This window comes from Gigantopelta aegis, chromosome 3 (genome assembly GCF_016097555.1).
Source record: "Gigantopelta aegis isolate Gae_Host chromosome 3, Gae_host_genome, whole genome shotgun sequence".
Taxonomy (NCBI): Eukaryota; Metazoa; Mollusca; class Gastropoda; order Neomphalida; family Peltospiridae; genus Gigantopelta; species Gigantopelta aegis.
In genome coordinates, this window is record NC_054701.1 from 34,319,457 (window position 1) to 34,439,412 (window position 119,956).

The 119,956-nt window shown below is 37.4% G+C and overlaps 4 protein-coding genes across 4 annotated transcripts in view; 1 reads left to right on the top strand and 3 right to left on the bottom strand.

Moving 5' to 3' along the window:
• Positions 1–27,674: 27,674 nt before the first annotated feature.
• Positions 27,675–76,560, bottom strand: LOC121367923 (cysteine-rich DPF motif domain-containing protein 1-like). Its single transcript, XM_041492379.1, has 5 exons — positions 76,457–76,560; positions 70,314–70,422; positions 66,259–66,342; positions 34,082–34,173; positions 27,675–28,253 (listed from the first exon to the last, which is right to left on the bottom strand). Exons 1-4 carry the CDS (start codon positions 76,558–76,560, stop codon positions 34,138–34,140), a joined length of 333 nt encoding a protein of 110 aa, XP_041348313.1. The 3' UTR covers positions 27,675–28,253; positions 34,082–34,137.
• Positions 50,427–62,757, top strand: LOC121367921 (angiopoietin-related protein 1-like). The gene is made up of 4 exons (XM_041492375.1): positions 50,427–50,686; positions 55,620–55,699; positions 56,099–56,264; positions 61,723–62,757. Exons 1-4 carry the CDS (start codon positions 50,506–50,508, stop codon positions 62,109–62,111), a joined length of 816 nt encoding a protein of 271 aa, XP_041348309.1. The 5' UTR covers positions 50,427–50,505; the 3' UTR covers positions 62,112–62,757.
• Positions 76,561–76,844: 284 nt separating the features above from the next.
• LOC121389890 (mesoderm-specific transcript homolog protein-like) lies at positions 76,845–88,016 on the bottom strand. The gene is made up of 11 exons (XM_041521554.1): positions 87,409–88,016; positions 86,144–86,220; positions 85,493–85,570; positions 84,509–84,639; positions 83,937–83,998; positions 83,298–83,338; positions 81,920–81,987; positions 81,243–81,341; positions 79,652–79,728; positions 79,036–79,096; positions 76,845–78,526 (listed from the first exon to the last, which is right to left on the bottom strand). The coding sequence occupies exons 1-11, from the start codon at positions 87,554–87,556 to the stop codon at positions 78,388–78,390; spliced, it is 981 nt and encodes a 326-aa protein (XP_041377488.1). The 5' UTR covers positions 87,557–88,016; the 3' UTR covers positions 76,845–78,387.
• Positions 88,017–108,150: 20,134 nt separating this feature from the next.
• Positions 108,151–119,956, bottom strand: part of LOC121367924 — a 19,241-nt gene continuing 7,435 nt past the window's right edge. The window contains exon 2 of the mRNA XM_041492380.1: positions 108,151–113,024. Within this exon, the coding sequence (XP_041348314.1) occupies positions 111,668–113,017 (1,350 nt within the window). The 5' untranslated portion in view covers positions 113,018–113,024 and the 3' untranslated portion in view covers positions 108,151–111,667. The remainder of the gene's footprint in view (positions 113,025–119,956) is intronic.

Genomic DNA, 119,956 nt, shown 5'->3' on the forward strand with positions numbered 1-119,956 from the left:
CACAGGTGTTGAAGCATTGTAAATGTATGTAGTTACAAACACAGGTGTTTAGGCATTGTAAATGCATGTAGTTACAAACACAGGTGTTTAGGCATTGTAAATGTATGTAGTTACAAACACAGGTGTTGAAGCATTGTAAATGTATGTAGTTACACACATGTAAGACTAAACAGGCTTTGTAAATTTGCCCTCATAAGTTTACATTTGTGACTAGCAGTTATATAGTGGCATTGTCCTATGTTAATTAACATACACGTCTGGCATCTATTTCATGCAGAAAATTACATCATTACATCCAGTTCCGTATGTGGAATGTTTATATGCAATAAAGTTTTTATCTTTTATCTTATCTTTACAGAAGCTAGAGTATTGTCAGGACAAAAGAAAATGAAATATGTATACTGAGACTTCAAACTATAGTACACTATTATTATAGTTGTATGATTAGTAGTAATATAGAGTATTTTAAGGGTAAAAGAAAATGAAATATTTATACTAACACTTCAAACTATTTTGTTATACTGTTAGTATAGTAATGCAAATTGTGGTTAATACAGGTTTATGATGTTTTGTGAAATTTGTCCCTGGATTCCAGCCTATTGCTAGATTCTACCAGATTCCAGCACATATAATTAACTATTTTTCAGTCACTACTAAAGGGTTCCCACCGTGTATCCATGCACTCATCTATCTGAATTTACATCCAGTTGCTATTATACTTCATTTAATACACAGCGATTTACAAAAGCTACACGTGACTGGGGGATAAATACCTTGTGGACACTTCGACCCAGTGTCAAGCAGCAACAAGGAAGCGATCCGTGTTCAAATGTTAACTGTAACACATGACTGTACTAATGGTTTTGGTAGCCGATTTGTGTTTGAACAATAAAGCGGTCATAAATCCACTCAAGTACACTCTTTGTTTTATGGGCTAAGGACTCGAGGTTGACAAGACTTAGAGGGGGTCTCTGTATGAAGGGGGTTTTCCAGTCAGCAGTTTTAGATAAGTTTGTCTTGCTAGACAAGTGCTTCTCTGTCAGCAGGGGACACGCGCGGGCTGATCAACAGTCCCCCAAGATGAACAATTCACTTTGTATCAGTGTGTAAGTGTGATGGAAGGTATGCTAACAATGTCCACAAGTTGTCTGGGGGGAAGAACTCTGAAGGAGTTAAGTATGCCTCTCAAGTGGTGAAGGGTTGGTTTTTTTTACATATACTCAAGAAACAAAATAAGGGCCCGTAGATATATTGGAATTTTTTATTGTGATACGATACAAACTTTATCTGTTTTTGTTGATATAAAAGCATACAAAGTTGGAGCTTTTATTCTCTGTTGAGATTGCTAGTCATATGGTAAACTGACATTGAAAAAGTAAAAAAAATAGTGATTGACAATGATTTTAAACAGAACAACTCTTCAAACAATAACACTTTTCCATTCAGGAAATTACTGTTAATAGCGTATGTGACCTTCACGTGCTTGAATTACTGCTCGGCATCGCCTTGGGAAGTTTTGTACCAAATTTCGAAACTCGGCTTGAGGAATTTGGTGCCATTCTTTTTCCAAGTTCTTGAAGTGTATTTGGAGCTTGTGGTCGCTTAGAAATTCTTTGTTGAAGAATGTCCCAAGCATGCTCTATTGGTTTGAGGTCAGGTAAGTAAGCTGGCCAATCCATATGTTGAATTGTTTTGCTGTTGAGATAGTCATTCACCAATCTTGCTCGATGAAGTCTGGCATTATCGTCCATTAACAGGAACCCATCTCCAATAGCACCAGCATACGGTCGAACAATTGGATCAAAGATCTCATTTCGGTATCTCATAGCATTCAAACTTCCATTTGGAATGACGTATAGGTCTGTAGACCCATCCAAACTGATGCCTCCCCAGACCATAATGGAGCCTCCTCCAAAACGATCATGTTCCACCACACAACAATCTTTAAACCTTTCATTTCTCTGTCGCCAAACACGTCATCTGCCATCATGAAAGTCGAAGCAAAACCTGGATTCATCTGTGAAAAGGATAGGACGCAAATCGTCTACAGGAATGTCGACGTAATTTTTGGAAAATTGGACTCAACATTGACGATGATGCGGGCGTAATGGAGGGTGTACAGCAGGTTGCTGAGCACATAGATGAGACGTATGCAGCCTGTTTCTAAACGTCTGTGTAGAAATGTTTATGCCAGTGGCATTCCTGAATTGTCTATCGAGTTCTGTAGCTGAAGACAGATGGTTTCGTTTTGCCATCAACATGATTTGTCGGTCCTGAGGAGCTGTAGTTTTCTTTGGATGACCAGTTTGTGGTCGTCTTTTGACAGTTCCAGTGTTTTGGAACTTATCCCATAATCTACCGATTACACTGTGACTAATGCCAAACCAATTCCCAACCTGACGTTGGGATGAACCAGCTTGCAATAAACCAACGGCTCTAGCAGCATCTTCGGTTGTAAGGTGACGACGTTGTGGCATTCTTCCGATTTTAACGATTTAAACAGCAAAAAAAAAACAGCAAGCAAAAGGAAGTGGATCGTATGAGATTACCATAAAACAAAATTAACGACAGCCGAATTTCCAACACGTGTTGGGATATTCACGAAATAACTGCCCCGTGCAATTTACTCACGTACTGTTTAGAAATCATATCTGGTCAACACTTGTTGAAATAATATAAATAAAACTCCGTCCAAAATATCTATTGGCCCTTAATTTATTTTGTTGAGTATACATACAACACACAGTAGTACACCTGCACTTATCTTGCTGCATTACATGCAGTTGTATGTATAATAAATAACTTCAGGTTAGTATTATGCAACACATGCCTGCTATTGGTTTTATTATTTTGTTTTTGTTTTTAAAAGGGGCTGGACCTAGCCCAGTGGTAAAGTGCTCGTCTGATGCACAGTCGGTTTAGGATCGATCCCTGTCAGTGGGGGCATTGGGTTATTTCTCGTTCCAGCCAGTGCACCACAACTGGTATTTCAAAGGCTTTGGTATGTTCTATCCTGTCTGTGGAATGGTGCTAATGGAAAAAAGTCATGGGTTTCCTCTGAAGACCATGTCGAAATTACCAAATGTTTGACATCCAGTAGCTGATGAGTAATTACAGTGTGCTCTAGTGGTGTCTTTACACAAAACAATTTAACCTTTAACTGATTAAATAATATGCAGGGTTGTCACAATCATTAAACAGTTACTACCATCTTTTGCATACATGTAAGTTTTTATTCCATCCCACTGGGAGTTTCACCTTTAAGTCCGACTGCAATAGCTCAGTTAAATTGACTGATACATATAGAGTACTAAACGAGCTTGCCTGTCATACCATTTTTATGAAATGAGTGAACAGTTTTGGTATCTGATGAGCGAAAACCATCTACAAACAAGGTGCAATGCAGAAGTAAGCAGATGTCGAGACCTTCTACACATTATTTTTCGACGAATTGAGTCAGCAAGTGATCTATGTCATGCTCACGTCATGCCAATATTACACTAGTTAGATATTGAGCGATTGTTATGACATGAGCAATATCTTACACTGGTGTGTAATAATGTACCATACCTGGTAGTAACCTATTTTTATTTGACAGTTACATGTATTACTAAAATCAAGCCGTGACGAGACCTACTGGTACACATCATCTATTTAACCAGTACTGTTGTATGAGAACCAGTCATAACTATCAACTATAAATAAACTAGGGTCATGACTATTTCCTTCTAGGATGAATCGGTAAATATATTCTAAAACAATTTTGTCATTTTAAAGTACACATTATATTTTTAATTAAATATCACAGACAAGCTTAATTTCTCAAAGAAAGAATGAATAAATGTATGTATGTATGTATGTATGTATGTATGTATGTATGTATGTATGTATGTATGTATGTATGTATGTATGTATGAATGAATGAATGAATTAAACAAATAAAAAAAACCCCAACACCCCAACATAAATAATGTCGGTAACAGAACCCCCCCCCCCCCCCCCCAAAAAAAAAAACCCATTGGTCTGTGTATAATATAAACATGGGCAAGAATACAACATACATAATATGGAATAAGAAATTAGTGTACTAAAATACCTCAATAATGTAATTAATGTTACTTCCTGGGTGGTAGAGACTGCACTTATATGAACCAACTGCCGTTAAAATGGCTACATCATTTTATTCAGAACAACTTTCATTCGACAATACAAGAGTTTGTTTTGTCACTATCACACCTACTTTCAATTTGTCTTCTTGATAATATCAATTTTCACTTTTTCCATCGTTGCGACTTCTTTCATTCTGTCAAGTATATTAGCTAAGTAGACAATGTCCAACAATTGGATTATTTCGGCCTGATAATGGTGCCAGGAACAGAAGTCAACACACCGAACTAACAATACCTTTAGCCCCACGTGTCAAACCAACAACGGATACATTGTCGGTGAAAAGGCAGACCCATTCAGCAAGTGATAAAGATACGTTTTCCACACAACAGATAAGAGTGACGAAGTATTATTCAGTTGCACAATACTTTTTTAAAGGCAGACCACCACCACCACCCCTGAATGCAGGGTGCAGAGATAATCCTGTAAATAATGATGTTCGTAACACATTGAGCAAGGCAACCATTGAAAAGTAACGGGACAGATTGACATGACTGATGACAGTGCTTTAAGGCTGGTGTATAATATATATATTATTATGTAGACACACCAGGGGTGTGTGGACCAGTACATGTAAATCTCACCCACAGGGTTATTGGCCCCTACGATAGCTCTCCAGTCAAAGGAAAATGCACTTGTGGACAGGTTCATTACTAAAATGGTTATTAATGATAATAATATTATCATGCACTAACCCTGTCTTTTAGATGGCACCCAAGGGGTTATACAACTAGTAACCTTAATGAGGTACATATAAGTACATAAAAATTTATATCATTTATACATCTGGTGTGTGGTCTTTATAAACATTGTCTGTTATACAAAGTATTCTTTATACTTTGAAAGTGTTTGTTATTTTATGTTTCTCTTGTTTGTGGTGGTTTAAAAACTAAATGCTGTTAACAATTAACTTTCAAATACAATGTATCATTAACCTCTAAGAAAAGAAGTTAAAGGTTAGTTATTGAATATGCAAGAGTGATAAGCTAAGACAAAATTCATTTATGACCATCGAAGCGGGAGGCAAATACTTTAACTATTTGACCACCCTAGGACATCAAGAGTTACAGTGATAAAACACCAAAATAAAATTAACTGAACACATTTGTCTACTCAGCAAAACTGTAAATTCCGAATGGACCACATGCGACAAAATTTGAAAGATTTGAATAATCTCAACAATGCCACAAATCTGAACAATAAATCATAAACCCGCTTTGAATCGAGGATCCATCTCGACTGGTTGGAGTGGTCCCCTGCAAACCGGTGGAAAAACAGTGTCAACAAGCTCCATTCACCGTCCATAAACAAGCGACAGCACTCCCAACAATTATTGGGCCGTCAGCTCTGTGAGGGACACGGGCATAAATCATTTTACCTGTCACAGGTCTCACCTCTTAGATACTATTGCCTTTTTAACCCATCCATATATTGACCGTTTGTTTGTATGCAGACCATTTCACCTGGCAGCTTGTATGCAAGGTATTTACCCCACGGTACCAAGCTCCGGAAGACCGAGGGGGGTCGGAGGTAAACATGAATGAGTATATCCAGCAGATATGAAGAGGTCCCTTACGGACAGCTGTGACGCAATCGTTCCTCATTCAAGGTTGTTTATGTTTTTGTTTTTGTTTGACCCCCCATTCCAACCAGTGCATCAAAAGTTTGTTTTATTTATTTGCATGGGCGGGACGTAGCCCAGTGGTACAGCGTTCACTCGATGCGCGGTCGGTGTGGGATCGATCCCCGTCGGTGGGCCCATTGGACTATTTCTTGTTCCAGCCAGTGCACCACAACTGGTAAATCAAAGGCCGTGATATGTAGTACCCTGTCTGTGGGATGGTGCATATAAAAGATCCCTTGCTGCTAATCGGAAAGAATAGCCCATGAAGTGGCGACAGTGGGTTTCCTCTCTCAATATCTGTGTGGTCCTTAACCATATTAATAAAATGTGTTGAGTGCATCATTAAATAAAATATGTCTTTCTTTCTTGTCTTTCGTTAGTTTTATTTAAAGTCACCACTAGAGCAATAGGGGTGGGATGCGACCCAGTGGTAATGCGCTCGCCTGGTGCATGCTCAGTCTAGGATCGATCCCCACTGGTGGCTATTTCCCATTCCAGCCTGTGCCAATTTAAGCAGAAACATAAACATATTAAATTAGCAATTATTAAAAGTAAACTATGAAACCGTGAAAATGTCTTAAGCACATCAAATAAGAACCAGGGGCCTAATTCACAAAGCTATCTTAGGCTCTGTTAAGACAACAAAGCATCCTCTTTGAAAGTCTTTTAGCACTGCACTGCGATATCGCAAAGTTGCGAGAGCTTAGTGAATTACATGTAGGCCCCAGAGTCATATGAGTTGTTTCCGTATCCAAAACATTATCATTTTGGCAAATGAAAAACAGAAAGTACACAGGAAAAAATAATAAAACTTTAATACACACAATAATATAATGCGGCAAGTTATAAAGTGAGGCAAGATCCCATAGTTTGACAATTATGGCCAACATCCTAGTAACCCAAAGCAAATTCCAGTCCACACGCGGCTTGATCAATCCTCAGCGGGTAATGATGTATGAAGGGAACAAGGATGGGGGAGAGTGGTGGGGGGTGAAGTTCCATCTGACCCATTTACAGTTAACAGTGAAAATTTACACCCATTTTATTGAGGCTTCTACAATGATACGAACAGAGAAGGCAACATGGGTAGACTTCATTGTGGCTTCCATCAAACTGGCCAATAAAATGATGGGACTGTTAAGGCTGTGGTTCAAAATAAAACGTTTTATGTTCATCCACTCATTCTGTCTGAACCTTGTGTATTCTGGTAAATACACACAACAGAAACCAGCTCACTTTTCCCTCTAATATTGAGAAGACATTTTCAAAAAGAAGGTGCCTGATTAAAAAAAAATAATAATAAAAAAGAGCTTAATATATGTTAACCCGATATTATTTTAAAACATTTTTATATTTTGAGTGTACAGATTTTATTAATTATAGTATGTTAAACTGTCTAAAACAGAGAATTCCTTCAAAAGTAATGTACCTATAATCTCTAAAAACATAATGCACATTAAAACGGAAAACCATTAATAGCGTTCTATGCCCAAATGAAAACATGTTTGTTTACCATTCAGCTTATCGAGTCCAAGCCAAAGGTTATATTTTTGTGAAGCAGTCAAAGTACAAATAACTTCTGAATTTTTTTTTTAAATCTATTTTAATAATGATTTGAATATTACTGAACAATACAGCCATTTCTAAAAGCAATTCCATAACATGGACTAATGTTCTTCTTTTATTTTTGTCTTCTTCAAGTGCAACAGACCAATTCAGGCATGTGGGCAGCAATTTAAGCATGGTTGGGGGGAGGGAATCTGGACTGGCAAGCTGGGTTTCTAAGGGGGGTCAAGTCATGCACCCCTAGAAAATATATTGAAAAAAAAGTGCTTGAGTGGGAGGTGGGGGGTTGATCCCTGAAAACCCTCCTCTTGCACATGTGCCTGCAATTACTCATGGTTGATATAAATTTATGTGCTCTAGTGGCTTTGTTAAACAATACAAACTGTAACTTTTAACTTTACAGCAAACACAAAAATGTTTTTACAACTGGCCTAACTGGAATAAAACTCCATGCTGCCCGTCAGGTTAATATTCAGAAGGAAAAGGCAACTCTTAAATAATACAGAATAAAAATATTTTGAACCACATAAAGAAGTAATAATTTGAAACAATGGGGAAAGAGTGTCTTCCTTCAAATAAACTGTGCAGTAAAGGAAATACATTCACAGGTATATACTTTTATTGCAGATATAACTGATATACAATGTCCTTATCAAACAATCACTTACTTTGCAATTTACAATGAACACATGTCTGTCTATCTGTCTACTTGCCTGCCTTTCTCTACCAGTATATCCATTCATTCAATCTATCAATGAATTCATTCATATATCAATTTATGTAACCATCTACATTTTATGTACATACAGTATAATCATACAGTGACTGTCAATTAGCACAAAGTTTAATTTAGAAAATCTCGATAACATGATTTTAAGCTGTTTTACACTAATATATTTTAAACAAAACAAAAAATATCAAGTTAAAAATATCAAGTTTGTTTTGTGTAACATCACCACTAGAGCGCACTGATTTATTAATCATCGGATACTGGATGTCAAACATTTGGTAATTTTTTTTTTCATAGTCTTAGAGGAAACTCACAATATTTTTTCATTAGCTGAGCAAGGAATCTTTTATATGTACCAATTCACAGACAGGATAGCACATGCCATGGCCTTTGATATACCAGTTGTGGTACATTGTTTGGGATGGGTGGGATCGATTCCCATCGGTGGGCCCATTGGGCTATTTCTCATTCCAGCCAGTGCACCACGACTGGTATATCAAAGGCCGAGGTATGTACTACCCTGTCTGTGGGATGGTGCATATAAAAAATCCCTTGCTGCTAATCGAAAAGAGTAGCCCATGAAGTGGCGACAGCAGGTTTCCTCTCTTAATACTTGTGTGGTTCTTAACCATATGGCGTCATCGCCATATAACCGTAAATAAAATGTGTTGAGTGCATCATTAAATAAAACATTTCTTTTTCTTTCTTTCTTTGGGATGGAAAAAAATTAAATCAGAGAATGGGTCCACAAAGGGGGTTTGATCCTTCGACCCAAGCACCTGAGATGAACGTTTCACTGACTGAGCTGGATCCCACCCCAAATTTAAAACAAATTAAAAAAAAACCTACCTACAATAACAAATGAAACCAGAGTGTAATTTATGGTAACAATTAACAGACAAACAGCAATCTGCATTATTACTCAAGTGGATATACCCTTTCCAACCTTTCACAAAATACTATTTTAAAAAACCTAAAATAAAAAATGAAACCAGACAGTAATTTTTGGTGACAATTAACAAAGAGCAATGTGAATATTGCCATGTGGAAATACCCTTTCCACCCTCTCATGAAATACTAATTTAAAAACCCAATGAGAAAGGAAACCAGTGCCTGTGCTTATAAAATGTTTAGAGTCTAGACCCATCTCTAATGACGTCACACACATACAATTTGTATGGCGTTGTCTTGACATGAGTGTCTCAGACTCTATTAGAGTCTCGAGTCTAGACTTAAGTTTTATAAGCAGCAGGCCAGATGGTAATTTTTGGTAACAATTAACAGACAGCAATCTGCATATTGCCCTAGTGCATGGGTCGACCCTTTCCACCCACTCACAAAATACTATTACCAGTAAGTCAAATGTCAACTAATAAATGTAAAAAAAAAAATAGATGTTAAAAATAACAGACAAGATTCTCTATCATAAAATATTTACATAAAAAGACAAAAAAACTAAAAGAACCCAACCCAAAAATAAAACCTACAATTTGTCAATATAATCCCAGGAAAATAAATATATAAATACTGATACCAGTAAAACTAAGAAGTAAAAATAAACATTAAAATTGGCGACAAGATTTACAGTGACAATAGAGGACAAGACAGCGGTTTAATTACCGCCGACAGATCACCATGCGGTAAGCGATGAGGTCACAGTGTCGTGAGCGGCTGTCAAGTGATTGATTTATTTCATTAGCTTTATTCATAGATTAACATAATCTTGACTGCTTTATCTATCCAGTTATTTATTAGCCCAGCAAACAGTGCCGTTATTTGCCTTTTATTTGCCAGTTTCAGTAGGCCGAAGTGTGAAGCCCAACATGTTCAGTGATATCAAAGGGAAAACGAATGTGTTACAGGGACAATAACCAGGTGACCAAGATAAAGTGGCTAAACTTTAATAATTAAAAGTCATTGACTCTTAGTTATTAGGCAGTGAAAAACATTTTGAACTGTGGTTTTATAATGTTTTTTCTATCTTTAATGTAAAACACATTTTATATATATATATATATATATATATATATTCACATTTTCTTTAAAAAATGAATTCTGGCAACTCGAGCATACTTAATTGTGCTCATCCTGATATTTACAGTAACTCAAACGGTACCAACCTCAGGAATTACGGTCAGTGTCTTTAAAGCAAACACAGAAGTGTAGACAAATTCTTCATGTATCAGCACAACGGAGTATGCCATGGATGTTGCTCAATCTTAGAAAATGAAAGGAATAAATTCATTGACAACACCTGCTCAGTCTCGTCACATTTGGCGGCAGGAGTTAGTTCAGTTAGCAGAGTGCCAGCCAAAGGTGCTTGGGTCATAGGACTGAACCACCTCAATGGACCCAGTGGAGGTTTTTTTATCATCCCAAACAGGGCCACACAACTGGTATATTAAAGGTCATGGTATGTGTTGTCCTGTCTGTGGGGAAAATGCATATAAAAGATCCCTTAATTGCTGCTAATGGAAAATTTAGCTGGTTTCCTCTTTAGTTTGTTTTGTTTAATGATACCACTAAAGCACATTGATTAATTAATTAATCATCAGCTATTGGATGTCAATAATTTGATAACTGACAGAGTCTTAGAGAGAAAACCTGCTACATTTTTCCTAATGCAGCAAGGGATCTTTTATATACACTTTCCCACAGACAGGAAAGCACATACCATGGCCTTTGACCAGTTGTGGTGAACTGGTTGGAATGAGAAAAAACACAATTAGCTGAATGGATCCACCAAGGTGGTTCGATCCTGCAATGCAAGCACCTCAGGTGAGCACTCAACCGACTGAGTTAAATCCCACCCTCCCTCTTTAGACTATGTATCACAATGACCAAATGTATGACAATTTAATAGCTGATGAATAATTAATCAATGTGTTCTAGTGGTGTTGTTAAAACTCAATACATTTATACATTTTTATTTAAAGTGGTTACAACATTCAGTATTTGGCTAATAAACTAGCATTGTTTAAACTAGTTTCAAGAAAATATTAGAAATTGGCCCAAACTAAATACTTTGCAGTGTGACTCCTGATCATATTGTCCGCGCAAGTCTTTTTGCATCGCAGTGTGAGCTTGTAAACTAGCAATAGTTTAGTGAATTAGGTCCCCAGTGAATCAACTGAGGGTGAATAATCCTACAAGCTCGTCAGGCAAACACTGTAATACAGGGGCCTAATTCACTAAACTCTCGAAACTTCGCCATCTCGCAGTGCAATGCTAAAAGACTTGCAAAGAGGATGCTTTGTTGTCTAGCAAAGCCTAAGAGAGCTTTGTGAATTAGGCCCCACATCTACAAGTACAGGTACACCCTGCCTCCACTAACCTAAGAGACCTTTATTAGAATGTACATCTCGACAGATCAAATACTTGCAGTTTACAAGCAGAAAGAACACATTATCTGAAGTGTTCTTTAGGGAGAAGCAGTTATTACACCTGGTTCTTGTTACGACAGATTCGACTAACGTACAGGTACCACACGCAAACAAAATTAATAATATTTTGCCACCATGATACAATCTATGTTACCTTACAGCTCATTAGTCCCCTGACAGACAATCTCAAAGAGAAGATCACCCCGGCAATCTTGTCTACAGGCACGTGCCTATAGGAATCAGCTCAGGTGTGTAATAAGTCTCGTATTACACGCGACATCTTCACAGGCAGATATAATCCCCAAAGAACAAACAGCTTGGCCACCCTGCTGTTTGGAGTTATTGGAAAACGTTTGGAATCCTTCAACAGGTCAAATGTCTCCTGCAGGGCAGAACCATATTAAATATATACCACCTTAGTTGGTGGGGGGGTTTTGTGTGTTGGGTTTTTTCTTTTTTCTTTCTTTCTTCTTCATTATTTTGCAGACACTTGTCGTGTCAAGTGAGTGATGATATCAATACACACAAGGTGTAGGATGTAGTTCAGTGGTTAAGACACCTGCTGAAGGTGTGACGGGTCACAGGATCACCTCCCTTTGGTGGACCCATGGGGTTACTTCAATGTTACAGACTTTAAGCTATTTGAATTCTGAATGAGTAGTCTTTTCTTTCCTTTTTGTTTTGGTTGGCAGGTGAGGGGATAGGAAAACAGATCACCTAACAGTGTCAACGTTTTGAACTTGTGGTTGTGGCTAATTCCTTTATGTTTTGACTTGCTGGCAGTTTATTTAACTATTTTTTTAAAAATGTATTTCTTCTCCCCTTGTAAAATACTAATTACCTAGTAATGCATGAATAAGTTGTTATAATAACATACATGCAAATACATAGTCTGCATTGGTCATCTGATAAGTCATAACAAGTGGTCGACATATTCAGTATTAATTACTGTAACACTCTGGAGGTCTATCACATTATTTACCCCACTGAGAAACATCCCCACGGAGTTCTATACAGAAATCTTTAAAAAAGGTTTTTTTTCTCTCATCATTTTGGGTGTCTGACAAATAACAAAGGTCATCAGTTTTGAGACACTTTTGTCCATACATGTACATCCGTTATTCACCGTTAATGTTAAAAGCACTTGGGACAAATAACCCCTTTGGAGGACACAATTTTTTTCTCCACGCATCCCTACCAGTGTCCCACAGCTTATATATCAAAACCCATGTTACACGTATGTGTGTCGTCCTGTCCGTGGGAAAGTGCATATAAAAGATCCCTTGCTGTTAATGGCCTCAGTGCTGTAGGAGCTAAGCCATTGGACTTAGAGCTGGTAGATACTAGGTTCGCATCCTAGAACCGGCTCTCACCCAGAGCGAGTTTAATAATCAATGGGTAGGTGTACAAGGCCACTGCACTAACCACTAACCACTAACCATCTGGCCTGGACAGACAGCCCAGATAGCTGAGATGTGTGCCAAGAATAGAGTGCTTGAATCACAACTGCATGTATGTACCATATGAAAATAGAGAATAACTAGTTAATGAAGTTGGATATTTGCTTTATTCTGTGAAGGTAAGAATGGGAAATAAAGCAAATATCGGACGTCATTAACTAGTTATTATCTTTATCCTGTAGACCATAAACATTAACAGAAAAAGTTATTATTTCTGTTATTTCAGCCACATTGTACGATGACCTAGAGGTCAAATGAGCAATTTTGTAATGTAGGCTATGCATGTGAAGTCACATGAGTGACATCAAACGTCACATCTTGCTAGTAGCAAGATACGACTTAGCTTTATTCGTCATCATATTCTGTCAATAGAAACAGTGGTTGCAGGATAAATAAGTATAAATGAAAATGAAATAATTGAAAGATGTATGAAATAAAACAAATTTTTAGACATTTAAAATGTTAATACTATCTTACACTTTACTTATTATGTTTCTCTTTTCATGTACATGTAATTTTAAACAGGTATAATAACATAACACACATTATATATAATAAAAAACATTTTTTTTTTAATGTTTGCGTGCCATAAAGGAATTTCTTTAATAAATTTTACACACAGAGCTTGTGGTGTCAGGTACTTCGACACTAGCTTCTATTTCAGCCGTGTGTTTTCCTGCTCATGTATGACATAGTTTTTACACAGGTTTAATGACGCATGTCACATATATAAATTTTGTGTGTAGGAAACAAATCTCTTTAATAAGCTTCACAGCTATCCGTAACAGGCACCGGAGATACGAAATTATGATAAGAGGCTAGATCTATCTTGTCTACTAAGTCAGACTAGGCATAAAAGAGCTGACATTGATATCTGCGTAAAATAAAGATGAATTTGATTGTGCTGGGAAAACCCCCAGTCTCGACAGATTTATGATGATTTCTCCATTAACACATACCTGAAGAAAGCAGTGGCACTTACGGTGAAAGGCAGTTAATCCCATCCTATTGATAGAGTCACATCAACGAAGCCTCAATGAACATATAAAGAATTTACCATTCACGTTTACTTAATAAGTCAATCCATCAGCTTGTGCATTCTATACAAATCTTTTATTGCAATTTGAAGCAATACATACATGTCTGGGTTGATAGAACAGATGTATATATATATATCCAGGTATTTGCTAAGTTGAACCATTAGTTTGTACATGCAGTGTGTGATGTTTATTCATTCAATTCATTTCAATTTGCCTGTATCCAATTAAGGTTCAAGCACGCTGTACTAGACATATCTATCTAGCTAGGCTGTCTATATGTCCAGGGCATGAATTAAAAAAAAAAAAAATATTGTTTCAGCTACACCATAAGAGTTCATTGATATATTAATCATCGGCTATTGGATGTCAAACATTCGGTAATTCTAACATAGTGTTAGAGGAAAACTGCTGTATTTTTCCATTGGCAGCAAAGGACCTCTTACATCCACCATCTCACAGACAGGATAGCACATACCATCCTTTGATATACCAGTCATGTTGCTCTGGCTAGAATGAACAATAGCCTAATGGGGCCACCAATGGGGATCGATCCTAGACTGACTGCACATCAAGTGAGCACTTCACCACTGGGCTACATCCCACCTTGTATCTCCATGTAGAAGTCTTCAGTCTAATCTCTTAACCATTACACCGCCAACGTCAGCTGTGTGAAATCCTACTCTATGTCTTTCACTTTAGACCTAACAAGATTTCAAGGACCATTTGCAAGAAAAAGGGGTACCATTTGCTGGCAAATGGGATACCATTTGATGGAAAAAGGGGTACCATTTGCTGGGAAAAGGGGTACCATTTGCTGGAAAAAGGGGTACCATTTGATGGAAAAAGGGATACCATTTGCTACAAAAAGGGGGTACCATTTATCTGGAAAAAGGGGTACCATTTGTTGGGAAAAAGGGGTTGCATTTGCTGGAAAAGGGGGTGGGTGAAAAGAACAATATTACCCCGCTCAAAAAACCACAAGGAAACCACACACACACACCAGAAAATCCACCACCTACAGTGCTGGATAAATGTTTAAAAAAAAAAAAAAGTTGTTCAGCAGAACAAACACCACAGACAATCAACTTTCAATATTGCTTCTTCAATACAATGAACAGACAGTGAGCTATAAATTTTAACCAAAAAAAAAAGAAGCTTCAATTGAAAGAGACATATCAAATAGAATGAAATACTTATCATTGATTCTTAAACAGATTTTGAAGGGCTAGGACTACACAACACAGCTATTCTGTCAACGAACGGCTGTTTTAACTGCCAGAAACACAAACGCACATTAGTATAGAAAGTATGATAAGGCAGAGGAGCTGATCAAGATGGATTACACATTACGGCGGGTATCTCTATGTAATCCAAAACAAACTCGGATAATCCCAGTTACTGCTTTAATTACATGTGTACAGGCGAAACCAAGCCATACGAGCGTTGTGAGGGATTTTCACCTGGTTTTATTGCTGATAAAATGTTCAAAATGTTGCCGACTCAGCTGAAACCTATATCATTGCCGTAAAAGTTTAAAGTTAAAGTTTGTTTTGTATAATGACACCACTAGTGCACATTTGACTTATTTATCATTGTCTATTAGATGTTAAACATTTGGTAATTTTTTTACTTAGACTTAAAGGAAAGAAAGAAAAAAATGTTTTATTTAACGACGCACTCAACACATTTTATTTACGGTTATATGGCATCAGACATATGGTTAAGGACCACACAGATTTTGAGAGGAAACCCACTGTCGCCACTTCATGGGCTACTCTTTCCGATTAGCAGCAAGGGATCTTTTATTTGCGCTTCCCACAGGCAGGATAGCACAAACCATGGCCTTTGTTGAACCAGTTATGGATCACTGGTCGGTGCAAGTGGTTTACACCTACCCATTGAGCCTTGCGGAGCAGACTTAAAGGAAACCTGCTACATTTTTCCATTAGGTCAAGTCATAGGGTTTAACGTGCACATTCAGAGCAAGCTGTTGTAGCTCACACCTTTTTTTCCATTAGCAGCTAGGGATCTTTTATATGCTCTTTCCCACAGATGGGATAGCACATTCCAAGGCATTTGATATACCAGTCGCGGTGTACTGGTTGGGTTGGGAAATAAACCCAATCAAACAATGGGTCCACTGAGGCTGTACAATCCTATGACACAAGCACCTCAGGTGAGCACTCTATCCACTGAGCTAGATCCCGCTCCTATGTCATTGCAGCATTATCGTAGTATTGAAACTATTAAAGCATTAGCATATACAGCAAGGTGATATTGCTATTAGAGAGCTTCATTTCAACTTTAAAAAAAACAGTAGACTATGTTAAAGTAATAGTTTTATGCAACAGCAGGGTCTTCTGAATATGAAATCATGTAGGCTTAGTTTCGAGTCAACAATGGATGGTATGGATGGATGGATGATGGTATGGATGGATGGATGGATGGATGGTTGGATGGATGGATGGATGGATGGATGGTTGGATGGTTGGATGGATGGATGGATGGATGGATGGATGGATGGATGGATGGATGGATGGATGGATGGATGAGATGGATGGATGGATGGATGGATGGATGGATGGTATGGATGGATGGTATGGATGATATGGATGATATGGATGGTATGGATGGTATGGATGGTATGGATGGATGGGATGGATGGATGGATGGATGGTATGGATGGTACGGATGGATGGTATGGATGATATGGATGGTATGGATGGATGGGATGGATGGGATGGATGGGATGGATGGTATGGATGGTATAGATTGATGGATGGATGGATGGATTGTTGGTATGGAAGGATGGATGGTTGGATGGATGGATGGATGGATGGATGGATGGATGGATGGATGGATGGATGGATGGATGAGATGGATGGATGCATGGATGGATGGATGGATGGTATGGATGGATGGTATGGATGATATGGATGGTATGGATGGATGGGATGGATGGATGGATGGTATGGATGGTATGGATGGATGGTATGGATGATATGGATGGTATGGATGGATGGGATGGATGGGATGGATGGGATGGATGGAATGGATGGTATGGATGGTATAGATTGATGGATGGATGGATGGATTGTTGGTATGGAAGGATGGATGGTATGGATGGTATGGATGGTTGGTTGGTCGGTAAATGTCCATGTCAAACAGGACCACAGTCCCCAGAGCACATCCTGCAATTCTGCCCCCTCTACGATGAAGCCAGGATAAAGCACTGGCCGAACCGAGCAACACTGGCTGTCAAGCTTTGGGGTTCCAAAGAAGACTTGACAGAGACAGCATTTTTTATCACCACAACCGGACTCCAAATCTAATGCAAACTATAGCTTGAACACAGAAGAAGGTTGGTTGGTTGGCTGGTTTGTTGAATGGATGGATGGATGGATGAGATGGATGAGATGGATGGAGGAGATGGATGGATGGATGGATGGATGGATGGTATGGATGGTATGGATGGATGGATGGATGGATGGATGGATGGATGGATGGATGGTTGGTTGGTTGGATGGATGGATTTTTGGATGAGATGGATGAGATGGATGGATGGACGGATTGACAGACAGATATGCCTCCTGTTTTAATAATATAAATGCTGTATGTAGGTAGACATTTGTGTGTTGACAATATGGTGCTGGCACAATATGGTGCTGGCACAATATTTAAAACACTATCGCACATTAAAGTTTGTTTTGTTTAACAATACCACTAGGGCATATTGATTTATTAATCATCAGCTGTTGAATGTCAAACATTTGGTAATTCTGACCTATAGTCTTAGAGAGGAAACCCGCTACATTTTCCCATTAGTAGCAAGGGATCTTTTATATGCACCATCCAGACAGGACAGCACATACCACGGCCTTTGATATACAAGTCGTGGCTGGAACGAGAAATAGCCCAATGGGTCCAATGATGAGGATCAATCCTAGACCGACCATGTTTCAAGCGAGTGTTTTACCACTGGGTTACATCCCGCCCCCTCTCGCACAATTTAGTAAAGTGACTCAAAAGGTAGAGAGGTTATAGTCCAATGGGCCCAAAGACGAGGATCGATCCTAGACCGACTATGTTTTGAGCGAGTGCTTTACCACTGGGCTATGCCCCACGCCCCCTATCGCACATTGTAGTGAAGTGACTCAAAAGGCAGAGAGGTCCACACTAAGCCGCAATCCGATTAATGTGGCAGAATCGCGATGTGCTCACAATCCATTCTCGCACGTAACTGCGGATGTTGTCAGGGTAAACAACACTGTCATCCATGTTTGGCTTTCCAATCGACTACCAGGACGCAGATTTTCTAATTTGTTGCTTGTTTGTGGATCAACGAGCATGTGAAGCGATGTCAACGAGGAAATAGTTAGAACAGACCGCATGGCAAGGCAGGCGTACAAATGGGATAATCAAACACGGGGTAATTAGAACAGGAGAAAAGTCATTAGAACAGATCGCCATTCAGTTCCAAAAACACGCGCAAAGCTCAACAAGATGTTTTGCCTGTGAATCATTTGAAAAAGCTATCTTTTTAATTGTTAAGCTAATAGGGATTTCCTTTATTTTTAAAAGTTCTGTTTCCATTTCATTTTAAAACAAACACATTTACTGTATAAAAAAAAGAGGAAAAGAATGAAGAAAATTTCCTCACTCCTACATATATTGTTGGGGGAGTATTACTTTCTGCATGTATTTTTGTCTGTATCATGAATGGTTTCCAGTCACTGAGAACTTCCCAGAGATTAATTGCCTGCAAATGGCTCAGCTTGACTAGGTAATTTACAACAATGAATTTTAAAATACACCTGTAATTTATTTTCAGTATTTTCGAGTGGATATTTCTGATCAGTTACTCCTTCTTTTACCTGAAATTTAGATAATTTTGTTTATTTTGTTTGATTAATGATTTTCTTGAATATTAAATGAATCCACCTGTTTCTGTGTTTAAAGCCTTCATCTTTGGTTCACCAAACTTGGAGCGGGACGTAGCTCAGGTACAGTGCTCGACTGATGCCTGATCGATTTAGGATCGATTCCCATCGGTGGGCTCAATGGGCTATTTCTCGTTCCAGCCAGTGCTCCACAACTAGTGTAACAAAACCAATGTGATGACCTATTATAAAAATCCATAATCGATTGTCACAGGTAATTTTAACAGTAAATATGCTACAGTTTAAGTTTGTTTTCATGTGTACATAAAGAAAAAAAAAAGAGAAGATATTGAATAGGTACTAAATGTAAAATCAGCAATTTGTGTGATCTTTCCAGATGAACATAACAACAGATACATAGTCCTAATCATTCAAATCTTTCTTAAGTTTATATAATTGTAAAACAGATATAATACAAGCAAATTTCTGTTCAGTATCTCGTCATGATTCGCTACCCAAGTTTCAGAGATTGCTACACAATTTTAAAACATTAAACAATAATTGCTAATAAATTTTCAATTCACAGTGACTAGAAATTATCCGTAATCAAGATTTTGAAAACAAAATATTTCCTGTTAGAATCAAATGTGGGATTGGTTAATGCAAACCAACTATAACAGATGATTAATGATGAAATTGCAACCTGATCTCCAACACCAGTAGATGGCCGAGGCAGACAAAGTGTATGCCTAGAGCAGTACCTTTCAACTTTTCAACATTAATTACAATACACAAACGTTGACAAAACGTACATTTTTCAACTGAACGGTCATCCTGAAAAGAAATGCTGTTTAATTTAAACCAAAGCATATTTTAACTATAAAACCGTCACTATTTAAAATATGTGCTGATTCACGTGGGGTTTTTTTTTTAACAAGTGGGCAATTAATGGAGAACTATTTCGAAAGAAAAAAGAAGTACACGACACTGTATAGAACAGCACACGTATGGCTGTGAATTTTAAATGTACGATCAAAGATAAGAACACCTTCCGTAACTGCTTTGCTCACAACATTTCCATGCTGTCGCCTGCTACACGGGCTTTCAGACTTGATGGTCTGTGACAAATTGTCAAGATGATCGGTGTCTCCCACGACTCGTAACTCAAAGCAAGACGAATAATCCTTTTGATCCTTTTGTGACGGCGACCAGTAGTTACCTTAGCACTTGGTGATCATAAGCTCCATGGCTGCCTTCATTGCAGAAAAACGACTCAAATCTATTCAGATTTACTCACCTCTAATGATTGCTGCTTCAATTTCGCTAGTCTACCAGTGTTAATTACCACTTTTGTGTCCATTCCGCTTTTTGTTTGCAGATTTACAGATCAGACAAAAGTGTAACTGCTCGTAAGGGAAACAGTTAAAAAAAAAAACGGGAAAAAAAAACCTTAACTAAAATGCCGTCTTTTCACAGTTTATGATCTGTAACTATTACAGTGCTGGTGTTCAGTTTTGATGCAGGACAGAGCTGCTTTAGTCGGTGATTTAAGGTGAGAGAGGTTTTACAAAAGGTCAAATGTCAGAGAGTTATAGACTTGTCACGAGTAGAGAATACCGGTAGGTTTAACCCAGACATCGATTAATATTACAATACCGTCCAATAGCTCAGGTGACTGCAAGCAAATAATAGAAGTTTAAAAGAAAAGACAAATGAAAATAATAGAAGTTTAAAAGAAAGGACATAGTTTTCTCCAAGTGTAAATTTGGGAACCGCCAAATGCTTTTCTTCCCATGAAATTGCATGCAATTTTGATTTAGCACACAGTAATTAAAATGATTTTTATCTGCAATAGCATTTCAGTGCAATTTGATTACAAAGACTTCAAATGGGAATCAGTGATGAATATCAGGCATCAAACACACAGAAACCATTATATTTCTTTACCATGTTAGTAAATGTAAGTGTATCCTTCTTTCCATCCATCCATCCATCCATCCATCCATCCAACCAACCATCGACCCAAAACCCACTTATCCATCCATCCACCCATTCACAATTAATATACAAGAAGAGTATAAACGGAATGAAAACACAAGTCACTACCTCCAAAAAAAGACATAGCAGTGTAATTGACTGTGTATGTACATGCAATACTAGTAGCGATGTATGTTTCAAAGAACAGCTTGGAGTTATGTTGCATGCTATAGATTAAGCAACTGATTAGCTATCAACATAAATGGAAACAAGTCACAGCAGCACTAGAACAAAGAAAAAAGTCAAACAGCTGACAAAAACAGTTTTAAAAATGTTATTGAAATTTCCTCTTTTTTTTTTAATTGAATGGACTACTCTTAACATTATTAATGGGATTTTTAAAAAGTTTATACATAGAGAATAATATATCAGTGGCCGTTAGATACCATTTATCTCACAACGAGTTGTTTATATAGAGAATACTACACGAGTGGCCGTTAGATACCATTTATCTCACAACGAGTTGTTTATATAGAGAATACTACATGAGTGGCCGTTAGATACCATTTATCTCACAACGAGTTGTTTATATAGAGAATACTACATGAGTGGCCGTTAGATACCATTTATCTCACAACTCGTTGTTTTAAATTGTATCTAATGAGCAAAAGCGAGTTTGATACATTTTTAAACAATGAGTTGTGAGATAAATGGTATCTAACAGACACGAATGTTGTATTCTATTTCTTACATATCCTGAAAAAACCAGTTTTAAAATAAATTTAAATGCCTTTTCCAACGAAAACCTATTGAAGGCCCTTGTGCTTATAGTTAACTTGTGCATCACAGATAAGTCAATTTCAGGTTAACTTGTACGTCACGGGTTATCGATTTGACTGTTCTTTTTTTCATTGGATGGTATGGCATTGGTGACCTGGTTATCACCTAGGAACTGCCAGTCGTAGGTCTTTGAAATGTTAACACACATAGTAACAAGTATGTATTAACAAAAATAACGAATGATGTTCTCAGCAACGGGTGTGTAAGAAATTGTGATTACAATAATACAGAACAGGATGAGCATAATAAGCCTCTTGATTCATTAGGTAATGGGAGTGGGACGTAGCCCAGTGGTAAAGCGCTTGCTTGATGTGCGGTCGGTCTGGGATCGATCCCTGTCAGTGGGCCCATTGGGCTATTTCTTGTTCCAGCCAGTGCACCATGACTGGCATATCAAAGGCCATGGTATGTGCTATCCTGTCTGTGGGATGGTGCATATAAAAGATCCCTTGCTGCTAATCGAAAAGAGTAGCCCATGAAGTGGCGACAGTGGATTTCCTCTCTCAATATCTGTGTGGTCCTTAACCATATGTCCGACAACATAAACCATAAATAAAATATGTTGAGTGTGTCGTTAAATAAAACATTTCCTTTCCTTTCCATTAGGTAATGTTGTTGAAAAATAAATAGAGTTAAATCAGCCAATTCAATTTTCACAGTAGACGATGCCATAAGAGCAGGAATACAGTTTGAACTTTAAAGTTTAAAACTCTAGGATTAACTTTTTTTAAGTTGAATAGTACGACAATTATTCAATACAGATCAGTGATATTTTATGCAAAAAATGCATATACTGAACATGAAAAATTCAGTTTTCGAAATGTTGGAGGCATAAATACGGGGTTCAAAATTACGAAATTCACAAATGGCTTTCCACAAAATATTTTTTGAATTGTTCAAGTAGTTTTGGAGAAGTTGAAAATCTTAAGGTTTCTGTACAACAGACGACGGATGATGGACAATGATGATGACAGCTCAGGTGACCTAAAAATAGTGTGAAATTTGACCATCATTGGTAGTAGCCTACATACAGTAGATGTTGAATAGGTTCTCATTGGTATACCATTTTTTGACATTATATATTGCATCATGCACCATTTTGAAAATAAACCATGTATTAAACTGACAATTTCACCATCAATACACAATATAATAAACTGCTTTTTGGAGGTGTAAAATATCAATTTTCTGCCTTGCATACTTCTCCCGCAATTCAGCTTCAGAAAGTGTGACATTTGTTTTGTTTTAATCATCCGATATATCATGCATATGCCAAATACAATGTAGTTGAGAAATGGACTTTTTGGCAAATTCATTATGTGTCTTCAACAAGTTCTACTCCCTTTCTCACTTGGTTAATGAGCCAATGCCAAGAAGCTGGAATTTATGACTGTCAAATCAGTGCTTAGCAATTATATTTTTATCATAATATATTTTGAAGATCTTATTGGAATATCCCTTTTGTAACTCTTTCTATTCTTTTTCATTTCAAGTGCATTACAGTAAATGTCAAATTAAACAGATAAATGGATAGATAGACATCATATCCCTACACATGACAGAGAAACAAAAAGCAACACTACTGAAAGACTGCTACATCTATGACATGTAAATCAGAACACACCCTTATCACCTCCCGTATTGAATGTTAAAACAATTGTTTCATCTATTGTAGTGTTTTTGTCCCTTTTCATGTGGCTATATATACATACAGACTGTCAAAGGTTTAAAATATTAATCTGCAAAACTAATCCTGTGTTGCAACAGGAATAGATTTACATTAAAGGTGGTGTTTAAAATTATGCAATATGGTCAACTAATCAACATGATACTTATATGGATATGAGTTTCGTTTGATAGTATTGGTATTAAACAAAATTAATACAGCCCATCAAGATTTGAACCTTTGAACACATCATTTGTTCTCCTTTAGTTTTCTTGTCTTTTTTATATACTATTGAAGGGGTTTTTTTTCTTACAATAATGGGATTTTACCCTGTCCAAACCACTGCCCCACAAAGGTTGTGAAATGTGCTGCCCTGGGAAAGTGGTTATAAGATTTTTTGTTAACAGGAAAATGTTGCAAGTTTCCTCTGATGATTACCTGTCAGAATTACCAAATGTCTGACATCCATTGTAAACTGATGGTGAGTGTGTTATGTATTGTGGTTAATTACTTTATTTTTCCGGGATCAAATAGACAATAACACCCACAAAGCCAATGACATCATTAAAGGTGACGTCATTAGCAATTGGAACAGGCGAAGTTGACGATTCAAGAGTCTACAGTTAGATTGTAGCCAGGTATTTTTTTCAAGAAATACCAAATATACAGTTAGTTCTGTAGAAAAATGATTCAGTTTACAATGGACATAACCATATGGAGTTTTTAGATTTGCAGGTCTTATTGTTGATTTGATTCACACAAATGTTTCATTTTAGACCTCAAGCTGACGCCTTTGGTCAAAAATAACATAACACATACCACGACCTTTGATATACCAGTCGTGGTGCACAGGCTGGAGTTACAAATAGCCCAATGGGCCCACCAATGGGGATCGATCCCAAACTGACCATCATCAAGCGAGCGCTTTACCACTGGGCTACTCTTAGAGAGGAAACCTGCTACATTTTTCCATTAGTAGAAAGGAATCTTTTATTTGCATCATCCGGAAGACAGGATAGCACATACCACAACTTTGATATACCAATCGTAGTGAATTGACTGGAATGAGAAATAGCCCAATGGACTAACCGATGGGGATCGATCCTTGACTGACCGAGCATAAGGCGAGCATTTCTACTACTGGGCTACATGTACATGTATGTTCCACCCCTTCTTGACGCAAGGACACCCCTCACCCTCACCCCCACCCCCCCACCCAAAAGGAAATATTTTATTTAACGATGCACTCAACACATTTTATTTACGGTTATATGGCGTCGGACATATGGCTAAGGACCACACAGATATTGAGAGAGGAAACCCGCTGTCGCCACTTCATGAGCTACCCTTTTCGATTAGCAGCAAGGGATCTTTTATATGCACCATCCCACAGACAGGATAGTACACACCACAGCCTTTGTTACACCAGTTATGGAGCACTGGCTGGAACGAGAAATAGCCCAATAAGTCCACTGATGGGGATTGATCCTAGATGGACTGCGCATTAAGCGAATGCTTTACCACTGGGCTATGCCCCCCACCCACCCCCCACCCCCCAAAAAAAGAAGCCTACTAAAACAAATACCAGGTAAGAGATTTTAAAGATAAAAAAGTTCTTACAAGTTGGTAGTACACAGGCACAGAAGTCTCATGACCTAGACAGTACATCAGTAATTACAGGCTTTCTGCTGTGTCAACGTTATGAACGATTTGCCCACAGGTAAAACAAGAGGTGTGAAGATTTTATTATGTCTGAGAGAACCTGACGAAATCATTAACACTAGAAGACTGATAGCCTGATCATGTCTAGACATGAGGGGAAAAAAACTCTATGTTTGAAAGGCATGATAAATCATATTATACACCTTTGAACAATGAACAAACTGAGACCATAACAATTGATGCACGATTTTAACAGGTAAAATTGACATAGGATGAAAAGATAATCCAGATAACTTCACAGAGTGTTGAAAGTAGTTACAGTAAGGGTTTGTTTTTTTAATTCAAGAACAAAGACAGAAATTGTTTTCTTTATAATAAAAATCCAGAATTTAGAAATTTTAAAACCAATTTTCATCTCAAAAGAAAATGTAGATTTTCATCTTAACATTACGTAATTTTTATATGGCGGATTATTGGCCTGAGGATGATATATAGAGAATATTACTAAACAAGTTCCTATTAGTGTGTTTTCACACAGACAAGTTTTAATATAAATGGTCTCTTAACAGGAATGAATATAATATTCTGTTTATTACAACGCTCATCATTAAACAAAAATCTGATAATTACTTCCAATAAAACTCTCAATTAGACATGGAAATGCACAGAGCGATCGAAATGATGTCATGTGGTTGTCATGACTATTTAGATTTATTAATTATTTATTATTATTTATTTCTTATCAGTGAAACTTTGCATTCCTATACCAGACATTTCTCGATAAAATTTAGATTACAGTCACATATTTAAGGCAAAAGTATTCTAACATTTAATTTTGTTAAAATATACGACTAAGTTTAATTATAAGAATTATAACCACAGTTTATGCAAGTAGTATGAACTGAAGGAACAATGTGCACACGTTTTGTATGACGCTCTAGGCACACTGTCAATCAGCTGATCCGAGGTCATGACCCGGGACTCAAAATAGCCGCATGCTAAAGGCAGTCCTTTTGGGTTTTTTACATCTATAGATAGTCCATTCCATCCTTCTACAATTTTAGTTTTTTTTGTAATTAGTATCATTTTGATTTGACATAGGAAGAAAAGTAAAAGTGTTTTGGAAATAACAAAAATAGACTATTTTCTGTGCAATTTAGAAAACAATCGCCTCAGAAATATAACTAATACAGTGAAACCTCTCAATACCGGACCCTCAGTAAACCGGAATTCCCTCAGTAAACCAGTAAACCGGAATTCCCTCAGTAAACCGGAATTCTCAGTAAACCGGAATTCCCTCAGTAAACCGGACACTTTACAGAGTCCCTGTTTAAAAACAAAGACAGAATTTAACCTCTCTAAACCGGATCCCTCTTAAAACCAGAAATTTGTCGTGGTAAAGTGTTCGCTTGATGCGCGGTCGGGCTTGTATCGATCCCCGTCGGTGGACCCATCAGGCTATTTCTCGCTCCAGCCAGTGCACCATGACTGGTATATCAAAGGCAGTGGTATGTGCTATCCTGTCTGTGGGATGGTACATATAAAAGATCCCTTGCTGCTAATCGAAAAGAGTAGCCCATCGAGTGGCGACAGTGGGTTTCCTCTCTCAATATCTGTGTGGTCCTTAACCATATATCCGACGCCCCAAAAACCGTAAAATAAATGTGTTGAGTGCATCGTTAAATAAAACATTTCCTTCCTGGTCCTAAGGGTGTCTGGTTTAGAAGGGTTTCACTGTAGTAAATTTCATAGTATGAAAAACAAGCATTCCCTGTGGGATGGACTATAGCAGGTGAAATAGAAATTGACCTGCTAAAGCTACCAACAATTAGCAGGTCATTTTTCAAGAGAGAGATATTTGTCCTATTATCTCGTGTGCTATTAAATTTAGCTCATGATTCCGTTATATATTAATTCCATAGCAAGCTTGTAGGAACCAGGGAGGCCTGGGGGCAAAAATGTATATTTTGTGTGAACAAAAGTATAATAGGAGAAAGTCAAATAACACTGAAAGTCGATTGTCACGGGTGTAATATTATTTATATGCAGATATTTATATAGATGTAGCTCCTATATACATGTATATAGCACTGCACTGTAATTCCATCATGAAAGATATATATAGATATATATATAGTGCCAAAATTAAGATATACATATAAAAAGCTCCTGAAGACATTTGTGACCTTCGTGAACTGGAGAAACATCAAGAAAAACTGAAAGGTAATTATCAAGGGTGTAACAAAGTATTTATATGCAAATAGACATGTAGCTGCTGTATGTATACATTGTAGCACTGCACTGTAATTTTGTCCCTAAAAGCTGTATTGCTATTATATAATTATAATTATAATTATATAACTGCAGGAGAAAAACAAATATACAAATAATATGCTCCCCAAGACATTTGTGACCTAACGTACGTTTGTCTGATACACAGTTGGTCTGTGATGGTGCATATAAAAGATCCCTTGCAACTGATGAAAAAATGTTGCAGGTTCTCTTTCTAAGACTATGTGTCAAAATTACCAAATGTCTGACATCCAATAGCCGATGATTAATAAATCAATGTGCTTTAGTGATGTTAAACAGAACAAACTTTTTTTGTTTTTTTGTGTGTGACCTAAGTGAATGAAAGAATAACAGAAGTCAACAAAAACAAGCTGAAAGACAACTGTCAAGGGTGTAAGAATGCATTTATAGGCAGATATAGCCGCACTACATGTACAGAACTACGCTGTTGGTCAGCTCAAGCACTTCCGGCTTTTGGCAGCGAGTCGTAGTGTCACACGGTTCAAACTGATACAGACTGTGGACTAACAAAACATAGAGTATGTCTCAACACATCAAACTGGAAGAAGAAAGCAAACAAAAAATCAGGTCAAACGCCGAAGGTGTTTACGGAAATTAAAGCATAAAAAAAATACAAAAAATACAGGAAAACAAAAACTTGCATCTAAGTTCGAGTTGGCCAAGAGCGCATCTTACAAACAGCAAACTGCGGCTTGTTATAACAATAGTAGCACCCTAAAATTAAGCATGTTACCACGAAGCAGGCAAACTTGACAGCCGCCAGAGTTGAAACACACCAAGAGGCTCCGTAGCATCAACACGATAATTGTCGATTATGCCCTACCTGCAAGAAGTCGCAATTGTCTTCCAAAAGTGGCAGTTGCCTCAGCTCATTAGGCAGACCAGGAAGAGAAGGCGGAAGGAACCTATTCAACCTGATCTGTGTTTGTTGGCACAATTCCCACCCTGAATCAAAAAATCAAAAACAAAAGTGTTATGTTAAGTACATTGTATAATCATTGTTCAAAGAAATGTGGTCAGCTGGTCTCATAGTTTAAAACTGAAATCAAACACTAAAAGATTAACATTAAGATAAGATGACACAAATTATCATGCAGGTCACTTCCCAGTTAACCAGGAACTAAACCCAGCATACTTCTACACACAACGTAAAAAAAAAAAAGTAAAAAAAAATGTTTCCTATACTCACAATTTGAACCACATACATATACATGTAGCCTACCCTATAAAAAGCAGATTACTTTGTGACTAGTTCAGTACTGTTGATAACAAAATAAATAGCCAATAATTACTTGTTTAATGCAATCACAAATTGATTTTGCAATCTTTAACAGCTGTTGTATATATGTATATATGTATATATGAAAACAACCCAATTATAGACAAAGATAAATAAATATTTGAAAACTGAAACTGAAACTGAAGTTAACTGCAAATAGAAAATACAAGACTTGAAACTGGTTTCAAAACAAGAAATTAAAAGAGTTGATATGGTTTTGTTTTAATTCATTCTCATGCTTAAAAATCAGAATTTAAATCTGTGGCATATAAATGGACTATATAACATCAGATAAAGTGTAAAAATCAGAATTTAAATCTGTGGCATATAAATGGACTATATAACATCAGATAAAGTGTAAAAATCAGAATTTAAATCTGTAAAAATCAGAATTTAAATCTGTGGCATATAAATGGATTATATAACATCATATAAAGTGTATATATACTATATATACTATATATACACATGTATAACATCAGACAAAGTGTAGAAATCAGAATTTGACACGTAATTGGACTACACACACATGTACAACTTCAGACAAAGTTTAAAAGACATGTGTGAACAGCGTTGTACAAATGTTGTTCTCTCCTATTTTAGCTGGCCAAACGAACCGTTTGTTAAAGAGAAACATGCTAAATTTGTCCTCTTGGGGAATGCACTTTAAAACAACATCGCTCTACTTCCTTGTGTAACCAGCAAAATGTTGATCTTTGCCTTGTCAGTCTCTCAAACAAGGTCCAGTCAAACTACCTACAACAACCACGGGAAATTCAACTCTCTCAAGCAGTAGTAACAAAAAAACAAAAAAGTTTTGTTTTACAACACCAATCACATTGGTTAATTAATAAATCGATTACTGGATGTCAAACATATGTTACTTCTGACACATAGTCTTCTAATGATCCCCCCCCCCCCCCCCCACCAACCCAATACATTTTTCTATTAGCATTAGCAGAATTATAGGGATCTTTTATATGTATTAATTATCCCAGACAGGACAGGACATACCACAGACATTGATTATACCTGTCATGCAAACATGTTTGGATGGGAAAACCCCGAATGAGTGTACTGAGGAGGATCAATCATGTATGACCGAAGCACTTCAGGCAAGCACTCTATCAACTCTAACTATGGTTATTTCAACACTTGCATCAAAGACAGGAAACTGCTGTCACCCTAGACTACCTAGTTCCTAATAACAATTAAGCAAAAGATCTTTTTTCATGCACTTTCCCAAGGCAGAACAGTACGTGCCAAGGCTTTTTACGTATCAGTCATAGGCAATTGTAACATCAAGTGCAATCAATCCTCAAAACACATCGCAAGACAGGCGGTGTGGTGCGGTAATTTTAACATGCTAATATACCTGTGAGGTTTCGAGCATGTCTGTCCAGGTCCTGTCTCTGGATATAGACAAGACAGGCAAGAACTCTATACCACGAAGCTACATCCTACCCTGCATGTAGTGATAAAGGAAGTAATGTTTTATTTTATGACACGCTCAACACATTTTGATTATGGTTATATGGTGCTGGATAAAGATAATGAGAGAGAAAACCTGCTACCTCCACACGATGGGCTATTCTTTCCAATTAAAAACAAGGGATCTGTTACAGGCAACATCCAGTGGACATACCACAGCCTTTGTTACAGCAGTTGTGGAGTTCAGGCTGGAACAGGAAATAGACAGACAGAGATCGATTTAAGTAAGGGGGAAAAATCTAAACATTATTACTACATATTGTCTGTGTTAACAGCTACACAATGTACATAAGACGGGTCTCTGAAAAGTGAAAATTAAAGTATGACCCATAAATCAGTTGAGTTATGCAAGTTTTGTTCAGGTAATTCAGTTTGTTTTGCCCAAATCATTACAAAATGTGCTCTTAATATGCAAATTTATTTCACAAAAAAAAAAAGAAAAAAAAAAGGGCAATATGCAAAATTCAACACTAATTAATTAATTAATCATCAGCTATTGGATATCAAACATTTTGCAATTCTTTCACAACTAATCTTCAGATGAAACCTGCTATATTTTTCCATTAGTAGCAAGGGATCTTTTATATGCACTTTCCCACAGATGAGACAGCACATGGTCTTTGTATATTATACCAGTTGTTGGGCACTGGTTGGGATGGAAAAAAACCAAAACATTTAAGTCCACTAAACAGGTTTTATCCTTTGACTCAAGCACATCAGACGAGCGCTCTACCGACTGAGCTATAAAAATCCCACTCTCTGAATACGTACTTCAAAACTTGCGACACTTGAAGCTGATGATCGATCTGAGATGTTTATACAATCGGCAGGTTGCGACGGACAATGTGTGAAGCATGTCTTGGTTATCTCTCTCGGTAAGATACACACCACTGTCATCACACGATAACTCTGTACATGTTTCTTCCTGATGGCCGGGACACTTGTTTTCATCAAGCCCGTCAACACTCAAAGCTCTCTCTCTGCCAGTTTGTGTAAAGGTTTACCCTGAAAGCACTCATGTCCTCAACAAAAGATTTACAATCACAATCATCTCGCAAGGGGCAAGTCGGGTTTCTGAAAATACGGGTTATTTTCAGAATCGTGGCCTATCACTTCCAGTCAATATTAATCTTGTAACTGTGTACAAGTTTTGTTTGTTTTACTATTTCTGAAATACTTCTCTCAACTTGTACAGCGCAGAACAGAACACTGTGACAACAGGAGGTGATGATGGCTAATGCCAATGCTTTAAATGAATGATGCAAATACTGATGGAAGTCCTAATGTTTGCAGCATCCCAGTAATTAATTCCTAATAATTCTAGACATTAAAAAAAGAAAGATATATATTAGGAAATAACAAGTGTTATCGTCAGAAGCAAATTGAATACACTTGAGTCAATATTAACCGTAGACTTGTGTATTATAGGTTTGTTTGTCTTACTATTTCTGAAATACTTTTCAAACTGTAAAAACAAAGATATATACAGAAAACCTTTCAAAACCAGACCCTCTGTAAACCAGAATTTCCTCAAAACTGGACATTTTTAATGGTCCCCTTTTAATAATCTGTACAGAACTTAACCTCCCTAAACATGGTCCTGAAGGTGTTTGACGTATTCGTAAATACATGTAGTTCATGAAGTTTGATGGTCAGAAACACACTAAATATACAGACGCTCATTTTGTAAACAAAACTAAAAAAAAATTATTATGTAATTAAAGGAATGCTAAAGCAAGGCTTTTGGACTGGTGTGCATATTCAACAATACATAATGCACATTATTGCTTAATATCAACAAGTATAATCGTATAGTTAATTAATAAAACGGTTAAATGTGATGGCTATTATATATAACGGGCACAGCCATTTAGTACCATCCCAGTGAATACGCCCTCTGGCGAGCTGGTGGTTACGTAATACCTAACGTGTCACGTCAGGAATTAGTCTTCGAACTGAAGAAACAAAACATACCTGATTTTTGTGGATGCATCGCAATGTTCTGTAATAATATCTATCCCAGTAACACAGCAACGTGTATATGTGGTTTATTTTTCAATACAAAATAAACCACCATTGTCAAAGTGTTGAAATAACTATTATATTTTGTATATAAATTAACCCACGTACTGAAATAATAGTCGGAGTGTCTTCTTGCTTAATTGGTCTTTTCTTTCCATGGCCTGTACCTGTGGTTCTTGATTGACAGGTGTATATTTAGACGGTCCCTAGACACTGTGTCTAGACACACTAAAAAGACGTGCCTCTTTTATTAAGATCACAGGGTATTGTGTGATAACCTCAAATCATAATGGACTTTACCAGCTTTATTACTGTAAGTAATTCTGTAAAACCCTTGATTAAGTAGACTTTACCATCTAAAATCACAAAACTGACCAATTACGTAGTCCCAGAGAAAAGAAAATTATCACTTGGGTATCGTGAGTGGTTGTTTTTGCTCGAACATATCCTACCAATAGGCCTAATAATATGCATTTTTTCTTTGGATTTTTTAAAAGAAAAAAATACTATAACTCCATTTCCTTATATTGATGCAAACTGAAATATATTTAGTTCAATAATTTATTATACTATCAAGTCATTTATGTTGTTTTACAAGTCAGGTTGATGAAAGCGAAGTGCCTTGTCGTAAATTAGAGCATTTGTTTACACTGTGCATAACAGAGAAGTTAGCAGGAATATTCACGTTTTTTTATTAATTCTAAAATTACGCGTTTTTCATTTGTTCAAGTGTGTGTTGGTAGTCCGGATATGCATCTTTCCAACACATAAGGCTCTTGTTGGAGTTTAGTCTACCTTTAAGTCATTACAAAGGCACTGTTAGTCAGAAACATCTTACAAAACCACCATTCCTGTCCCGAGTCAGGCCACCGATCTTATCGGAGGTCGGACTCAGGATGGGTGTGTTTGAAACCCTAGTGGTACAAGAGCATGTTAAACTAGTTACCTACCTACCTACCTGTCTACAAAACCACCATACTCAGGGCAGTCTGTTCAATAAATGGGTTGGGACGTAGTTTAGTGGTGAAGCACAAACCTGATCAATGCATGATCCATCAACAACTGATCTCTGTCAGTAAGCTCATTGGGCTTATTTTTTAAAATTCTAGCCAGTGTCACAACTGGTGAAAAAAAGACTGTGGTATGTACTATCCTGTCTGTGGGATGGTGCATATAAATGATCCATTGCTGCCAATAATAATTTAAAAAAAGTTGTCTATGTCATCACAGACTATGGTACAGACTACTGAATAACAAGAAGTTTTTTTAATGTCCTTTCAAGACAAGAAGGAAAGCACATTGGGTCCACTGACGGGGGTCAGTCCTGCATTTGGGGGCGGGATGTAGCCCAGTGGCAAAGCGTTCGCTTGATGCACAGCCCGTCTAGGATCGATCCTCGTCGGTGGACCCGTTGGGCTATTTCTCGTTCCAGCCAGTACTCCACAACTGGTGTAACAAAGGCTATTGTATGTACTATCCTGTGTGTGGGATGGTGCATATAAAAGATCCCTTGCTGCCAACCGAAAAGAGTAGCCCATAAAGTGGCGACAGCAGGTTTCCTCTCTCAATATCTGTGTGGTCCTTAACCATATGTCTGACGCCATATAACCATAAATAAAATGTGTTGAGTGCGTCGTTAAATAAAACATTTCCTGCCTGCCTCCTGCATTTGAGCTCATTCCTGGGCACATTTGAAAAAAAACAAAGGCTAAAGTTTGTTTTGTTTAACAACACAACTAGAGGACAGTGATTTATTAATCACTGGCTACTGGATGTCAAACATAACATTTGGGTAATTCTGACATTATAGTCTTAGAGGAATGCTGCTACAGTTTCCATACGTAACAAGGGATCTTTTACATGTACTCTTCCACAGACCGGACAGCACACACCACAACCTTTGATATACCAGACATTGGGACCTATTTGAAAAAAACTAATTTACTGCAATGAAATATTAAAAGAAAGTAAAATACATTACCCAATCTGTCAGTGCTGTTATTGTTTCCGTAGTTCTTGGTGTGTGGAAGATACAGATCAACTTGGATCCTTCTTGTGTTTGCGTAACAGTTCCTAGAAAAAAAGGAGGGATATTTGTTTAACGACACCTCAGCACATTTTAAAACTACAGCTACAGGTATTTGGTGTCTGATATACCATGAAGGATCTTAACATACGTTATAATAATGCATACTGATGGGTGATCGGACAACGACGACCATACAGTGCCAGCAAGACATTTGTCGGTCATTGAGTAAAAAGCTTTAGAGCTTTACTTTGCTCAACAGCATATTCGCTGAAGAGCAGAATCGAAACAACCTCAAACGACATACTTGCCCACCTGCGGTGTACAAATGTGTACATGAAATCTGTTTGTGTTAATCGCTGGCACAAGCTACTGTATATATTATGTAATCAGTTTTGTATGTGATGTTTAAATATGTTCTATGGATCACTGATCTGAAATAAAAATCTATTATTATTATTATTATTATATATGAATATTTTGACACTGGTTTTGAGTAAGAGAGTAAGCCCACTGCAACCACACGTTACTTCTACTGAAAAAGCAAAACCTGATTTTTTTAAAGGCACTTTTCCACAGAGGATGGCTTTTGTTATGATAGACACATGGCACTGCTTGGGACAGGAGAAAAAAACAAAAACAAAGAGTCCATGGAGGGCATTTGATCATGTGACCCATTACACCTCAGGCAACTGGTCCAACAGTTCCTAGACACAAAAAACAAACAAAGACAATTATCAACAGGTAGCAGTGATAGATATCAGCAGAAATTGTCATTAGTCCATCGGATTAATACATCTATAAATCCACTTGTCAGACACTATTTTCACTTGTTTTGAACACTGGGTAACACATTTTGAAGTGGTAGAATAAACTAGGCCAATTACATGACATGTGTATAATAATAATACAAAAATTGTTTTGTTTAATGATATAATGCACAGCGATTAATTAATCATTGACTACTCGATGTCAAATATTTGTAATTTTTGGACAGTCTTTGAGAAAATGAACTACATTTTTCCATTCAAGGTCAATGGTTTAAGGTACATGTACATATTCAGAGCAAGCTGTAAAAGTGCACACCTGTCATCGGTGCAAATACTGACATCTGCCAGCTCTCTCATCCAACACAGGCTTTTATCCCATTCCACCCAGTGTCACTTGATGGGTATATCAAAGGTCGAGGTGTCTGCTATTCTGTCTATGGTAAAGTGATATATGGATATTTAAACACTGTCTATGGTAAAGTGATATATGGATATTTAAACACTGTCTATGTTAAAGTGCATATAAAAGATCCCTTGCTGCTACCAATGAAAAAATATAGCGGGTTTCCTCTGAAGACTATATCACAATTACCGAATATTTAATACCCAATAGCCGATGATTAATTAATCAATGTGCTCTAGTGGTGTTGTTACCACCCCCCCCCCCCCCCCCCAACTTTAACCTATTTAATGAACACTGTAATGGGGTGTTGTGGATGATAATGCATGGCTTGAAATGTGTCTCGTCATGTTAAACAGAGTAAAGAAAGGAAAGGGATATTTGCTTAATGACACCACAGCACAAATAACTCTGATGACATATAGATAATAACGTACAGTAATTCAATAATACATTACATTACCGTACTTATATATATATATATATATAACAGCTACTACTCTATCCGTTTGATCTTTTTTTGCCCCAGCAACCATGATCAAACACAAAATATTCATTTAATAAAACATGATGTAGGAACAAAGTATGAAAAGAATGCAAAATACTATTATGGAACTTAAAACTTTCTGTTCAATCATAGACGTGCACATTCTTAAAATTGATGTGTGTTTTTTTGGTTGTTTGTTTCGGGGTTTTTTCTTTTCGTTTTTTAACATGTCTCTGACAGACGTAATAAAATGAAAGAAGGAAACAATAAACTGTTTGACTGATTGAAAGCCCAAGAGACGATATGTCTGAGTGTTTGGTTACGGTTGGGACGTCATGTTCGCATCTTTCTTTTCCCCGTAAATGCTTTTATTGTCGAGTGAAAAAGTCGAGTGTTCAGCAACAGAGGTTTTGATAATCTCAGTATTTGGGTTCAGCCTGACAGTCTTACAAAGCAATGTGTTATTATCCACTGAAAACACACACACATACACACACCCTATCTACCAGAGCTAGATCAACGCGGCCTTTTAAACTATTCATATTTCAAAAAAGAAAAACTATATCTACTCTTGACTTTGTATGCAACTATATGACACTTTCTTTATAGGAGTAAAATAGGCAACAAGAAAGAAAGAAAACACAGAAAAGAAAAAAATATGACAGCAACATTATGTACTGTTATATTTAAGTGACAATGCTCTTTCAGTATAAACTCAGGGGTTTTATTCCAGATCTATTAAATTTGATTGAATCTGTGAATATTATTTAACCTTTTCGCATTTGTTCTGGAATGACATCACGGGCAGTCTTTTCATGACGTCAAAGTAATAGTGGCATGCAGTATGCCATCACATCCACAATGTAATTAAATTCATGGCAAACCATGCGCCGTCATGCTACACAGATAAGTAAAAAGGTTAAAACAGATTTAAAGAAAAAAACCCTTGTAAAATACGGTTCTTAATAAATTTAAAGACTTCTAATGGAAAGTATTTTGTAATAATAGCTAGTGTGAAAAGAGAAAACATTTTGTTTAATAACATCTCATCATTATGTTATTTTGTTAAACTACATGTACATTCACTAGTGGGAAAAAATGAAATTATTGAAAAGCTAATACATTAGCTAATAACATGACATGTATGTAACACAGTCATCATGCTTTAGCACACACATCTACCTATATTTTGGTGGATATATGATGGGAAAGTTTTCTTTAACTTTCCAAGAATGCATAAAGAAACAACTATAACAGTGGAAACATATTACAATTTCAAGTGAATTATATACAAAGATTATGTATGGGATTAATTCACTTGTAGTAATTTCTTACAAATAATATGTAAAAATATAATAATGTAACTTTAAATTCAGTTGAAAGACATTTCAGTAAACACTTTTTTCATGCTTATATCCAATCAAGGTTCAAGCACAGTCCTGGACATACACCTCATTTATCTGGGCTGTCTGTTCATGCAGGACAATGGGTTAGTGGTTAATTATTAGTGGTTAATTGAGCCTAGTGAAAGAGGAGCCAGTGTAGTTATTAAATGTCGCTGTGTGGGGGAGCCAGTACCAGGGTGTGAACCCATAACCTACCGCTACTAAACAAACTTTAAAAAGGGAATAAAAACACCTACTACTGACATTATATTACTGAATTAAATATGCTTTCAAACAGCTCTTCAACAAGAATGAGTATAATGAATTTCTAATTCAAATAATTTCTGCACACATAGTTATACACACAGACATGATCTGCCTACACGGAGCAAGGCATTCCTATAATCTTTCAAAGTCCAGTGAAGCATACTCAACAAAATAGCACATACGTGATTGCATTAAAACTCGCCAGACCGTGTCTAACTTAGCAATAAGGTGTCATAATGATAATTTATTCGTTCAAATTCCACACATTTTATTAACACATATAACTTTTAAACACCAGTGAAAGGCTAAATTGCTGTCTTGAAGTTATGTCAAGTTATACCTGTCAGAGCTTACAGATGCATGAACATAGGACTTTAGAATGTTAGGTTTAAAAAAGAGAGAGACGGGGAAAATCCCCCACCTAAATCTAAATGTATAAAGTGAATAATTCACAGTGATATAAATTTAATAAATCACTGAAGGCTTGTCTGTGAATTCTTTTAGGCTCAATAAGATACAATTTTTAATTTTTTTAAATGCACACACTGTGTGAATTGATGAAACCGTTCACACAAATGATTGCCATGCTTTATTTTCTCACACACTAATTAACCTAAGAGAAATAACAGACAATCCTTGATTAAATTTGAAACTATAGTAATACATATTAATAAAAACGCTAACAAGATCGTATTTTATTTTAAATTCTTTTTTGATTCTTGAAAAATAACTAAGTAGCCCAGCAGTACTTAACTGCTTGTTTTGATGCATGGTCTGTCTAGGGTCGATTTCTGTCAGTGGGCCCATTGGGCTATTTCTCGTTCCAGCCATTGAGATATCCACGACTGAGATATCACAGGCCATGGTATGTGCTATCCTGTCTGTGGCATGGTGCATATAAAAAATCCCTTGCTACTAATGGAAAAATGTAGCAGATTTCTTCTCTAAAAATGTATGTCAGAATTATCAGATGTTTTCCAGAGTCCCATGACTGTAGTATGTGTTGCCATTCTGAATGTAGGAAATACAGTGAGCATAAAAGACACTTTGGGGTTGACTAAGCAGTGGGGAATGTAAAAGGAAGTGTGAATTCATTACAAATAATTCATGAGCTCCGAGGGAAGAGTTATCTTTAACAAATTAAATAATAATAATAATAATAAATAGACCAAATGAAACAGTGTGGGTATAACATATCAAACTAATGTACTGTAGTGATATAAAATGTACAATCAAGCAACATTTAAAAACGTATTTTTCACAAGTATACATTAATACAAAAATATTTTCAGCTAGAAATGCAAAATAGCAAAACATGGACAAAGGGAGGCAAATATGGTGTAACTAGATATGAATAGTGTTTATAGGTATGACTATACCAAATAAAATCCCATAGGCAACCATGTTAACGTTTGTGCTTAAAAACACTATATGCAATATATCAACCAAACTATGATCCATAAATATCAGTACTGCAACCCCTACCTCAAAGTATTAACTGAAGAAAATGGTACCTTTCATGGCTCATTTTCGGTGTCAGCAGATGTTTTTACAAAACCCATAGTTTCACACAAAATTTGGGTACCTTTTTTTTACAGGTACCCCATACATGTTCCAAGCACAAGGCTACTTGACACAGTGGTACTAGATGAATTAAATTGCATATATTTTTAGCTCAGATGAAACTAATTGTTTTTACAACCAACACACTCACATTTATAACCAATCACAGGACTTGTGGTGTTAACTTCTCTATCAAAAGTTCGGTGTACCTCAAACTTTGACCGAGCTGGAAATTATTTGGTTTAGTGCTACCTTATAGCTTTTATTTAGCCATTCCTGGCAGCGTAATTTTAACACGTTATACCCTTTGATATATCAGTTATGCACTCTGCTATTTACCCAGTGGGTTCTGCTACAAAAAGTTAGTTTGTTTTGTTTAACAACACCACTAGAGAACACTGATTTATTAATCATTGGCTACTGGATATCAAACATTTGGTAATTTTGACATATTATCTTAAAGAATACTCTCTATATTTTTTCATTAGTAGCAAGGGATCTTTTATATGCACCATTCCACAGACAGGATAGCACATACAACGGCCTATGATATACCAGTTTGGGCTATTTTCCGTTCCAACCAGTGGTCCACAACTGGTTCATCAAAGGCTGTGTTATGTGCTGTCCTGTCTGTGGAAAAGTGCACATAAAAGACCCCTTGAAAGAGTAGCCTATGTAGCGGCAGCAGGTTTCCTCTAAAGAAATATGTCAGAATGACCAAATGTTTGACATCCAATAGCCAATGATAAGATAAAATTCAATGTGCTCTAGAGGCGTCATTAAATAAAACAAACTTTACTTTTTTGGTTGGAACGAGAAATAGCCCAATGTGCGTTCTGTAACAATTCAGACAAGGAAGGAAGGAAATGTTTTATTTAATGACACACTCAACACATTATATTTACAGTTATATGGCATCAGCAATTTAGACAAGTGCTCTAGTTTAATTAGAGGACTGTGTAAAAGTTCAATGTTAGGTACAAACTACTCAACCGTCATTGGGGATATTTGGAAAAATATGTCAAGTAAACCAGTTAATTCGTTGTGTTCAGTGGATGACATATCTAATTGTAGTCATGCATTGCTATGGCGATGTATGGAACATCCAGACCACAGTCTTGCTGAACATGTTGAACAAATTTAAGATGTGCACAAATTACTTATTGTGGAATATATTTTGTATGTCCCTAGACAAAGTGGAGTAGTATATTTCATATTTATGGAGTGATAGCGGCTGTGCAGCTCTGATTGATAGTCAGGGCTTTATATCTCTCTAACAGGTTTTTTGTGTCAGTCTATTTCAGCACACAAATGTTAATAACTGCTGAAGAGTTATTCAGAAATGCATTTCAAGTTACATTAGTATAATTCAAGCTCATTTCAGTGGTTAATTTGAGCACATTTATTTAAGGTATACTTATTTTTCTTTTCAATTTTGGGCACAGCATTTATTGCCTTAGCTTAGGAGCCATCCAAAGCTCCGGTAATAATTATGTTGGCAGCCCGCAATGTTCATTTTCAAAATCACAACCACCATGTTTAATATGGACCCACCAATGGGGATCGATCCTAGACCAACCATGCATCAAGCAAGCATTTTACCTCTGGGCTACATCTCACTCTTTAAAACAAAACAAAATTGATGTTATTAGCAATTTTAGTACAGAATGCAAATTTATGGAGACTCAGTCTGTTGTGACCTTTTCATGTCGCAAAAATTATGTTTTGCTTTCATTGCTTTTAAATTAACAATACAAATGCCTATTATATTTACCATATCATTTTATTTTTACTAAATGCCCTTGAAAAGCCTTTATAAATACAGTCAAATGTTGTTATCTCGATGTTGAAGGGACCAGACCAACATGCTCGAGATATCGGTAGCTCGAGTTAAACTAACAGTTTCCTGATGAAAATTATCCCACACATAAATTTATGTTTGCAAACGTAACAACACTAAACAGTATAGTCATTTTTGTATTTGAAAATAACCCTTTTTATGTGTGTGAATTTCTTCATGCTGACCAAGTATACCAAAATGTGCCAACATTCAAAGCAATCACTTCTCGAAGTGGCTTTTAACTGCCTTGCAACTGTGGCTTTAAAGTCCTCTGTCATAGGGTGACTTGTGATCTGGGATACACCTGCTAGTAGGTGGTCAGTGGGCAATGGTGTCATTATATTAGTAGCATCATTGTTGTCCTTGTTGTCATCAGGTGTTAAGGTTCTTGCACAGAGTATTGTGTCAATAATGTTGTCATCCTCAGTCACGGTCTCACATGTGTTCAAATAGTCGTCCAGGCTTGCGTAAGTGGCAATTGGTATACACAGTCTGCTTAATGGGATGTCGTCGTCTGAGTTGTCTACACTGTCTGGTCATCAGTTGTACCAAACTATGCATGTTGGAAACAGTTCTTAATTGTTTTCGGCGTTACATTTCCCCATGCCTGATTGATCATGCATAAAACATCGAGCACACTGAAGATATGCTTCTTTAATTTTGTCAGCATTTTTTTTTTATCCAGGTTGATAACGTGTTTGATAGAATAGAGAATTGGTTCGCTACTTCTGACTTTGATATTCTGCTCAACGGCACTAATTGCTTCGAAATTCGTTTCTGTTTTCCTAACAATTAATTTTTGTTTGACGCACCTAGTTTTGTTGGTGGTGGGGTTTTTTTTTTTTTTTTTTTTTTTTTGGGGGGGGGGGGGGTTAATGCAAGATTCAACAGAAGGGCCAGGATCTCCAACAAGTGGTCCATCTACTGGCATATTTTACTGTTTAATAATGGTTTTATAAATGTTGAACATTTTCTGTTATGTTAAGTAGCGGAATTTAGGGAAGAAGGAAGAATGAAATAACATATGAAATTAATATCCTAAGCATAAGTAAAAAATTTAATTCTTTTATATACTTCGAGAAAAAAACAGGAAAGTGCACCTAGGGACACCAAAATATGCTAAGATAAGCCTCGTAATTGAGATTAGCATGCTTGAGATAACAGTGTTTAATTTCGTAACATTGCATAGGAAAACTGCTGGGACCGGCACTGGACCTGGTGTTTATAGAGGTTGAGATAAAGACATTTGACTGTATAAGCTAAAGTTGAAAAATAAAAGTCAATATTGTATGGTGGATTTTGGATTTTGTTTACTTGCCAACTGAGCTCGTTACCTCAACATTTTAAATTGCCTGTGAAGTACTAATATCTATATTACCCAAAATTCACAGAAAAGTTAAAGTAAAAGTATGTTTTGTTTAACAACACCACCAGAGCACATTATTAGACATCAGCTATTCATTGGAAGTCCAACATTTGGTAATTCTGACATACAGCTGTATACATGTGTTAGTCTTAGAGAGGACACCTGCTACATTTTTCCATTAGTAGCAAGGTATCTTTTCTATGCTCCATCCCACAGACAGGATAACACATACCACGGCCTTTGATATACCAGTTGTGGTGCACTGGCCGGAACAAGAAATAGCCCAATGGACTATATACTAACAGTGCATCATTAAAATCTCAGTAATATTTTAAAATAAATGTAAATCAAAACCTTGTATTATGTATCTGTTAAAAGTATGGTGGACCAGCCATGACTTCTGAACCTGAAATGTAGTCTACACCATGCATTGTGAGTCATCGATGACGTAACAGGACAAAGTATAGACATGCTAAAAGAATTTGTCTCATATAACCGATTGCACATAGTTCTTCCACTAATTGGTCTTAATTCAGGAATGTTTCAGGATGTTTCCAAATGATTTCATATGTGTATTAGCCTGGTATAGGCATTTTGCAAACATGACGTCACACATAGGCACCTAAATACAGAAAATCTCTAATACTCCTAACCATTGATAACATCTCCACACACTGCATGGTGTTCTAATGAACACTAATGAAAACTACAACGTCTAACAACAGTGTTTTGTGCCGTTCCAACTTCAAGCATACCAATCACTTGCAGATGTCCATTTTTTAGGTGTGACATTTTTTAGGTGATGACAATCAGATACCAGCAAAAGTGTTTTTGAGTGATGAGAAGCCTTACAATCATTTTGCAATCCAATGATAATCTTTGTTTTTAATGTTTTATTTAATGACGCACTCAACACATTTTATTTACGGTTATATGGCATCAGACATATGGTTAAGGACCATATAGTTATTGAGAGAGGAAACCCACTGTCGCCACTTCGTGGGCTACTTTTTTCGATTAACAGCAAGGGATCTTTTATATACACTATCCCACAGACAGAGTAGTACATATTATGACCTTTGATATACCAGTCATGGTGCACTGGCTGGAACGAGAAATAGTGCAATATGTGACGGGGATCTATCTCACACTGACCGCACATCAAGCGAGCACTTTACCACTGGGCTATGTCCCCCCCCCCCCCCCCCCCCCCCCCCCCCCCCCCCCCCCCCCCGAATGATAAGAAAATAAGTCAAACAGGAGCATGTGACCTAAAATGTGCATAAGGCAAGCTGTCTGCATAAAGCTTGAATAGCATGTGTAATTGACAGAACACCTCTGGAATGTCGAAGGAAATGATTACACATTAATTTTCTGAAATTTTTGAAAATGAAAAAATGCTTGCGAGAAGCTTGCACAGTTGAAGATATGCATGCAACAAGCTTGCACATGTCTGCACAAATGAAAACATGCATGCGGCAAGCTTGCAGAATTACTGACTAGCTAACGCGAGCTAAATGTTAGCTTGCAAATAATTACATTGCTTGTACTACCTTGTAATAACCTTGTAACTACCTTGCGACAACCTAGCCGCATGAATGCATTTTTATGATGTTCCCTACTTTATTCAAGTACACGTACCGCTGTCGAGTACCCTGGGGAGGTGTTGTAGTCTTTATATTGATGATGTTCCCTACTTTATTCAAGTACACGTACCGCTGTCGAGTACCCTGGGGAGGTGTTGTAGTCTTTATATTGATGATGTTCCCTACTTTATTCAAGTACACGTACCGCTGTCGGGTACCCTGGGGAGGTGTTGTAGTCTTTATATTGATGATGTTCCCTACTTTATTCAAGTACACGTACCGCTGTCGGGTACCCTGGGGAGGTGTTGTAGTCTTTATATTGATGATGTTCCCTACTTTATTCAAGTACACGTACCGCTGTCGAGTACCCTGGGGAGGTGTTGTAGTCTTTATATTGATGATGTTCCCTACTTTATTCAAGTACACGTACCGCTGTCGAGTACCCTGGGGAGGTGTTGTAGTCTTTATATTGATGATGTTCCCTACTTTATTCAAGTACACGTACCGCTGTCGAGTACCCTGGGGAGGTGTTGTAGTCTTTATATTGATGATGTTCCCTACTTTATTCAAGTACACGTACCGCTGTCGAGTACCCTGGGGAGGTGTTGTAGTCTTTATATTGATGATGTTCCCTACTTTATTCAAGTACACGTACCGCTGTCGAGTACCCTGGGGAGGTGTTGTAGTCTTTATATATGATGTTCCCTACTTTATTCAAGTACACGTACCGCTGTGTTGTAGTCTTTATATTGATGACGTTCCCTACTTTATTCAAGTTCCCTACTTTATTCAAGTACACGTACCGCTGTCGAGTACCCTGGGGAGGTGTTGTAGTCTTTATATTGATGATGTTCCCTACTTTATTCAAGTACACGTACCGCTGTCGAGTACCCTGGGGAGGTGTTGTAGTCTTTATATTGATGATGTTCCCTACTTTATTCAAGTACACGTACCGCTGTCGAGTACCCTGGGGAGGTGTTGTAGTCTTTATATTGATGATGTTCCCTACTTTATTCAAGTACACGTACCGCTGTCGAGTACCCTGGGGAGGTGTTGTAGTCTTTATATTGATGATGTTCCCTACTTTATTCAAGTACACGTACCGCTGTCGAGTACCCTGGGGAGGTGTTGTAGTCTTTATATTGATGATGTTCCCTACTTTATTCAAGTACACGTACCGCTGTCGAGTACCCTGGGGAGGTGTTGTAGTCTTTATATTGATGATGTTCCCTACTTTATTCAAGTACACGTACCGCTGTCGAGTACCCTGGGGAGGTGTTGTAGTCTTTATATTGATGATGTTCCCTACTTTATTCAAGTACACGTACCGCTGTCGAGTACCCTGGGGAGGTGTTGTAGTCTTTATATTGATGATGTTCCCTACTTTATTCAAGTACACGTACCGCTGTCGAGTACCCTGGGGAGGTGTTGTAGTCTTTATATTGATGATGTTCCCTACTTTATTCAAGTACACGTACCGCTGTCGAGTACCCTGGGGAGGTGTTGTAGTCTTTATATTGATGATGTTCCCTACTTTATTCAAGTACACGTACCGCTGTCGAGTACCCTGGGGAGGTGTTGTAGTCTTTATATTGATGATGTTCCCTACTTTATTCAAGTACACGTACCGCTGTCGAGTACCCTGGGGAGGTGTTGTAGTCTTTATATTGATGATGTTCCCTACTTTATTCAAGTACACGTACCGCTGTCGAGTGGGGAGGTTTGTAGTCTTTATATTGATGATGTTCCTACTTTATTCAAGTACACGTACCGCTGTCGAGTACCCTGGGGAGGTGTTGTAGTCTTTATATTGATGATGTTCCCTACTTTATTCAAGTACACGTACCGCTGTCGAGTACCCTGGGGAGGTGTTGTAGTCTTTATATTGATGATGTTCCCTACTTTATTCAAGTACACGTACCGCTGTCGAGTACCCTGGGGAGGTGTTGTAGTCTTTATATTGATGATGTTCCCTACTTTATTCAAGTACACGTACCGCTGTCGAGTACCCTGGGGAGGTGTTGTAGTCTTTATATTGATGATGTTCCCTACTTTATTCAAGTACACGTACCGCTGTCGAGTACCCTGGGGAGGTGTTGTAGTCTTTATATTGATGATGTTCCCTACTTTATTCAAGTACACGTACCGCTGTCGAGTACCCTGGGGAGGTGTTGTAGTCTTTATATTGATGATGTTCCCTACTTTATTCAAGTACACGTACCGCTGTCGAGTACCCTGGGGAGGTGTTGTAGTCTTTATATTGATGATGTTCCCTACTTTATTCAAGTACACGTACCGCTGTCGAGTACCCTGGGGAGGTGTTGTAGTCTTTATATTGATGATGTTCCCTACTTTATTCAAGTACACGTACCGCTGTCGAGTACCCTGGGGAGGTGTTGTAGTCTTTATATTGATGATGTTCCCTACTTTATTCAAGTACACGTACCGCTGTCGAGTACCCTGGGGAGGTGTTGTAGTCTTTATATTGATGATGTTCCCTACTTTATTCAAGTACACGTACCGCTGTCGAGTACCCTGGGGAGGTGTTGTAGTCTTTATATTGATGATGTTCCCTACTTTATTCAAGTACACGTACCGCTGTCGAGTACCCTGGGGAGGTGTTGTAGTCTTTATATTGATGATGTTCCCTACTTTATTCAAGTACACGTACCGCTGTCGAGTACCCTGGGGAGGTGTTGTAGTCTTTATATTGATGATGTTCCCTACTTTATTCAAGTACACGTACCGCTGTCGAGTACCCTGGGGAGGTGTTGTAGTCTTTATATTGATGATGTTCCCTACTTTATTCAAGTACACGTACCGCTGTCGAGTACCCTGGGGAGGTGTTGTAGTCTTTATATTGATGATGTTCCCTACTTTATTCAAGTACACGTACCGCTGTCGAGTACCCTGGGGAGGTGTTGTAGTCTTTATATTGATGATGTTCCCTACTTTATTCAAGTACACGTACCGCTGTCGAGTACCCTGGGGAGGTGTTGTAGTCTTTATATTGATGATGTTCCCTACTTTATTCAAGTACACGTACCGCTGTCGAGTACCCTGGGGAGGTGTTGTAGTCTTTATATTGATGATGTTCCCTACTTTATTCAAGTACACGTACCGCTGTCGAGTACCCTGGGGAGGTGTTGTAGTCTTTATATTGATGATGTTCCCTACTTTATTCAAGTACACGTACCGCTGTCGAGTACCCTGGGGAGGTGTTGTAGTCTTTATATTGATGATGTTCCCTACTTTATTCAAGTACACGTACCGCTGTCGAGTACCCTGGGGAGGTGTTGTAGTCTTTATATTGATGATGTTCCCTACTTTATTCAAGTACACGTACCGCTGTCGAGTACCCTGGGGAGGTGTTGTAGTCTTTATATTGATGATGTTCCCTACTTTATTCAAGTACACGTACCGCTGTCGAGTACCCTGGGGAGGTGTTGTAGTCTTTATATTGATGATGTTCCCTACTTTATTCAAGTACACGTACCGCTGTCGAGTACCCTGGGGAGGTGTTGTAGTCTTTATATTTATGAGTCATAGTTTGGTTCATATCTTAATATGCCATGCCATGGTATTTTTAACCACATATTTTAACATTGTCGCTTATACATAATATAGTACAACCTAAATGCTGTCAAATGTTGCTTATCTGATTAAAAATTGGAGATCAGTAGTTCCGGGTTAGTATCATGAGACTAGCTTCACATGGACACTTTTGACAAAGGAAACCAGAGGTTGTAATTTATAGTCATATACAGTCAAACCCCTATTAACTGGACCTTCTGTTACTGGAATTCCCTCAAAATGGGACATTTTTAAATATCAGTACAGAACATAGCCTCTCTAAGATGGATACCCATTAAAACTGGACTTTTTACTTGGTCCCGCGGGTGTCCGGTTTGGAGGGGTTTCAAGGTATATCTTGCTAGTACTGGTAGATTGTAGGGTTATCTCCATGTAGGCTTGTGAAAACATTCAAGCATTAATGGCACCTTTTATCAGTTATCGTGACACTACATTTTACAGTAAAAACATGTCCAACTTTGTTTGTAAAGTTTGTTTTTGTTTAATGACACCACTAGAGCAGATTGATTTATTAATCATTGACTAATTGATGTGAAACATTTGGTAATTCTGACATATAGTTTTAGAGAGGAAACCCGCTATATCTTTCCATTAGTAGCAAAGGATCTTTCATATGCACCATCCCATATTAGAGGGTCAAAAGCAGGGTTCGAAATATAAACTGCAAGAGTTGCAAGAATAACTTTAAGTATATCACCTGATAAAATAACATGAATTTATCATGTACACTTATCATAAAATTGGTTCCAACATTTGTTTTCTGTTTTATTATTAATTTATGAGTAAGAGTGTTTGAGTCTTAGCCTGGTTACTCGATCAACCCTGAAAAGCATTTTGCCATTTTCAAAACAGTGAGAGGATGCAGCATTTGTTTGAAATCTTACTTTATTGCTCTTTGCCAAGACCAGATTGACAGATTTTAGGAACACTTTAGGGGGGGGGGGGCAATTGCCATTACAAATGTATATGTATGTACGTAAACATATATTAAGGAATGGGGAATTTGTCATTCCAGCACCAACTCCAATCCAGAGTTAGTGCACCACAGCCTTATAGTGGGCAAGTGTAATTCCACGTAAACCAAAATCCACCAACATGAAAGAAACATAATGATTGATTACTGGATGTCAAATATTTGTTAATTCTGACTCGTAGTCGTCAGAGGAAACCCGCTACATTTTTCCTAATGCAGCAAAGGATCTTTTATATGTACTTTCCCACAGACAGGATAGCACATATACCACAGCCTTTGACCAGTTGTGGTGCACTGGTTGGAACAAGAAAAAACCCAATCAGTTGAATGGATCCACCGAGGTGGTTCAATCCTTCGACACAAGCACCTCAGGCGAGCGCTCAACCCACTGAGCTAAATCCCACCCCCACCCACTTCAAGGGCATAATAATAGGCGTGTTTACCAAAGGGAGATGAAAGAAAGAAATGTTTTATTTAAGGACGCACTCAACACATTTTATTTACGGTTATATGGCATCAGACATATGGTTAAGGACCACACAGATTTTGAGAGGAAACCCGCTGTCGCCACTACATGGGCTACTCTTTCCGATTAGCAGCAAGGGATCTTTTATTTGCGCTTCCCACAGGCAGGATAGCACTAACCATGGCCTTTGTTGAACCAGTTATGGATCACTGGTCGGTGCAAGTGGTTTACACCTACCCATTGAGCCTTGCGGAGCACTCACTCAGGGTTTGGAGTCGGTATCTGGATTAAAAATCCCATGCCTCGACTGGGATCCGAACCCAGTACCTACCAGCCTATAAAGGGAGATGATTACACAGCATACACTACAGGTTCCTTGTACCCAGACATGGGTGACATCAATTTTTAAGAGCTCAATGCCAAGTGTGGAGCATGCATGGCCCTGTCAAAGCTTCACCATTCATCTCCTCATCATCATCCATATACTGTTTGTGAAGTAGGCTACCCTAAAAATCATCTTCAACTCTATGTTAAATATTTGAGGCCAGTTTCTTTCTTTCTTTTCTTTTTTACCCTCTCTCATGTTTTGTTTTTTGAAATAGAAGAAAATGCGTCTTTTGAGAGTACTGCTAAAACAATACTATGCCCCTAAAATTTAGGTTGCTCCTAACTTCAAGGGCTGACAAAATGGGTAAATCACCTTGAAAGTGAAACTTGATCTGTAAAGTGTTGTACGTGATAAAGCTATACACAAAATTTCAGCTTCAGGAAATGATTTATTTAATGAAACACTCAACACATTTTATTTATGGTTATATGGCATCAGACATTGTTAAAGACCATGTAGATATAGAGAGGAAACCCGCTGTCGCCACTTCATGGACTACTCTTTTCAATTAGCAGCAAGGGATCTTTTATATGCACCATCCCCCAGACAGGATAGTACCTGCCACAGCCTTTGTTACACCAGTTGTGGAGCACTGGCTGGAGCGAGAAATATCCCAATGGGTCCACTTTAGTATTTTGAGGCATTGTGAAAAAAGTCTGGAAAACTATATTTGGGATGGACGGACAGACAGACTGACAGACCGACCGACACAGACAGAAAGACAGACAGACTGATGGATGGAGACGAAACCTGTTGGACCGGTAGGCGACTATAAAATGGGGAGTTACTGGAATGATGCATCAACATCATGCACAAATACATATTTCACAAGTTCGTTATTATGTGGCTGTTTGCACAATAAGTTTTTAATGAGTGTCACATGAGGGTTGCTAAACATTAAGCTCTGGTTACCCAGACCACGCGGTCCCTTGCCGTGGCACGGGACCGGTATCCGGTTATTTAGATTAAGGTGTAGTGGAACCACCCTCCCACAATAGGGATGCATGCATGATCTTTTGACCACGTAATTCAAATATTGTCAAAACAACCCGAGACAGTCCCATTTATGATACAGGTTTACTCTCTTATCTACTAGCTGCCAAATCGCATGCACACAGTAAATAACAAGTACTGAAAGCACAGGCTACTAAACAACTATATTCACCTACTCCATAAAATGAACTGTTCCTTAAACTCAGCTAGATTATAACCTTGTGGACATTGGTTTGGTATATACATTTCCTGGTTAGATTTTATATCTGCTGGGTGACACTTGTAGTTTTCCCAATTAAAAATGTTTGTATTGTATTTGCTGGCAGCTGTGTGTGCAGTGACACAGTATGTCGATGCACAGCGTAGTGTGTATGCCGATCATAAATGGGGCCTGAAAGACTGGGAGAGACAACATGAAAAGTACTTGAAGTCTCAGCCTCCAGTGAAGATACTCAACAAAGGGGACAAAATCCTCTACAAAGGTAAATGAATTATAGTCAAACCTGTTTTATCAACCACCCGCGTAAAGAGCCCACATTTTTAATCTCCCAAATCATCTGATTATATAAGCCAGAAAATTAAGGATAGGTAAGTAGGCTCAATTTAAAAAAAGATAAAAGTTTTAGGCAAATTATTTAGGCATTGTTATAAACTTAATTTTTTTTAAAGACTGAAATATTTTATATTTATATTTATAGAATTGCAAAAAGTGATACTCTTTGTAGGAGTGTTATACTTTTTGTCTCTTTGTAGTACGCTCTGTAACACTGAATTGGCTTTCAGAGTATAACAGTACAAAGGCTATACAAACATATTCTAGAAATTTCTACTTTCTGTTTCGGTATTTTCTAGAATTTTAGAATACCACTGTAATAAATTTCAAACCTGATTGCCATTTAATTCTCAAATAAATATTGTGCAAATGTTAAACAAACAAACAAATCTGCTTTAGACTTGGTTGGTTGGCAATTTTTAATAAAAAATTTTTTGGTGATTTTGTTTTAAAAAGTTGGGACCGCAGGGCCTTTCTAGGGATGATCGGGTAATTGGAACCACAACTATTTTTGTTTTTTGGCCTAACCAGTCTTGAAAGTGGCAGTCCTCCTATAGACGAAGGAAAGAAATGTTTTATTTAACGATGCACTCAACACATTTTATTTATGGTTGTATGGCGTCGGACATATGGTTAAATACCACACACAGATAATGAGAGAGGAAACCGGCTGTCGCAAATTCATCGGCTACTCTTTTCAATTAGCAGCAAGGGATCTTTTATATGCACTATCCCACAGACAGGGTAGTACATACCACGGCCTTTGCTACACCAGTTGTGGAGCACTGGCTGGAGCGAGAAATAGCCCAATGGGCCCACCAACGGGAATCGATCCCAGATCAATCGCACATCAGGCGAGCGCTGTACCACTGAGCTACGTCCCGTCCCTCGTATAGACGAAGTACAGGAATGATGATATGATTCATCCTGGAAAGTTGTAGTCCTGCTAATGAAGAAACACCTAGCTGATACTCACTCATAGGACTAGTCGTGATATTGTTAAAACAACTTTTTGTCTCTGTCTTATACAAGATCCCTTGCTGCATTAGAAAAAATGTAGCAGGTTTCCTCTGATGACTATGAGTCAGAATTACCAAATGTTTGACATCCAATAGCCGATGATTAATTAATCAATGTGCTCCAGTGGTGTCGTTAAACAAAACAAACAAACTGTCTTATACAGGAATATTATGATTTTGAAAATCTTTATGCTTTGTCCAGATTACCTGGTGTAGCATGTTCAGGTGGCTCAATGAATGCCACTGTTGGCATGCTGCCAAACCACACACCTAATTTGCATGCCTAAAGAGTGGATCTTGAATTAATTTACAAGGCCAGGTAACATAAAGCACTCGTAACACTTACGTCAGATGTATGCCACACGTTATGTATGGTGTACACCTGACGTAAGTGTTATGATTGCTTTGTGTTACCGAGCCCAGGACTCTGTATCACTACACATAATATTATTATATTATTTACAGCAGCATCAATCGATTATCAGAATGGTTTCTAACAAAATAAACAAAAATACATAATACGAGTTGAAGTTTATTATAAATAACATATATATATGGATCACTTCTGTGTACTAAAGGTTAAAATATAATAATGTCAGACCCTTCCTTTTGTCACATCTATTCATAAACATAGTTCAGAAAAACAGTTTAATATAAGAATTTACATTTTCAAAATTACTTTACATAATTGATAAAACTGAAATCTTTTAAACAAGTGCAAATAATAATGTTTGTTCTGCACTTGATAAAACAGTTTTGACACTAGCTCCTTGAAGATATAGTGAACTCTTTCTAAACCAGATTTAAATTTAGGGAAGTGATAAAATATACTTGTACATGTATGTACTTGTATACAGTGAAACCCCTCAACACTGGACCCCCTCTAAACTGGAATCCCCTCAAAACCGTGATTTACGCCACTTTTAGCACTAAATTGTACCCCTCTAAACCGGAAAACCCTCTAAATTGAACACCGGACAAACAATTCGGTCCCAATGTGTCAATTTAGTTTAAATCGTCCCCATGAAAACCAAATGACCAAACCGCTACCAGTCAATGTGGCGCCACTAATTGCTCCCAATGTCAGTCCAGCCGGATTACCTGTCTGCGAACACATAATGTGCACATGCTCAGGTTACCAATGTGATCACTGTTACACGCCACAAAGTAGGCAAGGTTGGCAACATGCCAATAAACAATTAACAAAAGACCCATCGCCAGCGTAGATATTTAATTTACACAAATATTGTATTGGTTACGATAAGCCGAGTTCGGGTTTGGGTTAGATGTTTTAAGTCATGAAGGTGATTTACGGTCTATATATTCCTTCACAAACATGTAACATGATTTGCTTCAAAGATCGACAAAAATAACAATGAATTTTATTCACTGTCTTCCTATCGTGTGAATTTGTTGCTCTTTTAAGGAAAATAAAGAGTAAACTAAAGTAACGTTGGCAGAAATAAACGATAAGCTGAACTATTTAATGGGGAAGGGAAGGTAGTTACGTAAATGCAGACCCCTGAAAACCGGACACCTCTGAAAACCAGACATTTTACTTGGTCCCATGGATGTCCGGTTTAGAGGGGTGTCACTGTATGTACGCAGGTCTCGAACTTAAGAATTTGTCTCCCACAGCAATTTTTAAAAGAACTGCCATGGGTGAAACGGCCCAGCGAAGGCAATTTTGAGTTTGCCTATGGCAATTTTTTTTTAAAGTGACATTTGCAGCAAATAAACATGACTGAAAGGTTATTTTGCTGTATGTAGACATTTCAAACGTGCAAATGTTAAATATTGGCAGTTAATATACACCAGGGCCCGGTTGTTCGAAGCCTGGGTTAACTTAATCACTGATTAACACTAACTATGAGTTAAATTCCTTAACCCAGGGTTGGCTAATCACTGGTTAAAAAACCGTTGCTGAAACACACTTTTAACTCTGGGTTAGTAAACTCAGGATTAGTTTTCACTAACCCAGGGTTAGTCTTCAATAACTCAGGGTTAAGTGCAGTTAACCAATCAGTGTAAAGTAAATGTACTTCCCGTACTGCTAGTGCTTCTGTAATTTTCAAAAATGAACAGCAATAAACAGGAAAGGTGAGCAATACGATTTGCTGATAATGTTAGATAACTGTAGATTATGATGCGTAAAATATTGAGACAATTAGTGAAAACAATAAGACAAAAACTAGCGGGAGAAGGCAGTTGCAAAAACATGCCACATTATATTACTAGAGTTGATGACAGGACATTGCGGCATCATCGTTTTGGTTTCGCACACAATAAATAAATCACATATTACTGTAATATTTTATATGTCATATTTAACAGCTTGTATAGTTTTTAGCTTTCATCATTTAAGCTTTTCTATACATTATGAAAAAATATAAATATACTAAGTGTCCTTGTCTGATCAATGTGGAACAGACAATTGTTTTGACAGGGGGTGAAGATTACCTAGAAAGCTATGTCCCATCGTTCACACGTGTTTTAATTTCAATGACGTCAGTATTCGAATGACATCACTTTACATGTTCCTACAATAATAATAATAAACTAATCTAGATATTTCAATTTTTAAAAGGCTCAAAATCTTTCAGTGTAAAATTGCTTTTTGTTTGTGTGTTTAATAGTTATGAAAACATATGGCTGTAATTAAAAAGCTGCAATAATTTAGGAAATTATATCGTTTGGTGAAAATGGACCTTAAGTGAAATGTTTGATATTGTGTGTAAAAAAGGCTGACCTTGAGCTAGGAATGTCTGATATTTCACCCCCAAGTTAGTTCGCCCCATACCAGTTCGACCCAAACACATTACCAGTTAGCCCAACAAAACAAAGTTCTGTTCGCCTCCACTTGGGGTTTGGTGTATCTGTTCTTGAACGACAATAAGAATAAACAAACATGAAACACACTATGTGTATTATACAACTAGGTAAAATAAGTTTAATGTCACGTAGAAAAACAAATCAAATTATATTTTGGTCCTTACTTTAAATAAAATGTATAATATTTATATATTAGTACACGTATATATGTAATGCAGATTTTAATAAGCTGGAATGAGAGATTGCCCATTACGACAGGTGCTACTAAGTCAAAAGCCCTTCGATATACACCGACAAAACTGCCGTGCTGATAATTACTAGTTAACTGTAAATTAATCATTACATGCATTACATGCCGATACTCTATTTCATGACAGTTTTACATTTAAAACGCATCTAAACATACAAATGGAATCAAATTCGCCACTCTTAATCACTGGTTAGACATTTAACCGCAGGTCACAGCTGCTTTAACTTTAACCCAGGGTTAGGGTATATTTAACTCATGGTTAGCGCTAACCAACGTTCTAACAACGCATTTTTCAATCAGTGATTAAATTTAACTCTGGGTTAGGCACTTAACCCAGGGTTAACGCTAACTCAGGTTTCGAACAACCGGGCCCAGGTGTATATACATGTATTTTGCCATTGGTTAGGAGCTTTACTGATGGCACAAAAGTGACGTCAGTGATGCTCTCTACCTACGGCAATTTATATCTCAACAACAGCAACTGCCGCCGGTGCATGCCGTCATTAAGTTTGAACCCTGTGTATGGCACACAGTGGCATGCAGATTTCAATCAAGCTATTGTCACAGAATGGGACTGTGATTTTGCTGGTTTACACAGATATCCAGATTACTCAGATACAAAGTTTAGACAGAATTCACTGTATGCATTCTCAGAGCCACTACATTCAATAGTAAATTGGTTGTGTAAGTGTCTTTTAGTTCTACGTTATCCATTACAATTTACCTTTCTTCCCTATTAACTTCTCTTTTTTTAAATTCAGATTGTTTCCATCTCAAGAATTCAGGCTATAACATATCAGGCATCTACAAGATAAACATTAACCAATCTTTTGCATTTAAGGTAAGTTCAGCTCCACCATTATACATAATATATCCAGTTAATACATGTTTTACACCATGCCCCCCCCCCCCCCCCCCCTTCCCTGTTACTCTGTTCAGAACGCTGGAAATGCCATATTTTAAAAACCTGAAAAGCATGCCTCCAAACCCCACCCCCCACACCCAACAGATTTGGGCTCTCATATACATATATTTTCATCCCTCTGACCATCAAATTTACAGTGCCACTCCCCCTACCCCTACACTTTTAAATATACTATTCGAGCCAGCATTTTTTCAGTTCAGGCAAAAAATATCTTAGCTTAAGCAATCTTCTCCCTCAACATACATATTTGTTAAGGCAATTTTCTGAATTTGCTTGCTGTACAATGACTATATCCATGACATCCACCGATTACAGGCTCACTGTGAGTTTACACCAACCAATGCCTACACAGCCATACAGCAACGAGTGACCTCGACCTTCAATTTCGATACTTACTACAGCTACTATGTGAGTGGATTTGGCCATCCAGCAGCCGACTACTGGGCAGGACTTACCGTCATGAACCATCTTTCAGTGCAAGGTGAGAAAAGAAAAGAATGTTGCTTTACTTGAACAATATTTGAATGGGGAAATTAATTACAATAACAAAATTCAACAGAATTAAAATTCACACCTATAGTCCGTCCCACAGGGAAGGCCTTTTTTCATACTATGGAATTTACTAGAAGTTATTTATTTCTGAGCCGACTGTTTTCTAAACTGCACACAAAAATAGTATGTTTTTATTTCAAAAACATTTTTACTTTTCTTGTTTTCTAAATTGCACACAAAAATAGTATGTTTTTATTATTTCCAAAACACTTTTACTTTTTGTCTTATGCCAAATCAAACTGAAATTATTTACAAAAAAAAACATTTTAATAGAATTATAGGACGGACTATAGCATAAACATATTTTATTTGACGTCAATGACAGGTGCATCCATAGATATTCATCTCAATGAACATCAATAGGTGCAACAATAAACCAAGTTTCATTGGTCTAAGACATAGTTTTGAGAATTGGACATGAATGTGAACTTTAATGCAGAGCTAAACAAAACGTAATACCTACATGTATATCTCACCTGTTCACTTTGTTTAAAGTTTATTAAAGCTGGATTTATTTAACAACACCACTAGAGCACACTGATTTATTAATCATCGGCTATAGGATGTTAAAGATTTGGTCATTTTTCATTAGCAATCAGCTAACACAGTACCAGTATGTAAACATCCTTCATGTTGCAAGCCATAGGATTTCAAATTTCAAGGGAAACACTTTTTTCGGTTCTGTGTCTTGTAATCAAGGGAACCCATTGGAAACTGTTTTTAAAAAATAATTATATTTATCATATAATATCTTACATTTTCAGTGCAATCAAAGTATGTGATATTTTTCAGATCACATACTTTAATTAAGAATTTAATAACTTTGCAAATTAGATGTAAATTAGTTGAGGTCTCAGCATTAGGTTTATTGACATTTAAGCAAACGTACTTGGGTGACACTCCATGATTGACGTATGCATTCATAGTCATCAAATAAAAACATTTCAATGGCAATTTGACACTGAAAGCTGTCCAGCGTTCAGAAAACAAAAAACGTTAGGCATAACTTTATTTTGATGTAAGGACATCCAAAATGACGTCATTCGAGTTTGACGTCATTTCCATTAAAAAATACACTGCGCCACATATTCTTACGTCATTTGAATATCTAGTAATGGCGGACTGGAATTAAAGTTGCGTGTACAGTTTACAAAAACATGTTGTATTAAGCTTGAGCTTATATGATAAAGAGATTATTACCCTCGTGTATTTCGGTATCGTCAATATCATATATTAGAAATAAAAATAATGTATTATGCTCGCCAGGTCAATAAACCTAGTGCCGAGACCTCAACTAATTTACATCTAATTTGCAAAGTTATTAAATTCTTAAAGTATCAGTGTGCTCTAGTGGTGTTGTTAAATAAAACCAGCTTAAAGTAACAAAGTAAACAGGCGAGATATATACTGAACAAAAAAAGAAACTTCCGATTTGTACATATAGTATTTGTTGTGTTAAAGAATTCATTGTGTAATGAAATTATATAGGTAGTATTAGCCTTGACCTGTATTATCAGGATTCATGAATTTTATCGATTATTTTTGCACTGTTAATCGTCGACAATGTGAAATTCAATTTGCACGTGCATGCATGGTTCGACATGTCCCGTGTAGTATTCGGTCAATTTGTTTTACTTGTCTTACTGACATTGTTGTCAAGTGAACGAAAACGCTTCAAAATTTGTAAAAAAATTAAAGTTTTTTTACGTTGTAGCATTTTTAGTATGCCAAGAATACCCAATAATTTACGTGAACGGGCGATTGGCATGCTTGAAGCTGGCATGTCGACAGAAGATGTTGCAAGGCATGTTGGGAGTTCTGGTCGAGCGATACGAAATCTTCGCATAAGATTTCGAACGACAGGAAGCACCAATGACTTGCCACGTCGTGGACGTCCGCGTGTTACAACGCGTGGTCAAGACTGCTATATCATGAACACACATTTGCGCAATCGATTCCAAACTGCCACTGCTACTGCTGCTAACACACCTGGGCTTCATAATAACCGAATCAGTGGGTAAACTGTTTTTAATCATCTGCGGGAGAACAGTTTACATGCACGACGTCCTTACGTCAGATGCGTTTTAACACAATGTCATCGTCTAAATCGTCTTAATTGGGCACGTGTACACACTCGTTGGATACAGCGACGCTGGAATACCGTTCCTTTTTCGGATGAATCCAAATTTTCTTTACAACGTGGTGATATAGCAGGGTGCGTGTCTACCATAGGAGAACTGAACGCTATGCTGACTGTTGCATTCTTGAACGAGATCGTTTCGGGGGTGGTGGTTCTGTCATGGTCTGGGCAGCCATTGCCCATGGTTATCGTTCACCACTAGTCGTCATTGATGGCAATTTAAATGTTCAACGTTACAGCGATGACATTCTCGCTCATCACGTCATTCCTCTGTTCCATAACAACGCCAACATCTCGATTTTTCAGCATGATAATGCCACCTCTCATACAGCTAGAGACACTGTAAATTTTCTTAGGACAAATAACATTGATTTCATTGATGACTGGCCCGCTAAAAGTCCTGATCTCAACCCCATCGAGCATGTCTGGGATAGTCTGGACAGGCGATTGAGACGTCGTCCCAACCGACCCGCTAACGTCAACGAACTTCGTCAAGCGCTCATTCAGGAATGGAACAATATTCCACAGGCAGAAATCAACACTTTAGTCAATTCTATGCGCCTGCGATGCACTGCAGTGGTCAATTCAAGAGGTGGTCATACCCGTTATTAAGTGGGTGTTGTTGTTTTTTAACCCCTACCACATTTGGTCAAAATTTCTCCCAGTTTCTGTTAACCTATGGCCATGATTTTTGCACCAAACAATGCATCATGGAACACTCTTTAAACGCATATATAACAACTATTACCCCGGTTTGTTTTCATCAAGTTATGTTCAAGCAAAGTTAGCGGAAGTTTCTTATTTTGTTCAGTATACATGTAGGTATTACGTTTGGTTAAGCTCTGCATTAAAGTTCACATTCCTACCCTCTATATATACTCTTCAAAAAAAGAAACGCAAAAGGGTACAAATGGGTTATAACTCCGATTTTATGTTTCCTACCGGTTCATGCTTTGTGAATATAAGGTCATTGCATGTTCCAAACACATTCCCACGGTTACATTCGATAAAACGCAGCTACTGTACAATAAAGTTCCAAAATGTGAATATTCGCAAAAACGCAGCCACGTGCAAACCATGTCACCACTGCACGTGCGTTGTCTGCACGTGCAACATGAACACCGACAGTATAAAAGTGCAGGGTGTTCGCTTGCCTGGCCTCTGTATCTGGCCGACAGTTGACAATCCAGGACATGCCACATCTCAGTGAACCACAGAGAAACAATGCCATCGGCCGACTAGACGCAGGCGAATCCAGGGCATTCCATGTGTCCCCAAGCACCATCTCCAGACTGTGGGACCGTTACCAGCAACATGGATCAACACGTGACCTCCCTAGATCCGGTCGACCACGGGTCACTACCCCCGGGCAGGACCGCTACATCCGGGTACGCCACCTTCGGGAACGATTGACTACTGCCACCTCCAAAGCCGCAGCAATACCAGGTTTGCGCAGGATATCCGACCAGACCGTACGGAACCGCCTACGTGAGGTAGGAATTCGTGCCAGACGTCCAGTTCGAGGTGTCATCTTAACACCACAACACCGTCGACTCCGACTGCAGTGGTGCCAGATTCATCGACAATGGCCTCAACTGCGATGGAGACAGGTGTGGTTCAGTGACGAGTCCCGATTTCTGCTCCGACGTCATGATGGAAGATGTCGCGTGTATAGGCGTTGTGGTGAACGTTATGTGGCAAACTGCGTGCAGGAAGTGGACAGATTCGGCGGGGGTAGTGTCATGGTGTGGGCAGCCATCTAACACACTGGCAGAACTGACCTGGTCCACGTGCAGGGCAACCTGAATGCACAGGGCTACATTGACCAGATCCTCCGGCCACACATCGTTCCAGTTATGGCCAACGCAGTGTTCCAACATGACAACGCCAGGCCTCACACAGCACGTCTCACAACGGCTTTTCTACAGAACAACAACATTAATGTCCTTCCTTGGCCATCGATATCACCGGATTTGAACCCAATTGAGCATCTATGGGACGAGTTGGACCGACGCCTCCGACAGCGACAACCACAGCCCCAGACCCTGCCCGAGCTGGCAGCAGCCTTGCAGGCCGAGTGGGCCACCATCCCCCGGGACGTCATCCGTACTCTGGTTGCTTCAATGGGCAGGCGGTGCCAGGCAGTTGTCAACACACGCGGAGGCCACACCCGGTATTGACACCAGATGACCTTGACCTTGGTGGTGTGTCCTATCACTTACTCACAATGGACTAGAGTGAATTGTGAACAATCCTGCAACATTTGGTAATTATCGGACTCACCATTCAATAATTAAATCAATTCTCCAAATGTTACGACAATGTGGTTTTGCGTTTCTTCTTTTGAAGAGTATATATCATTTTCCTTGACTAGTTATACTTGACATAATAATCATGGGAAACAAACTTGTGGTTCAGTGATTTTTCTGACATTGTACTGGAAACAATTGTTTTCCGTATAATTTGAGGGCCTGTAGTGGTCATGATCAATTGTCTTTCATATAGATCTAGATATAGTCCGTAAACTATCCACCAGAGAAGGTTATCTGACTATTGGTTTTTCCTAATATCTAATTATAGCTGGTTGTGGTTTATTCAATGTAGTAGGAAATATCAGGGAACATTTTAAATTCAAAACTACTGTTTAATGTTTCAAAATTGTGCAGCAATCTCTGAAGCTTGCGTAGTGAATCTCAACATGATATTGAACAAAATATTCTTTGAATACTGTAGGTCCTGAAAATAACGCTACCATAATATTAATGCTAAAAATGTGAGTTGTGTTATTCGCATTGATAATATGACACATTTATTTCTGTTTTCTTCAGCAAGCTATGTGTCACATGCTATTAAAACAAACAAAGATTAAAATTCTAATACATTTATAAAACAACTGGAGCACATTTCATCGTAGGCAAGACAGACTTATAACTGTCCAATAGTTCAACAAAAGCCGACACTGTACATCACACGTGAATTGGTTTTAGCATGATAATCCTGAGGTTGACCATTTCTTTGTTTTTACTGTTCAAGTTCGCTGCAAGTTTGTTGGCATATCTTAGGAAGATATGAGAAGTAATATTTCATAGGGAGGCCACTCGCATTAATTTCATGTCACAGTTTAGTCTGCCCACCGCCACTCACATTAATTTAGGGACGCATTAATTTCAGGATCTATAGTATAAATATTATACATGTAGAAAAATGTACGGTACTCAACTTTCAGACTGCCATTGTTTTATTGCAGGAAACACCGTCCTCAAAGTCAGAATGACAGACTGGAGTGGATACAATGGAATAGCCAACTACAAAATGTTCTACGTACACGCCGCTGCCCAAAACTTTGTCTTGAACATTGGAGGATTTAAAACCACAAGCACAGTCGGAGATGCCCTGTCGTACAACAATGGAATGCCATTTGCCTCACAGGACCGACCAGACCCCAACAACTGCGCTAGCCGCCATCGCACCGGATGGTGGTACAACTACTGCACCCGGTCACTGCCGAATGGCCACTACTATATGAACGGACCGTACACACCTCCTTATGGTTATCCCGACGGAATATTCTGGGACAACTGGCGTGGTGTCAATTATTCACTTAGGTACTTTATCATGCAGGTTTCTCATTTTTAAACAAACTCTGGTATAACAATAACACTAGTTAATTAATTTACTGCAACACAGCGTTCAAATCTGAGTGTAAAACTATGGTTCAGTAGTCAAAGAATTAACCTAATTAGCTAAGGTACCTACTGATTATTTTTCTAAAGAATATTTTTATTATTTCACCATATAGATCTGCATTAATTTTCTTATTCTTGCATGCCATTATTTGATATTGTTTGGCTATACTTGCTACTTATGTTACATACATGTACATTTTAATATTAAGAAAAACATATCATTTCTCAGTGTGTCATTTGTCATCAGAATTGTGTCACCTTGAAACCAACATTTTTATAATATATAACATTTCATCTTTGTTTTCTGCAATGCTTTGTAATTTTGTGCTTAGTAAAGCAATAAGTAAAATTTAGCCTTGAATATGACAGACAGACAGATACATTGGTGCAGTAACCAGGCATTGGATTTGTGGATATGTTTAAGATTCTGCAAGAATCATAAAACTGTTGTATGGTTGATATCTCAAGTTACTCTTCCAATCCAAAATCTGACTTGCAGCCTGGTAACCATTAAAAATGATGACATTTCCATTTGCTTGCTTGTCATGTTACATGTACATGTATGAAATGCAAATAAAATTGCTATTTAACTGAAACTGGTTGTAGATTTAACATTTGAGAAGAAAATAAACTTTGTGTCTTACATTTTCCCATCAGTACCCCATGACTAGTACATTAATGGCAAACACCCAAAAAGTTGGTCTTATTTGACAGCAGCTGTTTTTTTCTCTTACAAGTGTACACTAGAATACATATCTGAGGTACATGCAGCATTCAAAATAAACACTTGTCCGTTTGTCCTGACAAGTGAAAATTTACCTGGACACGCATAATGTACCTCCGTGGTTATCTAATGGACAAGTAAAAAAAAAAAGTATAAAAAAGCAGTATCATAATTTTGAGCAATTGTTGTACTTCAATAAAACGAAATCAATGGTGTTGCATCACAAAAAGTAATACAAAATATTTGAAATACTGAGTTCCATTGAATTTATTTGATCAACAAATGATATTCGACACTATTTGCATTTTTAAGAAAAAGGTAATTGTTTTGTTGCCTGTTTTACCACAAACCTGAAAGCCATATTTGTCCTTTGATTTTGGGTGAATTACTGATAATGTGATAAAAAGAAAACCTGTTAGTCAGATTTTTTAAAATTATTTAACAGTTATTATTTTATTAATTAACAATATGTGTAAATTATATTTACATATTTCTCTGCAGTGAATTTTATGAAATACTTTTACTTAAAAATAATTGTGTATGACAAAACAAAATTACGATCGATCAATAAAAGATCGATCATGTGATTTGTTGTTGATTTATACAACATTGTTATTTGTCAAGCTTGGACCCCAAAAGAAATACTTATGTGCTGAAGACGCAGTACATCTTAAAATGCATAATTAGAAAAAATGTTTACCATACCATAGTACACACATTCTTACTTCTTAATGAACTCACTGCTCCGCAACAAATAATTAATTTAATTTTGTCCTATCATGATGGAAGCGTCAAATATATACCGACAAAAAGAAACAAGGAAATATGTTGTGTTGCTGACCAAATTTCAGTCATGATTAGCATCGTAAAGTCTGTATAAAATACAAAGAAGTAACGTGAGACTTCCTGACACTATGGATGAAGGTTAAGGTTTGTTTTGTTTAATGACACCACTAGAGCACATTGATTTAAATTTATCATGAACTATTGGATGTCAAGCATTTGGTAATTTTTAAACTTGTAGTCTTAAAGAAAATCTGCTACACTGTTTCATTAGTAGCAAGGTATCTTTTATATGCACTTATCCAGAAAGGACAGCACATACCATGGACTATGGATGAGGGTTTTGGTTGCAGTCACTCTAGACGATATTTTCTGTGAACTGTTCATGTTTCTACAGTACACACACACACACACACACACGGGGTGTATACTACCATATGTGGCTAAAACTCCTACCTGCAGCATATCAATCGACATGAACGCCACAGATATAAATACTACCACCCCTCACCCTTAAAGTGAATCAGAAAAAATTGGGGGGCAAGCTGCTCATTTCTGAGATAACGGGTAGCATCTATGACTACCCTAGTTCCGCACAAAATTCGAGTACTTTTTTTAACAGGTACCCCATACATGTTTCAAGCACAAGGCTACTTGACACAGTGGTACTAGATGAAATAAAATTGCATACATTTTTTTTCCAGATGAAACAGATTGACTAGTCCGCCAGAATTTCTACTAGTCCACCAGCCTATAGAACAATATATTAATGTTTAACAATTAATATATATATATATATAATGTATATATAATGACAAAACATTATTAAAGACACTTGGAAAATTATCAACATCACGTGCAAATGAACAAAAAAGAAATGGTTTATTTAACGATGCACTCAACACATTTTATTTACGGTTATATGGCGTCAGACATATGGTTAAGGACCACACAGATATTGAGAGAGGAAACCCGCTGTCGCCACTTCATGGGCTACTCTTTTTCGATTAGCAGCAAGGGATCTTTTATATGCACCATCCCACAGACAGGATAACACATACCACAGCCTTTGATATAGCAGTCATGGTGCACTGGCTGGAACGAGAAATAGCCTAATGGGCCCACCGACGGGGATCGATTCCAGACCGACCGCGCATCGAGCGAGCGCTTTACCACTGAGCTACGTCCCGCCCCTAAACAAATGAACAAAATCAAACCCCAAACCTTGACTGACAAAATCAATAAATTTTGAAACATTCTGGTAAAGACTAACCTTTACACATTTTCATATAGATTTACAAAATTCAAGTGGAATCCCACAAGTGTTTAACAAACAATATATTAAAAAAACACCGACAATATACTCTGAACGTAAACAAATACTTTTTAGGAATTATTGACCTTTTAACTGCTGTTTCCAGGAATGGGGCTAAATTGGAATCACTATCAAAACGGAACCCTTTTTGTTGGCCAAAACGGAACCGATTTGGTTATAATGGCACCTACATGTAAGTGTATTGGCGAAAATGGGACCTTTTTATTTTTATTTTTTTATTATTCTTTTTTTAGCTATAACGGCAATTCAATATATTGGGAAAAACGGTGTTACCAAATAATACATAATTAATAGAGCTGTTGTTTTATTGAAGATATCTTCGTTCACAACTTTTAATGCTGTTTTAGCTATACATTTTTTAAATTTTTGGTTCTATATAAGTCATATATATAGCCATAAATTTTGGTTCTGTTTTTGCTATAACCCATTTCCGGACTGTTGGTAATGTGGTACATGTATTATTGTGTTTTGAACTATTTGGTCATCATTCTGAACCATTTGTTTGAATGGTTTGGAATTCTGTCATGGCTGATGCAGTCGCGGATTTAATGTAAAAAATTAAAATAATAATAAATGAAATTTACAGTCAGTCAAAAAAAGACGGATCGCCCATCGGACTGGTAGTTGCATTTTTCAACTCCTCTGTCAGAATTGTTCTCGCATTTGGCGAGTGGGCGAGTACTTTCTGCACCCTGCACACACAAACACACACACAAACACACACCACACAAACAAACACAAACACATACACACACAAACACGCACGCACGCACACACACATGTACACGCACACAAACACGCACGCATGCACACACACACAAATGCACACGCACACACACGTATATATAAATGGTCTCTTCCTTCTAAACGAAAGAAGTAGAAAGTTAAAGGTTTTTTATTTAACAACACCACTAGAGCTTTTTGATTAATCAATTAACTTATCAGCTATAAGATATCAAACATTTGGTAATTCTGAATTATGGTCTTCACAGGAAACCTGCTACATTTTTCCATTAGCAGCAAGGGATTTAAATATCCTTCTTTCCATAGATAGGACAGTGTATACCATGACCTTTGATACACCAGTCACGGGGCACTCATTGAGACAAGAGAAAAACTGAAAGTACATCAGCAGATATAACCACAATATAGACTACATTTCACAATTTCAATATGACTGACATCGAACAGTTGCTGTTACAAACAGATTTGTGGTAAGGGGCCTATCATTAAACAAACATTACTCATTCTTACCTGTTTTATTTCAATAGGAAATTCACTCATGTGTAGCTTGGCACAGTCGATACAGAATCGTTTGGTGAAAAACAAGCTGCATTCCTGTAAATGGAACAGTGACACACATATACTACTCAAAAGAATTTAAGGGTCAGACGATATTTTCGACATTATTTTCTGAATGTCAATTATATTAGCTAGACCATAATGTCACGCATGGTATTGTTCCATTTTGACGAAAGTGGGTCTAAGCAACCCATAAATGAATTAAAATCCACTGTCATTGACACTGTCGACTAATTCTAATGGCGAAAACATGCTTACATTTGCACGTAAATTAGGGTGAAAGCGAAAGGTCTGTTAAGTGCCCATAACTTGCTTTTTCACAAAGCGCTTCATTTGCACGCTTTGCATGTGTATTCCATGTTCCCAATGCTGAATTTCCGTATAATTGAAGCTTGCGTTCGTGTACGGTGCACACTCCAAATTCGACAATGGTACGACGTCAACTGAATATTGAAGATCGAGGAAGGGCTATTGCTTGGCTTCAGGATGGCAATACGCAAAGAAATGTTGCTCTGAGACTTGGTGTCAGTCAGAGTGTCGTTGGCCGACTGTGGCAACGGTACCAAGCAACGAATTCTGTTCGATATCGTCCACATTCGGGAAGACCCTGAAGCACTACAAATAGAGAGGACCGCTACATCACCAATATGGCTCTACGTCAACGCACAACCACTGCACGCCGATTACGTGACAATCTGCGGACTGCGACTGGAACTCGAGTGTCTGATCAAACCATACGCAATCGTCTGAGAGCCAATAATCTACGCTGCCGTCGCCATGCTGTTCGACCACCACTCCTACCACGTCACAGAATGGCCAGACGTCACTGGTGCACACTTCATCTGCGGTGGCAACGTGTTCAGTGGGGTCAAGTGATGTTCACTGATGAGTCCAGGTTTAGTCTCCAGTTCAACGACGGTCGGGTTCGTGTCTACAGACGTCCTGGGGAGCGCTTCGCTGACGTTAACGTTAGACAACGTCACCGGTTCGGTGGTGGCAGCGTCATGGTGTGGGGCGACATCTCTATCCACCACAGGACCCCCTCTATGTGGTGGATGGCAATCTGAATGGAATCCGCTATCTGAATGAGATTATCCGGCCGTTGGTTCTCCCAGGCCTTCAGCAGATTGGCGGCGGGGCAGTTCTGCAGGATGACAATGCCAGACCCCACCACGCCAGGGTGGTAACGGACTTTCTCAGACAACAAGGTATTGCCAGGATGGATTGGCCAGCATATTCGCCTGACTTGGCCCCAATAGAGCACGCCTGGGATGAATTAGGCAGGAGAGTTCGGGATAACCATGCCCCTCCGGCCAACCTTCATGATCTGGGTCAACTTCTTATGGCAGAGTGGCAGGCCATTCCCCAAGAGTTCTTCAGACGTCTGATCAACAGCATGAGGCAACGATGTGTCGAGTGTATTCGCGCCAGGGGTGGATTCACACACTATTAAACGAATGTTCTAATGTGTAAAATCCATGTTTGACAACCTTCAACTTTGACAGCATGTCATGTGACTTTCTTGTATACAGTGACGTTTATTTGTGGTTTTTTGTAAATATGGAACAATAAATTAAATTTTTGGTGTAGTTTACATCATCAATCTAATACACTCTGAAACTTATTTGGTTATAAATTTTTGACCCTTAAATTCTTTTGAGTAGTATACATACATGTAATGTGGGGAATTGACTGGAATTTTATCATCGATCACCAGTTATAATCCGTTTACACCAACTTTCGATTACACTATCGGTTAGAATTATATGAACATAAGAAGGATTTGAGTTATAAAAACCATGCACCTATTGTTGTGTTCACCGATATGGACCCTACAAATCACTAATTGTTACATGTAATAACCATTTTAAAAAACAAAAAATCTTTACGTACATGTAAAAGAAATAAACACCAACACCAACATATTTACATCAAGAATGAATGAATGTTTAATGACACCCCAGCATGAAAAATACATTGGCTATTGGGTGTCAAACTATGGTAAACGCAAATGTAAAGTGATGATCAATATAAAAATTCAACAGTTATATTTACATCAAGTCCATTATCTAAACTGGAGGAACAATTTCAGTTAACATTTTCCCACATAATCGATTATGGATTTTTATAATCAATCATCACATCAATAGAGCCAAACTGATAAACCTTTGATTATAATCGATCACTGGAACATCACTAAACACACATGTAGACATTACTAATACAATTGCTCCATTAATAGTTTGTTTTGTTTAATGACACCACTAGAGCACATTGATTTCTTAATCATCGGCTATTGGATGTCAAACACATGGTGATTTTGACACGGTCATATAGAGGAAACCCGCTACATTTTTCCATTAGTAGCAAGGGATCTTATATGCACCATCCCACATATAGGATAGCACATACCTTGATATACCGGTCGCGGCGCACTGGCTGGAACGGGAAACAGCCCAATGACAGGGATCGATCCAAAACCGACCGTGCATCAAGCGAGTGCTTTACCACTGGGCTACCCCCCGCCCTTGCTCCATTAACTGCTTACATATTTAAAAACATGATACATACATACACAGACACATATGCACTTACATAGACTCTCACCTAAAGTCAAAGTCAGTCTGAGATCTATTCCCATCAGTGGACTTTGATCCAGTCAGTGCAGCATGACTGGTATATCAAAGACTGTGGTATGTGTGCTATCCTGTTTGTGGGATGGTGCATATAAAAAATCCCTTGCTACTAATGAAAAAAAATGTAGCGGGTTTCCTCTCTAAGACTACTTGTCCAAATTACCAAATAGTTGACATCTAATAGCTGATAATTAATAAATCAATGTGCTCTAGTGGTGTTGTTAAACAAAAAGACTTACTTTATAGGGGAATGCATCAGGTGAATGGTGGCCATATATAACTCAGTTTGAAAAAAAGAGAGTTGTTTTGTTTAACGACACCACTGAAGCACATTAATTTATTAATCACCAGCTATTGGATGTCAAACATTTGGTAATTCTGACACATAGTTATCAGAGGAAACTCACTACATTTTTTCTGACTGCAGCAAGGGATCTTTAATATGTACTTTCCTACAGACATGAAGGCACATACCATGCATTTGACCAGTTGTGGTACACTGGTTGGAATGAGAAAAAACCCAACCAGTTGAATGGATCCACCAAGGTGGTTTGATCCTGCGATGCAAGCACCTCAAGCAAGCACTCAAACAACTGAGCTAAATTCCACCCCAGTAACTCAGTTTGACACCCAATAGCCAGTGTTTCTGCCAGAAAGAAATTTTTGGGTATGGCACTATGAAATTGAATGTGTGTGCTGAATGCAATAGGGGGTATGGGGGTCTCCACCAGAAAGAAAATGGGTTAGGTTTTGGTTTAGTGTTAGGGTCAAGAAAATCATACAGTAATGATAAAAGAGTCATTAATTTTTTTAAAAGGTAAACTTACAAAAATTAAATCTGCAAAACATTTGGGTATGGCGCTATATCCATTGTACCCTCTGGTAGAAACCCTGATAGCTGATATGTTTTTTGTGCAGTGGGATGTCACTAAACAAAGAAAGAAAGAAATGTTTTATTTAACGACGCACTCAACACATTTTATTTACGGTTATATGGCGTCAGACATATGGTTAAGGAGCACACAGATTTTGAGAGGAAACCCACTGTCGCCACTACATGGGCTACTCTTCCGATTAGCAGCAAGGGATCTTTTATTTGCGCTTCCCACAGGCAGGATAGCACAAACTATGGCCTTTGTTGAACCAGTTATGGATCACTGGTCGGTGCAAGTGGTGTACACCTACCCATTGAGCCTTGCGGAGCACTCACTCAGGGTTTGGAGTCGGTATCTGGTCGACTGGGATCCGAACCCAGTACCTACCAGCCTGTAGACCGATGGCCTGTCACGACGCCACCGAGGCCGGTTTGTCATTAAACATTCATTCATTCTGTTGGCATTGTTGACTGAAAACTGACATGCGTAAACTCACATTAGATAAACATACTGGTTTCTGGCAGAGAGAGCAGTGTGATCCAAGAGTAATGATGCCTCCCTCCGTGCTAAATGGATCTTTCATCACATACGCATCTTCAAGCAATCTAAAAATGGAATGGAAATGCAAAATGAATAAGACTTCTGTCCAAGTTAATAAAACCAGAGAACATTGTTCAGTGCCATATCATGATTTGGGGCTGTTTAATAATTACATATCATGATTTGGGGCCGTTCAATAATTACATATCATGATTTGGGGCCGTTCAATAATTACATAATTCTCTAAGCCAGGCTAGCTCGATCTGCCACTCGCCAAATTCGCCAATTGCAAATTTTAAGAACAACTGGCAAATTTTATTTTAATTTGGCGAAAACAATTTATGTAATTATTGATACTTTGTTGGAAAATGCTATAAATTTTGCATTTTAAAAATAATTTGGCAAAATTTCAGATCACTCAGATCTAGCTCAGTCTAAGGGGTAGGAAGAATCATGGGATACATTAGGAATGATGAGTGGGGAGGGGGGGGGGGAGAGGTATGCAGACCTCACAGTTTAAGGGTAGCTCTCACAACTAGTTGATGGAGAGTGATTTTTAGACCATGTAAGGATGTGAAGGGTTTTTTAATCTATAGTAGTATACAGGGCCTGAACTTAACGAAAGCACCAATGGCAATTGCTGTTGTTGAGATATAAAATTAAATTTCCATAGTGCCAATGGATAAAAATTACTGCCTTCAGTAAAGCTCCTCAATAACAGCAGTGTATGCATACACCTGGTGTACATTATCTGTCAGTATTTAACATTTGTGTATTTGAAATATATCTACATACAGCAAAATAACCTTTCAGTCATGTTTGTTTGGTTTATTTTCTGTGAGAAATACCTAGGAATTTTAATTTGAAAAGCTGGTTTCTGCTTCAAAAAAATGGCTGAATGTTTTTGTGGAATTTATAGCTGATTGTGATAGCTAATTTGATTATAAATTTGACCGTTTTACCAACAATAAAAATCAGGAAATATTGTTTTAAAAAGGGAGGGGGGGGGGGGGGGGGGGGGAACAGAATTCTGTACTACATAGGGTTACTTAAATGTATACATCATTGCATTACCAGTTGGCTTGTTGGGAGTGGGACATAGCCCAATGGTATAGCACATTCCTGATACATGGACAGTCTAGGATCGATCCTCAACAGTGGCCCATTGGTCTATTTCTCATTCATGACAACTGGTATATCAAAGGCCATGGTATGTGCTATCCTGTGAAATGGTGGATATAAAAGATCCCTTATTTAATATGGGAAAATGTAGCAGGTTTCTTCTCTAAGACTATACATCAAAATAACTGACAAAATATCTGAGTTACCCCATACTGGTCACAGTTAGTTTTAGGTTTTGGTCAAGGATCCCTATAGTTCTTTATATCAGTAATACCGGCAAAATGCGGACAATCTTGACCACACTGCTGGTACATTCCATTTTCTTACAATGAACACTTCATTTTATTTTCTGCAAATTGATAATGGAGACTGCAGATAGTTCTTGAAAATCAATGTTTCTATTTTTATCCCGGTGTCACTTTAAAAACAATAACAAACAACACTCACAAAAATAGTATTTGACATCACAATGGCATCGGTCACGTGATATAATTTATTTCTTCAAACGTTTTCACTGGATACGACTACCAAATTTTGAGTAAAATGTTTCAGAATGAGAGAATAAATTTGTGTATTTTAAGAATATTTTATAATTTGATATATAACTTAATTTTTAAAAAATTAAATAAAATAAAAAATTGGCCATGAGAGGATAATTTGGAATAGATTTGGTTAAAATCTGCTCATACGTGGACCATGCATGAGAAGTCAAAACCAACTCAGTCAATCAAAGGCCAGATCGGCCATCTTGGATTTTGAAACTGCCCATAAAATAACAACTCTTAATTGGTAAATGCCATGAGAGGATCACTGGGACCGAATTTGATTGAAACCTGGCTGGTGGAACTTAAGAACTAAAAGTTCTCAGTTAATCAGAGGCCTGGGAGGCCATCTTGGATTTTGAATCAGCCACAAAAATAACAACACTTAGTAAGTCATGAGAAAATCATTTGGACTAAGTTTGATTGAAACCTGCCTGGTGGACCTTGAGAAGCAAAAAAATGTCTCTGTCAATCAGAGGCCAGGGCAGCTATCTTAATTTTAAATCTGCCCGAAAAATAACAAACTTGGTCAGGTCTATAACAGAATCATTTGGACCAAGTTTGGTTGAATCCTGCTTGATGGAACAGGAGAAAAAAGAAAACAAGAAGAAACAAACAAATAAATTTACACTACAGTGTGGATCTCCAGATAGTGGAGGAATATAACCTAAAATAAGAAGAAGAATATAGGACCGTGAGCTTTTTAGCATATTAGTTTAGTCAAGACTATCCCACATACATAGAACATGTCTATCATACAGGTAAACTAATTTTGTAGCCTAAGTATCTGTCAACATGTAGCACCTATTTTTTTGTTTTAACTGTTCATGTTTTTCACTTTAAAACCATTGTTGTTTTTTTAAAGAATTATACAAGATGCAAGATGGCTGCCACTGATGATAGTGCAAGCTTACGGGAAGCTCGTCGCAAGCTTGCAGAAAGCTCGTTGCAAGCTTGCAGGAAACTTGTCGCAAGGTTGCAGGAAGCTTGTCGCAAGCGTGCAGGTAGCTCGTCGCAAGCTTGCAAGAAGCTCATCACAAGCTTCCGGGAAGCTCATAGCAAGCTTGCAGCAAGGTTGTAAAAAGGTTCCAAATACTAGCTTAAACTGAACAAGCGAGATGCTAGTTGCAAGCATGCAAGAAACTGGTTGGAAGCTTGCTGCAAGAATGCAACAAGCAGGTCGCATGGTTGTAAAAAGGTTCCAAATACTAGCTCGAAACGCGGTAGTTACTACCATGTAAAATGTGCTTGTACAACCTTGTCGCAAGGTAGTTACCAGCTAGTTATTAAGCTTGCAATTTTTGTTTGGGTTATGAGCCATCCTGCTTTATTATTGTAAGTAATTCTGTAAAACCCTTGATTAAGTAGACTAAAATCACAAAACTGACTAATTACGTCGTCCCAAAGAAAAGAAAAGTATCACTTGGGTATCGTGAGTGGTCGTTTTTGCTCGAACGTACCCTACCAACAGGCCTAATAATATGCATTTTTTTTTAAAGAAAAATACTATAACTCCATTTCATTCTATTGATGCAAATTGAAATAATTTAGTTAAATAGTTTATTATACTATCAAGTCATTTATGTTGTTTTACAAGTCAGGATGGTGAGGACCCAGTCAGAAAATAGGTCTTTTGAGCTAGATTCTCACCCCATCCCTATAGCCCGAGTGTCCTCAAGACCTCCCCTGTTTATATCATCAACAACATATAAACAGGGGAGGGCTAGAGGAAACTCGAGTTACCCCATCCCCCGAACAGACGGAAACCAAATATCGAGTATCAAGTGGATGAAATCCGAATCTAGAATACACTAGCTATAGCAATGATTACTATCAAGTGAAATGATATATATTTTTACAGCTTTATTCACATTCGTGCCTTGATCGATGTCTTATCCAACAGTTTATATGTTGGAGCTGAGACGTCCAGAACATGATAGCGGGTGGGTTTGAAAAGATGCATTATAAATGACGAAAATACTGGTTACGGACATACGATTACCCAAGATATCGAATCCGATGGTTGAGAAGTCTATTGTCCGTGTTCAATCGTGCGTTTTACATTTCTAACATAGAATCTGGTGTCTTAAGTATAGGCCATTATCTTATCGAGTACGCCCTTGAATTGTATTTGTTCCCGGACAACTCCGTGCTGCAAATAGGCGAAACACATTTTTGGTAAGCTTTCTCACTTTTTCATTCATTGAAAGGCCTTTTTTTTCTTTCTTTTTTTGCGTAAAAAAAGACAGATGTAATAACAATATATTGTGTGGTCTTCACAAGTTTTGCACATGGCTTGTTCGATCAAGTCTGCCGTCATGTTGGTGATACAACCGTATTATTACAAAAAGAGTTCCGTTTATTATATGCACCTGGCCAAACACATTTCCAAATACATGAATACATTTTTGTTTTTGTTTGGAGCCCTGTAGACTTCAATGTTCCTTTAAGACATAGGATAGGCGTATGCACTTATATTTGTATGGGGCCAGGCAGATTTTTGTTCAAATTAAACGAAAATGCCTAAATCTAGATAAAAACATTTATTCAAATTGGCATTACTACCAAACAGCTACCCGGTATATGGGATTCCAAACAAATAACTAAATGGATTATAACTAATAATATGAGTAGAATGATGGAAATACACAGTGAAACGTTTTCAGGCCAGTTCATTTTGCCTGACCGACACACACACACACCACACCCAGCTCACTTTTCCTGACCCCCCCCCCCCCCCCCACACACACACAAACAATCTGTTTCGTACTCTTATGCTTTATGACAGCGTTTATGAATTTACAAATTTGACCGGGCCCCTGAAAATTATATATCGAGACAGCCAGCCTCTGCAACAATATTGTATTTCAAACACAAATTGCAGAGTCATTCTAAACATTTCATTGTTAATTTTTTTTTTAGAGTTCACATTAAATTTTATGACTGCCAGTTTGGATAATAAAATTATATTCTTTAAATAACGGGGCCATCTACTGATTGCCATAGCCAGTTCTTTCACGTTGATATGTCTATTTGCAATTGAAGGCATCTCCGTCTGCCAGTGGATCCAGTCCCCCCACCCTTCCCAAACCGAAAGCTCCGCCTCCATCAATGCAAATTTCGGTAACCATCAACACAATGGGGCAACTGTTCCACATTAACATCGTGTTGTTACTGTTTTGTAACCGGAAGATCCACCAGTGCATATCATCTTGCTTTTGTGATAGCCGGTATTTTTGGTGTGGTTCTTTTAAATATGCAATAAGATCAAACGTTGGCCTAATATGTAGTTTTTCCCCATAGTCAACTTTTGTCATAAATCAGCCTGGTTGTATGGCACTTAGCATATCATGAACATCCAAGGTACTCCTATATTCGTTAAAAAACTGGATTTTGTCTTCAAATAATTTCGTATGTACGAAAAAATAATATGGTAGGAAATAAAATTAAATTTAACCTAGTACAAATATTAGAACGATCAGAAACACGTTTAATATAAAGCCACTAATATTTTATGCAGAAAAATATATTTGATATGTAATTACAATCGTTAAAAAGTCTGTTAGTTGATAACATCTTAAAAATTGCAGCAAACTCTGAAATGGTCCTTTAACCCATGTACTGAAATAATAATCAGAGTGTTTTCTTGGTTAATTGGTCTTTTCTTTCCGTGGCCTATTCCTGTGGTTCCTTATTGTCAGGTGTATATTTAGACGGTCCCCAGACATTGTCTAGACACACTAAAAAGACGTGCCTCTTTTATTAAGATCACAGGATACCCCTCAAATCGTAATGGACATTATCAGCCATCCTGCTTTATTACTGTAAGTAATTCTGTAAAACCTTTGATTAAGTAGACTTTCCCCATCTAAAATCACAAAACTGATCAATTATATTGTCCCAAAGAAAAGAAAAGTATCACTTGGGTATCGTGAGTGGTCGTTTTTGCTCAAATGTACTCTACCAATAGGCCTAATAATATGCATTTTTTCTTTGGATTTAAAAAAAAAAGAAAAATACCATAACTCCATTTCATTCTATTGATGCAAATTGAAATTTATTTAGTTAAATAGTTTATTATAAGAATACTATCAAGTCATTTATGTGGTTTTACAAGTCAGGTTGGTGAAAGCAAAGCGCCTTGTCGTAAATTAGAGGGTTTTTTTTTATCCCACTGCCCCCTTTCCTTTCTCTCCTTTGAATTCCATCTCATTTCTTACCGATCTGGCAACTCCTCCTATCTTTCAACTTCTTTTGGGAAAAATATCCGCCCGGTCCCCCCCCCCCCCCCCCTCCCTAACCCTAACCTTAACCCCAACCCCAACCCCAACCCTACCCCTAACCCCTAACCCCTAAACCCTAACCCCTAACTAAAAATAATAATGGAGGGGACCGGGCGGATATTATACCGTGTTTCCACCTATTGACAACTTACACAAGTGATTTGGCAAAAGGCGGCTTTTTTCCGAAGTAATTATAAGCGGTATCAAAATTACAAACGCTACAAATAAATTGATTTTCGCTCTTTTTTTCAGTCATTATAAAACCACACACAAACTGAACCAGTGTATTCAAAACCGAGTTCGCGAACGGCTAAGAACCCGTTCTCGTCACGCCACTGTGCAAGGTAGTTTGAGATTTGAGAACGGGGATACATTCACGAACACGTTCTCGCCTCTTCGAAACGTTTAGGAATACTGCACCAGAACTGAGTATAGAATGCACAGGTGCATTACAGATGATATTGTTTATAGAAATGGGTTGTGATCCAACTTACAGTAGGGTTCTAAGGCCAGCTTTATTCATTCAAACAAACAACTTCATATTTTAAAAATATTTATTAATAAGTATCAAAACAACAAATGAACAGTATATACATTAATCAATACATGTCATTAAATTATTTAAATTCATAATAATAACAATTAATTTCTCATAATAGATTTGCCAAGGTTACAATTAATAATATATGTATTGATCAAGCCCCTTGCCATTGGAGGGCAGGAAGAATATATATACACATATACATACACACACACACACACATACATACGCAGAGAGAGGGGGGTATATAGAGGGGGGTATAGAGAGGGGGGTAGAAAGAGAGACAGAGACAGATAGAGATACAGACAGATAGACACACATACAAACAGGCCGAGACTGGTTTACCAACATGCAGGCACAGACTTAGGCGGGTGCCTAAGGGGCTCAGTCATCCCTATTTTTGGTAAAACATTATATATTACAGTATACTAAAAAATGCAAACTTATCCCGTCCACCTGTTGAGGACCTTTAAATTCTATTTTTAACAACAACAACAACGGTTTTTGGACTCCCTCTATTTAAAAATCCTCGATCTACGCCTGACATTTGTAGCCTACTTAAATTACCCAGTGACCTGGTAACTGGATTTATTTATAATTGGTTATGTTCACTCATGGGCATACGACCCGGGGAAAACAGTGGGAAAAATTCGGGCACTTTTTATCTGGGTAAAATTTCGGGCAAATCAACCCCTCCAGCCCCCCTAAATCAAAGAGTCCCCATACGCCCATGTGTTCACTTATAAGCAGTTGCACGAGCTGACCACAGACCAGTCACCTTTTCTTTTCTATGACGTTTTCAACCAGCAAATAACAATTCCAGGGCATACATTAACCTTCTACCCAGCTACAACCAGAGATTATTATCCTTGGTCAGTGACTTGTTAGAACTTTGACATACTTCCTTTAATTTGCTAATTTTGCTCCAATAACATTATTTGTTTGTGTGGGTGGGGTGTGGGGGTGTTATAAGGATGGTTGTAGCGATTTGATAGCCTAAACATTCTAGTCTGTAATGGAGTTAATTGTTTACTCAGAATACTGGGAATGGTCTGACGAATCATGATTTTGTAATTTTATCCGAGTTTCATCAAATAAACATGCCTCTTTTCCCCAAAATTATATAACAGCATACTTCATGTCCTTCATAAAACAATTTTCGTTTGTCATTGGCTATAGTAGGCTATTACGCCGGAATATACTAATTTAGTATATAATTTATTTTGCTCAACATATAAAACACCTGCGCGTGTACAGGGGGAAGGTTTCTGGGGTCGAAACCCCTCACTGCTCAAGCAAACTTTCTCTCCCCCCCCCCCCCCCCCCCTAAAAAACAAAACAAAACCTACCTATCTCGCCAGTCTAGGCCCTTCCCCCTCAACTGCTGAAATTCCTGCACACTTGCATGGAAACGATATATGAAATGAACATTCAATATCCAATCATTGTGACTTTCAATAGTTCAACAACCTTGCAATCAAGCATAAGGTCTATATATGGTTCCTGAGATATTTGACGAGCGAGTAAATGCGGATTCTGTCGTCAAACATCTGGCGTTACTGTATTTTGTTTTGAAACAAACTGGTTGTAGTGCTTTGTCAGTGTGTTAGGAGCTTCCCACTGGGGATAATGGCCCACGCGATCTTCAAGAACAACAATTCCATGTCGCGGAGCTATCCTCCTAAAAAACCAAAACATTTAAAACATAAAATTTATCAAACAGAAACTAAAAATAGATTGATAGAACAGAAATCATCACAATGGGTTAAATACGACAAGCATTCTGAGGGTACTGCTAAAGCAATACTGGTACATGTCCCCTACCGGGCCCAACACATTTTCGTATATCTCCTAAGTTCAAGGACCATAACTCTGTGAAAAATTGCTAAATCGCCAAGAAAGTTAAACTTGATCTGTAACAGTACACGATAAAGCTATAGAAAAAAATGCCATCTCAATATTTTCAGGCATTGTAAAACCCCCCACCCAAAAACAAAAAAGAAACAAACCCACATCAGAAAAACAAATTTTCATATCTCCTAAGTTCAAGGGCCATAACTATGTGAAAATGGGTAAATATATTAGTGGGACAGACGGACGAACAGACAAAAGGACGGAAACTAAACGTAAAATAGTTAGTGTTAACTGATAAGCCATCATTTTATAGTAGCAAATTATTGAATACGTTACCGGAAGTAATCTTGAAATGGAGGTGGATTGACTGGATCAGCAGGGCCGTATATCATCAACACTGAAGAAACAGTAATCATATATAATTATAATTAATTTTATTTTATAAAGACCTAGCGTCTGGCGTTGCTAGAGTCAAACCGTTAAACCGTTAAAGTTGACACTGAATAAATGCTATTTCTAAATATAACGTATCACAAACTAAAAACACTGTTTGGTGCGAGCTATTTCATAAATTTTTTAAAGTTTAATTTAATAGTGGGGATTAACATCTAATCTGGGAAAACATGTTCAACCTTAGTATTGTTTCTAAAAAAATTGATTTACCAGTACAATCTAACACTAATTTCTCAAAACACTTCTACAGACACCTACTGGTACTTACAGCAGGACGCTGGACTTCAATTTCTCATAACTTAACAGGCATTTGCTTTTGAAACTTTTAAGTACTCCATAGTTTTATTATTGATTAACAAAATGCATTTATTCAAGCCGTAAAAAAACTGAAATAGTTAGATACAGATTTTTGTAGCCTGTTATAAGGCAAAAAAAGTTAATAACAGTTTATCAGATTTTCTTCCTAAAAGTGAGCGTAATGCCGATTATTATCCAATACCTGGAATAGCTGATTCTTTAAGTGCTCCAACCCATCGATTTTCATTTTCAGCCCTCTCTTGAATATAGTGAAGAATTCTGTGAAATACAAGTATACACATGATGCAAGAGTGCCACCTCCGGAGCCTTTTTCAGTTTAAAAAGATCCCTTGCTGCTAATCCAAGAGTAACTGATCATGCCATCTCTCATTTTCTGGAGCTGCATCTGAATCTGGATCTAGGTCTGGGTCTGGGTCTGGGTCTGGGTCTGGCAAGTATGGTATCAATCGAAAAAATGAATGAATGAATGAATGAATGAATGTTTAACGACACCCCAGCATGAAAAATACATCGGCTATTGGGTATCAAACTATGGTAAATGCAAAACAAATTTGTTGATCAACATGAATATAAAAATTCAAGATTCAACTAAAAACACAGTGTAAAAAACTGTGCAAAAAATACAAATATCACAGATATATAAAATTAAAATTTAGAATAAAAGTCCGTATCACGTAAAAAATGCAATAAAAGTTCTTTCACATTTCTTTGTCCAAATAAATCTTTTCGAGTTGCTGACAAATGCTTACACTCCACCAAAACAAATCGAAAAAAGAAAAACACTGAATCGAAAGTGACAAAAAATAATTGGTTCGCTTCCTGGTACAGACTCCCACCCAGAGCGAGTTTTAATGACTCAAATGACTCAATGGTTACGTGTAATGCCGCTACACCTACCTACCTCCCAAAAGGAGACAAAAAGGACATAAGTTCTAAATTACAAATGATACCTTCTTGTTCCACACCCACCTACACTAGACATTGTCCTCGTAATATATCACACATTAGGATCGGATACAGAATTCGATAAAGGGGTGCAAAATGTTTAGAACAAAGCAGGAATTTGAAAGGGGAGGGTGAAAAGTTTTGTGTGCTACGCACATTAAAGAAGACGGATCTATATTTTACTCAGATATCATAATCAAAAGCAAAGTTTTCACCATAGTCCTTACGGTTCCCATTTTTATAAAGGGGAGGCTGATTTTTGCCCGAATTTAATGACAATTCCCAAAATCTGGAGCTCATTTTGCCCGAATATCTCTGTCGATTTTGCACGATTATGAGGATTTTCTTCAGCACTAGGGAGGCAGTTGGCCCCCCTCCTCCGCCGCCCCACCTCCTGTCTTGCACGCCTAAAATCGGGAACTGCCTGCACACTAGATCTCACTCTGAAGCCCATTCATTCATGTAATATCTTCTCATTCTAGTGCAATAAATGAATGAATGAATGTTTAACGACACCCCAACACAAAAAATACATCGGCTATTGGGTGTCAAACTGTGGTAATGGAAAAACAATCTGATGATCAACATCAATATAAAAATTCAAGATATAAATAAAAACAGTGTAAAGAACTGTACAAAAATACAAATACAAATATCACACATAGATACTGACTTTTACTCAAAACTTCAACGTGTGCTGAATTGGCCATTCTCAAAGAGAATGTTACACCCCTGCACTACAGTGAGGTTACAGCATGCGCAGGGGCATTTTAGTGCAAGTAAGTTTGCTAAATTAATTCAGATTAAGATTAACCAAGCAGACATACTCTGGCATTGCAATATGGCCACTCTTGTATGTCACTGCGGCATAAAAATCTTGCATTTCTTCATGAGAAGGCTTATTATCCCCGAATATCTCAGCAAATCTGAAAGTAAAACATCAACATATATTCACAACGTGCTTCAGACTATGTAAGGGTATATACGCGTGCACGCACAGGCAACACACAGAGAGAGAGAGAGAGAGAGAGAGAGAGAGAGAGAGAGAGAGAGAGAGAGAGAGAGAGAGAGAGACAGACAGACAGACAGACAGACAGACAGAGAGAGAGAGAGAGAGAGACAGACAGACAGACAGACAGACAGACAGACAGACAGACAGACAGACAGACAGACAGACAGACAGACAGACAGACAGACAGACAGAGAGAGGGGGAAAGAGACAGAGAGATATATATAGATACAGAGAGACAGACAGACAGACAGAGACAGAGAGGCAGAGAACACCTACGTGTATACACACATATATACAGACACATTATGAATACAATTTGGGTGCCTTCCCACTCCCCTCGGCCCCCTACCCAAACCACCCCTATCGGTGTGAAATAAATGCTGTAATGAGAAACGCCCTTCTTTAAAATATGCCTAGAGTTCCTTTCAAGTCTTGTAAGCTATATATGTACACACTAGAAAACACAAGAGATCGACATGTATTAATACACACGAAAACTTGAACAGCTGGAAGAAGGTAAGTCTAGTCGCAATGGAACCAATGACCGGAATCAGTAGAAGCTGAAAATACAGGAAATTAAAAATGTCTAATAGAATATAAATATAAAATAGTTATTGAAATGATGTAATTTATATTATTCATGCAATATAATTGTACACATTCAATACCAACGTATGGGCGAGACGTAGCCCAGTGGTAAAGTGTTCGCTTCATGCGCGGTCGGTCTAGGATCAATCCCCGTCGGTGGACCCATTAGGCTATTTCTCGTTCCAGCCAGTGCTCCACAACTGGTGTAACAAAGGCCGTGGTATGTGCTATCCTGTCTGTGGGATGGTGCATATAAAAGATCCCTTGCTGCTAATCGAAAAGATCTGTGTGGTCCTTAACCATATGTCTGACGCCATATAACCGTCAATAAAATGTTTTGAGTGCGTCGTTAAATAAAACATTTCCTTCAATACCAACGTAAGCTATAACTTGCTAATGTATTATAAAATAAGCTATTACGATAGGTGGTTCGGAAATACAGGCCAATTCGCATGTACATGTATTAGATAACTTACCAAAGGTCATGGTATGTGTTGTCCTGTCTGTAGGAATGTGCATATAAAATATCCTTTGCTGACAGTGTAAATGGTGCAGATCGTTTGTTTGTTTGGGTTTTTTTGTGGGGGTTTTTTTTTTTGGGGGGGGGGGGACTACTAGTAAGTATCAGAATGATGAAATGTTTCACATTCAATAGTTGATGCTTAACAAACGTGGCCTAATAGTGTCTTAAAACAATGTAACTAACCTTTTTATATTGAAGAACTTGAGGAAATAGCCATGTGGTCTCTTAAACTAGGTATCTGGAATGGCTCAATAGTTAGCTAAAGTTTCTTATGTTTAACGACACTACTAGAGCACATCGATTTTGCTTAATAGAGATATGGGCCTAATTCATGAACCTCTCTTAAGCAGCATCGTCCATGCAAGACTTGGTGCATTGCACAGAGAGGTAGCCAAGTTGCAAGTGTTTGGTGAATTAGGACCATAGAAGTTGTTAAAAGCAGGTTGGGCATATTAGTACAGGCAAATAGAACTGAAACCTTAATGCAGTTACTTACTTTTTGTATAAATGCATATATATATATATATATATATATATATATATATATATATATATAATTGGAATCTGAATACACGTCTTAGTGCATTGCACAAAGAGGTAGCCAAGTTGCGAGTGTTTAGTGAATTAGGCCCATGGAAGTTGTTAATAGCAGGTTGGGCTATACTAGTACACGTATATAGAACTGAAATCTGAATGCAGTTTCTTACTCTTTGTATAAATACAGGTATATAGAACTGAAATCTGAATGCAGTTTCTTACTTTTTGTATACGCCGAGGGTGATATTTACCAGGAAAAAGACCTGAAAGATATAAAACAAAACAAAATGGTTTTTTTATCCCCTAATATCACCTTGTTTAATAAAGTATAACTAAACGAAGTCTCAGTTCTCTGAAACGAATACTAGCATGAATAGTTAGCATACTAAAGAGTCCAAGAAAATGTTTTCTGAAGATTTTATATATAGATTAAATTTCCCCCAAAGTATTTGATTCCACGAAAGACATAGCATAGGCGTCGTGAGATGAAAGCAACTGATGGTGCCAGGAATTATAAAAAAAATGTATTCCAACGGAGAGGTTGAGGTGTTATCTACAGAGATGGAGAGTCCCACGACCACCCCACCCTACCCTACCCCGCTTCCGACGCCCATGCATGATGGCCTCAAATTCCAAAGTGATATTCTGATATTTAATTGATTTATGACTACGTTTGCAAAATGGCTTTTGGTAGAAGAGTAGTGAATATTAATTTTTATATTTTAAGTCACGTCAAATTGCTAGCGATACTAACGTATAACAATTTTCTCTGCCGTAAGTCAAAGACAACATTTATTATTCATTATTAGTCTAAAATAAGCCTTGTAACCTGTGATACTATAAAACCTCAAAAACATTTACCTCCATTAAGCAAACACAGAGTCTGAAGCTGAAGCTCACTGTTTCTTCTTTTCTTGTTATACCTGTAAAATGTAAGTATTAATTAGTATTTACTGGGTTCTTGCCGCAAGCAATGTGTCAACAATGTACCAAAACATTAAGTCCCCAATGAAATAGTTTTCATTTCACTTGTCACGAGCTTTAACTTCAGCAGTAAAACAATATGGCATAATAATAGAGGGTCTTTCACAGCAAGACAAAACGGCATTAGTATTACTAAATTAAAATGGCTTTTTCTTTAAATAGAGATAGATAGATAGAGAGAGAGAGAGAGAGAGAGAGAGAGAGAGAGAGAGAGAGAGAGAGAGAATGAGAATTTGTCAGAAATTGTCAAAGCGTTTGCTTGCAACTAAAAACTGTTAAAGCATTTTTAACATCTCAAGATTTTTTGGATCGTCGAAATTTGAATTTTAAGTAAAAATGTTTTGTATTTTATATTGGAATAGGCAGTTGTGTACCTTGCTAGGGGCACTTTCCCTCAGCTTTGGGCCGCCGCGTGCTATGGCCCTAATTTATTTTTTATTTTTCAATACCTGGCTAACAACTCCAATGCAACCGTATCGCCATAGTCATGTGACAACAAATGAGCTCTGGAAACTCCGAGTTTCTTTGCCAGGACCTCGACAATGGTGGCTTGCTCAAAGATAGAATACACATAGGGAGTCTGAAATGTAAGAATGGCTATGATTAGTAGCATTCAAAAATAGGTGACGGTTTTCTCAAAGGGTAAAAATATACAGAAAAATGTAAGAGAAGAATGCATTGCTACCAATGTCGTTATAAATAATGTATATATAAGCATATGACAGAAGTTTGTAATTCATTTTTTTTAAAATGTAATTTCAAAGGACAAAACGTTCACCAAGTATAGAAACTGAACAACAAAACCGTTATCCCTGATCAAGACCGTATCTCTGCACAATGTAGAGTCGAATGGGGATTTAGTAAAATAGTGGTTGATTCCTTAAATTTCTATCTAGTGTCTCGTCTGTAGGACTCCCAGGGAGATACTTTACTGGAGAATTCATCCATCTTGCACCGCCACAAAGAGGACTGCCACTCCAGACTAGTTTCCTAAATCAAAACCAGCACAGGACAGAGCTCATTGGAATAAATACAGCTGTGATGACGTGAACTCATGAATCACTGTAAAAACAGTGATGATATCAGGTGTTTTCGTGAAAGATGAGCATGTCCTGCTTCACTCGTGGTACCCGTAATGAGTACTGCTACCACAGCTGTCAAATCCGTCACTTGATCGAAAACGCATTTGCCATAGTTTGACACACAATAGCCGAAGTATTTTTCGTGCTGGGGTGTCGTTAAACATCTATTCTATCTATTCTATCTATCTATGATCTAAAACGATGAAAAGATAAATGTGCAAGAGTTTTACCAAAGAGATGAAGAGGTATGCACAAATTCAAAATGTTAAATAATACCATTTATGTTTTAAAATTTAACGTTTATTTTTTTCCAATATAGATTAGCAAGTTATTTCTACGATTAAAATATACCGGTTTTTCACTGAATCCATGTCCAAGGAAATCCAGAAGTACCACCCTGGAAAACTGTTCCTTGAGCCCATCCAACACCTGTAAAACAGTGACACAACATTTTTAAGGAGAGAAAATGACTATTTGTTTAACAAAAACTCAGCACATATAGTTATTTTGAGTCTGAGAGAAAGAGAAGTGGGTGAAAAGGGGGGGGGGGGGGGGTAGGCCTACGTCCGTGTGCATGATCACCAGAATAAAACCCCAAGAGGATATATCCATTACAGCCACGAAATACTTAATTAAACAGTAATTATTTTTATTTTTAGTGATTGGTTGTTGTTGTGGGGGGGGGGGGGGGGTGGGGGGGGTTCTTTGGGGGTGTTTGTTTTTGTTATTGTTTTGTTTTGTTGTTTTTTTGTTAGTAGTTGTTGTAGTAGTAGTAGTAGTAGTAGTAGTAGTAGTAGTATTTCTTCTTTTTTTTCTTCTTTTTGGGGGGGTGGGGGTAGGTGGGGGTTGTCTTCAGTCATATAATCAAGAACAACAGCAAGCATATGCATATTGAAGTTGAAACTACAGATGACAAGTCCACCTAGAGTTTAGAACCGATCTTATCCGAGGTACGATTATCTAAAACTAAACGAACGAGCTAGTTATAACAATAAGTTGAACCTTAATCCAGTCATGACTACTGGTTGGGAATCCATGGAGACAAAACACTGTTCCATAACTACCCGTTCCAGGCTCATCTGTAAAAAGAAAACAATCTAGTTTCACAGATGGCCACAAACTATTTGCAAACAAACTCAGTTTAAGAAAACCAGACCCCAATAAACAAACAAAAAACAACAATCCAACAACAGTCCAACAACAAACAAACAAGTGTCTTCTAATTAAACAAAAATATCTTACTCACTGGTTGCTGATAATATCTTTTTTTATATATATATTAATACGCACGTGTGTGTTATCGATTAAAAAACTTACGAGTGGCTGCTCTTAGGTTATAACCCGGTCGCTACAGCCATACCATTCAATAAAAAAAGCATGATCAAAACTGAATAGATCTGTGACGTACCAAAGTATAAGTTAACCTGAAATTGACTGATCTGTGACGCATAGGTTAGCTACAATGCGCAAGGGCCGTAAATAGGTTTTAGTTATAGAAGACGTTTAAAATATGTCAAACCTGGCTTTTTGAGAATATGTAAGAAGTAGTTTTATTTATCTTACAACTCGTTGTTTAAAAACGTACTCAACTCTCTTTCGCTCATTAGGTACGATTTAAAACAACTCGTAAGATAAATGGTATCTAACGGCTACTCATGTAGAATTCTCACTTATCCGTTTGCAAAACAGTTTTTGCATCGATGATCCTGGGTTACGATGATGAGAAATCGTATTTGTAGTTACAGGGTTGATCTCTAATGAAATGTTTAAATACATTCAACATTGATGAACATATTACTAAAGTTTTCAATGATTCAAGCGCTCCACCGAAGCATTTCAGTTGGAATATCCACCAAAGTCTGTTCACGTCAAAAAGAAACCGATGAACAGCCAAGACAGGCAGTTACACCTGAATTGTTACTAATAATTGATAATACAGTACACAGAGACTAAAAGCAAATCCGCGCTTGCAGGTGTCTTATCTTGGCTATTCCATCATTATATTCATACCTGTATCAACAAAGGAGATTTAACTTACGCAGTTTGATGTTAATTTGTCAACAACAACAACAACAACAACAACAAAAATAAATTTATTTACACTGATATTTTTAAAAAATAAATTTTATGCGAGTTGGTATGGGTTTAAAATTTAATATTATGTATTTTTTATGAATTTTAACATTATATTTTTCTATACATGTCTTATGAATTTGATCAACACAAACTTTTAACAATAAATATTTAATAGCATTAAAACGAATTACCAATAAAAAATACATCCATCTGGTTATATCGTATCGTTTGGCCTTTCCGTTTCCAAGACAACAGTCTTTCAGACAGATCAGGAGACGGGTAGTAGATGAAAAAACTCAAAACCAGAGCCAGGAAGGCAATGACATAGAACGGAGTCATCTGTCTTGTTTAATGATCATCATCTGAAATAGAAAGTTATATTTCCTTGATTTGAAATATGCTGTATTGTGTGACGGGGTTGTGGAGAGGGAAATTCTTCTTTTAATTTTTTATTTTTATTATTAAATTTGTATTATTATTATTTTATTTTTTTTTTTAAACTTTTTTTTTTTTTTGGAGGGGGGGGGCAGTGTAGTCTGAAACGAACGTAGAAAGTGTGTGGTTCTTTTAAAATTCACTTAAAGGAATGATTATGCAAGGTTTTTGGACTGGTATGCATATTTAACTATATTTAATGCACATTATTGTTTAATATAAACATATATAATTGATACATTTAATTATTAAAACGGTGTAGTTAATGTAACGGCTACCGTATATAATGAGGGCAGCCATTTTGTTCCATACCACTGAATCCGCCCTCTTGCGAGTCTTGCACTAGGGTCTGTGTTGTTGAGTGTTTTTGTTGTTCTTGTTCTTTTTGAAAGTTTCTAATTAATTTGTTTCAAAATTGTAGAAGGATAGTCTTTTGGTGCCATTTTTAGTATACAGGCATTTTTTAAAAATATAATTTTAACTCCCCATGTTACCCTCTTTGGAAATTCAGTGACGAGTACAAACTGAATGTCAACAGTGTCTTTTAAAAAACTGATGAAAGCAAATTGATTGTGAAGATTGAGTCACTGATGTAATACAAACACAGCTTAAGCAATGTCATATAAAGGCTGAGTTCATTTCGACCTTCGCTCCTAAGTAATATTAATTCATTTATGGTTTAAAGATCCATGTCGTGTAACTATTAGACATGTTTTAACTTAATTGAGTTATTTATTGAATCAACATAGGTTTTGTTCACATGTCCATTATAAAAAACAGCCTAAACTACCTGGTTTTCACCACAGAACTGATGAGTTATTTATGAGGTTGTTTACTGTGCTTACCTGTAGATCCAGTATACTAAAGATGCTCCTCGGCAGGGGAGATAAACTGTGTTGCCCTACATTCATTCATTCGTAGTTATATTCGTGCACTGTCCTGGACAAACATCTCAGTTATATTGACTGTCTGTCCAAGAAAGAGATAGTTAGTGGTTAGTTATTAATGGTTAGTGAGAGAGAAGTCGGTGTAGTAGCAGGCCCGTACGCGGGGGGGGGGGGGGGGGGGGGGGTGCGACTGGGGTGTACGCACTCCTCCCCCCAATTACTAAAGGTCCACTTTTCTCTATTAAATTTAAATAACGTTACGTAATCCCATCACGAGCAATTCGCACCCACCCATTAAAAATGCTGCGTACGGGCCTGAGTAGGCTTACACCTAATTAACCATTCGCTCTGGGTGGGATTCGGTACCGAGAAGCGAACCCAGTACATTCCAGCTTTATGTCCAATAGCTTAACCACTACACCGCAGAGACCGGTAGCTAACAACAGCAACAGGTAAAAGAGGAACATGAAACTTTACTTAGCTGCAGAAAACAGGTGCATGTGCTAAAGGACATTTAAAAAATATATTCCACTTATATTATAAACATCTCTTGCCACAGTCTAGATCCCTACTTCCACCCCCTGTTAAAATGCCTGTATAGGTGTCTGGGAAGATACCATTACCATCAAATGGAAACGCCGGTATAAACCGAATATTTCTGTCTTTGTCTCGTGTTTTATATTAATTTTTTTAATGATTTGTCTATTTTATATTTATATGTTATGTTTAATGGCTTTTACAGACATAAGATATAAATATAAGATAGACAAATCATTATAAAATAAATATAAAACATGAAATAAAGCTTTACAGAGACAGAAATATTCGGTCTAACGCCGGTAGTACATTAATTCGAGTATCAACCATGAGGGTAAGGGTCAATCCATAATCGCTTGGGGTTGGGGGTAGACGGACATGCTAGCGTACGTTTAAATGAAATATTTTCACATAAATATATGTAGTATGATTTGTTATTCGCGAAGAGATTGTCTAGCTGTTCATTCTGATGACCCAATTTAACCAATAATTTAGCGGAAATACAACGATAAGATAGAATAATTCATGTTATGTTGTAATATAAAGTGTACGTGAAATATTTCTAATAAACAAATTTAAGATGAAGCCAAACTAGTTAGAACAAATGACATTTGCTAGACATATACAACAGACCGAGTTGTGCATTTTGCTGTAATAGGCCTAATTCATTTACCTGAAGGTTTAATCTTTAAAAAAAAAAAAAAAATTGAAAGAAATTGGTTTTGAGTCTCGTGTAACATAGGGAAAAAGTGAGGAAAATGTCGACTTTTATGCCCCCATCCTGATAGTTCTGTATAATCAAATCTTGTTTTCAATTTATCGGGCTTATTTCGCCAAATACATTTTTAAAATATGGTATTAATGACTTTTATTAATATTTCCAGTCGGTTTGGTAAAGAAATAAAAAGATTCGTTAATTTTGGAATAAACATAGTTTCAAGAACTGTAATTCTTCCCATGGTAGTTAATTTTCTAATAGACGACACTATTATACGTTTTTTAATATCATGTAATTTGTTTTTATAATTTAGATCTACTTTCTGTTCTAATGTTATTAGAAAGTTCACACATAATAAATCGAATTTTGCTGTACCCCATTCTGGTTTTCATCGTGAGTGATGAAAGTTTTCGTTTGAATACGTTTTGCATCCTATCTATATTATTGTTGTCTTAACATGATTTAGTTGAGTCCAGAAATATTTGCATGATAATCTAATATACCAGTAGACATTGTACATTTTAGGGAATCGGAGGATCCGTCAAGTATGAAACTCGTATCATCTATATATTGCGATATTAAATATTCTTCACCTTCTCTAGTGATTCCTTTTATATTCTTAGAATTTCGAATTAAAAGTACTGGAATTTCTGCACAGATAGCAAAAATGTATAGTGACAGGGGATCGCCTTGTCTACATCCTCTTTCCAACTGGAACGATTTTGATAAAAACATTCTGTAACACCCTTGACAGTATTTATTTTTGTATAAATGTTTTAATCCTATTCTTACTAGATATTTTAAAATTAAATATATCCAACGTTTTTTCAATAAATGGCCAGGACACAGAATGAAATGTTTTGGGGTTTGTTTTTTGTTTGTTTTGTTCAAAGTCGACTAATATTAAATAATAATAGGAGGATATTATATTTATATATTTTTTATCTGTATAACGCACACTGTCGTGCAAGGAGGTAGCTGCATTCCCGTTATTTTTTTTTTTGGTCTAGCTGGAAATATCTTACATACTATACCATGATTCTTTCTTTACTGTCCCCCACTCCCACCCCCATCCCCACCCCCTATCCTCCTCTAGTTATTTTAGGCTAGCTATGACCCTGTCAGTACATTCTCCGTCTCACTGTACCTCAGTGCTGGTTTACTTTCTAGCGTTGATCGAGTACACGTTGAGTCTGGCCCGATTGAGCGAGATGCCTCAGCGGTCACGACAAAAACACGCGTATGTCCATAACACCTGACTAAGGTTTGCGTAAACACGGTTAGCTCCCTTCACCTGCCACTAATGAATGGGTCGAAAGATCAAAGAGAGAACCGAAAGGTCAGAACAGGCAAGGTGTGCAATGACGTCATACAGGAGTTATTAAAATACTAGTAGCCATTATGCAATGCTACACACACACTCATATATATATTTCTTGAACAATAAAGTTTAAAAAAAACGAAAGAAAAAAATGAAGAAAGAATTAAAATCAACCGGAGACGCAGTTAGCCTTAAATGTTTAGAGAGGCCACCCTCAATACTGGGCAGCAAAAAAAACAAGAGGCGGGATTGTAGCTAAATAATGTCATGTATATTGAGTAACAAAAGAAACACGCATATTCTAATATTTTAGTATGTTACAATTAATTTGATAAACGGACTGTCAAAATGGACCTAAAATGTTCACAAGACATTCATATTTTTAATAAACACAAAAACTAATGGTTTTCAAACTGAGTAATTTTAAATGAAATTAAAGAAACTAAATATTCGCTTTTTTCTTATTATTAAGTATATCTTATCCAGTCATAACTACGTACAGATTTAGTGCCAAAACCTGTAAATATGAAAAGCGTCGTTGTGTTTTATGTAACATATAATAATTTTATATATATATATATATATATATCGTTTACTAAATTAAATGTTTATAGTATATGGTACTGTTTTTAATATGCCTGGAAATAAAGAGGTCGATTTTATTATCTTTTTGTAGATTTTTCTAAGGCTTTTGATAATGTTAATCATACATTTCTTTTAAAACGTCTTGCTTAAGTTAGAATATGTGATAAATATTTATCTGTAATTTCATCAATACTAAACTAAGTGCTTGTGTAAGAACATCATATGGCTTATCAGATTATTTTCATTATAATATCGGCACCCGACAGGGATGAATATTTAGTCACAAATGTTCATTATTTTTATAAATAGGCTTGTAAACAACATGGAAGAGTGTGGGGGATAAGGTGCTTTTGTATCAAATGATTGTACATCATTATATGCTCTTATGTTTGCTGATGATGTATCATTTGTTTCTTACACTCCTTTACAGCTACAAAGAACATTAGTGCATTAGAAGTGTTTTGTAATACAACAGGTATGGGCTGTGAATTTAAGAAAGACCAAGGTCATTGGTTTTAGAAATGGAGGTCCTCTAAAGAATTATGAATTTTTTTTTTTATGGAAATAGTATTGAGGTTGTCTCGTATAATAGATATTTAGGTATTATGTTTACACCAAAACCTTGCAGCACAAGGTAAAGGTAAAAAAAAGCCATGATGGCAATGTAAATTATAGAGTCAAAAGAAATTTGATGATATTCCTTGTAAAGATCCATTTAAGATTTTGATTCTATGGTAACGCCAATTTTATTTTATGGTTCAGAAGTATGGGGTACTTGTTACTGTAAAATTATTGAAGATGTTCAGATTAAAATGTGTAAATGGCTTTTAAAATTGGGGGAAAACACAATTAATATTATGGCTTTAGATGAATGAAGTAGAGCTCCTTTACAGCTTATTTACACTACTAGAGCTATTAAGTATTGGTGTGGGCTATTACAACTGAATGTAAACAGGCTTCCCCGTCAATGCTATAAAATGCTACAGAAACTGGATGAAGTAGGACGCATCACATGGGTGACTCACATTACAAATATTCTTTTTAGATCAGGATTTGGCTGTTTGGATAGGGATAGCTCAGGATACTGGAGATGCAAACTTGTTTATAGTTAAATTTAGACAACGATTATTTGATAATCTTCAGCAAAACTGGTGTAGTTCTGTTACTAATTTATCTGATACTTTTTTATTATAAGCATTATAAGTTATTGTTAAATGTAGAACGTTATCTCACTTATGAAATCCCTGTGCATCTTAAAGTAATATATACAAGATTTAGATGTACATGTAGTAACTTTAGACTTGCTGTTGACCAAGGAAGATATAACAACATAGCCTACACTGAAAGACTGTCCATATTGCCTGGATCATGGATTAAAATATATTGAGGATGAACTCCATATTTTACTTGTATGTAAGCGTTATAATTTACTAAGAGATCACGATATTTATAAATTTATATTTAAAAAAATCATTCATTGCAAACCTTTATAGATATTATGACATCAGAAAGTTTTAATGTATGTCTTTATCTTTATAATGTGCAAAAACTTAGAAATACTTAAATATTTAAATATATACCTATAGTATACTGTGCATATACTACACATGCGCAAACATGTATAACAGTTTCTGATTGTATTATGGGCCTATGGCCTTTACACTGAATAAACTGTCTTGTCTTGTATTGGTACTGTTTTATTGACTGAATTTACTGCGTTTTAGTAAGATAAATATTTAATTTGTTATATCTAGACTGTATAGTAATATGGAATTCATTAGTATATTTTATTTCGTGTTAAATGGTTTAAATATACCTTTAGTGTAATATTTAGTGATTTTGTATGTTTACTAATTGATGAGAGACTTTAATAATACTAAATAATAATAATAATATGTCTGTGTATGTATGTATCTGTCTATATGTCTGTCTGTCTGTCTGTCTGTTTTTAAAACCTCTGACTCTTAAGTCAGTATAAAAATAAGTTTGGCTATCACAGCTTTGTTTTTACCGTTAACATACAAATTATTTACGTTTTTCCTAAGTTACCAATTTTGGATAATCCAACGTGTTTCTGGTGGAAACACCCCTCCCCCCCCCACCACAACCCCCCCCCCCACACACACACACACCAAAAAAACAATAACAACCTAATCCCCCTTTAAAAACCCCCACAAAAAACCCAAACAAACAAAAAACCCAAATAAAAACAAATCACAAACACAGCAAACACGAACATAAAATAATAAGAAAAAAGTGTCAGTGCCTTTAATATTGTTCTGAATTATTATATTTATGTTAACGTATAAATTGAATTCGTCATTTATTTTGAACGAGGACAAGATAATGACACAAAAGTACAGTGATCCATTATTTCGCATTAGATTAATTTAATATAACAGGAATGATGCAAAACTATTTACTTTGAACAAATAAACAAAATAGGTTTCTTTTCGGATTTTCTGAACATCTTTGATGTTAAAACTTCTATTTCTAAAAAAAAAAAACATGACTTTGGTTATAATTAGTTCTGGTTGTCAACCCTCGATTTATAGTCTAGGGAGTTATGTTTATTTTTTTAAGGTTGCATTTTTTTTTGCTCAAGTTAATAAAATTTTGGTCATATGTTCCCATGACCTACCTGAACCAGAAATCCATTGGTAGCATTTTTTCTGACCACTATCATGTCAGTCATCTTGAAATTCAAAATGGCCATCATTTTCATATAATTTCTTTATATATCTCCACTCCTATTTAACATAGAAACATATTTTTGGGGTCTATTTAAACATATTATGTTAGTGAATTAAAATATTGTTTTTATTATTCATCTCACATGGCAACCACCTTGAAATTCAAAATGGACGTCATTCCATTATATTTTTTCTCTATCTTTACTCCCATTAATCACAGTAAAATAATTTTGGTGTCAGTTTACATCTATGAGTTCAGATGATTATTTTGTAAACAGGAAAATTGTTGTCTGATCTTGGCAGCCATCTTGAAATTCAAAATGGCTACCATTTTAATATATTATTTTCAAATATCTCAACTCCTGGTTAACGTGGAAGCATAATTTTTTGTCCATGTACATTTCTGTATTCCATGCATTGGATCGTTTTCATTTATATAGTCATTGAATCATGAAAACAATCTTGAAATTCAATATGGCCACCATTTTAATACATTTGTCTTATATCTCAACTCATGCTTAATGGAAAAGCACAATTTTGTTGTCTAAATGTATATTTCAGTGGTCAATGAATCTAATTCTTTAGATTTATAGTCATCCAATTATGGCAAACATCTTAAACTTCAAAATGGCAGCCATATGGAAATTCAAAATGGCCACTAATGTAATCATTTGGCAAATGCCTTTTCTCGTAGTCTACATACAAACGTTTGTGTTCATAAGTACAAACTAATGAAATAAAGGAACATACCAACTGTAAATTGTAATGCATAATGGCATATTCTAGGCATCTACTTCATCTGTAATAGTATGCACATTGCAGCAGTCCTCATCAGTTTCACGTTTGCAACACTGTACATTGATGGTTGTGTCGCTTACACTAAATTACAGTACATCTATCTGAACACTTACTGACACCACAATTGCATCTGATCAGTTCCACCACAGATTCTGGTACAGCTTGCACCTCTAACAGCAGTCACAAATATACCAAGTTTGCATGGATCAAGAATGTCCAGATGTAGCATGGCATGCTGTTTGCATACACCAGAGGTAGGTGGCAATGTTTCCAGTGTTTGGTGATGGGTTTTTTTAACTTTTCATCTTAGAATAGCTGCATCAGTTGTAGAAATGACCCTTGTGCTTGGTTCCATGCAGTAAAATCTGCACATTTTTACTGACCTCTTTATATGGTTCATCACTGATTCCAACCTGACTTTGGTGTTACTTATATATGGAGCTTTCGTGAATACATTGAATTCTCTTTATTGATGTCCACCATCACCAATTGTCCTGTTGTGTCATATTCAGTTACAGCATGAACATCTGGTAATCTGTGGGTACAGTTCATTATACAATGTTTGCAGGTTGATCTGGTTGTGATTTGCATATAATTATTTGTGTATCCTAATGGTGATAAAAACCCAACAGTCTGTTTTTGATATAAACATCCACCTCATTGCCTGGCCCGATTACTTCACGAGTATGAGGAATCATGTGTCATTGTCACATCATGGCCTGCACTAGTTTTCGATATCGTAGTGCTCAGATAGCTTCGAAAATCTGTAGCCTGGTTAGTGGAAATATCTGATGTCATCTTTCATAAACATTATTGTGTTAAAAAATAAATCTTACACCCATGTAACCATCCAATAGTGAATCAAAGCATGCAGGAAATGCTTCTGTTCACTGACAGGACATATGGCAGATTAGAAGTGAATTTGTGCACCAGACACAGACTTAGTTCTTATCCTGAGAAGATCACACACGCACTGATCCCACTAATTATTGGTACAGACATAAGTCGCAACCAGATCAACATGCAACTAATTGATGATGAACTGGGTTTAGAAAGAAAATCTACATTACCAGGGTTGCATGTAGTAACTGGATGTGACACCACGGGACAAATTGATGGTATATGCAAACAAATGTTATTGAATGTATTCGGGAAAGCTCCACTGGCTATATCTGGAGCTCTTAGCCAGCTTAGAATTACTGATGAATCATATAAAGAAGCCCAAGGGTCATTTGAATAATTGATGCAGCTATTCTGAGAGGATAGAAGTTCAAGACACCATCACCAAACCAAAGTGTGGAAACACTGCCAAATATCTATAACAGCATACCCAAAGAGCATATATCCAAGTAAATTTCCTAGCTTAGGATACCATGCTACACCCAGTGATCTAGACCCATGGTTGGATCAAGGAGGATATATTTGTAAATGTGGTTGAAGGTGCATGCTGCACCAGAGGTTGTGATAGAACTGATCAAATGCAACTGTGGTATCAGTAAGTGTTCAAGTAGATGAACCTGTAAGGAATACAACCCGCAATGTACAGAACTCTACAAGTGGTGATGGTTGCTGCAATATGCATGCCATTACAGACGAAGTAGATGCCTAATAAGGGGTCACAATGGAAAATAATTAATTTCAGTCAATTTTCAGATACATGTATGTAGGATATTTCTGTAGAAATTATTAAAAAGTGGCTAATTTAAACAACATTCAATTAGCCAGATACTAAATATGTGAGCCCTGCTAATGTGTCATTGTGAATTACAGTTTACAATTGGTCTGTTCCTCTATTTCATTAGTTTAAAATCTAGAACATGAAAGTCATTAGTAATGCAATATTTTAATTGGACTAGGAGGAAAAGTATTTGCCAAATGATAAATTTGGTGGCCATTTTTAAATCTCCATATGGCTGCCATTTTGAATTTTAACGTGGTTCCATGACTGAAGGATGATTATAAAAATATCACCCTTTAATTCATTGATCCTAAAAATGTACAGACAAAAGTAATTGTGCTTCTGCCTTAACCGGAAGTTACGATATATGAAAAATACATTAAAATGGTGTCCATTTTGAATTTCAAGATGGCTACCACGGTTGGATGACTATAAAAATGTCATCAATAAATTCATGGCTACATAAATATACATATAGACAAAACATTGTGTTTCTATGCTAACCGAGAGTTGAGATATATGGAAAAATATATTAAAATGGTGGCCATTTCGAATTTCAAGATGGATGCTTAGGTCAGACAACAATTTTTGTTTTCATAACTTCATTCACTGAGTTCATAAATGTAAACAGATACCTAAATTGTTGGTGTGGGTCAACTGTGAGTAAATATATATATAAGAATATTTAATTGGTGGCCATTTTGAATTTCAAGATGGTTGTCATGCCCAAATGACTAAATAAAATGTTATCAACGAGTTCATTGCCCTCACAAGTATAAATAGACACAAGAATTGTGTTTCTATGTTAACTGGGAGTCAAAATACATGTAAAATATCCCAAAATTATGGGATGATCAAATGACTGAAAAAAATGCTACCAATGGATTTCTAATTTTGGATAGTCTTAAGAATAAAAAGAAATACATTTTACTGACTTGAGCAAAAAAAAAATGCAAATTTGCATAACTGCCTGGACTATTATAGTTAAAACAATATTTTAATAAAGTTTATCCAGAGGCCTAATTCACAAAGCTCTCTTATATTAGGCTCAGACTACAAACTGCCAACACAAAGTTGGCCAACTTTCTGCTGTCAAAACTTCTACGACTGTCCAGTTGCTAGTCTGAGCGCTCTTACAACTCAATTCTCGTCGTATAACTCATTAGGGTCTCGGTGGCGTCGTGGCAGGCCATCGGTCTACAGGCTGGTAGGTACTGAGTTCGGATCCCAGTCGAGGCATGGAATTTTTAATCCAGATACCGACTCCAAACCCTGAGTGAGTGCTCCGCAAGGCTCAATGGGTAGGTGTAAACCACTTGCACCGACCAGTGATCCATAACTGGTTCAACAAAGGCCATGGTTTGTGCTATCCTGCCTGTGGGAAGCGCAAATAAAAGATCCCTTGCTGCCTGTCGTAAAAAGAGTAGCCTATGTGGCGACAGCGGGGTTCCTCTAAAAACAGTGTCAGAATGACCATATGTTTGACGTCCAATAGCCGATGATAAGATAAAAAATCAATGTGCTCTAGCAGCGTCGTTAAATAAAACAAACTTTACTTTTTATAACTCATTAGTTGTTAAGCTGAGCGCACCCGTCGTAAGTCGGGAGTTGGGGGAAATTACAACGTAACCGTCGAGTTAGTCAACTTTCTGTTGGCAGTCGGTAGTCTGACCCTAACATTAAGCTTCATCGCATCTTCTTTGCACTGCACTGCGAGACTTTAGTGAATCAGGCCCTAGGTGACATAAATGCGGCTTTTGTCGGGAGTCCATCAAGTTCTCTTTGAGTTGGTGGGAAGATCGCTTTAAAAAATACAAGGGATAAACATAGTAGATACACTGATCTGATACATATGATAACCACACACACACACACACACACACACACACACACACACACACACACACCACACACACACACACACACATATATATATATATATATACAACACACAACACACATACACAACACACACATCACACACACAACACGCGCACACACACACATACACACACACTAAAACGAGTGTGCCAGTTATAATATAAAGCTTATTGCTTGAAAATAAGAGCTTAGAACGTTTTATTAATAAACTTATACTTTGTTAATTCCTGTAAATTCCATGATGTAAAACGTCCACAGTTCCTGCTAGTCCGAGTACTCAGACGGTAAAAGAGCTAGAGAGACATTTGAACATTTGGAGAGCTTGTTAACTGTCACAATGCCCGTCTAGCGCTCTCTAACCGTCAGAGTGCTTGGGCTAAGTTCCAACTAGCTTCTAATTGTATCCATTATACTTTTTAGTGTGTAGAATCCATACATGTATGAATTTACCGGGGGGGGGGGGGGGGGGGGGGGGTAGCGATTAAACATACGAAAGGCGTACATGGGTGGATGTAAGGGGTGGTGTATGCATAAAACAAAAAAATCCCAGGTTTGTAGCTTACGTTCTTTATGAATAGCCCCAAACATTTTATTGCTTCAAGAATCAGAACCGACCTTTCAGAAAATTATGGTTCAAGGCTTTACCATAACTACTTATCTAATATTATACATAAATAATTTTATTGCTTTAGCAGACATTAAGGATTCTCAAAGTTTTCACCGTGTCACGATGTTTTACGCTGTAATTGCCCACTTTCCATACCTAGCGTTCTGTCGTGAATTAATAGACCCGCGGTGGCCCACTGGGGGGCCCTGTGTGCAGCGTTGTGTGTTTTCCACCAAATGATCGTCCTCCATCACAAACCGTGTCTTGTCTCAATACAGTTTACCCAGCCAGGTGTGAAGCAGAAACGCTCAAAATCCACCCAACTGGAAAATCAATTTTAAGTATCGGGTGCACAATGTAATCGAGTGCTTTGATTATACTCTTTTTCCCTCTTTTTTCTTTTCTTTTCCTTTTTTTTTTTTTTTTTTTTTTTTTCTTCTTTTTTTTTCTTTTCTTTTTCTTTTTAATGCCTTATGACACTTATGTCCAAGTAACATGGTTGTCATAACAAAATTATATGATTAGGTTCGGATTTAGGATATAAACAGATCGTATGTGGGTCACCCGTCTCGTATTCGCACCTCTGTCAACAAACCGGACATTATGTTTTGATAGCAAATTTATGTCGGCCTCCCTGCCCACCCATTCGTGTGATACCCCCTCTCCCACCCGTACGTCTCTGTTTGCCTGTCTGTATGTGTCTGAATTTCTGGCCATGAGTATAGATCGCTATACGCACGTGCGTGTCTGTATGTAGATAGTTAGGAAGGTAGGTAAGTATGTAGGTAGGCATGTATGTATATGTATTGGTGTATGAATAGCTATATATTGTATGCATGTCGGGTTTGATTATTACAAAAATAGATATTAATGCACTGGATAATTAAATCATTCCCGACCTAACAAATTGTATCATGCCGTTGCTGGGACTCGAGCCTGTGGCTCCGAATCGCCAGCACCTTGCAGGCTTGCAACGATACGCTTTCGGCTATCGAGACATTCTTTAAAAAAAGAATGCTCTTTAACCGACAATATGCGTGGGGCCTACAAGCAACGCGGTCGATCCCTCTTACGTACCTGGAACGAGTTGGAAAACCTGGCACTGGCTAGTATGTACTGATGTATGAATATCTCTATATTGTATGTATGTCGGGTTTGTCTGTTAGATATGAACTGACGCAGACTACAAACTGTCACGACCGAATTGGCCAACTTGACAGTTGCGTTGTAATTCCCCCCACCCCAACTTATGACGGGTGCACTCAGATTAACAACTAATCGGTCGTAGCAGTTGTATACGACTAGAATCGAGTTGAAACAGCAAAATACAAGCAACTGGACGGTCCTAGAAATCGAGAGATCGGTGAGTTTGCCAATCTCGTCGTGACAGTTGGTAGTTTGACACTAGCATTAAAGACATGACGACAAAAAAGAGCTTCACAGATGTGTAGTTTGTGAAGTACTCCGTACCTATATCTTGTACTTGTTGGCCAACTTTGTCGTGACAACTGATAGCCTGAGACTAGCATTAAAGACATGACGACAAAAAAGAGCTTCACAGATGTGTAGTTTGTGAAGTATTTCGTACCTATACCTTGTACTTGTTAGCCAACTTTGTCGTGACAGTTGGTAGTTGGAGCCTAGCATTAAAGATATGACGACATAAACAGATTCACTGATGTGTAGTTTGTGAAGTACTCCGTGCCTATACCTTGTACTCGATGCTTCGCCTCCCGTCCCTTTCATCAACAGACAAGCTATATTTTCTTTCCAGCGCCTTTGTAATTATTTACTTTGACTTGCTCACGCGCCATTCATAAAGCAGCCGGTTCTCCGACAAGTGGGTGTGCTTGCCTTTCGGGAGATCTCGGCTGTGACAAGGGCGCATTCCACAGATGGGTGACAGGTCGGCTCGAGGGAGGCGGATCATGAGTAAAGAGCGTACTATTTTGTCTACGTCACAAACATTTCAACCCATGGCGGGACGTAGCCCAGTCGTAAAGCGCTCGCCTGATGTACGGTCTGTCTATGATCGATCCCCACTCGTGGGTCCATTGGGCTATTTCTCGTTACAGCCAGTGCACTGGTATATCAAAGCTATGTGCTGTCCTGTCATGTCTGCGGGATGGTGCACAAAAAACATGCCTTGATACTAATGAAAAACAAATATGTAGCATGTTTGTCAGGCAGAAGAGGGGGAGGCTTACGCCAATTCCAACTCCCCTTATACACTTACGTGGAAGACAATGGACTCTTTACCATGCCAGGTATATCAAATGCCGTGGTATATTTGATGGACATATATCAGAGTCGTTTTACTGCCAATCTGGAGTACGACAAGGAGAAAATTTGTCTCCTCTTTTATTTGCTATATTCATTAATAATTAACATTGATGACAACGTTCTAACAGATTTTCTCAAAATACTTATTCCCCTTTGTGCTGAAAATATTAATGATATGCAAACGTCTTTCAATGTCGTTAGTATTTCGTGAGTACATACCAAAATATTACTATATAAGACCAAATGCTATTAAATATCATGATCTATTCTGTAGCACGAATATTACTTTATTAAATAATACTTGTAAATTTTTAGATAACATTATGAGAACATTTATGCCCCCACGTTAATCTTGTATTATTATATTATATATTTAGAACTGCTGTATTATTATATTGCACATACTGTAACTATGTGCTCATGTACCACTTGTTATGTGATCTGAGTGTAAATAAAGATGTGTTCTGTTCTGGTCTGGTCTGGTATGTGCTATCTTGTCTATATGATAGTGCTACTAATGGAACAATGTAGCGGGTTTGTCTCTGAGACTCAGACTATATGTCAGAATTACCAAATGTTTGACATCTAATAGCCAATGATTAATAAATCAATGTGCTCTAGTGGTGTCATCCCCCCCCCCCCCCACCGCCTTACAAAAAACAACAACAACCTAAACAAAACAAAACAAACTTTCAACCCTGCCACTTCAAAACTCGTTGACAACGATGAATAAATTGGATGTTGGGGTGGGGGGTTCGGGGGTCGTTCCTGAATAGTTTGGTAATAGGGGCACGTTAATAGATTTTCCATATGCATGTGTGTATCCATACCTGGGCCTACTTTAATTTTACATCAACTCTATATACTTTTAAAGTACACTTCCAAAAGTTAAATATAGTCTAAAAATGAATGGGTGTACTCTTTTGCTGTAACACTGGTGAAATATTATACTATAATATGCATCATTATATCAACCGAGTGACATAACATGTTATTTGTGCTGCTGGAACTTCCAGATAATTGGATAACCCTTATATTATGTCTAACGTGTATACATTTACAGCCCAGGATATGAAAATAAACTGTAATTGAAATATTTTTTAAAACTAACCATTAAAAAAAACCCACATAAAAAACCCACATAAAAATAAAATTAAATATACTCGAGTTGCTTTGGCACGCATAGCCACAAGAGACAAGCACATGTCGCGGTTGGAGAGACAAGGACTGGGATGTGGAAGTGGACAGCGAAAGAAGTTGAAAGATAGGAGGAGTTGCCAGATAGGGAAGAAATGAGATGGAATTCAAAGGAATGAAGGGAAAGGGGGCAGTGGAATAAAAAGAAAAGAAAAAAGCTTCGTCAGTTGTTACGTCCTGTAAATTACAAGTAAAACCAAACACATATTAGGATATTAATTTATTAAATTCTCCGTTCTACAAAATATGTAACTTGCAGATAAAATATAACATAGCACTAAATATCTTAAATATCAAAAGTAACAAAGGCAAAAAGTATAATATTTTAGCTGTTTCAGAAATTATGTAAAGTAAAGGGGATAGGAGAGAAAATAATCTGAATTATTATAAATCTGTTTTGTTTGATTGATCTTAAGGTGGGTGGAGTAAAAAAAGAAAAAAATACAACCATTATGCAATCCTTGGTTTTCTGATATACAGTGAAACCTCTCAAAACCGGACCCTCTGTAAACCGGAAATCCCTCAAAACCGGATGTTTTTCGAGACCTCTTTTTAAATATATGTACAGAAGAGAACCCCTGTAAACCGGATACCTCTTAAAACCAGACTTTTTACTTGGTCCCAAGGGTGTCCGGTTTAGAGGAGTTTCACTGTATATATAACTAAAGAATGGCTTCATGAACACAAATTTCTGAAACAACTTTCATCGTGAATATACATCAATAATATAACTGATCTTATCTGTCAGTGAAACAAAAATAATATTTTAATAATATTTAAATAACCTGCATATATTAACATGGCAAGTGGTTTTGATCGAAACAACATAACCATTATGGCAATAAAATATTACCGGAAAAAGTCCAAAGTGTGTGTTGACATGGTCATGATATGACAACAAACTGTATTCAAACGAGTAGGCCCAGATAGTCCCACTCCAAAACACACACACACACACACACACACACACACACACACACACACACACACACACACACACACACACACACACACACATACACACTTAGATTACATTGCGCCTGCACAAGCAAACTGTGTAATAATATAAAACGATTTTTCTCGAATTTAGTACATGGACAACAAATAGTAAAACACTATATAAAGAAACTGAATAACAGGAAATCTCATTCCATGAAGACTTTGTTCATTACCAGTCAGCACCGTTTTACAGAGATTCTAACGATAACAATATTATATTTAACCATATTATATTTAAAATAAGGTGTACAGGTCATGAAAAGATACCGTTGACCTGCGTTCAGTAGGCACCATAGCGAATATAAAAAGTGACTTGAATTGTTAAGACAACTGGATGTTCAGTACCAATGATTTTGTACTAGATTTTGTCGGAGCTTTGTTATCTAGGACCCAGTTCACAAAACTCTCTTGAGCTTTCTTAAGCTCTCTTAAGATCTCTTAAGCAATATCGCATCCGCAATATTGCACTGCGAGATCGCAAAGTTGCGAGAGTTAATTAATTAGGACCACACTGAATGTAAGATGCCTCTGAAGATAAACAATGTGGAAGATAAGGTAAACATATCAGATATATTTTGACAGAACGTTATACCTGCAGCGGGTGACGCGTTATATTGCAATAGGCGCGTGTGCAAACGGGTCGAACCAAACACCCCATCCCACACCCGCTCAATGTGAATTTCTTTTATCTTTTTTTAAAAATATATTTTGGGGGAGCATAACCCGTGCTTATAATAACTCAAATAGCCCGAGTACTCTGACTGTAAGAGAGCTAAACGGACATTTGAAGCTCTCGTTACAGCGTTATAACCGTCCAAATGTCTGTCTAGCGCTCTTAGTCAACGTACTCGGGCAATTTTAATATGACCTCTTCAAACAAGTTCGAGGATTTTTCAAGTTTATTTATTGCCTTAAGTTTTACGACTCACCAGTATACATAATAAATACATGTCTATAGGCAGATGGCAGCCTACCAGAGGTAAATATGTATTATGCAATTTAAGACAACAATAAGCCGATGTTTAAGACAGGTGGGTGTTAAATACATGTCAGTTTGAATTAAAAACTTTGCTTTGGAAGAACAATAAGCTGCCTTTTAACACAGGTGGTTGTTCAATACAGGTCCGTTTGTACCAAAAACTTTGCTTTGGAAGAACAATAAGCTGACTTTTAACACAGGTGACTGTGTAATACAGGTTAGTTTGAACTAAAAACTTTGCTTTGGAAGAACAATAAGCTGCCTTTTAACACAGGTGGCTGTGTAATGGAGATGTGGTTGTTGATCACACCCAAACATATTCCATGTTTTTTTTCTGTTTCTTTTTGTAACTTTGTTTTTTGTTGGTCCACTATCATGTTACGTGAAGACCTTATTTATTACGTATCTTGAGTCTATATCAGTCGCGTTCAGGGCGGACGACGACAGAACTGGGCCAACTCATGAAACCCCCTTGTGTTCGAGGAAAAATTCCGCTTGTCATCCTCACGACATCTCGAGAAGCAGTCGCGTCACGTTTTGGTGTTTGCGGAAAAAGCACGAAAAGTGAACACTGATAGCCGAATTGTCAAGAAGTAACAACTGTGGAGAGAGTCAGATGGTGCGTCACTCAAGGAATGCTAATATTACGTTGATGGTGGATGATGTTACAATGCAGCAAATAAGAATGTGTAAAAGAAGCCCACCTACATGTCAACAGGCATGTGCTCCTCTGTCGAGTAGTTCTTAAAGGTGCTTGGTCTTTTTTTTCAACACTGTACGGCATTTCTGTTTGAAACTTAGTTTATTTTGGTTGAAATCTGGGCACATGAGATTTATCTCTGAGTGAATAATGGTAGTCGCCTAAGTCAGGGACTCCATAAACCAAATTTTAAAGATTTTATCTGGACGCGATTAAATGTTTGTATTCACAATACGTTAAAGTGTTCTGAATTAAAGCACATCCTGGTGATTTAATATGACGTCTATCTAAAACGTAATTAAAACCAACAAAAAAATCCCACATAATCAAAGAAACACAATTAATAAAAAAAAGAAGACATCATTACCATTATAAAAATTCTGGCACGCGCCAAAAAGTTAAAAGAAGCGATTGTGTTGCGATTCTATAGACATTAGGACAAACTAAAACACGTGTTCACCCATGTACAGAAATGGGTATTCTACGCAAGAATCTTAAGTTTCAATCAGAAGTAATGGTCGAAATTTTCAGAGGACCTTTCAACCAATAGTAATGTATGATATTTTTAGAGGACCATGTACCTAAGCAAAAATATGTAGGTTTCTGCCAGAAGTAACGTACGATATATATTTCAGAGAACCATGTACCTTTAAGACATCGGGTTTAAGGCTGGAAGGTACAGGGTTCGTATCAGAGTGTACAGCTCAGCTGGGAGGTGTAAGGCCACAAGCGACTCCTCTCTCAATAACGATGCGAGAACTTCGTACGAGAATATCCAACTGCATAGCAACCGATTAAATCGTAATGTTTTCTTGTCATAATCGGCTGTTCTCGTTCTAGGCACTCGTATTGTGTGGTGTTGTCTTAATTATTAAGACAAACGTCAGTCCTAGACAAATATTCTAGTAGATAGTATATGGCCCAGATCGATCTTGAAATGTAACTGGACATAAGCACGAAAGAAGAAGAAGTACCGTAGTAGTAGTAGTAGTAGTAGTAGAGAGAAGTAGTAGTAGTAGTAGTAGTAGAAGTAGTAGTAGTAGAAGTAGTAGAAGTAGTAGTAGTAGAAGTAGTAGTAGTAGTAGTAGAAGTAGTAGTAGAAGTACCGTAGTAGTAGAAGTAGTAGTAGTAGAAGTAGTAGTAGTAGTAGTAGTAGTAGTAGTAGTAGAAGTAGTAGTAGTAGAAGTAGTAGTAGAAGTAGTAGTAGTAGAAGTAGTAGTAGTAGTAGTAGTAGTAGTAGTAGTAGTAGTAGTAGTAGTAGTAGTAGTAGTAGTAGTAGAAGTAGTAGTAGTAGAAGTAGTAGTAGAAGTAGTAGTAGTAGTAGTAGTAGTAGTAGTAGTAGTAGTAGTAGTAGAAGTAGTAGAAGTAGTAGTAGTTGAAGTAGAAGTAGTAGTAGAAGTAGTAGTAGTAGTAGTAGTAGAAGTAGTAGTAGTAGTAGTAGTAGAAGTAGTGGTAGTAGTAGTAGTAGAAGTAGTAGTAGTAGTAGTAGTAGTAGTAGAAGTAGTAGCAGTAGCAGTAGCAGTAGAAGTAGTAGTAGTAGTAGTAGTAGTAGTAGTAGTAGTAGTAGTAGTAGTAGATGTAAACAAAAACACTTGCATCATCAAAAGCAACAATAATAACAGTAATAACAACAATAATAACAACAACACTATTAACATATTAACAATCTTAACAGGTCAAAACTCCTTCAGAAATATTGCAAATCACTAAACAAGAGGTAAGTGGTTAAGCCAGTAACCTGTAGCAACTGATTCTGAGTTCGTCTGAATAAATAAAAATTAATTAGTTTTGTACCGACTCAAGGCTGGTAGGTACTGGGTTCGGATCTCAGTACCGGCTCTCACCCAAAGCGAGTTTAACGAGACTCAGTGGGTAGGTGTAAGGCCACTACACCTATTTGTCTCTCACTAACCATTTACAATCTAACCACTAAACCTCTGTCCTCAACAGACAGCCCAGATATCTTAGGTGTGTGCCCAGGACAGCGTGCCTGGACCTTAATTTGACAGAAGCACGATACGAAATATAAATGTATGAATGAATGAGTTACAGGTTTTAGTCATAAGATAACTATTAGCTATAACTTATAAAACGCCTAAAAAACTATTAAAAAAAGAGGACATTTTTTAATGCTAATTAGCTTTATCTTTAAGCATTCCACTTTGTAAAGATGCATATTTAATACTTTGATTTTCATCTTTTATACTTTAATGTTCTGTCAGTGAAAGTAATAAATATGTTCCATCCGCTTGTGTGGCGTCGTATGTAAATCATTAGTTGGTAATCGTAAGTCGGGAGTTGGGGAAGTTATAACGCAACCGTCGAGTTGGCCAACTTCGTCGTGATAGTTGACAGTCTGAGCCTAGCATAGTAATTAAATCAAGAATTACATACCAGGCATAGTGCGTGGCGTGTGTAGTATATCAGACACGAACAAAATCTTATTACTTTTTTTTAGCCAAACAGCACACACACACACACACAAAAAAGAAGAAGAAGAAAAAAACCCGTACTTTTTGTCAATAGCTGTATTATAACAATAATAACTTATCACTGCAAAAAAATATTTGTTATTCAGACGGTCACCTAAATAACAGGTGAACAGTTGCCAAAGTGAATAAAATGTAAAACTATATAACTGTTTATATGCAGTTTATTTGCCACTATTTTTCAAGTAGGTGCCATTAAATATATCATCTTGGTTATCATTTAATGCAAAACAGTTACTTATTAAAATGTATATCCTGTATAAGATGCACATAGCATTTAAAATACCGTTTATTATCCTTTCGCTATGCATTATTCATTTCCAGACAATTACACTTGGGTGTAGCATTCTGGTGTCGTAAATTGCAGTTATTTTTCTCCACCAAAGTAATAAAATTACATAATTACAAGATGTATATTTACACTTAACGGTTAATATTCCAGAATACATGTATATGCAAATAGTAATAAAACTCAGAATCATTAAAGGTACATAACCCTCTGAACAATTATGTGCTGTAGGTTTTGTTGAAGCGAACTGGGCTGAATTTAGGAAGCCTGTTTCTCTAAACGCAAGTGTTTACGGAAAATAAAGGAATGTAGGTACATGGTTTCATGGATGATATGTTTTCTGCACGCCCACCCCAAACTCTATATGTAGCAAACATATAACGTATTTTTTTACTACATCATAAGCTATATTTATGTATTATTGATGACATCATATTTACTAATTTTCACCATTATATTATATCTGTACTACTATCAGTATTATAATTATACTATTTTTGCTGCTGTAAACCATGTCCTACGTATCGTAAATCGTAAGCTCTATTAACGTGCCTCTATTCAATTAAGGTTCAGGCACGTCTCTCCCACACCCAATCTCTGGCATGGCCAGGGGCCGAGTGTGGGACAGATAATTTACTTATTAATGGGACAATTTTGATTTATTTATAAAAGGTAGGGGGGGGGGGGGGATTTTGATGCGTCGTTGAAATAACCTATGGTATTTAAATAAAAAATAATTTTAATTACTTTAGTGTAACGCTTGTTTTTGACAGGGCATTTCCAAACAGGTAAATTAAACAATGAAAATTACACAATTTATATGCCCTTAAAAAGATTAAGATTGAAAAAGATTAAAGAGGGCCATTTCCTACCATTGAACACATGTCCTTATATGTCGTAAAATACGGCCTGGGTGTAATACATTCTTACACACGCATGTGAGAAAAAACGGGCTTTGTAAATTCGGTCCACACTTGTTTGTTTAAATATTCATTTCTGTACATCCAGTTTTCTTGAGGTGATTATTATACTGAACTCCAATGGAAACGCATCAGTCAGATTCATAATTATAAAAACAATTAGAAGAACAAATGATAAAACATTGAACTGATTTTGTATAACTGGATGTATTTTGGTAGGCAGTAAATTATCCCAAAATTGTATACACAGGTTAGAGTTATTGTGTGTTTTACAGCAACCCTACACATGCGACATCGATAACAACTGAAACTTGGGTGGTGCGTTTTCAATGAAGCTCAGTATATTTCAAGCAGGAAACAAAATATTATTCAGAAATTGCAGTGTTGTAAGAGGACAAAGTACCTTTAAATTACATTTCCACTGAATGCATAGAAAATGTTTATCTGTAATACATGTACACAATGGCAACAGTCTCAGCCTTCAATTTCTGTAAGTAGCCATGATCTCTCTAGATACGTATAATTGTAATTTTTAGCGTTTTAAATCTATTTTCCCTGTTTTGCAACCATCGTTTATGGGGCTGTCTGTGTCTAGGAAAATATTTAGTGCAGACAAACATAATTAGAGACCAGGCCAACCCTGGTGCTTATAAAACTTTTAGAGTCTAGACTCGAGACTCTAATAGAGTCTGAGACACTCGTACAAACTGTATCAGTGTATGCGTGTGACGTCATTAGAGATTGAGTCTGGACTAAAACATTTATAGGTACTGGCCCTGGTGCTTTATAGAGTCTAGACTCAAGACTAATAGAATCTGAGACTTCAACGCCATGACAATGCCAAACAAACTGTATGCGTGTGACGTTATTAGAGAGTTGAGTCTGCACTCTAAAGTTGTATAAGCAAGGGTCCTGGTATTACAGGAATATTGTTAATGTTGGAAATGTAACATATCACTTGTATTTGTACATGGTCATATGTTCCAAACCACACACACAATTGCTTTGTACTTTTGCATATTGTATATTTATATATGTTATAGTATTCTATGCTATGCATTCAACTGATACGTTGTAAAATGTAAAGTAAATAAACAACTCGAACTTGAAAACAAACTGGAGCCAAAATAGACGTAGTGCAAGTATTTGGTGCCTTGAAATGCAAGGGGTATAGTAAAAGCAAATCCCATTAAAGTAGCATCATATGTCAGAAAACTGAAATTGTCGTATCATTTAGGGTATAGAATGTAGTAGCACTGTTTGGCTGGGGCTGTGAGGGGTACTGGCCAAGTAACCAATAGTCAATAGTCTGTAGAAACTGATCCAGACAAAAGGAGACAAAAGTTGAGCATATTACTGACGTCTTTTCGACTGCCTTGTGCAGGATACGGTTTTGTTGCTCAGATTTATGAAAAATATATATACCTGTGCATTTGGAATATGAAATGCGATTTCTTTGCTTGTTTTCAAATTAACTTTAAACAATGCTCTCTTGGAATTCCTCGGGATCTACCACTTTCAACAACCATCTTTAAATTAAACAAGTAATGGTTTATCCTTGTTTTAGCACCTTCAACAAACTGGCACGTTATAAAAAGTAATTCCTGGTCAAAAAATGAGGACGAAGAAATATGAGCGTGAAATAGAGCATTAAATCGTAATATTATGCATATATAGAAAATATATAGATATATATTTCTAAACGCTGCAACAATGATATACAGCAAAGCTACAGCTGGTTACCGAGTATTCCTCATATTGTTGCTTACTTTATCCAACATTACCATTTACGAATAGGCCATTTCTGAATTCTTGATTCTTGTTATTCCATATGCAAAAGCAAAAAATATATATCTTTCTAAAACACTAAAACAGTGAGGTATCTCAAGGCGACAATCGGTTAGCGATAGTCGCTAGTACTGTCAGTCACAAATCGATTCTAACCCGTTATCACGAACATTCAGAAATAGTATCATTTCTCTTCTTGCACATCACATATACTTTTTGAAACAGTGAAAACAGTGAGGTATCCAAAGGTCGTATTCGTGTGATCTTTAAGTTCATAGTACAGTTGGACGCACGTCGATACTGTATTTCGTTCACATGCATATTCAGACGTAATCCTGTTCCTGTACCGGTTCTGATACCCTTCTGGTTTCATAAAACTTCAGTCTAATTCCAAAGCTTTAACAAAGTCTCACTTTATAAGCACATACACTCTCACTTCTTAAATCTCAATAAGTCGTTTCCCTAGTTATTTTAAATATATGTTCACTTCTTAAATCACAAATAGCAATTTCTTTGCCAGTATATGTATATATCGACCTCTGTTAGCTCGAAATACCATGATATTTCGAGGCTTAAACTTGTTCATTGGTATAATTGTAACCAACAATTGTTATGTTCACTTGGAACCACCGAAATGTATTTATTTATGTCCCTTTCTTATACGTCTCAGTAATAATCCGGTTGCGGTACCCCTTCATACTGGTACAGCTGTCTCTGATAATATTCTTCCTCTGGTGAGTAACCCATCACCCCCTGGGGCGGCATGGGCTCTGCCTTCCTCTCATTACGTGACCACACCTTCTCGCGCTGCTTGTTCGCCACGTGCAGGTCCGTGGCGGGAATGTTACGCACGTGCTGCACGTTTATATCCTCCGAGTCAAAGAAGTAGGCCTGTCCAGCCGTCTTCAGCAGATCTGGCGACATGAGGTCAGCTTTAGGAGCGTTTAAAGCCGTCTGGATGCTGACCGTGTTGATATCTAGTTTCCCTCCTTTCATCGCGTCTGGTCCGCCGCGAACCTGTTCGTTCACCTGCCCCAGTTTCGGAACTTTCAGCGCCTTTTGGATGGACACGGAATTGGCGTCCAGGGTCCCACTGTCCTCTTTCGGGCGATGCGACTGGCAGTAAACGTTCAAATCCTCCATTTCGTTTGGGTTATGGTGAAAGTTCTTCAGGGTAAGCAGAGACGTGCAGACGACACAGCGGAAACACAGTTTATGGTACACCACATACTTAACAGGGCCGATCTTTTCCATGGCGTAAACTTTCTTCCCGCACCTCATACAGAGGTCTTTCTCTTTCGGCCTGGTGTAGTTGGGAGCCACGGGTTGGAAGCTGGGAGGCTCCGACTGCTGCTCCGGCCTTGGTGAAGACGGCAGCGAACCATACGGACTGGAGGCCGTGGAACTGAAGTCTGTATTACTGGAAGACTCTGTGGGCTCCCCAGTCGAATTGTATATCAATTTTGTCGACATTGGCGAACTGGGCTCGAATCCGTTTACAGGAATGGATGAGTACAACGGTCCCGATTGAAAACTGTTCTGAGGCTGCTGGTATAGTGTCGCCTGAGGAAAGTATGCCGACTGCTGGACCAGGTTTTGAGTTACAAGCGCCGGAGACGTGACAGTTTGATGGGTCAGCGTCTTCTGCTCGGCAGGAGGATCATTAATCAAGCCGTTGGCGTATAAGTTGATATTCGAGTCGGCCGCTGGAAACGTGAACGGTTGTAGCTCTGGTTTCGCTTCCATTGGTGACGGTGTCACCGATACGACGTAGTACTGTGAATTGTTGTTCAAGTTCGACGTTAACCCCATCGACGTCGTGACTCCGCCTGTATTGGAGAACGTCTGCTGGGGGATGAAGAACTGGTTTTGTGGTGCAGTTCCGGCGTCTTGCAGGGAAAGAGAGCCAAAGTTGTTCATCATCGGCGATAGTTGGTCGTCCTGTCCAGAGACCCACACGGTGGTTACCCCAGGGGCGGGGTTGGGCGCGCCGTATAGATTATTGTTCCCGTTCATGGCGTTTCTGAGGAAAATGAAAATATAAAAAAAACGTTTAGAATAATAAACTAATATGTCAGATTTAATAACGAAATTTAGGATCTATAACTAAAACGACCAAATCTGTGTCCAATTCAGAATTGTGTTTCCATGAATGAATGAACGAACGAACGAACGAACGAACGAACAAACGAACGAACAAACAAACATGTGATGGGTGTCATTAAACATTCATTTATTTATTCTTTCATTCTGTACAAGACGGTCCAAGAAAAGTCAACGTTCAAGAAATCCGTGTCATATGTACTGATAAAAGCTCTCCAAACATATATGCATCACATGTACATCGATCACCTATCTCGCCTTAAACAAGACTTTCGGCATAAATCCAGGGCCATACCAAGCGTGCTTGAACTGTTTCAATATAATAATTTGTAGCATTCATCCAATAATAATCACTTTTAAAAATATATAAATTTAAATTATTTTGGTTATAGAGACCAACTCCTTTACTATATAATAATGATAATAATAATAATATTATTATTATTATACCTTAACACACTAGCGTCACGGCACAATGATGTTAAACGCTTACCAAGAAATACTAATAAAAAACAACACACAAAACAACCCAACCAAAGCAGGATTGTTTACAGGCTCATCAAGTAATGTCAGGTGATATTTGCTTCTCTCGTCACGGGACAGTGGACATCAATCCCAGCTCCGCTGCATACCTAATTCAAAGGCTTTACGTTCTCATAGCTTTAGGTCACGATAGTTAAACATTTAGAGAGATTTTTACACGCGAGCAGTAGTGGCCATCTGTTGATGGTCATTGAGGACGGATATCAGCGGCTTCCGTCGCGGTTTCTCGCGCCATAGTGGTAAAAAACGCTCAGTGAAATAGGTTAGAATAGGTTTGATCTGGGATTGATGCTGAAGGACACGAGGTCAGAGAAAGCAATTAACACCAATGTACCGACACCCGACAACTATTTGTTATTTACACGTACTCGGGTGAAATTTATATACAGGTATATATATATATACACACACATATGTATATCCTGAAGCGTATGTCGGGCCTAACTAAATTCTAGGATATCTTGGAGAACGGGGGCATTTTTATATAAAGTATATTATTGTTCAAATAAACTACTTATACAATTAAACTACTAATTGTTTTTTTAATGAAAACAAAATCACTGCATGTAATACAGGTAAAATAATAAGTTCGTGCAAATCTGTGACACAAACGTGTAGACTTATTTGTAAATTTCCTAGTTGACACAGTGGAAAAACAGATTAACGGTAATTTTATATAAACTATATTAAAGCCGCACACCCTAGTTCCATCTAGCGAAAATAAATTATAATTTGGTTAATCTACAAACCTGTAACACACTTAGATCACGTTTTTATCAAATGGAGTGAAAAAGCAGGTTTTATATCGATAAATACCATGGGAATCCCCATGTCCCAATTGCTTGAAATAATTTTGAAAGTTAGTATTCTGATGTCACCGGTAGATGTCGCTCGAAGCACAACAATGCCTACGTCACGACACATTTCACAGACTTGGGGTGCGTTCGTTTCACCTCTCCTGGACATGTTCCAACTGTTCTGTCCTGGTTGTATCCCCTCTCCAGATATCGTAAGACTTAGCAAAATTATTGGTTTTAAGGGTTTGTAACGTTTTGTATTGAGACACTTACTTGTCTGAACTTTATTGTTACTGAAAATGTTCACGAACTGTGAAGAAAAATCTCACAAATGAACAACAACAAATCGGATGTTGATTGCGCGAACCGTGCACGAGAAAACAAATCGATACAAATATGATCACGTGATATACCAACGTCTGTGACATTGAAATGGAAATATCCCCTCTAAAAATAGATTGGACCTCGCTTGCTTAACGGTTTTTTCTCGACAACACGTCTTGTGAAAAAATGCAAAAAATGCATTTCGTGGTTTTACAAACATCAGGATTACCAAAAAGCACTTCAGGTGAATGGAAATGTGTATTCTAAATAATAAAATGTAAGTAAAGTGCAATTTTATTTGTGAAAAATGGGGTTTAATAGCGAAAAACAACGCCGTAATGGTTAACAAATAACTGTAACTAGGGTGTGTCCCTTTAATGAATAGGTTTAATCTCTAAGGGCAGTTACAAGTTACGGTACTGTGATATTATGATTAGAACATAAGAGAAGATCAAATGAGATGGAGAGGTGCGATGAGATAAGCTATTTAGTAAATTGGGTGGCATGTGCCTATTGTACATTTAGTCTCAAACACATTTTGACAACCCCAAACTTACATGTCACTGAAAGCAATGTTTTTGATTTTCATATCATGTATCTTAAAAGGTAAAAGAGAACTGACAACACTTAAATCTATATTTATAATATCCACCATACGTTAACAAAAGTTGTCCACTCTTAGAATAAATTTATCCACACAAAAAGGAAAATCATTAAGCCATCTTCATACTCCAGTTTATGTATACAATGGAATTGCACGTATGTCAAAGCCCATCAGGTTTACTATAGGCATTTAACACCAATGTACCAACAACCGATAAACTATGTAATTTCCTCCAACGCATTTGGACTTGGACACGCTGTATAACCAGGGTATTGGATATAAGCACTTAGTTTATATCTAGTTTCATACCTGAATCCGAATCCGGATCCAGGTCTACCCACGCATACTCCCACTCGGTGTCTGGTTTAGCCTTTAATGTATATTATAAATGAAACCAGATTATAGTGTCACGGTCTCCGTAGACGTATTATATTATGTAGCATAAAATAGAACAACTTTTAAGTTACCTTGATTTCCGTACAAGTACAGCATATGTACTATACTATATGTAGCATATTAAAATTACACAAAAGTTAGTTCGAGAAACCAATCAGATACCTGACAGCAAAGAATTAACCCACCTCAAGCAATAACGACCATCATCACCACCATCATCAGGTAGTACTAAACCAAATAACTTCCGGCTGGGTCAAAGTTCGAGGTGCACCCAACTTTTGATAGAGAAGTGAACACCACAAGTCCTGTGATTGGTTATAAATGTGAGTGTGTTGGTTGTAAAAAATAATAGTTTCATCTGGGTAAAAAATGTGTGCAATTTTATTTCATCTAGTACCAAAGTGTCAAGTAGCCTTGTGCTTGAAACATGTATGGGGTACCTGTAAAAAAAAGTACTCGAATTTTGTGCGAAACTAGGGTAGTCATAGACGCTACACGTTATCTCAGAAACGAGCAGCTTGACCCCCATTTTTTTCTGATTCACTTTAAGTGTAAGGGGTCGTAGTATTTATATCCGTGGCGTTTATGTCGGTTGATACGTTGCAGGTAGGAGTTTTAGCCACATATGTTACTATTGTCGTCTATGGGATTTGATTTGGTAGTATACACCCATCACCACCATCATCCCATAAACCAAATGTAGATCAGAAGGATCTGTCCAAAAAGAAAATCTGCCGTGAAAAAAAGGGCAGTCCCGCTCCCCGATCCTCTGTCTCTTGCTGGCTAATCCGTCAGTGCAGTTATTCAAAAGCCAGCGCCATTGCTTGTACACATGACTTACAGATGACGTTTCATTCGAACAATCATAACACTTTTCTGTCCCGGACCAGACCACTGGCTATCCAGATACCGGGCCCTGGATTGACAAGCCCGGAAAATTAGTGGTATAGGGGCATGTTAAAAGGTACTCTCTTTCTCTCTCTCATAACACTTATGGTATAAATTCAACTAGCCTCGGTGACAGAGTGGCTTAGCCGTCGGTCTTTAGGCTGGTAGGAACTGACTTTGTACCCCGGTATCGGCTTCCATCAAGAGCGATTTTTAATACTTACTAGGGAGGTGTGAGGCCACTACAGCAACATTCATCTCTCACTAATCACTAACCCACTGCCCTGGACAGACAGCCCTGATAGCTGAGGTGTGTGTGTGTGTGTGTGTGTGTGTGTGTGTGTGTGTGTGTGTGTGTGTGTGTGTGTGTGTGTGTGTGTGCCCAGGACACAACGCTTGAAACTAACTTGAATATAATATAATAAACTCGCGGTAGCGCATCCGGAATCACTCCGCAACAACAGTTCACCCTGACACGAATGACGCAGGTTCATATCAGATCTATTATGTGACACGAAGTCTGAGAGGCGGTAAGATCCAATTCCATTCAATTAGACAAGGAGTCCTCCAGGTAACTGTGACGAGTTTTAAACCGTGGAACAGCGAGCACACATCTTTCATATCCATTAAGATCTTGGTAAATATTTGCGTCGCTTGTTTTCATTCATTGCACCTTGAAACCCACGGAGGCGAGTTTATTAGTTTTAGATGCTTGCTTTTGCTTAAGGTTAAAGTTCCAGAGTAATGTTTTCGCTCAGTATACACAAGCCAGGCTTTTCAAACTCATTGTCACAGCATTGTAAGGAAATGTAGACTTTGAAGGACCTAGACAAATACGGATTGCTTTGTTATTTGTTGCAGATATATTAAAAACCGCCCAAAACAGCAATAAACTAAAACGCTGTTATAAAGTAACATACATATATGTTGAGTAAATACATGTTCTATATTTTTTAAAAACGTTACAAGAAGTTCCTTCTTTTTGAAGATGAATAGCGAAAATATGATGCATGGCAGAACGTTGAAGTTTATTGTGCTGTATAGTGATACACGGTCATGGGTTATTTTTAAAATGGCGTGTGAATCGTGATACATGGTGGGGGTTTTTGGGGTGGGTTTTTTTTGACGTAATGTCCCCAAAAAAAGAGAGAGAAAAAAAAGCCATACCAAATGATGAGAACCTACTCAATATGGGACTCTCGCTTCGAAAAAGATTTTAAAATTTGGGGGAACATATATGTATCCGGGTGGATGGAACGACATATAATTTGAGTACATGAATAAAACTGCTTCTTTTTTCTTTCTTTTTTTTTTGAGGGAGGGGGGGGGGGGGGGGGCAGGGATTTACTTTTAGAATATTTTAAACCTTAAACGGTAAGATGTTTCTGATTAATATCTAACCTCTCTTTATGACAAACATAACATATTAAATACATTTTCGTGTATAGAATACCAGTGTCTGTAAACCAAAAGTGATGGCTGTCGTCGTAATGTTTGTGGTAGTCCAAACCGGATTTCATCTCCCAATAATTTCGTACATTCGAAATTTTTTTACATATAGTAAATAAAATGAAAAACCACTGTTACAAACATTAACAAATGACTACAAACACATACGATATACAGATACTGGTACTCTAAACAAGAAATGGTCTTTATTATATGTAATTGTAGTCACCCTCCCACACTCACACATACCTCCCCAAAAAAAGAAAAAAGCAAGAAAAAAAAAGCAAAGAAAAGACCCGGATCTATTAGTCGGAATCATCTTACAAAGGACAGTCCCTTTAGAATGTGTTAATATGAAACTAATGATTTTGAGATATATTAACAGGTTCTAGTGGGGACATCTGTTAGATCCGCACCTGTACACAGATCGCACAATGAACGACACAGCAACAAACGTTTATACTCTATTTAAAATACATTAGGTCAGGTCAGGTCATAGGGTTTTACGTGCACATTCAGAACAAGCTGTTGTAGCGCACGCCTGTCATGGGCACAAGATCCTCCGTCCATGACAGGAAAGGTGGGGGGGGGGGGGTGCTATGGAATTTTGAATGGAGCAATTAGTATGCCAAAGAGAAAGGGTGCGCAATTTTGATTGAGGAAATTTGGCGCAATTTTGAACGGTCGGTCAAAAAATAAAAGGCAGAGCCAATATAGGTTTTGACATTAGTGAATCGAGAGTAGCTCGTTAAAAATACATTAGTGTCACTCACGCTTTTATAGTCTGGATTTTAGTACCATTCATATCTCGGTTCTTTTCTTTCATTCTTTCTTTTTTCTCTCTCGTTCATCTGTGTCCTGGTTGATTCGTGATCAGGACAGGTGACGTGATTCTTATTTGGTTATGAAAGCGCGTAATTTGGTGCCGTACCCATGCTACTCCATTAATATCACCACGGGAGATGTACAATGAGGGTATCTGGCGTGCTCGGGACATTAAAATAAATACGTTTATCTACGTTTTACAATCTCACGCAGCGAGTTGCAAGTGAGATGTGTGAAACGATATATATGACGCTAAATGGTACTAATTCAGATGAACTTAGATCGTTTAAAATTTATTTCTTGTATGTTTTTTGGAAGTTTTGTCCTTATTTATGTTTTGTTTTCTCTGGCATAGCAGGTAATCGAAACGTCGTGGCAGAAGTCGGGGGGGGGGGGGGGGTATTATTATTATTTTTTTTTTTTTTTTTTAACGTCCCTCCTACTGGACATTTTAAACTAGGTACGGACCTGGCGTAATGAAAAAAGGTAAATTTTGTTTTGTTTAACGACACCACTAGAGCAAATTGGTTAATTAATCATCGACTGGTAATTCTGAAACATATTCTTCAGAGGAAACCCACTACATTTTTTTCCATTAGCAGCAAAGGATCTGTTATATGTACTTTTCCACACCACATACCACATACTTTGATATACCAATTGTGTTCTTTAATATATTTAGATTCCATAATTATATTCCTGTTACTAAAACTGAATACCACACGTTTTCCCTCACTCTCACCCAAATATATTTTTTCAATCAGGAAATAAAACCCACATAGTAATAAGTTGGCAAGTGTTCCATACCCCCATTTACTTACCCTAGGTCCCTGAATCCACCAACCTCTAAGCCTAATCTCAAGAAAGGGCAAGTTCCTTTTTTTTAACACGCACGGATTATGTTAAAAGTCCAGGTTTAATTTTCCTGACCAGTGTCGTACTAACTCAAACACAATCTCACGAGGGACCAGTTAGATGAAAGACGCACTGTACATAGTCATGACGACAATGCGTCTACTTAAACTA

Bases quoted from the DNA above. Each gene is read 5' to 3' on its own strand.
- LOC121367921 (XM_041492375.1), top strand. From the start codon at position 50,506: ATGTTTGTATTGTATTTGCTGGCAGCTGTGTGTGCAGTGACACAGTAT. The intron at 55,700-56,098 runs GTAAGTTCAGCT...CACCGATTACAG, and splicing joins ACCAATCTTTTGCATTTAAG to GCTCACTGTGAGTTTACACC. The intron at 56,265-61,722 runs GTGAGAAAAGAA...GTTTTATTGCAG, and splicing joins GAACCATCTTTCAGTGCAAG to GAAACACCGTCCTCAAAGTC.
- LOC121367923 (XM_041492379.1), bottom strand. From the start codon at position 76,560: ATGACTGAAAAAAAGAGCGAAAATCAATTTATTTGTAGCGTTTGTAAT. The intron at 66,343-70,313 runs GTGAGTTTACGC...TTCCATTTACAG, and splicing joins AACCAGTATGTTTATCTAAT to GAATGCAGCTTGTTTTTCAC. The intron at 34,174-66,258 runs GTAAGAATGAGT...CTTTTTTTCTAG, and splicing joins TTCCTATTGAAATAAAACAG to GAACTGTTACGCAAACACAA.
- LOC121389890 (XM_041521554.1), bottom strand. From the start codon at position 87,556: ATGACTCCGTTCTATGTCATTGCCTTCCTGGCTCTGGTTTTGAGTTTT. The intron at 85,571-86,143 runs GTTCAACTTATT...ACTGTTTTACAG, and splicing joins GTAGTCATGACTGGATTAAG to GTGTTGGATGGGCTCAAGGA. The intron at 78,527-79,035 runs GTAACGTATTCA...TTGGTTTTTTAG, and splicing joins CCATTTCAAGATTACTTCCG to GAGGATAGCTCCGCGACATG.